Below are 143,008 nucleotides of genomic sequence, written 5' to 3'. Positions count from 1 at the left end.
CTTGGAGTGCTGCACTCTGCTGCCTCCTCCTTTCTCCTGTCTCCTAAAGACCTTGTTTTGCTTTGAAGAAAGAAAAATCCCCAATTGGAAGCTAATTTTCTGCATATTTTTTCCTCTCTGTTGGTTGGCAAATAATAGAGAAGTAGTCTTCTATTTTACCAACAGAAGTAAGGCAAGGAAATATAAAGTAACTAGTTTGTGCTTTGATCCCTTTGCAGTTTGACAAATACCCTACAAAAGTTGACCCCTTCTACCGTCACAGTGTGAGTTTTATTGCTCTGTTTAAAACTGACTTGACTGCTTTTCTGTGGTGGGTTGGGATCACCACTCACTCAATGGCACAATGTCAAACCTCGCCCCAGTCATCACTCCAGGATTTACCATTATCGTTCTTGGTTGCTTTGGCTTTCGAAGGCTTGCATTCGTGGTGCTTGTTTCTGACAAAGATGCAGTATCAGCTTTTCCAGTCAAAAGATCTCTTGCTCATATGGCTTTTGAAGACAGGTTTGATGTGAAAAAGATGAGACAGAAGAGCTGACTGTTGGATGAAACAGGAGAGAGCAGTAATTTCATCTCTGTGTTTCAGTTGTGCCACAAACCCTTAGACTGATGTTTTTCCTAAGAAACTTGAAATGACAAACTATCATACAAATCCTTCAGGGATAGGTAATCTAATAGTTTTCCTAATATATCACATTTTGGTTTATAAAATCTGAAAACTTGTCTTATTCTTCAGATTTCAAAGGCACATCTGATCCACTGGGCTTGTTATGTTTTGAAAGCTCTGTTCAGTGACAGCAACATGAATCCAGCTATGCACTAGATGTGTTTATGAGCTACCAAAAATGTTATTTGTTGAGATTAACTAATTTTTAACATTCCAATTACTAATTCCAATTAACTAATTTTAATATTCCAATATTCCAATAAAGCTTCTGCTCTTAAAGGTTTGAATGTACTGATTCATTCGCTGCTAAAATGCATTTCCTTCATCATATTGGCAGAGGCGTGTATCTGGTTGAAGATGACAAGATTTCTAAATCCAATAGCGAGATTTTGATGAGAGAAGGAGTACTGCATCAGCACTCAGAAATCTGCAAAGCACTTGGCTTTATGTGTTGGTTTTGCTTAGAAGTGGAACTGGGCAAAAAAAACTGGTTGAGATGATAATGTGGTGCTTTCTGCTGTACCGATTAAACACAGTTCCTGCCAACGGCTCATGCCTGCAGTACGTGTGAATAGTCCCGTTCATTTCTGACACCTCATTTCAGTGACTCGAACTGTATGGGTGTGTTTGCAGGATCAGGGCTCTAGGAGTATTAGGCAAACATTTGAGCCTACAATAATCACTTTTCCTCAAAAGGGTAATGCTGTTCATTCACATCATTGTTTGCAAAATTGCACTCTTATCTACATGGATTCAAAAGATATATTATCATGCATTGTGGCGTGTTGATTCAGGCAGGAACACAGAACTGGAAACAGGTACATGGACTTTGGGCAAATAAAGCGCAGAAGTCAACACTTCATAAAGGAAACATGCGAAAGTCTCGCCTGTCTACGCTTCTTGAATTTAGTGACAATTTAATTTTGAATTTAGTGACTCTTTACAAGTCTGGCAGTTACCTGAATTGCAAAGGTCACAGTATAACCCCCTTTAAAGTGAGGCAAGGTGTTCCATAGTGTTTGCTCTGCTCCTCCCACGGCCCCTGCCCTTCCTCCAGGAGAGGTTTGTCCTTGGGAAGTGCTTGCAAAGTAACCGCTGATGTGTCTGTTGGGTATTTACCAAGCTAATACCAGATCAACAGCTACATTGGATTAACAGTCTTTCTTAAACTACAGCAAGGCCATACCAACCAGGGTATTTCAGTGATCTCTTCTATACGACTATAGATTGTATAGGTGACAGAGGAGCTGCTGGCATCAGTTTCCTGAGCAGCCACGCTACCAAAACACATATTTTTGCTGTCACAAGTGCACACCCGATGGGGCTTTTCCCGTTGTAGAAATACTGTGAAACTGTGGCGCTTCCATAGACCTTTTCCTAGTGACAGGAGTTTCCACTATAGATCCACGCTACCTTTAAAAAGCTGGCAATGTTTTTAAAGCTTATAAGTGAACTTTGCAGGAGAAAAGCTCTGTTTGAGAGTTAAAATCAATCTGCTTCAGCGAACACAGCTAACAAGCTCTCACAGAGCTTGAGAACACTTCTCTTTTTTGGCATCTTCGATTTTACAGTCACTTCTGGTTTTGAGAGGCCCTTACTGTGGCACAGTGAGGTGGTACTTTTAGCTACACTTAGTGCTGGGTCTGGTTTAGTGTTAGAATGCACTTGGTCCCTGGAGAAAGCTCAGAGGGGAAAATGCAGCTGAAAAGAGAGGGATGGAAAGGAAACAGTGTCCGTGAAAGATATTTTGAAAGCTGGAGGAATTGTAACTGATACAAAGAGATCCTGGAGATAAAATGTTTATATTTCATTAATAATTCTGACCTTGAGGAAAGGTCACATTTAATTAACTTACCAGTTGTTATAAAACTCAAAGGAAAGCATTCCCTATTATTAGTTACAGCCAATAGAATATTAAGTATTACATCTCTTTCCACCGTTTGGAATGAGCCCATTACACACAGAATTAAATGCAGAAGACACTGGAGGATTTAAAGCACATTTTACTCATTAAAAGTTATTGTACATGAGGACATGTGTCTTTTAATGATTTCTCAAATGCCCGCAGTTCAGTATCAACTAATCTAAAAATGCTTTCTGCACCATTGAATGGAGCAGGTCCAAATTAAATAGAACTAAAACCAGCAATAGATACATGTTGTGAAAGGAGACTTGATACCATGTTTTTAAACCGAGAAAATCTTTTGATACCTCTAAAATACTGAAATATTTTCTCAGCTTTTAGCAGATATAATGTGAATATATGACCTTGCACAGTAAATTAGTGGAAGGAAAAATGATTAAGAAAAGCACATATATATGCCTGGCATAAGCAAATCCATCAAAACTCTGCGGTACTGATTTACTCTGGGATGTGATTTTCTCAGTGTTTGCCACACATCCAGTCTTTTACTTTGCCCGGTCCTGCTTCTGTTCAATTGGCCATTAACTCATTAATTTTGATCTTAAAAGTAGCCTACAGTAGATGGGGTTCTGTGCTGCGAGGTGAATTTGTATCCGCAGGTAACCCCGTTAGGTTTTGGGGTGACAATACCAGGGGAGTGAGCAGCCACCCCCTTAGATCCTGAGGTTTTGCAGTGAGAACATATTTGTAATGTGATGCTTTGAAGCCCTGACTCTTACCAGAAAGCGATTTTGTGTGTAATCTCATCATTTTCCTTGGAATTAACCCCCACGGCCAGGCCACAGAGACAAGATGAGAACTGGACGTTATGACTGACTTTACTTGCTCTTTTCCCATGTATTTGTTTGCATTAGTACAGAACAGCATTTTCTTTTTTTTTTCCCCTAAATTCTCTTAGAACAGAGACATTGGGACTAGTGAGGTCAGTGGAGATTGGCGAGTTTTATCTTTACTAGTCTGTCTTTATAAAAACAACACCCTAATTTTTGGGGGGTTCTGCTTCAACATTTTGTTTAAATAGTAATTTGGAATGAATTTGATAGTCTTTCTGCTAATATTAGATGTGGCAGGATATCCTCTCAGACAGGCTAATGAACTAAGAATTGTGCGTATTTTCCTCATTTCCTAGAGATACTATTAAAATCCTAACGTACTAATGGAGTTTTAATGATACAGTATCCTAGAACTCATAAGGGTTTTTTTCCACTTAAAGGTAGATTTCTGAGTCTTATTTGGCTCAGGATTCTGCGTTTTCTCTTGAAACAGTTTGCAAACTGCGACCATTTAAAACCTCTATTCAATTTAAAAAATAATAATTGAAAACAAAAAAAAATGTCTTACACTATGGCTTAATCCAGGGGACAGTTTGATGGCTTTATGATTTTGGAACTGCTTTTAAGCTCTAAACATCATGACATTTGAGAACATTTCATCGACTGCTTTAACTAACATTGTTGCAACGAGATCACTTCTTCAACGCTGCTCAGTTTTCTCCATGTCCCATTTCCCTGCTGTTGTGTAGGAATGCTCTCGCTGCCTTCTTCAACTTCCTACCTTCATTTGGAGTTTGAACTTGTATTTATGTCCTTCTGTCTGTCTGTTCCAGCTGTTTCACTCCTATCCTCCAGCTGTATCAGGTATTCCTCCCATGATCCCTCCAACCGGCCCCTTTGGCTCGCTACAAGGAGCGTTTCAACCCAAGGTAAGAAAGAAATTATTTGTATTTGTCACTATTCAAATATACTGGGCAACAAAGATGCTGAAGGGAGTGGAGCATCTCCCGTGTGAGGAAAGGCTGAGGGAGCTGGGGCTCTGGAGCTGGACAAGAGGAGACTGAGGGGTGACCTCATTAATGTTTACAGATATCTAAAGGGTGAGTGTCAGGAGGATGGAGCCAGGCTCTTCTCGGTGACAACCAATGATAGGACAAGGGGTAATGGGTTCAAACTGGAACACAAGAGGTTCCACTTAAATTTGAGAAGAAGCTTCTTCCCAGTGAGGGTGGCAGAGCCTGGCCCAGGCTGCCCAGGGGGGTTGTGGAGTCTCCTTCTGTGCAGACATTCCAACCCGCCTGGACACCTTCCTGTGTAACCTCATCTGGGTGTTCCTGCTCCATGGGGGGATTGCACTGGATGAGCTTTCCAGGGCCCTTCAACCCCTGACATTCTGGGATTCTGTGATACTGGTGGTGTGAGCCATGGTAAGTTTAGGTTTACAATGTAGCTCCAATTCTGAAGCAATTGAGATCTGAGTTACAGCCTAATTCCACAGAGGCATGTTCAGATATATCTGCGTACATTGAAAAAAAAAATATATAAAATGGCGTAGTTAACTTTAGAAGCAATATAATTAGTTCTCAGATAGTATGCATTAATGTAAGGTCATGTAATAATCAGGTTTTAAGAAATCATGATCGTTATTGTTTACTCATTTCCATAATTATCTCACAGCTCCACCACAATGAGCTACACTGATTTAGTTCTCCTCTCATTTGGGATGACTGGGATAGATAAATGTGATGAGTTTGGAGTTTTTTCTTTTGTTTTCATGAAGTCACTCTTGATTTTTAAGTGGGAGGAAATCATGTTCTCTAGTCTGTAGTCTTTGCAACTGAAGACTGAAATCAGGACTTGAAATTTCTGCAGAGAAGACACCTTCTTTCTTAGATTGGCCCATCCACTGTAATGACTGAATATGTAAATTGCAGTTCATTAGTGGAATTCTTCATATGTATGGTAATCAGACTGTTAACAACTCTGTTACTTAATTGTTAGTTATACTGTAGCTGATTTCTATTTTTCTTCATTTTAACATAGGAAGATGCTCTGTCTAAATGTCGGTTTGTTTGGGTTTTTTGTGGGGTTTTCTTTTTCCTCCTTCCCACAAAGATACATGTTGCTATATTAGCTGAATATTTACATTCAGATTATGAGAAAAGCTTTAATTTTTTCAGCTGGGTGTTGCCTTTTCCGCATATCCGTATGATAAAAGTTCATTGTGGATGGCATTCTGATCCCTGTACAGTGACTAAAGAGGTTCCTGATGCTTTCCGGTCTGTGCTTTGAGCCAGTTCCAGTGCATTATTAATGAGCAGCAGAGCACAAGCTCGGTCCTCCACATTCTGCTTTAGATGCTGTATCATAAATCTGTTGCTGATCAGGTTTTCAAAAGTGGGAAGATTTTCCAGTGTACACAGACACTGTTCCCTCACATCTTTTGTGTTACTCTAAGTAATGGGAAGTTGGTGGACAATGAAAGTTTGAAATCTGAGATGATAATACATGTATTGCTAAGTGGATAACGGTTAACTTTTTAAATGTCTATCTTCATTGCTTAGGTAATCTTAATGAAACAAAAAGTCTTATTTTTCACTTATGCATTGTGTTACTCATTAATTCTCTCTTTCCTTGTGCTATTTCTAGACTTCCAATCCTATTGATGTTGCAGCCAGACCTGGAACTGTCCCACACACCCTTCTACAGAAAGATCCACGGGTCTGTAGAAAATGTTATCTTTTCCTCCTACAAACCTTTAACGCTAGAGCTGCCATCTTTGGTGTGTCCAAATTAATATCCTGACATTGAAGCTTAGTCTGAACTAAACTACAGAAGGTGTATGAGAGCAAGTTAAGCCTGATCCTTCTGTTCATCATTAGCAAAAGCAAAGAGATGGTGTGCGATGGGTGAGCTCTTTCGTGCTGTCAGCAGGCAGCCCCGCGAGCCCAGGAGTAAAGGCATAAAAGTCCAATTCAACGCAGAAATGTACAAACCTCCTCGAGATTTATGTTTATACTCTGTAATTGTTTTTAATGTGGGTAATGACAGTAATTCCCTTGGTTACTGTATCATTGATTGCACCGGTGAAATACAGATGCACTTTATTGATCGCTTGGCGCCTCTGGATTTTTGAGTTCTAGCGTATGTGGATAGCATTTATTGTCTCAGCACTTTGTCTTTTAGCCTTTTTCTGTTCTTTCTGAATGCCCATGGGTTGTTTGCGTGTTTGAGTTAATAGAGGTTGTTTGCAGTGAGGAACATCATGCAGTCATATTTTTAGCAGAACTCTGACAAAAGCAATGGGGAGCTCCGCTTGCAAATCCGTGTTGTGCGATGGCTCAACTTGTCCATACAGCAGAGCTCTTTTCTTTGGGTTATGCCACGTTTCAATACTTTGGTTTGCTCTGAATTGGAGCTGTAGTTCAGCTTTATGCCGAAAGGATCCACGTTTTTTTGTTTCTGTTTATTCCATCTAATTGAAAAGGTAACTAGAGCCTCCCATCATTAAGTCATTTGGCTTTATGCTCCCTTTCAACTTCTAGTGTAGTTTCGATTATTTCAGGGTGATTTATTGTGCCATCACCGAGTCTGCAAAGTACCTCTTGCAACTATAAATCTCCTTTCAGAAGAGAAAATCCAGAACAAATGAGGAATACCCAATAAATTGAATTCATTTTCCAGCATTAATTGATGAAGTGTGAGCAGAAAAGGAGTATAAGAAAACAATCTACCTCAAAAAACAAGCCACACAAGAAAATAATACTGAGAAAATTGGGGGTTTTATACAACTGCCATTTAACAACATCGGTTGCAATGTGAAAAACATTTAAGGCAAAGCCATTTTGTGGCAGAGAACACACCAGGCAAGCAGGCAGTCTGAAATGGACCTTTCACCGTGACCATTGAATGGACACAGTCACTGGTTTGCAGGAGCCCGTCCGAAACACCATTCCAGCCCGTTCCATCCCGATTTGTGGGATGAAGCCTGTGAAACCATGGCCCTGTCCACTCCCGGCCTTCTTGAGAGCTGAGTGGCTTTGAAAGATGAGAACAGAAGTTTGCCCAAAGGACAGATGTGTGTTTTTCTTCAGAGTAGTCAACCAGCCATTTTTCTAGCATTAAATCAACAAATTAACGATGATGCCAGAGGACAGAGCGCTCTGTGTGAGGCTTGTTTAGTTGCTTGTCAACACTTAGGTACAACAGCCATGGGGGAGGGAGACTGGCTCGAATACGGAGGCTAAGGACTAATTATTATCCAAAAGGGCTTCATTTGAAAGTAAAATCACACATTTTAATTTCATCTCCTAATGAAGCAATACAAATTTGTTAATTAGAGCAATTGTTTGAGTGACAGGCATGTAACCAAGCTGTCATTTCTTCTTCACAGTTGACAGATCCGTTCAGGCCCATGTTGAGGGTAAGAAATCTTCTTGTGATCGTTTGTCAAGCTCGTCTCGGTCCCCACCGGGTTAAAGCCACAGACTAATTATAAAGCAATGCTGTGTTTTACCCTGGGTATTTTACACCATGTTTGCTGAGCAGCGCGGTCAGTCCTTCATTTTATACATCTGGTGGTCACTGGAGGAAAATACACAGTTTCAAAGTTGGAAGTTTCCTGCTCTTCTCGTGCAATCCTCTACTATGAATGCTGGAGCTTAAATATTGATAATCCTTCTCTCGCGCTGGCTTACCTGGTTTTCTGAGCCAAATCCTGCCCTGGCAGTGATCCCTTGTCATTTCACTGCAGACGGAACCATTTTGCTTTTTATTATTTACTATGTGTTCTCGGTGTTATTCAGTAGGTGCTTCCTACCCAAGTATCTTACTGTGAAGTATAGACAGACAATCCGCTTCAGACACAAAATACTTTAGAAAGAAGGATCTAGTCTTTCAATGTTCCAAACAGACCTTTTGGATAATTTTTCACTGTGTTCAGGAAGGCCTGTATTTTGATTGTACCAACCAAGTGAACTCATTAAATCATTAGTACAGCCAGTTTCTGTTAATAAGCAGAAGGCTTGAGTTTAGAAGAGAATGTGGCATGGGTTTTATTTTTGTGGTTTCACAGAATCACAGAATGTCAGGGATTGGAAGGAACCTCGAAAGCTCATCCAGTCCAATCCCCCCACCGGAGCAGGAACACCCAGATGATAGTACACTCTATTCCCACGTCGAAATCGTTGATGAATATATTGAATAATACAGGCCCCAGTACTGACCCCTGAGGCACTGCACTAGATCCAGGCCTCAACTGGACTCCACCCCATTGACCACGACTCTCTGGCTTCTTCCCTTCAGCCAGTTCACAGTCCACCTCACTACCCGCTCATCCAGACCGCACTCCCTCAGTTTAGCTGTGAGGATGCTGTGGGAGACTGTGTCAAATGCCTTACTCAAGTCAAGGTAGATCATGTCCACCGCTCTGCCGTCATCCATCCATCTTGTTATGTCCTCATAAAAGTCAATTAGGTTGGTCAAGCACGACTTCCCCTTGGTGAAGCCATGTTGACTGCTCCTAATGACCCTCTTATCCCTGATATGCCTTGAGGTGGCTGTTTGACATAACACCTAGAAATAGAAGGCAGACCCTATGCCATATTTTGTGAAACATCTAAGTTACCAGGAGCTTGAGGAGCTTCTTGAATTCCTGTGATTATTTTTAAATCTTCAGGAATCATTAGTTGTGTTGTTAACTATAGACCCCTAAGTAACAAAGCTAGAGAAAGTATATCCTGAGTGAGTATTTTTCAGACAAGATTTCCAGATGTCCTGGAAATGGAATACAAAATCAACAAAAAACCCCAAAGAGCACTCTCTGGTTCTTTCCTCCCTCTCTCTACCCCATAACTTAAAAGCACGGTGACAGGAAAGATGCAGAGAGCCTTCCCAAATGGAGTCAATTGGCTGACCTCCAATTTTTCGTTATATCTATGGGCTAAAGTTTTGGAGGTACAGACCAGCAATGATGTGAGGGAGTCAGATTCATTTTGAAAACCAGAGTGATCTTTGAAATTGTTTTCATTTTCATCTTGTGATGGAAAGGCTAGTCTCAGAATAGCTGTGCTTCTGGAAATGACCCCGATGTATGGTGGTGAAGCAATCTGGCTACGCAGAGCAGCTGCTGACTGGGAGACAGTTTCACTGATTTCAGGAACACAAACTGCATTCTCAGCCAGTGGCATCAGAAGATTGCAGGAGTGCCTAAAACCCAAGCATGGGTTTATTTGGAGAGGAGAGCAACAAGGAACATTCCTGGATATCCAGATAAACTTCTTAGCAAGAGACAAATTCTTACATTTCTGTTTTCCCAAGAGGATGTGGGGGGGAGGCACTGGAGACCCTTTAATTTCAGTTGTCCTGGTGTGGTGAGGAATCCCCTAGACCAAAGCAGAGCTGGCAAGAGTTGCTGTAACTAGAATAAAGCATGACAGGTGCTTGAAAGTTACTGATTCATGTTTCTCTGTTTTTTTTTTTCCAGAAACCTGGAAAGTGGTGCGCGATGCATGTTCACATTGCCTGGCAGATATACCATCACCAACAGAAAGTCAAGGTCAGTCAAGTCAAGGGCACACCTGCATTTCAGATGAACTGTGCAGCACAAAGCTGTGAGATTAAGAGTTTGACTCTTGCTGGTAGGGGTTTTATGCTGTGGCTAACACCTTGTTGATGTAACCATATGTAGCGTTATAGCATAAGCTTCCATTTCTTAGTGATGGCATATTGGAATTAAAAACCTAAAGGCAGAGTCTCAAAGGAATGTCTGGGATACCATGGAACAAGAACACCAGATCTTAGGTGATAACAACCAATTTGTAGCTAGAAGAGCTCAGTGTCTGCGAGCTACAGTATTGCTTATATTTATAGTTGAGGACACAAATGTATCGAGATTAATTCTTTTTAAGTCTGGAGAAGCTAGGCACGTGTAGCCCGTTCCTCTTACAAGTGTTCACAGACAGAAGAGAGCATAGCAAGGTTTCTCCTATCCTTGTGATGCTTTATCCAGTCTGTCTGCACAGGCTCCCATCAGTGTTTCTTCACAGCTGGCGGTTGGCACCTGTAGTGCCGGGGCTGCTCAGGCAGACACAGCCTCTCGCATGAAGTCATGTTGTCCTGACGCTGTCTCATTGCACCGAAGATAATTGTCTTTGTTACACATGCTTTGAGACTTCAAGGGTAAGGGCCATGGCAAGTTTAGGCTCTCCTGGAACCGATGTCAGAGAAGAAAAAGTAATTTCTTCACTTACTAGTTAGGGTATTTCTATTCTTAATTTAACTGTATTTTCATTGCATGTGGAGTCTGTGAAGAAGGTCCCTTTCCCTTTATAATATTTCCACTGAAAAATTTTGTGTTCCTCTTGAAGTTTTTCAGTAAGTCGGGAAAGGTTGGTGTTCTTTGCTCTTCATACTTGTACTTTGGGAGTCAATAGCTTGTGTTAGAAAGTAAAACTAACAAGGAGTCCATAGCACTTGGCAGTCTGTGTATGCAATGGAATTGCATAAGGTAGTGCTGTAAGAATATGAAGATGTTGAACAGATACTAAAACCTGCAGCTAATAGAGTTTAAAAATAACCCTTTTAAACAAGGTTGACAGGTTAATTTGCTGCAGCAGACATATCTCTCTTCTCTGCCTCCTTATGTTTCCCTTGCTAGTGATCTTCATTCATCTTCCCATTATCAAAAAAGACAAGATTATAGACCTAGAGAGTTATATGTCCTTTTTTTTATTTTATTGAAAAGGTATTTTCTTGAAATGAAATTATTATTCCCATGCTATCTATGTCCTTCGAATCTTCCTTGATTTGATATTCAGAGAGAGGTCATACTGGTGTATTTATAACTCATAGTAAATGCCATTTTCATGCAGCCATTTCTTTTACCTCATACTTTCCTATCTTGCATGTTAAAAGACAGAAATAAAGCCCGGGGTACAGGAAAGGATGTTACTTGACTTTTTGAGGCTGTGCATGATGATAATTTCAAGAATAATTTCACTGTATTTCACTGTCTCAGTTCAGTCAAAAAATGATGTGTGTTCTGCAGTCAGTAAGGCGAGTTGGTTTATGTCCTTGTCAGACTCCCACATGGGACCAGAGTCCTCCCTTCCACATGCGACCACAAAGTGTAAAATCTCAGGCTGAAAGCTCATACGGAACAATTTCTCCTTCTAACCCAAGGTTGGGAAGGTGCCTTTTTTCCTGCACAAGCTGAAGATGCTGCCTGACCGTAGAGCAGGGAATAAAATAGACTTACTGAGAAGATTTCGAGTTTGCATGCAGAGCCACCAGGCTGCTCGCAAAGTAGGGAAGAAGTTGATAACGACCTGGCCCGCCAGTAATTGCTAGCAGAGGGCAACAGCAGACTCTGAAGAAGCAGGCAAAGGAAACTTAAAAACACAACCTTCCTGACCTCGGGAGAAATTGCATGCAGCTGTGGATGCTGTTTGCCTGCCTGTAGCTCTGCACCGAGACACAGTTCAGACCCGTGTAACCTCCCTGCACACCCAGGAGTTCCTCAGGCACAGCCAGGGTTACGTCCCAGCTCTGGGCACAAAGCAAATTACACTCGTCCTTAGACTGACCAGTGCATTACTGGCCTGGATTCAAGAGAGAATTTATGCTCTGTAATTGGCCTCTTCTCTTATAGGAAAGGCCTTATGACCCAATCTAACATGCCATGAAATTAGTGTAGGCATTTACATTGATTTTAGTGGGCCCTGTGTGTGACGCATTTGCCGGACTTCAGATGCACTCGTAAGGATTATCAGCAAGAGGGGTGCTCTCCTGAGCAGCACCGGGGGATAAAATACATCTGATCAGTTTTCTTTGATACTATTTTAAGGTAAACCAGTACATAAAAGAAAACTTAACACATCCATGGTATTCCCATTGGTCTTCAGAAAGGGGATTTTTTCGTTATTTAGAACAGTGTTCCATTCACGTGGCTGCAATTAAAGTTTCAGCCAGTTTTTTGCTGCTCTGAGTAGTGCCTGTCAGAGGTTTAGAACTTGGTTGTTAAAAAGAAGAATAAAAAGAGTTCACAGCATAAAAATGCGGCATGCAGGCTTCGTCTGAGGCATTTGAGTTTTTCTGTTACTGAAGCACTAAAGTGTTACTTCCTTAAAAGACGTGACCTTAACTTGGCCATCTTTCCTATTTCAATATTCTTGCAGGCCCTTATCTCAAAACATAGATAAAGCCTTTTTTCCCCCATTTTTGTTCTCATAGCAACATTGACATGTTACTAGCACTTGAAAAACAGCTACTAGACATGCACATTAACTTGGTCATAACTTTTTAATATGCATATTTATATCACTGTAATAGTCTGTACTCTGAGCTGGCACAGTATTAACTACTGATTTATAAAGCGTAACGTGCTCTGGAATTACTGTTAAGATCTACCGGTTCAGTGTTACCCATTTGTAAATCCTTTCAGCTGACCTGCACAATTAATCAGCAATCTGTGTTTAGGGAGTTCTGGCAGCACAGGTAATTGGGAATTTGGTTTTCCTCTTCTTTCTATAAAACTGTTGAAGTAGAGACCACTGAAATGAGTACATGGCACAAAGAGCCCATCCTTCATCCCTTTACCATTCATAATACAGCCACCTCAGCAAATTTGCCTGAAAAAAGCTCATCTGCTGATTCTAATAGCATATAAATAAAGACAGCGACATACAGTGCTTTGAATTTGGAGTGCAAGCAGTCAAAATGGGACTTCAGTTCTTGAGCCTCAGATACACTTCATCTGTAATTTGGTTCATTTTAGTCCCCAGCTTGTTCAGCTGCAGTCTGAGAGGCACTGAAAGATCTACTGCACCAAGTGTTTTGAGAGTGCAGCTTCACATGTAAAATTGATGGTTCTGGTGTCTGTTGACTCGTCTGCCCTGTCTGGCAGGAGATTCCTGCAGTGGGAAGAGGGTCAGCTGGCAGCTCTGCTGGTACAGCTGATGCTTTCACCTGGCTTTTAACATGCCTGCTCACTTGGGCTCAGCTCCAAACTACCATTTCTCTTTGGCTTTGCTTGTATTATTTTAAGACAGACTGAATCGTATAGCTAAGCAAGTGTCCAAGGCCTCTTCAAAGATTTTCACGTTTGTTCTGTAAGTCAGGACTGTGCTGAAATGCTTTGCTCCAGAGGGATGGATGTGTGTGTATGTGAAAACACAGTTAAAATTTGTGGTAAATGCGTTGGGAGCCCAAGGTTTTCTCTCTCTGTTCCCTCCAGGAACACAGCTGTGCATCTATAGTCAGGGTCCCAAAACCTAATGTTCTTGTTAAAACTTCAGTTAGTATTAATACACTTGTATGCCCACCTCATTCTGAAAGTGTCTTTCACTGCTGTCTTTTGGAACAGTCTCTTTCAAATCCTGTTTTTACGTTTCAGAAACAGATGCAGTCTGATCCGCACAAGCTGGACTTTGGCCTGAAACCTGAATTTCTGAGCAGGCCACCAGGCCCCAGCCTTTTCGGAGCCATCCACCACCCCCATGACCTGGCCCGGCCCTCGACTCTCTTCTCCACAGCCAGTGAGTACTGAGAAGTGAAATCTCCTACATGTGGCATGCTTATTATTCTAAAATGCTAATCCTTGCCCTGTTAAAAGGAAATTTCTTATATGCTTTGGCTTATGAACTCTCTGCAAGACATGCCAGGGGCTATTAGTCTACGTGCTAAATATTTTTAAATTATTCTCTATGCTTTTACAAAAGCCCAAACTGCTGAAGTGCCATACAGGTAGTAAACAGAGGAACATTTCTTCACAAAACAGAGACAACAGGTTGGAAATATGCTGTATTTTACATGATTTTTCCTTTTCCGTACTGAAACATTCTGCCCCCACCCCCCGGCTACTTATACTCTAAGTGGGAACCTCTGTTCACACGAGCAGCTGCTGTTTGTGCAGGATCCTGACCCGAGAGCCCCTGCCCAGTGTACAGCAATCTCTGCTCACGTGAGCTGCCATTTAAGTAATGATAGTCAAGCCCAGAGCCCAGCGAGTCCCATTCGGAGCTTTTGATGGGAATTCAGCCCTTTTGCTTTGTTTTGGCAGGTGGGGGTCATCCAGCCGGCACCCCTTTCGGCCCACCACCTCACCACAGCAACTTCCTCAACCCCGCTGCTCACTTAGGTACGTGCTTTCTGCAACCACTCGCGGTGAATACAACTCAGAAGTGTAACACATGGTGACCATTCAGACTACTAAAGGTTGCCCACATGGAGAGTATTTGAGCATCCTACTTACTTACCTTTACAAATTGCACATTTTAGCCATTACCCAAGTAGAAGTTCTAAATACACATAAAACGAGAACCATTCAAGTTACCAAATGTTATATCCCTTCTAACTCACTGACGTTGCACTAAGGCAGTGTGCTGCCTATGGGAGCAGCAGAGATCAAGACTCTGAATTGGCATTTTATTTTGCATAGGGAAAGATTTGGGAGGGTGACCAAATGGATACAGCAGATTCACAATGCCCATTTATCATTGTGCACTCAACTGTCTACAGAAAACGCTGGGTTTGGTCTTCCTTTTCTCTGTGCTTGTGTTTATCAAGTGTTTTGTCAAAACATCATTAGGCTCTTCCAGAGTAAACTTGAGAGGAAAATTTGCCTCATACAAGTTACTTATACTCTGTATGCATTAGCTACTGGAAGAAATTATTCCAGTATTTTTTACTCCATGCTATTTTTTCGTATCATATCAACCATAACTATCAAGAGCATTACACAATGTTGAGGTCAGCATGATGTATAATAGGACATTTTATTTATATCCTGGCTGTGGCCTAGGAGACATAGCCTGAAGGTGTTTGGAGCACATTTGCCAGAGTTAATAATAGTCTTGCTAGCCTGGGACATTTCCTGAGAAAGACCATGGAATTGAATTGGAAGGGAATAAAAGGAAATAAAAATGGAGATGTTTGCAGGTTTTAAATAAAGTAGTACAGGCCCCAGTACCATGTGTATTTTAACATCTTGTTTTATTTTCAAAAGGAAGTTTTTCTAGTAAGATGATCCCGTGCATTCTGTCATTGGAAAATAAAAAAAGATGTGTTTTTTTTTCTGTCCCACCTCCTTGCAATCACTGCTGTGTCGTGGGAGGATGATGACTGAGCACTGCTGGGCACAGACTGAGCTTTTGTGCAGATGTAATGCAGTTGGATAACGCGCTGATGTTTTATCATCATGACCGACAAGCCAGGGAGCTTCAGCTGTTTGTGTTGGTTTTGCAGAGCCTTTCAATCGACCGGCTTCCTTCAGCGGTCTCACCGCGGTGGGTAGCAATGCCTTCGGGGGACTCGGGAACCCGACAGTCAGTGAGTAACCTCTTTGTTTATGAATTCTTGTTTGCTGTGTAATTCAGGATATTAAGTGCTGGTGACTGTTTGCTGTCTTTTTTACCAGTTGCATAGGCCACATACCACTAAGAAATGGGAATTTGAAAAGTGCAGTTTTTCACCTAAATAAAATTGAGTTTTAGTCATCAGTAAATTATTTTCTATTCGTTAATAGCTTGGGTTCAACATAGTGCTAAATGTCACCATTACATTGTTCAGTTAAAAAAAGAAAACCCCAAGAATATAGGACCTGTGAGTCTAAGGAGTTTGTGAAATTTCTCATGGTTTTGTTGCATGTTCAAAACCAGTAATGTGTGCAGCATCCCTAGCTGTGGATGGGAACATTTTTTTCTTTTCCCACCAGAGATCCAGGACATGTGCCTGGAAGAGATCACTAACCTGCATTTATTTGTCCAGGATCATCAACATTTCTCTAGATTTGGCCAGTCACAAAAGATCATCCTTTAGAAAACCAACCTCTTTTGCCATACTTCAAATCTGCCATGATTTCAGTCACGTATTATTTTACTTTGGTTCAGGACCAAATGCAAGAAGTTGAATTATTTATAGTCCATATAATGGTCATTTCCTGATGTCTCCAAAATATTTGGAATAAGGATCATTGTCAATTTTATCTTACTACTTCATCCCGTGTCAATTTTATCCACAGCATTTCCCTTTCCAATTAAAACAGCTGTCAGATGCCTGCCCGTTTTTAGGAATGAGACCCTCTAATGAATCTCTGTTAATTTCCTTTCCTTTTCCAGCTCCCAATAATATGTATTCATTTTAACTCTGAGTGCTGTAAAAGTTTTTTTGGTAAGTACCTTCACTAGAGCATACCTTTTTCTTAAACCTTTTTGTTTTCCACTTCACCATTTCAGCACCCAACTCAGTGTTCGGCCACAAGGATGGCCCCAGTATGCAGAGCTTTAGCAACCCTCACGAGCCCTGGAACCGACTGCACCGAACTCCTCCTTCGTTCCCGACCCCTCCGCCCTGGCTGAAGCCAGGAGAGCTGGAGCGCAGTTCATCTGCTGCAGCTCATGACAGAGATAGAGATGTAGATAAACGAGACTCATCTGTTAGTAAAGATGACAAAGAAAGGTACGAAAGAACACTTCCAAGAATTGTCTAGTTCAAAGCTTGGGGCTCTGTTCCGCTTTTAACCCTTCCCAGCCTGGCACATTGTTAAACCAGAGCTGCAGCAGAGGGACACCTGGAGAGCTGACGCCATTGCTGCCCGCGACGCGAGGCTGTTTCTATCTCGGGTGTTTCCTACTGCACCTGTTTCTCTTCTCACTTGCACCACGCTTCATCAGAAGGAGCTTTGCTGGAGCAGAGTTCAGGCAGTGTCAAGTGAGAAGAGAATCAGACCCACACACTCTGTTACCTCGTGGTTCTCATAGGTCTTCTGAAGACTTTATATGTAGATAGGTGCCTGACGGGATGAAAAAGAGGATTGTAAAGTCCATCAGACACATATCTGCACCTTTGAATACTTAAATAACTTCATAAACCAGACCATGTCTGCAAAACAAATAACCCTACCCTCCCTCCTCAGAAATGGACTGACTAGAGGGACCACTGATAAAGCTGTAAAATTATGAACGCACCAGATGTGTCATGTTCCAATACCACAGTAATTTTCAGTGCATGCAGCTCATTGAATCAACCTTAATTCCTTTCAAAAAAAACCACACACACATGCACTGCTGTTACACACCTTCAAGCACAGTTGTTATTCAGTGTTTTACATGGACTTGCACGCTGACATGTCCAGGCTGGGAAGGGTTAAGGAAAAGTAAAACCTGGTCATATATATATATATATTTTTTTTTTGTCAGGACTGTTCCCATTATACAGTTAACTCAGTAACAATTCCTCTTAGCATTTAAGTACCAAATTATAAGAATTTGCCATTCAGCAAGTGTCATGCCTTCCTTGAAAAATGTAGAGAGGCTGATTTGAGCTTTTTCAGTTGTGGCTTAATGGCTTTCCTGTTAAGTTTGCACATTACTACATAATGGCTATTTGTTTCTAATTTTTTAACATAAAAGAATATTTAGGAGATGTGCTTTTCTGACTTCTCTGTCACTAACCCAAATATATGCATTAGTAGCCTTTTCTAAAAGAAGTTATGCTAATGCATTAGATATTCTAAAAATACATTGAAGAGCTTTTCTATGTTATTGTGAAATGTGAAGAGCAAGACAAACTACAGATCTTTTCACCTACATTTTCCATTTGGAATATTTTCTGTTTGGTAGCATAGCTTCATTATTTTCATGTCTGGTGTTAATGCTTCAAAATAAATTGCCGTTACAAATTGGGGATTATGTCCTGCAAAATGCTTAAGCATGTGAGTAACTTTACTGGCTTGAATGGCAAAGCATTTTAGTTACTAATGATATGAGTAGTCTTTAGAATTATGCGATTATTTCAGTTGCTGTTTTGTTGTTTTCTTATGAAGTGTTTCTGCTGAAGAAAATCCCTTTCAGATACACATTCCTTGCAAGCTGCTTTGGCATTGCCTGAACTCCATATCATAGCTCAGAATGTATTTATTTGCAATAATTTGAGAGCTTAAACGTAAGCCTCATTCATACTTCATACTTCTGCTCAATTATGGCTACCGGTTTAGTCCAAAAACGTTTTCGCTGATCTGGTGTCGCTGTGCATCCATCTGTGTGGTGTTGAAGAGCTCTACTTTGCAGCATGTTCACACTGTTGCCTATATGAGAAGATGCTGAGAATCCCATCCTGGAGACGTGCTCCCTATGTAGATAACGTCCGGAGTAGTTTGGGAGCCTCTCATACCTATTCTTCTATCTGCAGTGGCACCCAGGGGCTGAGGATGTAGCTCTGCTTTCTAGTTGAGCTCCCGATGTCTCTTACCCATTTTAAGCTGATTTGTCCAAACAGGAAGAACTGGGAATCACACCCAGAGGTACAGTTTCATCTGAAAATCATCCCGTCATCGAGGTTCTAATTTTATCAGCCCTCAAATGGGCCATGTAGCCAAAAGCATTCATCCAAATTTCTTCTGTTATCAGGGGAAGGGCACCTCAGAGGTACCTCTTAGTTGGGCTCTTCCCCATCAAAGATCAGCATTCGAGTGGAGTGCAGTGTATCACTGGTCGCTGCTCCTGGATCAGCTGTCCAGCCAGTGAACCGCAGCACCCGCCCAGCTAGACTGAGATTAGCTGAATCCCCTCCACATGGCTTAGATAACACAAATCTGCAACCTGTGCCCCTTTCCTAGGTGCAAAGCTGGCTGGGGAGCTACACCGCAATGTCCTAGTATGATTTTTGTCCACTGCCAGACAATAATTCTCTAATCTTTTGTGCAACTTAAATAGGTTCGAAAAATGGAATAAATGCATTTTGAGAATTCCTGGCATTGCTCTACTGTAGACATGGGGAAGGGCTGGTAATCTGAAGAGCAACTTACTCCAAAGAGATAATGTTTTCAGAGCTGGCCTGAATGATCACGTAGGGCAGACTGAAGAAGTCAACACGTAATCTGTGGCCACCGCTATTAAATCACTTACTAAAGAGTGCCTGCCTGTTCACAGAGGTGGATTCTCTCCATCAGTACTGGTGTCTTGAGAGTATTTTGTTTTCAGTTTTAGGAAGTAAATTGAATTGTGCGAAATAAATTGAAAATCAAGAAGATTGAAGAAAATAGAGATAAGAAATTAGTAACATACATAGGTCTAGAAATTTTTTTTAAAGTCAGTTGGACAAAATTTCATCCATTTTCCCAAATGTATTCTTAATAGAAATAGCAGGTAAAATACTATTAGCCATGTAATTTGGATTTAACTGACTCACTTCTTTTCATGAAATTAGTTTTGTTTGGTTTTTTCAAACAATTAGGCCATTGTCTTAGAAATATGTGTACTAGAGCAAGATTCCCTCGGGAGCCTTCTGTGGACTAGAGTGTTTGAAATCTCAGTCAGATCATTCACAAAGCAGCTTCGGGGATCTTCTTCTCCTGCGTCAAGATAATAGAACAGGCCTAGTTTACAGACAGGATGTTCTTTGGGTGTGCAAAAGGAACAGTGAGTGCATTTAACAGTGCATGTTACTAGCTTTCTGCAAAGCAGACGAGTATAATGCCAGACACCCTAGATGCTTTATTTTATTTTGCAGACTTTCTCATGTCTTCATTTTTACACTTCTCTTTTTTCTAGGGAGAGCATTGAGAAAAGACACTCCAGCCATCCTTCACCAGCACCTATCCATGCAGTAAACTCCCTCGGACATAATCGCAGCTCAAACGAGCAGATCAGGAGCCATCTGAATCCCGAGGTTCGAGAAAAAGAGAAACCCAAAGAACGAGAGAGGGATCACTCCGAATCCCGGAAGGAAATAAATGTTGAAGAGCACAAGGTGAAGGACAACTATATTTCGGAGAAAGAAGGGCTGAGCCATGAAAGCCGAGTGGTGGAAGAGTCTAAGCAAATGTCCAGGGTTCCTTCACCCTATGCTAGGCCTCCCGTTGTGGAGAGCACCAGGCCTAACAGTACTTCAAATCGGGAAGCGGAGAGGAAGAATGAGCCGGCGTACGATAATCCGAAGAAAAGCAATGAAGTCAAAGTGAAGGAGGAGCGAAAGGAAGACCATGACGTTCAACCTGAGGGACCTCAGACTCATAGGTCATCTGATCAGCCACCACCGATATCTACATCTAACGTCCATCCAAGTCCTTTAGTGTCTATGCCCATGACTGTAGGTGTAACTGGTATACATCACATGAACAGCATCAGCGGCCTGGATAGGACTCGCATGATGACCCCTTTCATGGGAATTAGCCCAATTCCTGGTGGAGAACGTTTCCCTTATCCTTCTTTCCACTGGGATCCAATGAGAGATCCCTTAAGAGATCCTTACAGAGAGCTAGATATTCATCGGAGAGACCCCCTGGGCAGAGACTTTTTGCTAAGAAATGACCCACTTCATCGTCTTTCTACGCCAAGATTATACGAAGCAGACAGGTCATTCAGGGATCGGGAACCTCACGACTACAATCACCACCACCACCACCACCACCCGCTCTCTGTTGACCCTCGACGTGAGCATGAGAGGGGCAACCACTTGGATGACAGGGAGCGGTTGCACATGCTCCGAGAGGACTATGAACATGCACGCCTGCACTCGGTTCACCCGGCCGCCTTGGATGGGCACCTCCCTCACCCAAGCCTCATCACGCCGGGACTCCCTAGCATGCACTACCCCCGAGTCAGCCCCCCAACGGGGCACCAAAATGGCATCCTCAATAAAACTCCCCCCACAGCAGCTCTCAGTGCCCCTCCACCTCTTATTTCAACTCTGGGACCTCGGCCCGGGTCCCCCAGAAGGACTACTCCTCTGTCGACAGAGATGAGAGAGAGGCCTCCTTCTCACACCCTCAAGGACATTGAAGCTCGATAAGCAGAGTGAGAACAAATAAAAACCAGAGAAAGAGGGACAGAACGTTGTAAATGAACATAATATAAAGATCTTCTTACTAGTCATTGATACAGACTGGGGATGAGACCCACTGTACAATATGTATAGACCTGAGTGCAAAGATTTTGAAATGGTTTTTTTGTATATTATATGTTGAAATTTTCCAGATCTTTTAGCCAAGTCCATATGTTCCTCGTGTCTCCTATTTTATTTCTAGGTTAAAAATTGCAAAATTTGAACTGAAGAACAAGACACTAATCTGAATGATTTGACTAGAAACAAACCACCGCCGATGTCAACCATACAAAGCTCTTTCAGACCAGGAGTAAAGACAATTGTAGATATTTATGTAAAAAGATTGCTTCATGGGTTAATGGTTCATATATGCAAAAAGGGTAAGATGAAAGCTTTACTTTGTACAAATGTAAATAGATAAAATTAAGTAACATAATACATTAATACTTCTTAAACTGTGCTATTTGCAAACTTAATATTGATCAACACAGTCTGCTTATGCTGTGTTACATATATTGTTATAGACAGCTAAACCCCTTCAACTATGCAATGAATTTTAAGGCTTTTCACAAAAGCCTTTATAACTCAAAGGAGCCTTTTCAACACACAACATAATTAAAGTCATATTTTCCCTGAACAAGCTCATCTATAATAGAAGCCTATTTCTCTTGCTTGTTTTGATGAAGAAACAGCCCGTTAGAAGTGCAGTTTTCTGTCTGAACCCCTGCATCAAGATGCTGATTTTACTGTAGCTCGTGTACTAGGACGCGCCAGGGTTAGCGATCTGTAATCACTGATAATGTAGTCATAACAGGTTGGTTTTAGTCACATTAATCTGGGTTAAACAGTCATAATCAAATGCTGGATATTTTCCAGAACTTTCGTCACGTAAACATGTCAAATTTATTTTTGGAAGAACATCTGCTTATAGCCGTTCATGTCTGGTTTGGTTTTTATTGCCAGTGTGTCATTTTTCTCTGTACACACAGGGGGTTTTTTTGTTAACTGATTTTTAGCTACATTGAAACAAATCCTCCAAGAAAGCTAAATGATGGACATGGCTGCATTGTGGATCAGTAGTTGAATTAATGAACTTGGATGCAGATTTCATAATGCCATTTCTTGTATTTCAGTTGGTAATAAAGTCTGTGAATAGTTAACAGGTCAGCCTTGTTGTTCCCTCATCACGGAAGACATGAAATAACATGAAGAACATGGTCCTTTTTAAAAATATGCATCAATCTTCTGAAATCTGTCTTTTCATAACACACTTTTTTATAACGTGTTAAGTTTCTTGTCTAAATATTTGGAGAGAATATGACTTTATCAGAGAGAATTCACTATCTTGTCTACTGGACTGTAAAATATATGTATGAAATAAAATTAGTTCCATTGGTCTTCTAGTGTATTAAAGTGCTATCGGAAGTTGTTATCCTGTTTTGGCAAAAAAAAAAAAAAAAAAAAAAAAAAGAAGAAAAAGAAGAAAAAAATGAACTCCAGACAGTTGTTTCTAATGCTCAGAGATCTATTTTAGTAGTCAACTGAAGGTTTAGTTGTGAGCTTCAGATTTTGTGAACTCCAGATGTTGTGCAGTGGTTTTTTTTTTAAGAACAAAAGGAAAAATACAACCCCCCCCAACCCTGAAGAATATGTACACTGGAACCGTAGTGGTAGCTTTCAGTATTGTAAAGAGATTGTTATATACGAACCTTTTTGCTGTTTATCCTGTATGTAATAAAGTCCTTTCTAGATCCTATGTGAAAAGAAAAGTGAAGCGGCTCTCAATCTTCAGCATGTTTCCTCATCAGCGAAGACTTGTGTAATGTAAATTGTGCCATGTTATTAAAAAATGTGAACTAAACTGCTAGGTGCTTCTTTGTGTGGAGTACCCCATCATTGCTATGGGGAAGAAATACTTTTTCCCAAGAGTGGTTTTTTGCTCAGAAGAAACAGCTGTTAAAAATTGTAAAGGAAATGGCAAGCTTTTACAAGCCATCTTACTGAAGTTATCACAGCGATCAGGAGAAAAGAAACAAAAAGGAGACCAGATCCTTGGCTTGTCCAGATTCTTTTAAATGTAGTAACACCCTACTTATGTTAGCTTTTAGTTAACTGACCACTAGTCCCCTGCTTACATACATGGCTGCATGCAAGCCCTTTTGTACAGTTCCACACAATCTGATGGTATATTACAAGTTTTCATCAGCTTTTTTAGGTTGGTTTTGTTCTTTACAAGCTTGCTGCAAAGACTCCAAAACCTTAATCCAAGTGACTTTGGCAGAAGTAACTTGCTTAAAAAAGCTAACTTCAGTGTCACAAGGCTTAGGAAATCTTCTCCTTCAGTAATTGCCAATTGTTTTGGTAAGCAATTATTAATAAATGTATGCAGCCATAGATTCAAGTTTGCTTTTGTTTCTCTCTTCAGCCCTGTAGCACTTCTCTCTGTATTCTGCTCTTACTCCCATGTAACTCTGATTGAAGTGAAACTTCCCTGAATTTCAACCATGTAACTAAGAGAAAAGTATAGGTCAGTGTCCTTTTTAAACTCCAGTTCTGTGTAAACTGTGCAGAATGTCCAATAGTAGAATAATGTTCAAAAAGAGCTTTTTTCTCTTTTTTTTTTTTTTTTTCTGCAAAGAACTCGGTCTTTTGGATACACATCATTAAAAAACCTTCCAAGTTTCTGAAGGAAACCAGTTATAGATGCTGTAGAAGGATGAAAAGTATTGGAGCGAGCCAGACAGAGCGTGAAGGGGCCCTGTGAGAGAGGGTCTAATGAGAGCATCATCATCCAGGCTCATCTCCAAGCACTGTCACAGGAGTCCTCACAGCCTTGTCAGTGTTTTCGGGGGGAAGAAACGTGGTATCATTGCACAGACTCTGATCCTCATCCTCCCCGGTGCTGAGCATCCTCCTGCTGATGGTCCTTAATTCCCAATTAAGCCAATGAACCCTCACTCCCAAAATCCCAGGGAGCTTTGAGGCATTTCACTCATGTGAAGTCAATATAATTGAAGTGGCTATACACCTTTGTAGAACTGGGTGTCAGGTCTCCTGAGAGTGGGGATGTTCAGAGGAATATGCCTGAAAGGTACAGTAAGAGATGAAACAAGATTTTTAATGCTTCTAAACTGTTTCAGATGCATTCATGGCTTTTCAGAGATTTGATATAGGGACATTAGATTGCAGGTATAGACAATCTTTTTAGTGGGTTTTCCATTCAAGACATTGGTCTTAAATCTTCTGGTTTTGAATCACTAGTATTTCAGAAATGAAGTTTGTTTAAAGACCATGCCAAATGCCAGCTGTAGGAATGAAGTGAATCAGAAGGGTAGTATTCCATAGGGTGTGAGGGATTTGGATCCTAGAAAACCTGTTTAAAACACACAGGACCTTTGCTTTATGCTCTGAAGATCCCACCTTCCCACGCTAATTAGTTTGCTACTTAGCAGCTTCCTATCACCTGTTGAGGTGCCAACTAAAGCAGTGTATAGGGAGTGATTCTTTGCAAGCAGTCAAAACATTTGTTCCCTGATACAATTTTTATTTTCGCCTGCTCTTCATCCCTTCTTTTTTAACCTTCCAAATTATGTTTGTCTTTCCTTACTAAATACTTACTTCTAACCTGGTTTACTGCTATTCCTGCCTTACTGATACTCTCTTGCCATTTAGCCAGTCGTGCTCTCTTTCATGGCTTAGCTAAATCTGTAACAGGCAGCAAGAAACACTGCAATTTTTTTTTTCCAAGAGCTGTAGGCAGTGTGTATTTTTGTTTCTTTTTTACCATTCCGTGTATAGGAGCTCATGAAAATTTGTAGTCCTTGCCATGCTGGAAGACAGGCAAATGGAGATTGGGGAGGCTTTTACTGAAAGTATTTTCATTTGCTGTGGCTGTGCCTTGTTAAGTAAATATTTATCTTGGTGCTTGATAATTTGAACTCTTAACTACAGCTTCACACATGCAGGTGACCGCTGCTGAAAGCCACCTGGGACACGGGAACAAGGTAACAGACCATTGGTCATACTCTGTTCACAGACTGGGTACATGGCTTACTGCTTTTGTTTCTGGCAAGAAAGGGCAAGCTGTGGTTCCAAGAATTACCAAAGACTCAGATTATACAGGTTATATACAGATTATACAGACTGTCCCATGGTGACTCGGTTAAGTATCTGGCTAAACCAACTTGCTTCTTTGGACTCCAGCTGCAGTCTTTGGGGGCAAGAGGTATATTCATCCATGGCTTCAGAAGGTGATTCAGAGCAGGATTCCAACTTACGTGGTCTGAATTGCCTTTGGAAGGTGACTCTTCCTTAACTCCAGGTGGAGACCAGCTTTTAATTTAGGTGGTTCAGAGAAGTACATGCAAATAATTGGTGGAACTACCTCCTTGTTGATTTGTACAGTCTTGTCAGATCTTCTTTCCTTTGTGCTGTACAATCATAGCTATTCTTTCTGTGAAGCATCTTTGGGACACAGTGTGTCCCTTAATGTGATTGCACTGTGCTTGGTGCCCTGACTGGGGCAAGGGAGCATTTCTCAGTGCTGCTAGCATACAAAAACCTTTCGTAGTACTAGATACCAGACTGAAAACTGAAGGCCTTAGTGAATTAACCATGGTAACTGCTGTAAAATACTCCATATTTTTGCTAGCCAGCAAGGCTGCAGGTGAGGGCAGACTGTTCTCCCTGTGCCCTGTCTCTAGCTGGAGGGGCTTGGGCTGCTTCTGGCCATGGGCAAGGTGGAAGGTCCCACATGGCAACACCTCCAAGTGCTTCTGGTGGAGCTGGCAGCTTACAGCGTGGTCTCTTTCTGCCAGCTGTGTGTTTGGGGGAGGGGGGATGGGGGCCTTCTTCTTGTGCAGGCATCTTCAACTAAAATCATTTTAGCATAAAGATGTTTCTGGGTCATGAAGATTATCCCCCTCCTCATTTGTGCATTGTTTGTCTACATAAACACACACATTCATGCACATCAAAATGTACACACAAAGAGCGGAATATGAACTGATGATGGCACCCTACAATCCCATGTGTACTTTTTGCTGTTTTCTGCTGAGGCCTTTCCTGTAGATTGCGGTCATTGCATTTGATGTTTTCTCTGCTAGTCTGGTAATGCAGACTTCGCTAGACTGTTATCCCCATGTTATAAGTGGGAAAAGCACAGCTGGGAACACAAAACTCAGAGTCACCAGTGTAATACAGGCACCTACTGCCTGAGTCATCCCAGAAGTCACCCAGGGGAACTGTATCATTGCCTTAATCACCATGAGAATGATAAAAACCCAAATGGGGTAAATTGGAGAATCAGTGGTAGGAAGAGATTAGTTATTTCTGTGTTGCAGTTTTGTCTTTAGAAAGCATTTTCAACCCTAACAACTTCCTGGGGTCCTATATTTGCTAGCATTATCTCCATGAAAGAATGGATTTACTTAGTTCAAGTACCTCAAGTATTGACACAAGTTGATAAGGCCTGTGGTCATTCTAGTTATTGAGGGCAGATATGCTGTATTTTACCACATAGTGCGACTTGTTTAATCGTCACCATTGCTGAGTACTGAAACAGAGTGTAGCATTTTTCTTAGTTGGGTTTATTATATGTTTCTCTACTGAAAAACTTGTATTTAGCCCTAGGAACTTAGCCATCCACCCCCAACACAATCATATTTGGTTCAAGACAAGAAATTAATTAAGTGAGAACTTAATCAATTGATTAGAGACTTTACCTATTGAATATACATTACTGTATTTGGATGAAATGCATCTTCTGCTTTGCATCTTCAAAGCTCCTAACTAGTTCCAGTTGAATCAGTGGTGGTTTCTGAAGAGCCTCAGTGTATTTGGAGCAACAACAACAACCCCCCCCCACACACACACATTAAAAAGCCAAACCTCTAAAACAACCACCAGCTACTTGCCCTACAAAAGGAAAGTTTTGTCTCCATTCATACTAGAATGGCCAAGTGCAGCTGGATTTATTTTACTGTTAGAAAAGGCTGTTGTTCTTCAGAGATACCACAAGAGGGTAGTTAAAGAGAGGCTGAAATATGTGTAGGCTGACAGGATGGCTCTGCTGTTTCGTGCAAGGTGAATGTAGCTGTAAATTATTTTTATGAGCATCTGATCTGTGAGGAGCTGTTCTGTTCCCCTGCAGAAATGACAGAAATCTCAACGGCGCTGTGGCAGGCAGTGATCGGGTTGACTAAGGAGTGACCTTGCTTTATCACATTTAATAAGAGTGACTAGAAGTGGTCTGTACCCAGAGCATTCAGCTAGATAAAGGCAATCATATTTTGGTGAGTTACCATTAAATTGAATGGTGCTACAGTCCAGCAACAAAGCACATTGCTTATGTTAAGGGAATATAAGATGCTTCTCTATAGCAAATAGTATGTATGATATGATTTAGTGTATGTCAACTCCTCAAAGCCTCAGCCTTTAGTGAGGACATTAGTCTATTTTTTTCCATTTCCAGGCTTTCGAAAGGACCAGCCAAGGACTAACCAGAAGAATTCCTTCATGATGAGGAAAAAAATAATGCCAAATTTTCTAAGCCACATTAAGCCCCTGCAAACTGATTTGTCCCCAGGGGCACAGCCTGGTCAAGGACACAGTGCCCTTGGGAAGGGTGGCAGCCCTGCACACACCCTGCTCCCATGGCCTCTGTGGTGTGAGCCGCAGCGCTGCTGCTCTGACTGGGGACAACTGCACTCTGCCCTTGCCAGAGCAGCTGACGCGAGTGGGCGTTACCGCGGCGAGGGCGATCACACCCCCGCCCCTCGTCTTGAAGAAGCCTCCAGGACGCTGCTCACCAGGTGCTGGAAGGGGCAGTCGGCTTGTGACACGGGTGAGTAGCACCCACGCTGTGCTGCAGCAGCGGGTGTGGTAACTCGTGCACTAGGGTGTAGAGGTTGTCACCTTTTGCTAGTTAGACTCTCTCACCTATTGCCACTGTCTCATACTGTTGCCAATCATGGTCTTGACCAGAAAGAGAGCTTGTCTGAAGAAGACTGTAGCAACTCAGACAGACTGACTGCCCCGAACCGTGGCTGCTCAGGTTTCTGGCTGCAGGGAGTGCCAGAGCCTGCTGCTGCCAGATGCCGATGGCCAGCATCCCACCTGTGTGAGCTATGAGCAGGTGCAAGATCTGCTCCACATGGTTGCAAACCTTAAGGAGGAGGTTGAGACAGTGAGGACCATCAGGGAGTATGAAAAGGAAATCGACTGGTGGAGTAACTCCCTGGCGTGCCACTCAGGGAGGCTCCAGGGGGATACCCCCCCAAAAGGTGATGGACCTCCTGCCCTGTTGGGCAGAAGGGGAGGACCTGAGACAGCCCCTGCCCTGCCCTGTTGCTGACAGGCAGAGGTTGGGGACAGAAAAGATGATGTGATGAGGGTTGGAAGCAGGTTGCAGTTCAGCGCTGTAAGCAACCCCCCTCCCTACCTGCTTTGCTTCCCCAGGTGCCCCTCCGTAATATGTTTGAGGCCCTGGATCTTGAAGAAGAAAAGTAAGGATGTGGGGCAAGGCCCACCTATGAGGTCACATAGAAAGAGGCAGTTGACCCCACGCCTCAAGACCACCTCAGATGAGAAAGAAGGGTAATTGTAGTAGGCAATTCCCTTCTGAGAGGGACAGAGGGCCCAATCTGCAGAGCTGACCCTCATCGTAGGGAAGTGTGCAGTCTACCTGGAGCCTGGATCAGGGACATAACCAGGACACTCCTCAACCTGGTGCACCCAACAGACTACTACTCACTGCTGATCTTCCAGACAGATGGGGAGGAAGCTGCATCCCGCAGTCTGATGGGAATGAAGAAAGATTTCAAGGCCTTGGGACAGATGGTAAAAGAGTCTGGGGCTCAAGTGATTTTCTCTTCATTCCTTCCAGTTTTGGGTGATGATATGGGATGGAATAGAAAAATTCAGTCCCCTGTTCTTTGATAACGGCTGGTTTTACAAGACAGCAGTCGGAACAGTGATACATGGGAAAGGTTCATCTCGTGTGGGGCAAAAGGATGCTGGGACGGGAATTAGCAGGGCTCATTTGGAGAGCTTTAAACTAGACTCAAAGGGGGATGGGGTGGTAGCTGGGCTTGCATCAGTGGGGCATCACTCTAGAGCTGATGAAGGCTGGGAGGCCTCCCATACCCCTGGGGTGAAAGCGGTGTACTCAGCTCGATCTCTGAAATGCCTGTACACATGCATGCAGCATGGGGAATAAGCAGGAGGAGTTAGAAACCTGTTTTCGGGCAGGAGACTATGACCTGGTGGCAATTATGGAGGCATGGTGGGACAGCACACGACTGGAATGTGGTCATGGGTGGCTATGTCCTTTTCAGGAAAGACAGGCCAGCCAGGTGTGGTGTTGGAGTTGCTCTTTATGTGAGAGAGCAACTACAATGTATTGAGTATTGTCCAGGCATGGATGAGGAGCAAGTTGAGAGTCTATGGGTGAAAGTTAAGGGGCAGGCTGGCAAGGGTGATACTATTGTGGGTGTCTATTATAGGCCACCAGATCAGGGTGAGGAAGTTGATGAGGCCTCTACAGACAGCTGAGAGCAGCCTCACAGTCACAGGCCCTGGTTGTGCTGGGGGATTTTAACTTCCCTGATTGTTGGAAGGACTACTCAGCCAGCCAGCCACAGTCTAGGAGGTTCCTCCAGTGTCTTGATGATAACTTGCATCTGGGCAGGAACAACCCCAGGTTCCAGTATAAGTTGGGAATGACCTATTAGAGAGCAGCGTAGGGGAAAGGGGCCTGGGGGTCCTGGTGGACAGCAGGATGACCATGAGCCAGCACTGTGCCCTTGTGGCCAGGAAGGCCAAAGGCATCCTGGGATGTATTAGAAGGTGGGTGGTCAGTAGGTCCAGAGAGGTTCTCCTGCCCCTCTGCTCTGCCCTGGGGACACCACACCTGGAATATTGTGTCCAGTTGTGGCCCCTCAGTTCCAGAAGGACAGGGAACTACTGGAGAGAGTCCAGTGCAGGGCAACAAAGATGATGGAGGGAGTGGAGCATCTCCCGTGTGAGGAAAGGCTGAGGGAGCTGGGGCTCTGGAGCTGGAGAAGAGGAGACTGAGGGGTGACCTCATTAATGTTTACAGATATCTAAAGGGTGAGTGTCACAAGGATGGAGCCAGGCTCTTCTCGGTGACAAACACTGATAGGACAAGGGGTAATGGGTTCAAACCAGAACACAGGAGGTTCCACTTAAATTTGAAAGAAACTACTTCTCAGTGCGGGTATCAGAACACTGGAACAGGCTGCGCAGGGAGGTTGTGGCGTCTCCTACTCTGGAGACATTAAAAAAACCTGCCTGGACACCTTCCTGTGTAACCTCATCTGGGTGTTCCTGCTCTGGCAGGGGGATTGGACTGGATGATCTTTTGAGGTCCCTTCCAACCCCTGACATTCTGTGTGATTCTGTGAGATTCTGTGATTCTGCTGTGAACAGGGTGGACCTACCTCCTCAAGGCTGAAATCCAGGTGCCCAGCTCTTCTCACCTGAAGTCACACAGATGGTTTCCGTGAGACCAAACAGCAAGGTGGGTCAGCAGCAGCAGGGTTGAGGAGATGGTGCCTTGTACCTGCGTGATGGGGGGGGGGCAGGAGCAGCTCAACCCATGGCTAGCTGTGCTGCCCCACGCTGGGCTCCCTCACCCGCCTTGTGGCGTTATCGTTGTGGTGCTTTGTTGTCAGTGGAGTCATGCTATGATAGTCATTATGGTTTTAAGGGAACTCATTTTCCACTTAACTGTATTATTGTGGTTTACAGAGCATCTGGATCTTTACAGCAGTAAATACATGACTGAATCCTACAGCAATATGCTAACTGATTTCTTTGAAGCATCTGTTTAGCAAAAAACAGGGTGGGCAGGTGTGTCTGTGCCTGTGGTTCCCAGCCCAGCTCACTGCTCCCCAGGCATCTGTTCTGGCCACACCACAATGCACCGGCACAGTGCAGAAATCCATCCAGCTGGTGACATAATTGCAGACACAGGTTGATCGTCTTTAGCATGAGTTCATGCCACCTGAAGTTGGCATCCTTTAATAAGAAAATGAGAGATTCCAGTCAGATCCACGTGAGAGCCCCTGCGCTGGTGCTGAGGCAGCGCGGCCTGTGAGGCGTTGGAATCCCGGGGAAAGACATCGCTCTGCTCTGCCCACTCCTTCCACGCCGGAAAGACCCGTCTGAACTCATCACCTGCTGTTGTGGTTCTAGTTTTGTTCCTTTTTCCTCAGTTTGAGCCTTTCCATTCGCGCAGGCACGGCCGGCAGTCGAGCTGCAGAGGGCAGTGCAGGACAAAGAAACCCCAGCCAAGATGGCGGCCGCGCTTCCGCCTGCGGGCTCTGAGGGGAGACGACAGCCCAGCCTGGGAGAGCGGCGGCTGCGGCCCTGAACATTGACTTTCTCGGGGAACTTTTTAAAAATTCTTTAATTATTTTTTGTTACTGATGTTTTGTTGTTGTTTTTTTTAACCCTCGAGTAGATCCTGTCCGCCGGGAGCTCCTGTGCCCATGGGGAGGGGGAGTAGCTGGTGCCCCTCAGATGTTCGTGTGTCTTGGTCTCCACAATTCCTAGAAGCACCCGCTTCTGATTTTAGACTTGCAAGGGGTTTGTGCAAAAAAAAAAAAGCTTAGGTCGGGAGTTTTGATAAAGGCATCTTGAGGAACTTATTGAGGAATGCAGCAAGTAGAGCCAGGGCAGGGCGGAAATGCACTAGCTGTAAGTTTGTGTGTCATCTGCAGAGATGGAAAAATGGAGTAGGAGAAGGAGCAGGTAGAATAGACTGGGCTTGCACACTTATTTGTTTACTCGTCACTTAAAGAGTCAGTAAACGCCTTTCTTTTTCTGCCGCTACCTCTGGATGTTGTCCCTTGTGTTTGGGGCAGTCAAAGGACCAGGATGCTCCGCCAGGACCCATCCAGAGTGATCCGGCTGCCCCTGCTCTGCGGTGAGCTGGGAGAGATGAGGATGATAAAACCACTGTCTTTGCTCTGCAAAAGCAAGGTGGCACCGCTCAAAGGGGTGCGTGCCAGTCTCGAGGCCAGGGGAGGTGGGTGCACCAGGGTAGGACTGGAGGGAGAGGAAAAACAGTAAATTAATAAATGGCACCATCACTCCACAGCTCAGGAGATATGTGACAGCAGCAGGGTGGGAGTCACCCCAGGAAGGAGCTGATGTTTGGTCTGCTTGTCCTCACCTTCATCCCAGGGCAGGTCTGCAGCATCTCAACTGTTTGCAAACTGGCTCTCCCCCCTGCTGGTGGCTCTAGGTCTGGGCTCAAGGGACCAGGGACTTGCCAAATCCACCCCCGTGCCCCCAGCCATTTCCATCTCGGCAGGGCTGGTGCGCTGCAGAACACCCGTAACACAGCCCTGCACCCCGGGGTGCCCGACTTCAGCCACAGATTTTATTGTTTAGTAACGAGCTCACCACACCAGCAAGCCAGGACAGGGTGGATGGTACATGAATACATTATCTATAGTAGTTACACAGACAGATTTGTACAGCTTTTGTACAGAGGAAGAAATAAAATGAATCAAATAACAAAATAGACATTAGCAGTCAAACTTTTTTTTGTCTTTTTTTTTTTTTTTATATCATACTAACAAAATCTGATAGCCAAAAATTGACTAAGCTACAAAATTGTAATACATACTGTACGGTTAAAAGGTTATCATCCATTTATACATCTAGTATCGCTTTTATTCTGGTAACTTACATGAGGCCTATAGGATCTTAGTGTATTAATAATTCCCTACGAGATAGTGTTGAGCTGCTAAAGCTGCCAAACAACAGAGTACTGGAATTTTTGTTAAGACTTTTACAGTGTCATTCGCATTGTTTTGTTTTAAATGAAACCCTCATGCATCTCTGGTGCAAGCCAGAGGAACCACTGGTGGCTGGGGGGAAGCAGGAGCTGTGAAGCCTTGGGCAGCTCGGTACCCAGCGTGGTGCTGCCCCTCGCTCCAGCACTCTGGATGCTGTAGGAGATAAAGCTGAAATCACCAAGACAGGTTCTTTTCCCTTTGGTCTAGAGGGTTAGAGAAGAAACCACTAAACACACAATAGTCTCCATTTCAAAGACCCTTTTTTGCCAGGTAACGACTCAGCCTGCAGCAGAAAAGCATTGCTAGGGGTGGGGTGAGGCAGCTGGTGCTGAGGGATGGTCCCACATCCAGGTGCTGGGGGCTGCAGCAGAATGCTGAGCACATCGAGGTCACTCCTGCTGCCCACCCTGCAAGCTCCGACCCCAGCTCTGGGTGCAAAACCAGCACAGCACACAGGAGCCAGGAGAGGGGCTGGGGAGAACACACAGCCCCCCGTACCCACTCTCGGGGATCAAGACAAGAGCGAGGCTGAAGCCAAAGGGGAGTGAAGGCACAAACAGGAACCAGTCCCTGACTGACAGCAGGAGATGGGGGCACCACTGCTCCAACACCATCGCAAATCCCCCCCAAAGAACCAAGCCAGTAAGACCAAATATTGTGAAATACTTTATACACCACCACAAAGGCAAAAATAGCACTTAAACTTACAAATAAATAGAGGGGCTGGGGAATCTCTTCTTATCCTTTCCAAGTTTGTCCCTAATTTGGTCTCCTACAACCTCTGAAGGGCAGCCGTGGCAATTTTGGAGACAGAAGAAATGACTGGTGCCCAAACTCCCTCCTGGCCACTTTAGACGGGGTTGAGCTGAAACCCAGATGACAGGTGTGATAACACGTTCTGTCAACACCACAGTCAGTCCTGTCTGTGGAGCAGCTCCCATGGGACCTGCTCTGACCCACCTGCTGTTCGGCATTGTCACCTGAGCTGACTGGGAAGAGCCACAGGTCTGAGCTGCTCGTTGGGGACAGTCCCTGGGAGGAGATGGGGCAGAATCCCACTCCAGCCTGAACCAGTGCCACCCTGACGACTCCAGATCTGTTTAACGGAGCCAAAGATGTGGTCCCTGTAACAACTCCTGGGGGATCCCACTTCACACAGAGCCAAAGGTTCATCAAGGGAGGTGGAAAATTCAGGTAACCTTTCCTCTGTAGATGAAGGCAGCTGGTCACAAGTCACTAGTAAACCTATCAGGGAAAATAAGTTGCAAACCAGAACAGGCGCTCTCACCTGCAGGTGCCCAGGAAGCCCTGGGCTTAGAGACAGGTCCACTTATGCCAACAAGAGCTGCGGCAGGGACTTGAGAGACCAGCCAGCCCACAGGAGCCCTTTGGGAAACACCGGCCCTAAATTCTTCAAAACAGCAGCTTCCAGTCAGGTATTCACTGTCACAGGCTGTACACGCCCTTTGGGATTTTCCTAAATCACTTGAATACACTAACCAGAAGGATTTTTGAGACCACCTCTATGATCCTTTGGGAAAGTCTCAGTGCTAGGTAGAGATGTGGCAATCTTCCTGGTGATTAGTAAGAGCTGATTAAAGACTTCTGCAAGGCAGGATGGGCCCCCACTCAAATTATTTTCTAGCCAGTTAGATCCCAAGCTCTGCCTGCCCCTGCTGCCAGCCAGACTTCAGCTGCGTTTTCTGACCTGCTTTAATCTCCCTAAATCACTTTTTGTCTAATCCTCCTTTTGAATGGAGAGACTACCAATCCTGGGTCCAGTGAGCAGGGTCCCAGGATGGTATCATAGTGCAGATTCAGCAACACCCTCCTCAGGGCAGACCTGCAGTCACAGAGCCTGAGCCTTTCCCAGGCTGCTTCTGGCTGCCCATTTTTCAAGGAAATAAGAACCTGGCAACCCAGGAAGAAAAAGCAGCACAACTTCATAGGAAATGAGGGCAAAAAGCAAAGCAGCTGACACGCTGTGAGGTTCATCTGCCTGTGGTCTGGGCTCAGATCTTCTCTCAGTGGTCTCTTCTGTTTTGTCTTCCACAGATGCCCCCTAATTACACAAGAGCTTCTGAAGCCTGGAGGAGCTGGGCACTAACTAGGGGAAGCCTGGTAAAAAATACTGCTGTGTTTCTTGCCTGTAGTGCTGCACAGTGAATTTGAGCTGGACTTTCTCACACTTTTAAGAACATGTTGTCCCCTTCCTCCGCCCTAATGTCCCTTGGGAGCTGTGGTGCAAAGAGTAAAGCCTTCAGAAGGAACAAGACCATTGCCCAGGCCTGCACTGCTGTGTACAGACACAAGAGCTGTGTGGGCTCCAGTTTTGGATTCTTTCTGCCCCAAATGCTCAGGTCACACACAGGTTTCTGTACCCATCAAATACAGACAGCCACCACTGCACGAGTACTCACAGCAGCACCATAGCCTCCTCTGTTCCTGGTAGTGGTGGAGGGGCCGATGTCAGCCTTGCAGAATGGGCAAGCAATCCCCAACTAGCTGTTAAATTGAACAGGCAAGAAGGGAACCATCTCCTCAAGGCATCTGTCCCACAACGATGCAACCAGCGTGGAGCCAGCAATGCTGAGATTCATCTGTCTGTGGAGTCCTGTGCTCAAAAAAAGACCAAATAAAACTCACACGAGTTGGGGTGAGCTGGCTGGGCAGCCTGGCTGTGGCCCAGGGCAGCACCAGCCCTGCTCAGTGACCTCTTTGCAGGAAGAAAGGACAACCTGAGCAAGCTGTGCCTGTCCTCAAACTCAGAGCCACCACAGCTCCTTCCCCAAACAGCAGGGGGTGAGAAACAAAATAAATATCCCCCTGAAACCAGATTATCTCCCACGACATGCTACGATACAAGTACTAAGTGCAGCCTCCATGCTCTAAAACAGCAATGTCTTCCACAAGACGAGGAGGGACACGCGTCCCCACACCTTGTCTTACTCAGCCTACGCTTGCCAGCACAAACAGTCAGCCCAGCCGGTTTCACATGCTTGTGCAGGTCTCCAAGACACCAGGGTGGGTGGAAGGGAAGGGATAGACAATATGGGAAGTGTGAAGCCTCTGGGCACATGCTTTGGAGTTCAACACCACAAGCAAATCCCTTTGCAACTCCTGTGGGGCTACGGCGACTCAGTGACACGTCGGGCACTGTTCAGGGCAGCTGTCATCCAGACCACGTTGGCTGGTGGGACAAGGGCAGCTGGAGCAATACAAATTCCACAGTCAAAACCAATACAGGGAAGAAAACCAAACCCAGAGAGATCTTTCTGCTCCCTCCTGGAACAATGGCTGTCTTGGAAAACTGGACTCCAGGATTGTCCTGATTACATCAGTTAGTATATTATAAACATTGTCCTGGTTTAAAGTGAAAATACTGTGTCTAGTCTTTTGCAGGTGCTGAAGCCAGATGGGGTATCGTTTTTCTGACTGTGCACAGGAGCTGATACTGGCGTGAAATGATCCTCTTCACCTCTTCTCTATCAGAGCTTCTCCTGGAAGAAAAGAGATCTTGTTAGGCAAACTGAGCACAGAGGTCTTTTTACAGAAGAAGAAACTGAGGCACCGATTGGCAAGGACATGAGCCTGAGGCTACAGGTCTTGTCCTACATCATGAACACCAGGGGACACCGGGACAGCATGTCCCCTGAATGCCACCCATGTAAAGGGGACTGCAGGGACCCGAGACCAAGCAGGTTCCTCCCGGTGCTGCCAGGACCAGAGTCACACAGGCATGGACCCAGGAGACTGAAGGGAAACTCCCTCTCCACTGCTCCCTTCCACAGCAAGTGCCCATCATATCCCCTTGCACATCTCACCAGCATCTTCTTCATGGCTTCAGATGTTTTTACTGGTAAGATGACATTCCCACCATGCTTTGGGAACCAGAGTTGTGCACAGCCCCTTGCTTTCACTGTGGGAATGACAGTCAGGCTTTGCTGGCCAAACTGCCTCCATCCAAGAGCTGCCCCAGCACAGGCAAGAAACCACATAAAGCAACAACTGTTTTAAACAACATTCTGCTTTTAACTTACCTCTTGCTTGTGGGATTTATCCTGTTGGTGAATCCCATTAGCAGACCCAGAGTTTCCAACAGACTGCAACAGAGAAGGGACAGTCCTGACTGAAGAGAGGCACAGAACCTAGTGCTTTTGCCTACGAGAACTGAGATCTGGTAAAACTGCCATCTCCTTCCTTAGCAGCCCGGCATGCAGTGCACACTCCTCACAAGGAAAGGAGAATGTAAAAATCCCACCCCACTTATGACAAGAAGCTTCCTGCCCTCTGCACCCAGTCCCCACTTGCTGGATCGCATCCTTCCCAGCTACAAAACATCCCCCAAATCCTCACATACACAGTTACCCGTTCTTCACTTCTGACTCTTAAATCCCAATACACAAACCCTCAGCCAAGGGTAGTGTTAGCTGAAAAACATGGCACAGAGAACATCCCAGCAGTGAAAAGGACATTTGCCATTACCCATCTGTGGGGACAAGTCTGGCAGCCAGGACAGGCTGTTCTATCTTTGGAAAGCACAAGAACTTTAAAACATTTATAATGTTTTCTTAGCAGGGATAATATAGAACCCTTCAGCTTCAAAACAACAGTATAACCAGCACAAACAAGAGCAGAAAGCTGCAGCCTCAAGTCACAGCAAGCCAGACATCAGTTGCCTGGGTCTCGGTAATCAGATTCACAGTTGCTGGCGAATTGCTGATGTCAACAAAACCAGACATTATGGGGAGACACGACTTCAGGGTTTAAAACCCATCATTAGAGAGTGCCAGCCACCCAGATTCCATTCTTACCGTAACCGTGAATGTGCATAATAAACCCTACGGGACATGGGCAGGAAAAACAGGCAGAGATTCAACCTGATCTCTGCTTTGGGAGCCTGTTTGCCAGGCAGCAAACCCCACCTGGATGGATGGCAATAGTAGCACTGCTCTAGCGACTCAGCCTCAGGGTCTGCACCCACGGCCACAGGCGGTTCAGGCCTTGCACAAGGCAGCGTAACCTGCCCTGGCTGCAGCACACCCCATCTGAGTACTGAGCAGCTATCAGACACCGGGAGTTAGGTGTGAAATTCTGTCTCAGTACACAGTCATGATAATGAACACAAAGTGGTGTAATTCACTTCCAATTAAATAAAAAAGCTCCCAGAGCAATCACTGCAAATTCTCTGAGAAAAGGCTCAAGTGCTACATCCTTGTCATTTCCTGCAAAGCTGCGAGATCAGGGTCTCCCAAGACATGAGGAAGGCAAAGATCCTCTTCCTCTATTACAGGACAAATACTTTGCAGCTGCAGGCATGGAAACAGCAAGGCAGCAATTACTCGACAAAGAGATGAAGACATGGTGCCATTATGCTTCACCAGCTCCTGCACCTCCTTGTCTAACAGCAAGGCCAACCACGCACATCGAGGACCGCAGAGCAGTGGCTGACTTAAGCCTGCGAAGGGAGAGCAGTGGTAATTGTGGTAATCAGAGATTTCTTCCTTGAGCGTGCTGCAAAGTGAAGTCTTTGCAGACAAAGAGAGAGTGATGCCAAGGCAGGTCCCTGGGCAACAGCTCCTGCTGTCAAGGAGATCAGAAAGTAGCACAGAATGGGTTACAGTGGAAATGTGGCGTCTGGGGAGGAACCATCCATTCCCTGACTGTTGCACCAGAACCTCTTTAGGCCAACAACATCCTCAGGCTCAACTCGAAAGCCTCTGGTTAACAACTCCCCTTCATAAAGGGAAGATGAACAGATACTGGGCTGAAACGAGGGAGTTTTGATCCAGACTTCCTTGTAACTAGGCACTTCAAAAATCTGACATCAACAGAAGTTTGAAGCCCAGCTTCCTGCAATAATCCTCTGTCTGTCTCTTAGCACCATGGTTTGTAGTTGAAGGCCGTATCTCTAGGATTTCTTAAGCATGGAAGTATCAAAGTTATACCGGGGATAATTAGCTGACCTCATAAGCTCCCTTCCAACTCACTATATATAAAGATCAGTTATTTTCTACAGCTGGGGAAGAAATAATTACCACCTGCACCACACCTCTGGAGCCAGGAATGCAAAAGGGAAGATCTCCTTTTCTCAAGGGACTCAGCATTAAAGCAAACAGAAATAACTTTCCCTGCCCCTCCCACAGCTTTCAACAGATGGGGGTGTCACGATGCATTTTCATTTGACACGTAGCAATTACAGCAGCAGCTAAAGTCACTCTGGAGGTACTGACAGGATTATAGCACGTCTTGGACTGCCACAAACTTGTCATCACGACTCCAGCTGTCCTGTCTGGTGCTGGCAGACGGCTGCTGCCGCCGCATGGCAGGATATGAAGAGACTGTCTGCAATGCACAGATGCTCGGCTGAGCCAGCGGAGCTTTCAGTGCTACTGCAATGCAAACAGCCATTTGGTGTATCTGCAAACTGTGCAGAAGCCATGGGAGGAGGAGGAGACTTGATACCCCCTGGATTATCTACCACAACATATCTGCACCTGCATCAGGGAAAACAAACTCTCTGCCCATTCTCCATGTCTAGTGGCTTGTTCTGTATAATACTATCCTAAGGTATCTCATTGAATGTGAATTGTAGCTCAATAATGCAAGAGAAAGAATTTTCAGCTAAGAATTTAAATGAGCAAGTATGAGAGGAGCAGTGGTGCATCTGGGCTCTGAAAGCCATGACCTAGTTGCAGATACAACAGAAAATACAGCTACAAGAGGGAAAAAAAGGACATGAAGCACAAAGCTTAGTGCAAGGAGCAGGTCCCTTGGCAGGAGGAATCACTTAGGGCTTAGATGCTGCAGGTATGAGACAGAAAAAGCCAAACGTGAAGAGTTTGGCTTTTTGCAGCCTTCTATTTCACAAAGATGGATGCAAGACAAACAAAAGAAGCAGTTTTGCTTTTGTCAGAAGAAACAAGAGGACACCAGAGGAAGCTGGGAAGATAGCAGCTGGGATGGGAACATTCATGGTCCATTGGCAAACTCAGATCAGATACAGAGATGCTTCCAGAAACTGGTTAGTGAAATTCAGAACAATTTCCCAGTCACCTCTAAAGTTGGTGCTTACGGACTGCAAGGAAATAATTCTCTCTGGTTGGCAGAAACCCTCAATTTTCATATTATATGCAGCCACATGTCATCATACACATAAAGTACAGTTACTCACACTGCAGTCTTCCCTAAAACATCACATTTAACAGCCCTTCTTGCAGAGCACAAAATGATCCATAATTACTAATTTGCAAGGCTTTTCTTAAGTTTCAAGCCATATCTAACAGAATAAAGTCTTGCCAGGCTGTTTCCAGCAGAGAGTGACCCAGCTGACTGCATCACCCCCTCAGCACAGGGCAAGATTGCAGGAGATTTCTCAAGACAGATGACCGCTGAGTGCTGAGCGACCTGGGAAGTGATTGCAGATGCTCTACCTGTGATTTCTCAGAGGAGAGCCTCATCGCTTCCATCAGCTTCTCCATCTGGTGGCCCTGCTCCAGTGCGTTGCGCAGCACATCCTCCGTGCTGACCAGCCGGTGCTGCAGCCGGATCACTTCGGACTCTGACGAGGGGTCAATCAGGGAGTATCGCCGCTGATCTGTTACCGATTTTTCCTTGTCCTTAGACAGCAAAGGGAAAATAGGAACATGTTAGATTAAGACAAATAACTACAGAAACTAAGCAATGTAGAAATCCAGAGTAACGCATATAACCGTGTTTTGATTTCAACAGTAGATGGGGTCAGAGCACAACTCTGAAGGCAGCCAGCAGCAGCTCCAGTTTGTTCCCAGCAGACCTCAAATAAATTATTCACATTTCAACCACTGGAGGACACTGAAGTACACAGGAATTAGAGGACACTGCTTATTCCTGCATCAGAGAACACATAAAGCAACGTGCTGTAGCTGACCCACCTTCAACTTCTCCCACAAATTTTAGCTCTGTGGGAACAGGACAACACTGGGGAAGGACATACAGACATTTTTGCTGCTAAGCCAGGCCACAGCTCAGAAGCACGGCCAAGGAAGTTCTCAGCAGATGCTCAGTAGCACAAAAGAAAACATGGAGACTAAGAGTAAGAGTAAAGGGCTGGGACCCCCCAGTGAGCCACACAGAGCCCTCCAGCCCCCAGGCTGTGGCCAGGAGGGGTTTTGATGGCCTCACCAGCACAACCAGTTTCTCTCGCAGTCCCTTGATGTCATCTTTGAGCTTCTGTTCCTTCAGCCGCCACTCGGCTTTGTGCACCTCCCGGCTGAGGTCCCGCTCCGGCCCAGGCGAGTGCCGGTTTGCCTCCAGTAACAACGCTCTCAGCTCGTTCAGGCTCCTGAAAGCAGCAGAACAAGAAGGTGAAGACATTTTCATACACCACACACTGCTTCATTCTCCATGTACGTGGGCACCGAGCTGTCTTGCAGCTCCTGGTGAGCATTGAGATAATTATTTGGAAATTCACAGCCCCTAATTTTAATCAAATTCCTGCATAAGCATCTCTAAAGAACATGAAAGTTGGGGCTGGACTTCAACAGTTCCACCTCTGGGTTACTTTTGGTGGTAAATTATTAGTACAGCAACCTGAACACACACACACACACACACAGAGCTTCCCGGCTGCAGCTCTATCCTTTAGACATGCACACTGACCTCTCCTTCTTGAGTAGCTCCTGGCTGATCAGGACCAGTTGCCCTGAGGCATCATGTGTTTTCTTGGTCAAGGCTTCCAGTTCACCTTCCAGCCTCTTCTTTTCTTTTGAGGCCAAATCAGCCTTCTTTTCTGCCGTTTTGCATTTATTTTCCAAAGCTGTGAGAAGCAGAAGATACAGGGAGAAGAAAGGTCACTTAGTCCTTTACTTACATTCCTGCTTTTTTGCCTTTTCCCAATTCCCACAGGCCTGGTTAGCTCTAGCTTTGGTGCTATTTAAGGGTAGATCTAAGAAACAACACACCCAGCTCCACTTATTTCTGCTTCTCTTGGTTTTTAACATTCAGTGAGCTCAAAAACCCCTTCTCACAGGATACAAATATCTTCTGCGGGGTTTGTGTTCACGTCTTGAAAAGAGGCTGGAATTCCTGAACTAATTTTTACCAACAATATCCACTAACAGACAGGCGGTGTCATGTTTTATACCTGCCCGTTTCAGCACCTGGGCTCTTGTCCAACACCAGTGCAGAGGACAAGCAGGGAAACCCCTAATTCCCACCAGCACTGGATTAGGGAAACTTACCACTTACTTGGGCCCTTAGATTTTCAGTCTGGGACACCAGCGATGATACCTCTTTGTCTCTTTTACTCAGCTTGTCTTGGAGGTCTGTGGGAGAAAAGACAAAAATTAGAAGCTTAGAAAATTCTTAGTGCAAATTGGGAAGGTATTGAGTGTTTGGCATGGGTGGGGGTGCGATGGACATGGTGATGGTACCCTCCGTTGGTAGAGAAGCAGCAGAAGACAGATAATGGGTGTTTCTCACTGCATCTCATCACCTTTGTGATCTACACTGAACATGTTTTATGTTAAAAAAACAAAACAAAACAAAAAACACAAAAGCCCCAGCCCTAAGGGAAGGATGAAGAAATACGAGTCTCCTGGGAATGCAGAAGGCAAGACATGATCTGGAAGCACTTGATGTGTCTTGGAACAGCCCTGAATCCTTCACAGACACCCAAAAGCAGATGCCATGCCCAGCCACGTGGTAGGACATCGCTCCCAGCAGAGACCATCTGGGCCACCCAGCTCTAACCTTGCAGGTCTACTGTTGCTCAGACTAGGGCTTACAGTTTACACCCTCTGTGTGAGGGAGGGTGAATGCAAATTCAGTTTCAAAGTTACTTTATACAAATTCTCCGAGTGCATAAATTCCACGTTTTGTTAAAGGGATGGATTTGATTTAAGGTAAGCTTAATAAGAAAAGTAACCCACATCATTTTAAGGCAGTCACATTAATATCTACCATTAGCAGCCCTCTCCTCTGAACAAATCATGTTTCATGTCTGGGTTTTACCTGCTGTAAAAGTCAGTGATGGGATGGAAGTGTGCCCATTTCCACAGATCTGTCTGCAACCTGCACCATCTGCACAGTGAGCATGTAACACAAGTGGAAACAGCCACCCCTGTGTATGTTCAATCAGATTAGAGAAACAAGAAAAAAAAAAAAAGCCAGACAACAAATGGCATCTGGCAAAATCTGAGAGATTAAATGGCTTCCTAAAGTCCTTCCACAAGGCCATCCCTGCAAGAGCAGAAAGTCAGTGGAAGGGAAGGCACACGAGCCACTAGAATGGGGTGTTCCAAGAAAAAACAGTACAATTTCATACCTTCCATAGTCTGCTTCATCTTTATTTTTTCTTCTGAAATATCATTCGTGTCAATCATCTGTAATAAATGTAAAATAAGACATGTAAATCAGCCCTTTACCCAAAGGCCCAAAGCAAAATTAACAACCACAAAGCCCCATCCAAAGCAGAAATTTATCCAGTACCCAAGTTGCGATGTTCTTCACGCTTCCTGATGGAGAAACTAAAGGCTTTTGAGGAGTTGGGCACTACTGAGTGTTAACTGGGACCATGTGAGAGTGCCCACATGCAACAGCCAGCCGAGCACAACAGTGAGATTCACCCAGGAGGAAAAAGACACCAAGACACTGGGCTTTCCCCACCAGCTCTGGTTCCAGCTTTCACACACCCCGAGTTTGTGGAAGAGCTGCTCTCCTGGCAATTGGTCTCATGTGGTTAATCATGGCACATGTTCAAGTGCAAATACTTTCAGCATTCAGCATTGAGACCCATCAGACAAGTTCCTCAACTTCCGAGAAATCCCACTGTGCTTGAAGTTATAAAAATAGTAACAAAACATCGATAAAAATAATCATTATTAGAGAATGAATAGGTTAATAAAAAAGCAGTTGCTGTGGCCACCACCTCTGAAAGCCCCCAGGTCAGTCCCCAGGAGCTTGAGAGGGCGCAGAACACATTTAACAGGAGCACATCCAAAGGGGAAATAAGCCACCTGATGTACTTTTTGGTACACAAAAACTATTTAACTGCTCTTTGGAAGCACAGTTGTGGTTCTCACCTGAAGGTCTAGGAAAGATGGTCACAAGACACATTTATTTGTTTAAAATATTTGGATAGTCAATACTGCAGTCACATTAAATTGGCTAAGACATTTAAAAATAGAATTTGCCCTGTGATATTCAAAGGCTTTCACCCATGCATTTCTTCCCACATTTTCCCAATTTTAATCGACACATAGTTAAAATAATTATTTCAAGACTCCCTGGTTCTAATCCAATATCCCCTAGAGCCCTCTAATTTATTTAAAGGGCTCTGGAACAAACCTCCAGCTTTGTCTTTTACATTCATCCATGTTTGAATATTGGCTACAATATGTGACATGTTGTAATAACAACCGACTCGTCCCATGGCCCTGGCTGTATTTATTGTTCACAACTGTCTTTACTGGATGAAACATGTTGAGCAAGCCCTTGAAACACCATTGATGCTGTAGATTCCTCCTGGGGCATTTGCTTCTCTTATCCAGCTCAATGTGCCTTTTTGCAGACATGAAGCTCTGACTTGGCCAACAGTAATTCATGGGCTTGACTTTGCTGCCCAGAGGTGCAACCAATTTCAGTGGGACTTTTCACGTTGGCAAATTTAACACAGACATTGTATTCGTTTCATTGGCACCCCAGTCTGAGACAACTGACTACATTGCCAGCAATAGATTTCAAATGAGTATTCTTAAAATGCACACGTTTCTTGGCTTATTTTCATTTTCTGCATCCCCACAGGGATAAGTTTTAGGTTGGTTTTCTGCTCATTTCTCATGCAAACGCAAACAGGGGTCCAGCAGTAGCAATCTCCCCCCTCACTCTAGTGCAAAGCCACGTGTCCCTGTGCCACACCACAATGGCATCCTATGGCATCATCAAAAAAATGAGGTGATGTAAAAAGACACAAAGGCCACAGAAAATTGACCTCTTCATATTATGATACAACTGCTTTTATTCTAGCCTTGCCTGGGAGGCTCAGGACTTGCATTCAATAGGGCATTTTATTTGCCCAGCCTGGTGCCATCCTGACCCTCGCTAGCAGCTCTTCCGCTGCAATCCTTAAAGTCAAGGCATCCCCGTGTCTCCCATATATGCTGCAAGGCATTGCTGGCACACACCTCCCACCCAGTCACACCAGCTCAACCCCCTAACTGGGGCTCTCAAACCACGTTCTACATGCTAAGCAAGCTACATGCTCTATCTCAGCATGGGTGATGTCTCTTATTCCACCTCATCCCCTACCTCCCCATGAAGGGCCTCGCTCAATGATGCACTAAGGCTGCTGCAGCTCCTTGGGGGACAACAGCCGTATTGTAGATATGATGCTTTTTCAGCTCAGAACGCTGTTTGCTCGGGGTGAGAGCCCATCCCTGCAAACCACGACAGCCCTAATCTGCCGCCACAGTACCCATGTGCCTTCAAGCCCAGATGTGGTCCACTGGCTTCTCTTGACTCTTATTCTAATTGTGCCACAGTAGTGGCTTTCAAGAATGAGAACACACCCTCAGCATGGAGATGCAGTGCAGACAAAGCACTACGCGTGGAAGACATTATAAAAACATCCAGATATTCTGAGGCACAGAAGCCTCATAAAATTGCACAAGGCAACAGCTGAGCTCTACTCCTACAAAGGGTTACTAAGAGTGACAACAAACAAGCAGAGTGACCCACGACTCCTACATTTGCGTGCTGAGACGGATGGAGGGCCTCCATGGACTGCAGCTTGTTCTCTAAGACAAGCACTTTTTCCTGCAATCTGTGGATCTCTTGTTTACTCTGAGCTTCTGTTTTCTGCAATGTTTCATAGTCCAACATCTTCTTCTCAGCCAAAGAAATCTGGTCTTTCAAGAAAGCTATTGCTTGTGTCTGGTCTGTATATTCACCATGAAGTTTCTCCAGTTCATGCACCCTCAGCTCAGCATCTCGACACTTGTCCTTCATATCCTGGAGCTCAAGAAGGTGCTGATTGCTTTTGGTTTCCAGTTGCATTTTCCAGTTGCTGTTGCTTTTTTCCACTTCATCCAGAGCCTCCTGCAACTTCAGTTTGAGGCTCTCTTTTTCTTTTATATGAACAGCCATCTCAATGTCATGCTTTGCTTTCAGGTTCTCCAACTCAAGCTGGTGTTCCATCTTTATACTCTCCACCACTGCCTTCAGCTCCACAATCTCCTTGTGTTGGGTGTCAGGGCCTGTGTTCAATGTGGCTTTGAGATCCTCCAGAGACTTCTGGTGGTCAGAAGCTAACGTGTCTAATTTAGACTTCCAGTTGTCCATGAGCCCCATGTTCTCATTAGTGGCTTGCTGAACTTTATGCTTGAGATCAACAATTTCCTGGGAATACTTCTCATTGACAGCTTTCAGCTTCTCCATCTCCTGCTGGTACTTCTTTAACGTCTTCTCATACTTCTCCTTTAGCTGGCTGCTCTCCTTCTGGTGCTCCTTGTTGGCAGACAGGAGTTGATCTCGTAGCCGAAGAGCCTCTGACTGCAAACCGAGGTTGTGCTCCGGGATCTCTGCTTGGTGGGAGCTCCTGAGGCACTGCCGAAGCTCATCCACCTCACTGCGCGTCAGGCTCAGCTCCTCCTCCAGCTGAAGAATCCTCGACTTCTCCGCTACCGTGGTTAACTGCAACAGGACAGAGAAGAGAAAGTCAGTCCCTGCCTCTCATCACTGCATCCCTCCTTTTAGTAAGTGTGCTCCAGTGGAAGTAAGTCCAAAAATACATTAGTCGAATGTTCAAATAAACAGGAAAAGAATACCCAGCACCCTCCAGCCTGAGCACAGTTTTGCACCAGGGTAACTATCACTGATAACTCCAACAGTTGCGTCTTTGTGCCAATTGCAATTTGTTTTTTCTAATACAAGCCTCTTGCTTTCCACAGAGAAACACACGTCTTTCAAACAACCCTTGAAAAATCACTAGAGAGCAACAGCGGTTTATGAAAAATAATGTCCTGAAGCAGGGCATTATAGTTCCAGACCAGGCATCTCGCCAGATGATGCACAGAGGAAGTGTGACTGCACATGCAGGAATATCACAAGCACCGAAACAGCATTAAGCGTATCATGTTTCCTTTATTGCTCAGCAATCCTCAGCCTACTTCTGTGTTGTAATTTATTTACCCTGGTGTAAAAAGGAAAAGGGATTTTTACACGTGACTACTTGTTAGAGTTTATTAGCAAAGTAAAAATAATGTAGAAGGCTCGAGGATGCAAGACAATAAATCTGGCCATGGTTAACATTGAGCAGAAGGGCTATGGATGTCTAACGATCTGAATGAACCTGACGGGGCTGAACTACCTGCTCGTCACAGGGAGTTCAGGGTGCTGCAGCTATGGATGGAAAAGAGATTTGACTAGATGAAATACTAGAAAAAGGCAGAAGAAACAAGGAAACCAAGGCGGAACAAAAGCGATCCATTCAATTTCATTTCAATTGCCATTTTCCCCACTACCCATTAGCCCAGGAAGTATTTTTTATTTTAGGTAGACGCTTAGGCATTCCAAACATTTAGCCTTTTTGGAGAACTTCATGTTTGTGTTTTCTACAGCTCTAACAAATCCACTGGTGAGGAGCCAGCTCACTGTGGGCAAGTCCACTGCTTCCCATGCCACACCAGCAGGAAAAAGCCCTTTCCACATCTGGGCAGCCTGTCCTGCTCCACCTGCACTCACCAGTATCTTCCATTTGAGCTGGCAGCTCCCACAGCTGGAGGAAGGACAAAGGGAATGCTGATTGCAATGTTATTTTGTATTACAGCCTGGGGGAGCCTTGAGGCAGAATGGATTGTGCAGGGTGTATTATTTGGACATGTTAATTGAAAGATGAATTGTGAAGAGCTCATGTGTCAAATGGTGGCATGGGGCAGAGAAGCAAACTCAATCTGAGAAACAAGTCCTCACACAAGAAGCAAAGCTAGAAATTATATTGTACTATCATTTCCAGGAGATACAGCAAATAAAAATTAAAAAAAAAAAACAGGGAAGCCTAAATTCAAGCCAAAACCACTCAACCCCATAAACTGAAAGAAAAGAAACCCAAAGCAAGGCATCATGAGCACCAACGCAGGGGCAAGCGTGCTGTTCTGCAGGCAGGGCAAGTGGGGGTCCATTACCCTGGTGTCCTCTAATTCTCTGAGGAGTTTTTCAGCCTGTGCCTTCTCAAACAGCAGGCTCTGCTCGAGCTCCCGTATTCGGGCATGCTCCAACTGCGTCTGAGTCTGGTCACAGAGGGGAAAAAAGAACAGCGGAGATGGGAAAAGGGGAAGGGAGGGAGGGAGAGAGAGAAAGAGAGGGGAAGAGAAGGCTGCAACATCATCTTCAGTGTACAAGACAAGGAAGGGCAGTTCACAACGGGGGGAGAACAGATCCAAACAAGCAAGGAAAAGAATCCAACTAAACAGAAAACGGTCACTACGGGATTTTACATGGTACTCGTAGTGGCTGTTCACGAGAAAATGGAATCTGTGATGGGAAAACATCCCTCTGCATTAAAAAGCTGCTTCAGGGTTTTCCTGCATCAAGATGATACTGAAGCTCTTTCTGAAAAAGCAAAGCTCCCACCGCTGCAGACCGCCCATACAAGACCCTTGCACCACATAAGAGAATGCAAAGACCTTGCAATGATTCTCCACATCTCTCCTCAAGAAGAATCACAAGACAGACTGAAAGGAGTTGGAAGCTGCCATCCTCTTTTTGCTCCGGAGATGGCTTGAACCCTGCGCTAGGTGGGGGGAAAAAGCGGGTCATACTGCACACAGCATGTTGCTAAATCCCAAAATACACTACACTGAAAGCAAATCAAAGAAATTTAGATACCAAACTTATATAAATCAGTGCTTTAGGTTTGAACAGGGTTGCTACAAATTTCAGTGATTTTTGCACACTAACAGCCTTGCACACAAAATGGAACTAGTTTTTTGTTTTGTTTCTGCCCTTTTAGTTGTTTTTTTTTTAAACAGACAAACCCAGTACAAGAAGTTTTCTGCTGCCTATCAAATCCAGGAGCGTTGATTCCGGTCATTGCTTTTGTGCCCATCACTTTTAAATCAGAAGTACCATGTGGCTGTACTTGGTGGCAAACCTCAGCACTCTACAACAACCACTGTCATATCATGTAAAATTTCCCATAAATAAGAGAGGAGAAAATGCATCCAGAGTCTGGCCTTTCCATTTTTTTTAGCTTGCAAAACCAACATTTTCATTTGAATTAAACTAGACCTACTAAAAACCCAAACAAATCCAATCAGAACCATTTTTATTTTTACCCCCATTTTTCCCCTTCATTTTCCATATAATTATTTGCTTCTCCCTCTTCCTGCTGGAACCAGTTTTAGGGATTTTCTGCAAGATTTGGTCAGTTATGTGCAAGTAATGGAAACTGAAGTTTGTAAAAATTCACGTTTTCTCTTATGGCTTGAAAGGTATCGTTATACATATATCCATAGATGATCAAGCTCTCAACTGCCAGGTGTATTCTGACTACTCCATATTTTATGTGGTCTATGTGGTCCCTGAATTGGAAAAAAAAGATGTGGTCTCAAAAACCTCAACATTAAGACCCCCCCAAATAATAATATCACTAAAGTGCAAAAGTTGGCTGAATGAATCCTAATAGGAAAAATTAAAAAATTTAATTCTGTACTGAGTGGCTTCTCCCACTCCCTGCAAAGCTCAAAGTCCACATCTGAAGATGGAGCTCTAGGCTTTGTTTTATTTACAAGGATAATTATTCCATTGATACTAACAAATTTTCCTCAATTCCCAAGTGAAACTTGAGCAACACAAACTTTTGAAATGACAGATATTGGCTGCCTGGCAATGCTGATCCATTACAAAATTAATCTCTGAATCTCCCAAAGAGACTCTCTCAAGACTCCTGAGGTTGACACTCAAATTCACAGCCAATCTTGCTCAGTATCTACCAATCGTGTTATTTTCCAAGTCTGTAAAAATACATGGAAATAGAGAAGAAAAATAATCAGGGAAGAAAAATCAACTGGTTTATAGTCCTTAAATAGAGCTTCACTTCAGAGTCTCATCAAGTCCTGTGTTATTTCCTACTTCATGCAAACAGTTTTGCCTGGCCAGTATGACTCAGAGCCTCAAATCCAAAGTTCTTCTGCACTCTGAGGAAGTTTAGATCTCAATTTTAGACTTATTTCTTGCTATTAGCCTTAAATTACTATTCACCAATTACAAACTGACTTCTCACTGGTGTTTGGGGTGTAAAGGAGGTTCCAGGAGATGAGCACGAGGTAGCTCCTTGAAGAGGTTAATATCTCCTATAATAGTCTCCCACCATAAAAAAGCCTTTCTTAAAAGGTTTTGTTTTCCTGCACTTGCTTTTCACCTTCCAAAGCACTATAGCATCAGAATTGCCTACCTGCATCAAAAAGGGGTTGAATTCGCAACTACATTTCAAGGCTAAATCTGGAGTTCCTTCTCCTTTATCAGACAGTCCAAAAACTGGACCAATATCTCCATTCTTCAGATACATTAATTTCTTTGGTCAAATCATTCAGTCTGAGCATCGCAATTAGACAGGACAGAATGTAAGAAGTGACCACAGCAAAGCCCTCTGGCAGCATCTGTGCTGTCACTGGTGTTGGACCCACAGGGGAACATCCCAATTCTCTGTATTGCAGAAAACAAGCTGCTCCACAAATCTTCCCCTATGAAGTTATTTGTTCTTTTGTACAGATGAACATAGAAGTGGGGACAGGACCCTTGCAGCCTGCAAGGAGCTTGACCACATCCCCATTGCAAAGCAACTCCTTCCCAGCCCAAATGAAAATCAGATCTATCCTCAGTTTGGGACCTGCACTTAGAAGAGCATTTATGTCACAGCAGTGTACCATTTTGCCAAAACATGTAGGTTGTGGGTTTTTTGTTTGTTTTTTTTTCTAAATATATCTGCTAACTAACCCATTGTCATTATTCCACAGCCAGGCTTCAATCACTGAAGCTTACACAGGGACACTCTGCTGCTCTGAAAGGGTGATCAATCACCCTTCTCCAAAGCACTTGGGGAAACCCACCAGCTAAGCTCAGGAACCAACAGAAACCTGATTTTGCACCCACACACTAGGCAGAAACTGCAGTTGCTGTCCTTTAGCAAAAGTCTGCTATCAGTGCACTGCTGATATATACCCCGTCAAACACATTACTCTGCTTCAGCTTCTGGATAAAGAGGTTTATACAAGGGGGTCAAAGCTGTAGCAACATCCTCCATCGCCTGGTTTCCCCATTTTCCTGGGCTTTTATTACTATGACTGTGAAGCACAGGAGCAGTTCCCTTGACATTTCTGGCTGTTTTTAACTGCACACTCTAACTAAAGATACAAGAAAGCCCTCTGATTTACACATGTAGATCAGAGCTTTGCTTTCACAGAAATATTTTAGTTTTTCCCCACAGAAAAGCCTCCTCCTGAAGGACAAGCTCCCAATACCACTTCCAGTTCACACAAATTCACTGCAGCAGCATTGCTCTGAGCAACTGCTCTTCCAAATGAAAGAGCATCCCAGTGCCAAACCTCACACTCGTGGGAGAGGACTCCACATGAGGATACTGCAGCTCAAACGATACATGGATTTCGGCTGGAATAGAACAGCACCCAACTGGGAGATTGTGAGCCCATTAGCTGCCAAAAACACGACACTGCAGGGACAGTGACTGAGCAGTCACTTCATTTCTACAGTGGAAAAACATATGTTGAAATGCATTCAGATACAGTCAGATTTTAACATGGCTTGGCAACTCCTGGCGTCATTTGAAGCCAGGCTGGCTACATGTGATTAATTCTAGGCAGCTCTTACTGTTATTAGTCATTGGGCAACACATCAAAGAACAGTCTTCACAGTTTACACCACAGTGTCCACAGCATGTCCAAAGCCATTGATAAAGTATTGTTTAGAGATAAGCAAAAGGTGAAAGAAGTTCCTCAAGTGAGGCCCCACATGCAGTTTCAGGTTTTGACCCCACATTTTGGTAGGGGCTTAGGAATTACCTCCAGATCCCCCTTCGTGATGGATTCTTCCTCCACACGGAACTGCAAGTCCTCCACTTTCCTGGGGAGAGGAAAAGACACAAAGAGAAATCAGTAACACCCAGATCAGCAGCCCATTTTCAGGCAGCCATCACGCATGGGCCTCCCCTGCACAACTGAAGTCTGAGAGCAGAATACAGACAAACTTCATGTACAAACAGCTCAGCTGAACAGCAAGATGAGCTACCCTGGCAGAAAAGCCTTCACCAGAGATTGTATAGGCCAGTCATGCATAAATGCACATAAAAATCACATGCACAAACACAGAAGTGCCAAGGACTCTTTTGCAAAGTCTAAAGAGAAAAATCCAGTAATGCTAAAAATTAATTCAATCTTCTGCTAAACTCAGTGCTTTTTGCTCTCTTTACTGCTTTTAAAAAGGCAATAATGAGGCTGCTGCACTGGTAGCCAGATGTAAGGACCCTGATTCTGTTACAGATAAAAACAGCCATGAGTGTACATTTCTAACTTCGTAAACAAACTTCTTTGTCTAAACCTCCTCTAATGAGAGGAGGCATCTGCTGATATTTAGGAAAGAACTCAGCTGTCTTGGGTTAAAGGGTCTCCTGGAGCTGGGAAAGTGAGCTGCCTAACCAGGAGAACAGGGAGACTTGTGCACAAAAGAACAATTTGTCCTCAGGAGGGGCATCATTCAATCAAAATCAACGCTGTTTTCTGTTACTTAATATGTAGAAATGTCTTTCTATTCCCACTGAAGAGCTTAAATACATGTATATGGAGCAATCAGACACCAAGAATGACAAGTAGATCTTCAATCTTATCCAGAGAGGAAATGTATGCATCAGCATATACTCAGATGGAGCCTCTGGGATGTGGGGCTGCAGTACGGCTCCACTCCAGTTTGACTTCCCTTCCTCAGAAGGAACATCCTTAAGATCAGCACATCACAAACAGAGGACAAAGAAATGATCTGTAGCAAAGCCAGGTTGTACAGAAAGGTTAGGGGCCTGGGATGGCCCAAACCGCAGTTCTGTTTATTATCCAGTGCTGTTATTATATACCATATCCCCAGCCAAGAACATCCGAAGGCAAGGCTTTGTCACTGCCCACACCCTTGCGATCCCACCTGTACTGAGTAATTCCAGTTTACACAGCGACACGGCTTTACCTCTTCTCCTCTTCCAGCTGATTCAACAGCTCAATCTTCTCCTTCTGCATCACATCCACCAGGGCTCGTGCTCGCTGGAGGTTTCCTTCTGCCTCCGTGACATACTGCAGCAAAAAAAGAGCCCAAGCCACAAAAGTTCACAATGCTTGAAGTACAGAAGGTTTTGATGATCTGTTTCAGAAGATGGTATCTGTTTCAGATAGATGTGTTTCTGACAGGCTGGTGTGGCCCACCACACCAAGATAGTGTCACCCCTGCTCCCCAATAGCTGACTGGGGTTTACAAACATAAGCAAGGAATTTAGGGCAACAGCAGTCATTGCAGAGCCATATACTGACAAACAGCAAGACACAACTCCTCTCTTTAAGCAATTCACTGCATAAAAACTCATTTTTATAAATGCTTGTTTAAAAAAAAAAAAAAAGCTAAAATGATCAGCCTGTTTTCCTTGCAGATCTCCTAAATTTACTAATGTGATAAAAACATCCCCTCTGGCAGGAAAGCAGCAACATATGAAATGAGCTGATGTCCTCAGCTGTGCCTGATAGCATCAAAAAAAAAACCACTGCAATGCAGTCTCAGCCAAGGCCACATTGGGTGGCTAAGGGGAGCAAGTTTGCCCTCCATTTGCACTTCAGCATTCAAATGTATTGATCACCAGACACAAACTATTTACTGTCCTTTTCCTGGCACAGCCCTTTTTCTGCTCCTGGCTTGGGGCAGAGAGAGCACGTTACACTGGCAAGAGCGGAGAAAGAGCCTCAGTTTAACCTACTGTACAGGAACCTGTCTGCACATCAGACACGGAAATTCAGATGCCAGGTTTCACATCAGGAAGCTATAGACAAGTAATGTGATCACAATCTGAAACTCTCAGAGGATGCCAGATATTTGTGTGCTAGTGATAAAGCCATGCCACCCCATACCTGCTCGTGCTGGGCCTTCATGATGGCAATCTCTTTCTCCACTTCGCAGATGTGGCTGGTGGCTTTGGCAACCTCAGCCCGCTCCAGGTCACGCTCTGCCAGCAGCTGCTCAATGTGCTGCTGCTTCTCCTTCAGTGCCTCCTGGAGAGCTGTCGTGCCAGAGATTTTCCGGGCATATCGAGAAGAGGTCTCCGTCAGCTGGAAAAGAGTTAAAAAGAGACAAGGGTGAAGCTGTGTCCTTCCCAGTCCAGGATAGCCTGAAGTCGCCTGTTAAATCTAGAATACAGCTCACCTACTGATCATTTATTAGGCTGTACAGAGCTGCAGTTCCAGCTCTGGACCCTGCACGTGGGGTTAAAAAGTCTGCAAAACATCTGGACACTCCTAGCAGGCTCAATAGCTCTGCTACGCCACAATGAAAGGACCATGTCCCAAAGGACAGGACGTGGGGTGGGTACTGGGTCAGGAAAGATTATCATGTATTGTATCATCTGCCTTCTCATATACATATTATTGATGACCTGCACCGGTGCAGTCCCAAACAGCGAGCTCAGCTGGAAGGAGTGATCTCAGTTGGAGATGCTGTGGGTTAGCTGGATCTGCTCCCAGTAAGGGATACTGCACCCTCATCCCCAGCCAAGAAGACTACAGGCGCTATAGAGCACACACTACGGCAGACTCAGAGCTTTCCATAATATCCAGTGTCCACCTTCCTGAGTCCCTTCCAAAGCATATGGCATGTGATCCAGGATGGTGTCACCCTCCACAGTAAAATACAGTCAATGCAGGAGCTTTTGCACATCTGTTCAACACAGCAACACACTGCTGTGCAAGCACGCGGAACAAGAAGCAATGGCGTTTTTCTGCAGGGATCCTACATAAAACCTGCTCTTGACAGTGGAGCTGAGCTTCATCCCATTGCAAACAGCAGTTCTGGCTCTTTAATGGCCACAGTTGGCCAGTGTTTGTTACAACTTATGTCTATGCAGAGTCCTATTTGTAAGGTGAGTAACAGTATGCCAAACTCCTCCCCTCTCATCTCATTGATGGGGAAGGAGCAGCTGCACTGAAACAAAACTCCAACCCTCCCACTTTGCAGAGCCAGGTCACAGAAGAAGCGATTCAAGGCTGCAAAGTCTCTGGAAAGAGCTACTTACCAGCCCGCTGCGGCTGGGCCTGCCCCCCACAGACGATGCCACTGAGCTGACGGAGCTGATGGAGGAGCTGCTGGGGCTGTGGGTTAAGGCAGACACCCCCATGGCCATTCGTTTGCTCTTCTTCGCCTTGGCGGGGCTGGTTGATGGGAACCCAATCCGGATCACCTTGTGGATGGGAGCAAAGAGGCCGAACTTGGGAGGGCACTGAAAATACCTGTAAGACAGGAGATGCACCAAGTCAGAGGTGGTAGAGCATCCGTCTTGCTCAAGTCTCACCGAATGGCATTGCTAAGCAATACACAACCCTGGTCCTCAGCTCATCTCTTGCTGCTTTGTTGTGACACTGTTTCCTGCATGCAAATGGATGGATTATTCTCCTTTCCTGCCACTTAAGAATAGTGGCAATCTTCATGTTTTCACTTGTGGTGTTTAAGCTGGGAAACCCAAGATAATTGCCACACAGCAGCTGCTGCACACTTGGGTGAGATGCCAGGAAAGACCCATCTGGTGGCCTAGATGGGACAAAGACTCCAGTGCATAACACAGCGAGAGCACACGAGTTCCTTCCTGACCACAACAAACCAACCTGCCCAAAACTCACGTGTGTTCTCCACCCTGCTTTGCAAGAAAATTACACAGCAAAGCATGTCAAATGAAAGGATCGGAAGCGCACCGCTCTGTATAAACATTCTTCCCATAAAAGAAAAAAGGCAGCTCCTAATTTCAAAGCTAAAAATACCATGACAGCAAACCCCAGTGTGTGCAATCTCTGGGTGGCAGAGAAAGAGAAACTTGTTCCCATGCAAACAAACCTAGAAGCAAACAAGGGAGGATCGGATCATTACACTGCAAGCTCTTTTCCACAATCACAGCGAGCCTGATGATTATGTCTCTCCAGAGCCCTCTTTCAGAATCCAAGTGAGCCAAAATCCACAGTGTCAAATCTTGGAAACCCCTTCAGAGCTTGGGATTTTCTGCTGCTGGCCAGCTGCACTGCAGCAAGGAAAACCAGATCATCTCCAGGCGTCACATCCACTCGTTTCAAGGGAGTAGTAAATACGGCAAACTGTCTCCATTAAGAGTTCTTTCTCAAAGGCTTCATAGCAAGGTTAGGGGAAAACACTGGGCCATATAATAGTCTGTCTTACATTAACATAAAAAACAGGTCCTAATGAATAAATGGCACAAATCAAGCTTTGCTAGCACAAGTCTCCTCTCTCCAGATGTGAGCAGCTGCTTCCCCCATTTCCCTTTTATTTTTAAGTGCTGGCAGCCACGTGGCTGCATCACAGGCAGACCCCTGTGTGCTTGGGAGGCCAGAGAACAGCCTGATCTCCAGCCACATGAGAAAATAACTCCTTTTCAAACATCTGCTCAAGCCCGATTTTTTCTATAACTTTATTTAAAAACAAACAAACAATAAAACCAGCCCTCTACAAACCAAGATCATCCAGTCTCACCTGCTTGCTGCCAGCACAGGCTCTTGGGTTTGGATAACCAGCCATACCACAGGCTGACCTTGCTGCAGAACAGAGACTCAAGGAAGAAAATCAGTCTGACTTCTTGCAAACCAGCCAAAACCCTGCTCAGCATCATCTTCTCAAACTGAAGTAGGTACAGGTGGACCAACAGCACAGCCCCTTCCACCCATCTAAGCTGTACAACGATGCCAAAGGCTGAGTCCCTCAAAATCCCCCCTGACAGCTCTTAGCAAGTCCAAACTTGCATCACTCTATGTCTGCTCATTTTCTTTTAGTCCAGACTGGAAGTGGTTGCAAATAGTTTTTATAGTTCGGAAGCAGGCATTGGGTCCAGAACACTTAGCAGCAAAAAAAAAATAATAATAATAATCTGCTTGAAACACAAGAGCTTCTCTCAGTTGGTGCTGAGGAGCTCTATACTCCGATTACAGAAAAGAAACAGGGAAGGAAAGTGGCATTGTGATGGCAACCTGCAGGTCAGAAACAGCACAGGGAATTTTGAAATAGATTAAAAAAACACCTTTCAGTGTCCAAGGTCTGTAGCTGACATGAGTCAGTTTTACTATGTTGGCTTCTCCAAAACTCTGCTGTTGAAATCGGTACATGCTATAAGAAAATCAAAAGGTTGGATGAAGGCTCAGAGGATGAACTGGATGCTGCTGCAAACCTGCAGCCAGACCCTCAGTGGACAGAGAGCACTTCAGCTGGAGAGTCCACACGTGCCACTGCTGTATCAGCTGGTGTCCATTATTGCTAGAAGATCTGCAAACTCAGCCTGGATTCAAGGGGCAGGGATGCTTTACAGACCCCCTTAAGTCTCCTGTTTAACCCAAACTTCTTAATTCACTCCTGCTCCCCAATCCCTGCTGTGGAGCCTGACTTTTCCTGCTCTTGATAGAGTGTGAAACGAAAGAGAAGCCTTGCAGACAAGGCACATACCATAACAGCCTCAGCCAACATGTAGCAGTTTCAGAAGACAGATGACTTCCAAGAGCTGGATTTTCAAAACACAGCAACCAAGGTGCAAGGACAAGAGGCAGAGAGAGCACCCTAACACTCACATCTGCCTTTCACATGCAGAGAGACAATAAATCATTTCTGAGCACCCTGAAGATTAAGCTTAGAGATAATTTGCAGCGTATGGGACTTGGATTCACTCCATGACTTATTCTCTACCATCCCAGATATTTTCTTTTGAGAAAAGGCTGGAACTCAGCCATCTGCTGCCAATCATTTTCTGTTTTCCTGTCCTGACATTGAACAAGACATTGTTCCTCTTATTTTAAATGAAAACGCACAGCTGCTGGAAAAAAAGGAGGCTGACCCGTCACAAAAAACCTTTATTACAGAACCGGAGATCTAACAAGGAAGGAACTCTCAGCTCCTCAGTTTCAAAGCTAAATCTCACCTCTAACACAAGATTCCCTTAAGAAGCTCCAAGAACTCAATAGTATTTCCCACTAAATGAACATGTGAAAGATAAGGAATCAGTTCCGCCTGTATTTGAAGCTGGGTCCAAGTGCTACTGTAACTCAGAGTTGAATGTCCCCAAGTTCAAGATCTGAGGCTGGGAGTCATTCCCTTCTCTAACTTTTATATGAACAGAAACAGCTTCCCAGCAACCCTGTGAGATGTCCCCGATGAGTTTTATAGACACTAACAAGGGCTTTTTTCGAAAACAAATTAGTGGATATGCCTATGGAGGCAGAGGTATAAGATCCATCAGCAGACAGTTGCCTCACTGCAGAACTACTACAAGGACAATGATGACCAATTGTTCTTTTAGGTCTCTGGAAGTTTGTCCCCAGAAAGAACAGAACAAGCAACGTTAAGCTGAGAAAAAGAGTTAAATCTTTATCTTCTATAGTTGTAACAGGGTGAATCACAGATACTGTGCAAGAAACAAGTTTATGAAGGGAATGCGTGGTAGAACACAGAGCTAACACAATCACAGGCTCAATTTCTTGCAAAAACTAAATCCCAGTATAAGTTATCTTCTCTCCCTACTCTCTCCTGTTCCCTGAAGCCACTTAGGTTACTTCTTTACAGACCTTATCTGATCCTCCTTTAAAGTGCTCCAGTGATGAGGTTTCTATTGATCTCCCTGTAAAACTATCCCAAAGCTTACAAAACTCAAAACCGAACTCTTTTTCCCAGGCCACAATGTCCAACCACACACACCCCGAGTCCTCCTCCCAGCTCCAGGAGGTTGTAGGACCCTACAACCCCAGGCTGGGTTTGGGAGCTCCCAGTACCTTGTACCAGCAACCGCCCCATCGTTCTTCCCCAGGGGTTCGTCCAACTCCACACCACACCACTCTCCTTTGGCAAAATCCGTCTCTCCCACGTAGCGCACAACTCCTGTCTTGGTCCCGCCAACCTGTTGGAGATAAGATGCCAAGGGTTAGGGACAGCAGCACCAGCACTGCCAAAAGGGGACTAAAACTGGGACAGCTATGGAGAGAGGAGGGGGGGAAAATAGGACATCATCAGTATTTTATGTTTCAGATTAATAAAACCAGAACAGATCGTTTCAAGTATCAAGTTCTCCCGGCACTAAAGATGTCTCTCCAATAACTATTACACAAAGAAGTTGACTAACTCCCACTTTTGGACCTGCCTGCAAGATGTCAGGACAAATACAATGAAAGCCTATTTCAAAGCATCAACTAACTGCACAAAGTTCCTTGTGAGGCCATGAAGGAGTTTAAGCCCCCAAACACAGCTTACACTCGCCTAGGATCTGCACTAATGTGGTTTCAGTTCTGAGCTCTGTCAGCCGGCAGTTCTGAGCAAAACCAGGACAGGACGTGAAAGGGACAAGCTCAGCCAGGAAGGCACCCGTCACTCTTCAGCTTGTCCCCACGCAGGGTTTGCCAGGACATAGCAAACAGCCCTCCTGGAAAAGCTCTCAAAATAGAGGTGTTTTGTACAGAAAAAAAGAAACTCCACTTTTACCTACACATTCTACAGCAATTCAGGGCGCTAACGTGCTAAGGGTCTCCTCTCACGGCCAGCCTTCCACTAGCACAGATCTATTTTACCCTCCACGGAGAAATAAGAATAAATCACACCTTTTGCTCCCATATGTAGACTTAAAGCTTCCAGCATGCTGAGTAGGATCTGGGAGAACACAAGTGAGGAATGTGTGACGCTGTGTTTTGGTCACTGCTATGAGAGCTCATTTCACGGAGCAGCAGCTGCTGCTGCCTTCGCACTGGAAGCTCCTACAGGTTTTGCTGAGCTACCTCTGCTGAGAACAGACAGACGGAAAAGCACGAGGGTTCTTCTAAAGGTTTGGACTTCGAGTCAATCGGCATATGACCTAAACCTTTTTTAGCCTATCTCTGTTAAAGCTCAGGTTCAGGGAAGAAAGCTAAAAATAAGTTTAAAGTTAAATTTGCAGCTTTATATTGAATGACTGGTGGCTCCTTTTTTTTTTTCATATTAAATTTCACATAAACAAGTATCCACAAAGGAATATTCTCCTACAGGAAACAGTGATAGTCAAATGCAGAAATCTCCAGATTGTGTATTCCAGAGTAGGGATGTTACAGATTTACCAATTCTGACTCCCTAAAAATTCTGAAAATTGCTTTTGCAAAGGAGAAATACTTTTCTCAGCCTAAAAATAACTGCACCTGAGTGGGCTGGAAAACACAGCTCTGAAGTCTGGCCCCTACTTCAAGCCCTGGGAGGTTGTTCTGCAGCATAGAGCTCAAGTTCGTCTTCTGTATTTCTGTCCCTAGGGATTCAAAGCGCTGTTCATGGAAAAACCTTTACTGATGTTCTCTTTGCTATAGGAAGGAGGAAAATATTTGCCACAGCAGGACAAGAACCACAAGAAAACTTTCTGGACCTACACTGCATCCAGGAGTAAAAAGATGGTTCAGTTTCAGTATTAAGTATTTGGCAAGTTACGCATTGGAACAGTTGCAGTAAAATTCTTTTCCTATCACTCACAGTCAAACAGCAGTCCTCTTTCTGATTTATTTGAGTTTATACAGACTTAGCCTCTTAATTTTAATACAGTGATTTAATGCCATTCTAATGCATCTCTTTAGCTGCAAGTTGAACTCAATATAGGTGTAATTCATCTTAACATTCTTTATAGGACCTTATCATTGCTCGTAAGCTCCCTCAATTTTATTTTTGTTGTGTATTAATTACAGATATTGAGCCACCTTTCCCTTACTGAGCAACCTGATCCTCTGACCCCACAGATCCTCATGTAAATGCTTTAAAAGCTCGATATCTGGTGCTTCTACTAGAGGGTCTCACTCCTCAGTTGCATCTCCATAGATATCACTTATTTTGAGAAAGCTGTTTTCAAAGAGGAGAGAAAAAAAACAGCCCTGTTGACTTACTACATGTGTATCTAATTGTGCCAATTCTTAAACTCTCAATAAGAGAACAAAATCCGCACATCAGCAAGGATACCAAGCACAGACAATGTGATTCTCTGCTTCCAAAGCAATGCATTTTATTTTCTCTTTCAAGCATTAATTATTCTGCCATCTTTTCTATAAAGCACACCCTTGCCATACAGCATTATCTGCTACCCCAAGCCAGGATGGACACATCTGGGCTCTCCACATAGGCTGTCACACACCCCAGCACTCAAACTGCTTCCTAACTTCCCATCTTTCAGCAGGTGCGCAGGAACTCTCGCAGATGGAGAGCCTAGAAAATTCATCCGACTCAGACGCACAGATTTATTCAGGCCCAATAATCTTGTAACACTGCTAAAATAAATAATGCGTTCTGGAAAAAGCCAGCTGGCAGGTTGTATCAGTGCATGAAACGCTCTCATCAAAACAGATGTGTATGTTTCTAACAGACATTTTAATAAATCAGAGGTATCACCAAAAAAAACCACACCAAATCAAAACCACAAAATTAAACAAAAAGCCACAACACCAACATAACAAAAAGCAGCTAAAAATAGCTCCTTCTTGACACTCTGAAAACCAGAAACAATATTGACATAGTGATATAGGATGTTTTGGTTTGGAGGGTATTTTGACCAGCGTGGACATTCCGAGTTTCCCTGTTTCAGGTAAAAAACCCTTAAGATTAAGCAAGCTGATGGTGTTCCACCCTCTCCAGCTGGATTCATGCAGCCTCTGATCTCTTGGAAAGTTCAGCTCCAGTTCTCTGCCTCATCTGCGATGCCCTTTTCATGCCTTTGACTAAAGACCATCTTCCTGACCTGGCCTTTCCTCAGCCAGATCTGTCTCAAGAGACAGTCTTGGGCTTGACCTTCACAACAAAACGAAGCCAGCAATATTTAACAGGTCTGTGCCCTAACTGGCAATCAGAAAAGGAACACGCATCTATTAAAGGAGGACATCCACATGCCTTCCCTGCTGTACCAACTGTAGTATCACTGACATCACCTTTTACTATGTTTTTCTCATCAAAATGACAAAACTGGATCCAGACCAGTATCCTAGGGCTGAAAAGACAATGATGCTAATCCTTCCAGACACTGCCTTCATCTGAGCTGCTAGTATGTAATTTAAACAATTTACCAAATTAGCGCCAGGCCATACCTCCATTTGACTCCCTCCAGCCTGCTTTTGCTCTTTTCCCCTTATGTCCTCCCTGCTCACCCTGCAGCAGTTTCTTGCTCTCTGCAAGAACCTCTTAACAGTTGTCCTCAACCCAGGACCCGTGGGCAATGCACTGCTCAGAATCCACTCTAATACTGCTCAGAGAGAAAAGAAAAATAAAATCATAAGTGTCATTCAGGGCAGCAGGGACTGTTCCCCGCCCTGTCATGCACAATTCGGGGGTCAGCCATGGCTGCAGATGCCTGCTTGTGCATATCCCCATGCAGAAACCACAGAGATTATGCCGTGCTGTCTGCTTAAAATGCCAATTTACCTGTCTAAGTAAGTGTAAAATAATGATCTGTAGGTACAAGGGGGTAAATCCCACCTGTGGGAATGCATGTCACCACCTTCTGGGGCTGTGTCCCAGCTGACAGCCAGGGACGGCATTCAGCGAGCTAGTGCTAAGGTGGAGATCTGGCTTGTGCTCAGGTTTGTAAATACAACTTAATTCAGGTGGCATCTGACCAGCAGCAGTTTCATCTCTACCAGATATTCACTATCTCATCTGTTAACACCAGACCTGCATTTTAGAGTGAAGAGAGAGAGACAGCCAGGAATTACAGGACCATCCTCCTCCCTTTGTGAAGTTACAGGAATTTTTATAGTTTCTTTTAATCCAGCCACTTATCTTTGCACCTTCCCATCCCCACAGCACAAGTCAGCATTGCACAGGGGTGAGGCTGACAGCACTGCTGATGCAAGACATTTGTGCACATTTATCTGTCAAGCACCAGTAAGAAAATAATGTCCTAGGGATGTGGTATAAGCGGAAAGCCTAGAATTACAGCATCCCCTCCTGAGGCTCTCTCCTATACAAAGTCCGGCCACGCTAATAATACAGTTTGTTCCACCACAGGCCACTTACAACTCCTATTTAATGACAGGTATTGCACACAGAAGACAAGGACTGGCCAATGCGTCAGCCCAAATGAATGGTTCAGAGGATGCACAAAAATCCTCACAGGGTTAACGTGGCAGCAGGACAGGGCAGTTGCTTCGGGCTATTTATTTCCTCTTAGTTCCACTGTAGTGACAGGGAAGCTTGCTCCTGCAACAACAGCAGTCACGCTGTATTTCACAATTTTCTGTGATGAGGAAAGAGCTTGGACCAAGAGACCCAGAAGGTGTTTAGACAAGGTTCTCAGGGACATGTTTTAGTGCTAGAGTTGGGTTAGGTTATGGTTGGACTCTATGATCCTGAGGGTCTCTTCCAACTGAAGTTCTATGAGTATGTTTTCCTGTCTTTTGAATCCTGCAAAGAATCAGAAGAGTTCCTTCACATCACCTCACGTACCTTCACAGCAGCAAGGCTTCGGTCTCAGGCACTGAAATGGCCCAAAGCAAGCTGGCAGCGGCAGACCAAGTGGTTGTCTCCACCAAGGAGAAGGGCTTAGGCTGCAATTCTGCTTCTAATGGAAATGCTTATTCACTCAGGTGGTTAAAGGCTTTCTGCAGCTTCAGGCTGGCAGAGCAGGGTTGGGGTGAGGGATGCGAAAGAAAAGGATGAGATTAGTTTACTCATGAGAATTTTCTCTCATTTGTCAGGAGCCAGGTTGAGACACACCACAGGCAAAGACTTTCTGTGGTGTACAGATTATCAGAAAGTGGTTAAAATCACACACTCAGGGGGACCCCCAGAGTCTATTCCCACCAGCCTGTCCCAGCACTCCTGCCCGTCTGTCAGCTGAGGTGCCGATCACCCTTCGTAACCTCCCTGCTAGTGATTGCTGCTGCTATTCCTGTACCTCTTCTGGGTTTGATCACCTACAAGTTGTAGCAAAGTCACAAACCTAGAATACATCTGAAGAGTATCTGGGGCAACACCCCACAGCAACAGAGTCAATCAGCCACTGGGATACAACCTTAGGCACCCTTATACCCTTAGGTAGTCTTGCTTATTGCTACATTTCAGTACTGAAGAGTGCAATCCCAGTTAGGAGACAGAAGGATGGTTGAAGGGCAGAACACTTCTATTATTAACAGCAATTACTTTTTAAAATTATTTTTCATTTAGATTGCCATATAGAGAACAGCCGCTTCCTTCCATCCTTAAGAAAGCCCCCACATCTAGGGGGGAATGAGTGCAGCTGCTAAGAAAGCCTCCCCCCAAACCACCTAAAATACATTTCCCTAAGCAAAAAAACCCACAGCAGACATTCCTCCCAAGCAGAAAATGCTCAACTGCTCCATTGCTCTGTTTCCATCCCTTCTTTCCCTGGAGAAAGGCAATGAACCCACCTCACATTAACAGCAGCACTTCAGCAATTATCACACTTTGAGAAGCTTCATTCTTACTGAAGCAGAGGTTAATTGTTCCGCATTCATTTGCCAGACTTCAAGAGATGAGTTCTACAATATTAGGGTGGGGTTTTCATCTCTTTAATGCAATTTTGGCATCTCTGGGAAAAAAGTACAAGTTAGTGCCAAAGGCAAATATTATCTAATTCTTCTAATGGAAAGCTTCTAATAGAAGCTAAAAGTCGTTTTTTGCAACTGCTACAGACTCAGAAAGGGCCTCAGAATAATGTAATTGAAAAGCAAAAATGTCTTCAAGCTACAACAGACCTGAATGACGTTCAAGAAAACCACTAGCAGGAAACAACAGGAACGCAGAGCAGGCAGGTATTGGTCTTACAGACCCAAGAGGGACCCCTGCAACCTTGTGTTCCATCCACCAAGCAATTACAGAAAACACATGTCGTCCCTCACTTGAAAAGCCTTCGGTGGATCCCATCTGCCTAAAAGCCATTCTCAAACAAAATCTTTCAGAAAAGCACAGGCTAAGAGTAATAAAGACAACTAAAACTGTACCAGTCCACAGAGGACACAAGCAAAGGTTTACTCAGGGAATTTGAGGCAGCTCAGGTTAACCCAGAATTATTGTTTATGTATTCAGACACCAAACATGATTAGCTGACATCTCCATTACTAAAAAAAGCCATCTGCCAAGCAAAGCACATGTTACTGAACCATAACCACAAATTATTTATTCTTATTATCATTATCTGTTCTTTTCCTGGACCTCTCCTACTGCATGCAAACAATTCCAGGTGTTTCTGTCAGCTGAAGGTTTCCGTAAGCTCATCCATCAGAACACTGATCTCTCCCAAAGTCCTGCCCTTTTATAAAAATAATTGCAAGCTCCTTTCTGTACAGGAAAGGAGTTAGTGTTATATCCAACACATAAAACTGCAGCACCACGAGAGGAGTGACCAGCTAGGGGAGATTCTCACAAATACTTGCAGAGTATGTATGACCACATGCAACATTGTTGGAAATTCCTTGAAAGCCCAATACACACCATTATGGAGAGTATCACTGGATTAGAAAAGAACACTTAATGATTTTTCTATTTCCCTCTCAGGTTTGAGTTGCTCTCTCTCTGACCTCATCCTGCTGCTCAGAACTTGTCCAATACAAGAAACACTCTGGAATATGTTGTCTCACACCAGTGTGAAAATGACAGACACGTCCAGAAGATACAGCATCCCAAATAACAGCAGATGCAGAAGTTCAATGCCCGTTTGGTCCAGGCATCCTCCTTCAAGGCCACTCTCTGTCCCACACCTCACCACCAACTCCATCCTTGTCTCATCCTGAGCCTGACCAGGAGCTCTTAGCGAAGGCACAAATTCTCATCCTTTGCCTTTCTAGGGGGACCCCGCGGATCAACTCACCAGCACGCGATCTCCGAGCCGTAAGTCCTTCTCCCCTTTTTTCACAGACCCACTGTCCGAGAGGTTAGATCCAGACTCGTTGCCCGTCTTCATGGCGCTGTTCAGGACGCTCTCCCGCAGGGGGATGACACGAGTGGAGAGAGGTGGCGTGGCCGTTCCCGAGTGCAGTGACAAGTTCTGAGCTGTCAGGGAGTCCACGGAGGGGGCGTCGCTCCCTGAGCCCTCGGCCACCGGCTGCCGCGTCAGTTTGGACGGTCGCGTAAAAATCCCCTGCAGCGGCTGGCATTCAAAGTACCGCACTCCACCGACGGAGCCATCATTCTTACCCACCGGGTCATCCAGAACGACCCCTGCCCACTGGCCTGGAGCAAATTGCGTCTCCCCAAGATACTGGATCACACCTGGCTTCACTCCGTTTACCCAGACACGTTCGCCCACCACAAAGTCGCCCAGGAAATCATCGCCCACCTCGGCAACCTTTGAACCCGACTTCTCGGTGCTGGTGGTGGAGGTGGCACCCTGCTTGTGTAAAGGTGAGCCTGTGGATCAAGGGAAGAGAGGTTTTGGTATGAGAAGAAATCCTAAAAGGCAGCCAAAACACCAGGAAAGGGTATTTACATAAAAGAGACATCTGGGACCATAAGTTAGGTCGCAGGTTTACACTAGGTGAAGGTTAAAACTTGAGCGACTCCATTACTTACACGTTTTCCTCATCAGGAAAGCAATCTGCACAGAAATCCCCGTACGCTGCCCAGTTTCTGCAGCTCTTGCACACAAAGAACCGACCCCACATCTTCATCTCCCTTCATGTGGCCACTTACCCCAGTCCTGTCACAGCATTGAGGGGTATTTTGCATGGCAGCACTAATAAGCTCAAAAAGACAGGTGTGGCATTAAGTGCTTAAGGATCAAAAGGAGACAAATGAATTGCTGCTTTGAAGAAAGATGCCAAAGTTATCGTTTCATCCCAAAATAATATATATATAAAGAAATAAACGAGTGAGGTACAGATGTCTTAGTACCTGGCGCTGTGAGAACTCCATGTGTCTGTACACAGGCGAACAGTCCAAGCATCGAGAGCCCCAACAAGGGCATTAATAGCTCCTGTGGGACCATGCAGCTGCCTTGGCAAATTATTCCATTTCCCCTGCTGCTGCTGTGCCCTTTGCTGGAGCAGAACCAGCAGTGAGCAGACACCTGGGGTATGCTCAATATAAACAGCACATCTATAAACAGGAAACAGCTACAAACCCCTGCATGCAGAGCCTTCCCAGGGCTGACACACGTGCACTGGACGCAATAAAACAGGCAATAGAGAATGTTCTTATTCCAGCATCAGCCTGTCAAGCCAAAGCCAGACCTCCAGCAACATCTCACTGTGCTGGGAGATGGAAAACTGCAGGTAATGCTGGAAATTCACTGTCCCACTCTTTCCAGCATACCCAGGACTGGCCCAATGTGACTGGTGTCTGAAAGGGAGCAAAGACAACACGAGAAAACGAGGTAGCAGTGACCCCGGTGTCAAACTCTCCTGCCACAAACCTTGAGTTTTCAACTCAGACCCCAGGAGAGCAAAAGAAAAGGACATATGGACATCATTAAAACACTCTGAAGGATAAAGGGGGAGGTTAAGTAAAGCCCTGAAAGCAACTACACAAGGGATTGAGGAAATAAGCTTTGAAAATAAGATCCAGCAAGTCATACATCCCAGACCTTCAGTCACCCTCAGCTCCTGGCAGCACTGAGGTCCCAAGTGTGTTTGGTGTAGAGTGGGTGTGTATGACACTTGGTCCCACACATCCTGTGCTCAATGAAAGCCACCCAGACTCTTCAGCCAAACTGTAAGGTAAAATTTCTGGAAGCCACCAACCACAATAGCCTCATGCACACTCAGGAAGAAATTTTTATTTGTTACCAGACAAGGCTGGCAGAGAAAGTCTAAGCAGCTGCAGAGACACACCAACCTCGAGAACTTCTCTGAAATGAACTGTGAAACTTGTTCAGCCTCAGCCATCACTATTGCTCAGCCTGCACCACTTCTACAGCTCTTTCAGAAGTGTTGGTTTTGGATAAGAAAAGTGAAACACCAACAGGTTCCAAGAAACTCACTAACAGCAAAACAAGGGTACAAAAGCCTCAGGCACAAAGTTGAAAACAAAAATATACAAGAGAAACACTCAACAAAAGATAGACTGAGTATTTTCTACTCCAACCCTGCTGTTACCTGGTGATGCCAATCAAGAAGCCAGAGCAACTATTTGGGTGTCACTATAAGGCAACAAACTCAGTAGCTCACCTGGAAGCCAGCGATGGGGAAAGCTCTTCCTTCCTTGTTCCAGGAGGATCTTGCTCTGCTGCTCAGCCCAACACAAACCTCGCTTGCTCGACAGGACTGTGACTGCAGCTCCTTGCTCCCTCCCTCTCACTGGGACCAGGCTCCAAAACACAACATGCAGTAAGTGGGATCCCTTCCACTTGGGCTTTCCAACTTTACAACCCTATTGTGTTCATTAGCCAGCTCATTCTTTTCAGTTTAAATGGTCTTCCTGTAGGTCACAGCTTTTCAGGGCTGAACAACAGTTTATAAGTCAAAGTCATACACAGCATCCGCTAAATACACATCTTATCCAACTCTAAATCTCTATTTTCCCTTTAGCTTTTGTAAAGCTCAAGCATAACACATTAATAACAACCATGGCAGATCTGGTGCTTGGGGCCCTTTGTGCAAACTCAGCCCATCAGTTTTAGGGGCCCAGTGACAGGATACCCCACAGTGACATGGCACCAATACTTCAGGAGCTGAATGCCTATGAGCCAAGAGCTGGAGATGGTAAAGGTTTTAACCGAAGCTTCAGCCTGTTTGCACGGGTCTTGTTACCGTGTCAATGAAAACCATGTGTCCAAAATCCCTGAAAGCACAAGGTCTTCTGCAAACAGAAGGACTCTTCCAGCTCTTGGAACTGTGTGCTGAAGGAAGAGGCGAAGAGACAGCTTTGTAAGATAAATGAGCAAGAAACCACCCTTCAAACAAGCTCTAACAGCTGTAACAGGAGGAACACAGCACTTGCTCCGGAGCATCAGCAGGAATAGCCTTCTTTGCAGAATCCCACGAGCTCAGCCTCGTGCTATGTTTAAGTGGCATCCACATCCAGCAAAACTCGGCAGCCCCTCACTCCCTCCACATCCTTTGACCCCCTGCAGGACTCCAGTTGCTCATTTCTTATCACTGGGGAAATGAAACAAAAAGGAAAGGAAACTCCTTTCTGAAGTGGAGAAGGGAGAGGAAGAAAAAAGTAGTTTGCACAAGAAGTGGTGCATAGTGAGCGCTGCTTATGTATTTCCTACTCCCTGCAGAACCCTTTTGTCATCTTACTGCTCCCGAGACACATGCCAGGCACCACAACTGCCAGAAGAATCAGAAATGCAACAGCCTGTTGTGTTGCCATGGGAATCAGGAGACAGGCGGTTAATTGATAAAATGGAGGCACATTAGATTTAAAAGAAAGGGGAAAGAAAAAAAAAAAAAAAGAGATATAGCAGAGTAGTGTCTCATGCCAGGAAGGGAGGGAGAAATGACAAAACGTGTGATATTTTTAAAAGAGCTTTACAAATCCCCCAAAGGTCTTTTTCCTTCTCCATTTTCATTTTCAGAGGTTGTTACCCTCCAATTCCACCACATCACAAGACAGGCCGACATGCAGCACAGAGCTCCTAGTCAGCACTCCCTCTCCCTGGCAATCAACAAGCTTCGCATCCACCAGCCCGCAGCAACAATGGTACCAGCCCAGCAGAAGCATCACTGTCTCCAGACCTGAAGCCACTACATCCTCATGGCACTGGCCATGTCAATGCTGTCAATGTCACTAACCTGTGGCAGGGCAGCACACCCTGTGACCAAACTAACGACTCAAAAAGGCTTTGGTGCCAGCTCTGCTCCCAGTGCTTTGGGACAGCCCCATGACCAGGGGACCATAATGCCCATTTGAAGCTAAGATGGATCTTGTCAGCTGGAAAACCCCACTGCTGGCCACAGGGCTGCCAGCTAAAAAAAGAATAATGTATGTTTTCACTGCCACAAGGATTAGGTAAGAGCTGAAGAGCCATTAGAGCAGGCTGCTCAGGTAACAACACAGTGATGTGGTCTCAGCTGGGACATCAGACACTGTCCCTGTTCAAGCTGCAGCCTGTACTCAGGACACCAAACATTTGCAGTCGATGATTGTTTCCCACCCAACAGACCACCACTAAGAGCCAGAGGTGTGGAATAGCGATGTATTGTCTTTACTACCAAGCACCTATCACCTCCTGGCTCTGTGTTTTTAGCCGTTGCTTTTATATTGCAATTCCTGTGAGCCTCTCTCGGCCTGCAATACCATTTCACCTGCAAGCATAACCTACAGAAATATGTGAAGGACAGCAGAGCTGATTAGAGCTTCCCCAACAGAGAGGGGAACAACAGACAGTCCAGAGCATCCACTATCAAACCCTCAGCTCCTATTGACTATCGAGGCTGGTCTACAAGCAGGAGACAGGGAGGTACAACCTGCTGCACCCCCAGGAACTGCCACCAGCATGCAGGGAGACTTGGCTGCATCCAGCAGTGTCAGCAGCAGCCACACAGTCCCACAGGAGAAGGACTGGCTGCTGCCTTCCCAGCGCTCAATGATGGTGAAGACTCACCACATGTCATTTCTAGGTTCCCACACAGGGACTGGAGCTTCCCAAAGCAGCTTGGATTACATAAACATGACGGTGTTGGCAATCAAGTGAAAGCCAGCCTGCCCTGCCGTGCCCAAATTCAAATTATCGAGCACAGCAACGAAGCAGCTGTTTTCTGAAAGATTTATCGTGGCCCTTTCAAGCTGCAAGATAAGGCAGAAAGAGGGAAGGAAAACACAAGAGAAAGCAACGCTTCACAGGCAATAGCCGAATGCCTGGCAGCGCATTGTGGGAGGACGCAGCCCCAGAGATTTATGGCTGACTTAGAAACAACAACTGAAAGCTCTGCAAGTTCAGAGCTGAAAAGTTGGGGCTGTAATCGCCTGTCCCATGGGACTTAAATGCAATGACTGGCACAGAGATGAGCTCTGCATCTGGCACCCTGGAAATGTATTGCCCCTGCTGTTCCCTGGAATAACCCCCATGGCGCAGATATTAAGATGCAAGACAACTTCATCATCACTTTCCCTGGTTCCTTTGAAGAGAGGAGACGTACCTAAAAAGAAACCTGTGATGAGGAGGAAGGAAAAGAGGACAATAAGAAAGCGAAGAAGAATTATGAATGAGCAAGCAAAAGCAAATGAGAACCACTACAAAGTTTCTTTGCACTGAATGCAAGGAGATGCCCGTTGAGGCAGATATTTGTCTTCACAAGGGCAGCTGGGAAGGGCACTGAACCTCAAACAGACGAACAGAACAAAAGCTTTCAGATAAAGGTCTCATTCAAGAGACTGACTGGTACAAAATCTGCTCTGCCACAGGCGAGACGTGTGTTCTTGGAGCCCGCTAGAGAAGGGAAGGATGGAGGACCATGGGGTTTACCAGCTATGCTAGATCAGATTCAGTTTAATTCTTAAAAGAAACAAACAGCAAAGATATATATTGGTTATATGTAAGGTTTTCAAGTTTTTCAAATAAACAATGGCATTCAACAAAACATGCAAAACAGACAGGTTTTGGCAGCAGACAGCACGAGGGAGATGAGTGACTGGCTGAAAATGCACAAGCTTTCTTTCATTGAGGGATAATTAACTTGCAGTATATGGATGGATCTATTCATGTCAAGATTACAGTCTTAATTTTTACATAATTATTATTTTAAACCTGTAAGCATATTCTTTCAACATTCATGTTTCAATATATTACTCAACATTTTCCAGCCTGAAAACAGGGCCCACATATCACACCCCTGGAACAACACCCTGTTTTCTCAGAAAATAACGAACACAAAAATCCCACCGTTTTAATGGTGTTCCAGGTTTGACAAAAAGAAGGGAGTACCCATGCCTTCCTCCCCAGCCCGTGCCACCCCAGACTTTAGAAGCAAGTCAAAAAAAACCCTAGAACTACACTAAAGTAGCCCCGGTATATTACAGAATAATAAACTTCATTCTTCTGTAAATAAATAACAAAATCATTTCAGCTAGACAATATTCCCCTTAGAAGCATTATTCACCATAGCTTAGTCTAACTAGAGGATATATTTTTCCATTTAAAGGAGCCATTAGCTGTAAAGATTCATTAAGTCCTCTCCTCCCAACTCCATATCCGAACAGATTTACCTTGCCCTGACGGTTACAACTACCAAAAGACTTCAGGACAGAAAGGAGAGTTAGAAAGCAGCCCAGGACAGCCCAGTATGATGGTATAACCCACCAGACAGCCCCAAGAACACTAACCGGGGGAGATACACTTACAGGGATGGCTCCTACCCCGCACGGCAAGTTTCCTTCCAAGCAACCACAACCTCCCCGTGAATCACCAGCACACACTCACGCGTCTCCGGCTCTCCAGTTGCATAGCTGTAATCACACCATATGTTCGAGCTTCTTTTATAAAACTAGCACAAAGCAAACTTCTAAGAGTCTTTTCAAAGCAGCCCAGAAAAGCTTGGGAACGAGCTCACTCTAAACCCGCCATGTCTGCAAACCCCGAAACATACGTACATGCACAGTTGTCAGAGGTTTCTTTGGCTGTGGGAATTTGTAAGGCACAAGCGGGGTTTCAGGGCTGCTATTACGGAAGCGAAGACAGCTGCTCTCAGTGAGCTGATCCGATGACAAAAAGAAAGAAAAGGAGGCAGACTTAGGTCTTTAATGAGACATTTATAAATTATTTCCCAGGCAGAGCACTGGCACTAGCACAGAGAGAGGAGCAGTCTCAGGACACCTTCTGAACTACAGGAATTTATCTTGAGTACCCAACATTGTAAAGAGCAGCCAAGCAGAGCGCTTTCTCTCCACGAGAAAAGCATTCAAGCAGCAGGGTTTTGATATTTCACATCCTTTGTAAGTGTAGGATTTTTGCTCAGGCAGCATTCCCACATAAAACCCACTTGGACGGACTCTGGTGCCATTCCTAACCAGCTACTGCAGTAACTGAAAGAGATGAGCAGCCAAGCAGCGCATTGCTCACGCAGGTGCACACAGGCCACTGACTTATTCGCTTCAAAATGACGGCATTAGCTCACTACCAATAAAACGTAGAAGACAAGGTACCAGAAAATAGCCTGGCCTGGTCCGTCGAGAGAGTAATTACCATTTTATGTTCAGATTGGAGCCAGACCAAGGCACCAGCAGCTCTGACAACAGCCTGTATGGGGATTGTAATGCAGGAGAAGTTCTGTGCGTGTAACTCAGGATATTTACTCATAAGACGTAACCCGAGCAGTCATGCACAAGCAGAATGGCTGTACCTCCAACCATCTAGGTGAAATTAAGATTAAATGACCAGGGAAGAGCCTAGTTTGACTTTGGCACAGACTGCCTTTGGGCATAGTACTTACTCCAGCTATATCATAGAATGAGAGTGGTTTGGGTTGGAAGCAACCTTAAGGCTCATCTATTCCAACCCCTGCCACTCCACCAGACCAGGTTGCTCAAAGCCCTGTCCAGCCTGGCCTGGAACCCTTCCAGGGACGGGGAATCCACAGCTTCTCTGGGCAGCCTGTGCCATGGCCTCAGCACCCTCATGGGGAAGAATTTCTTCCTCATATCTAATCTAAATCTCCCCTCTTTCAGTTCAAAGCCATAACCCCTTGTCCTATCACTACATACCCTTGTAAGAAGTCCCTCTCCAGCTTTCTTGTAGGTCCCCTTTAGGTACTGGAAGGTGGCTCTAAGGTCTCCCCAGAGCCTTCTCTTCTTCAGGCTGAACAACCCCAACTCTCTCAGACTGGAGCAGCATTTTGTGTGGCATGACAGCTGATGAACCATGTCACTCATACCTGTGCTCCTGCTGTGCTGTCAGCTAAGGACCAGCAGCACTTCAGAGACCCACATGCCCCCAGCTCAAGCTTGAAGCATCCTTTAATTCCAGCCGGGGTGCAATTGCACAGCTGGAACCTGCGAGCTCAGGCAGTGAGTGTTCTGCTGGCACCTGGGAGCTCCTCCCCATGTGAAGGACTAGCAGCAAGAAACCACATCAGGAAGATCTTCCCTACTCTTTCTCTCTTGACTGATAACAAATCATCATTTCTACTCACTGAACCTCAGAAACATTTCCTAGGTACAAGGCACAAGCTTTTCTCCGAGTTTCCGATATTACTTCACCCTGCTTCCCCCTGGCAGGAGTTGGGCTGATGTTCACAGTGGTGGCTCTTTGCAAGAGCTCACAGCTGAAAAAGTTACTTGCTCATGCTCTGTCTGCAGCAAGTCTTGAGAGAATAAGTACAAAAACGTAACATGTAATAACCAAGGAGGATGGTTAGCTCCTTATCTACATGCTAAGAGAGGCTTGTTTTTGGTGTTTTCCTGGAAGACAGCAGAGAATTAAGCCACTGTTAATCGAATCACTGGGATGGTACCAACAGAAAAGCAAGCACCATGCTTTCTGTCTTGTATGTAGGGCTTTTTTCTCTCCTCCGTAGAAACATGACAGCAACACAATTATATTATACCATGCCTTTGAATGATCCAACTGGAAAAGGGACATTTCAGGGGCCACCTGTAGCATCCCCAGGATCCCAGGGGAACCATAGGAGAGGTGAAGACCAGCACCTCTGAATTGCCACACGAACTTGTGCGCAAGCTCAGGGCTGCACTGTGCTGGAACACAGCTCTGATTCATTACTTCATCAGCCATTTATTTCTGCAGCCATACATCCATGCACAGATCACGCAGGCTATACATGTCCCAGGAAGGTCACACAATAGAGCAATTGTGCACAGATCTGCACTGTGCAGAATGCAGAGTTTGTTGGGCTGGTTTTGTTTTGCCTTATCTAATAAAAAGGATATTTGAGAGCAGATTAACACTGAGTCATCTACTTTATTCCAAATATCTGGCTTAAACAGCTAAGTATCCAATTCAAAAGGCAATGAGCTGTAAATGAACAAGCACTATTTGCAGAAAATCCAAATCACCTATTTACAGCAGATGTCTAATTTTATTTTAAGAAAAAAAATCACCATGATCCAGATTTGACCACAAAAATATCTGAGCTATGATATGAACATAGTAGCCCACAGCATGTATCTCAAACCCAACAGCTGTAAGTCTCAATGATCACCAGAAGTTATGTATTATACCCTTCCAGGGGTGATGGTGTGCAAAGTGAGCAGCAGTGCTGGTGGTGAGATCCATAATGTGCAATGAGAGGCTCTGGACAAAGCTGGGGGAGCCAACCAGTTGAGATACCAGGCACCCCCCTGACTACCCCTGAGCACACAGGATGCTCCCAGTCCCAGTACATTTTACTAGTTTGAAAGACTCACATGTGAACTATCCCCTCTTTCTTACACTACTTCTTCAGTACTTTATCGGATTATTAGTTTTATGGTTTTATCCTCAGAACACACCTGGCTGGGACAGCAGTCAGTCAGTGAGAACAATGTCCCCAAGCCCTTTTTTAGGGTCACGATTTTCTCAACATCATACCATCCTTATCTGAGGAATAAGTGAATATCTTACTGAACCCAAAATCAAGAAAAATATCTGCATTCTAAATATTTTGAGATGTCTGTGTAGACCAGTTCCCCCATTTAACTGTATGCAAAGAGGATGCTCACATGCAGGGTCAGCGTGTGATGGTTAAATCCAACCAAAAGCCCATACTACATAGCAACAGTCTCATGCCACTGTAATCTTATGGATTCTCATCCCAAAATCCATCTGTGCCAAAGGGAATCTTTCCTTTTATTTCAATGAATATTGGCTTGGGCCTCTAATGATTAATCTGCTCTTGCAGGATTAGTTCAATTGTTTGAGGCAGAACACGCAGGAACAGATTCTGCTCCAAAGCTGCACCCTTACTCCGATGGGTGTAACTGCGAGCGTGCTGACGTTACTGCAGATTTACACCAGCCTGGCTGAAGAGGATTTGCTTCATTATATTCAAACCACCATAAGCTGAACATCTGTGGGAAGCAGATTTTCTTTCCCTGCTGTTCTGCGAGGAGCTACAGATAGTGAGAGCCGGCAGGCCCCTGACCTCCATATGCCTTCAGCCTGTGCTCACATCTCCTTCTACAATGAGTGCACTGAATATTAAGGCTTAACTGTATCAAATCCTTCTAAGAGCATCTAATGATTAAGACAATTAAAATCAGACTCCCAGTTGTCTCTAGATGTCACCTGTAAAGCTGATTAAATCAAGATTGATTCAATACCCTTTCATATTGCTTGCAAGGCATCAAACCACTTCTCCTTGGCAAAGGAATGTTGCTAAAGGTCCTTTCCTAATTCAAGAGAGGAGCAGGGGCACCACCACCAAAACCGGCCTAAAAAACCCAGTACAAGACATATTCCAGACAGAGTGGCTCATGAAAGGGACATGTGAGCTGAATACAAGCCCTGTGCTAATAGTTAAACAGTTGGTCCACAGCCATCCCAGAAAATATTTGGCTTCTGGGTAGGCAGTGGAGATTAAAAGCAAATGTGCAGGTTCCCATGAGCCATGAGAGCATCAGTGTCCAGGAGCGAGTGGATTTGTACAGAGCAATGTGACCCTCACGCAGGGCACTTCAGTGACCCCACAGTAGTGATGAGTGAACACACTGAAGCTCTAACGATCGCTCAGCAAAGCTTTTCCAGTGGTTTGTCACAGGTCCAACACCTCAGCTGCGCTGGCCATCAGTCACCACCATTCCTCTCCAATTGAGCTGCACATCAATCCCAAATCACCAAACCAGCAGCTCTCAGACCTTCATTTGCAGTTTTTCCTGTGCAACCCTTGAAAACACACTCCTGTTTTCTTTCAGATAACTGATAACTTCTTGAACAGATGACTGCCTGTGTGTACGTGGATACTCTAGCTGTTGCTACTGATTGATAGATAATCTGCTGATACTGTAGTAGCCAAAGGCATTTGAACTCAAACCATGCTCCTCAGAATCTCCCAGTTGCCCTAGGATGTTGTGGACGCAGACCTGTTCAAACAAAGCAAGATCTAACCAAACTTCACAGACACCGATGACGTGTTTCCAGCAACGATCACTAATCTGACTCGAGGAATATCCAGTCGTGCTTGCAGGATGGATTTAATTGGGGACAGCTCTTAGATGAGAGCTCACAATACCAATCACTTCATGAGGCCTGAACCGAAACAGCAAAAAACAAATCTTTGCTAGAAATAACAGCAGCCTCTGGCCCAAGGACGTGGGGTCTTTTCTCTCAATTTGCCAGTGCACAACACCCCAAGTTAATATTAATCGAGAGCCACAAAGCCTTTGAATAGACAAGAATTAGCTCCCTATGTCTGTGCCAGTCAATCAGCTGCTCCAGACACTACCATCCCATTTCTTTTGTTTCAGGCAAAACAGTAGTTTAGTGTCTTTCACATTTATTTGGGAATGAGAATTCATAGATTGATACAAAATAATCAAGAAGCCTCAACACTCTTTCTTGCAGCTTAGCAAAAAAGCCTGTGTTAAGACACTGCCAAACCATCAGTGATTACCTGAAAATAACCTGTCCATAACATGCCTCTCATTACCAATGCATGAATTCCTCAGCAAGTACACCTTCCCACCCCTGCTTTTACTACAAAATAATCCTAGAGACAACAAAAGTTACCTCTTATTGCTGTGCATCCAGTCAGTTTACTCCAACAAACTCCTGAGAAATCTGAGGGCCGAACAACTGATTTCCAAGTTAATTTACCAAGATGTTGCTATTAATCGTGTTGTGGATAAGTAAAAAGGAATGAAGATTTCTCATTCAGGAAGGTAAGAGCAATGCACTAATCCTACAGAGGAGCTAAGGTGGTGGTGAGATCTAGACTCCTTCAGCAGAATTCATACAAGTATAACTTACTAATGCTGGGGTCTAGATGTGTGTGAAGACTTATCCACATGGAATTGCTGAGTCTCTGAAACTAGAAGCAGCTCTCAGAAGATAACTGCATTTCCAGAAAACAAATCAGAAAAGAAAGTTAACTTCTCCCCCCACCAGGAGACTCAAAATCAGATTCAACCCTGATAAAAAGATTACGGCACACAATTTTCAAAGGGACCTGGGATGTAACCCCAGTCTGTCCAACTCTGTTGGCCTCTTCTCCTTATTCTCCGATACTGGGAGCTGTTGATATATGAAAATGAGAAGGCATTCCCAGGCTCCTGGCAATGCTGTATAGTTTAGCTATCAAAGTATAATTTTTGGCCATAAAACTGTGCACCTGCTGAAAAACAGTTTTGATATTCAAAGCCATGCTTAAATATGATATTTAGATCACAGATACTCTTCCTGCCCATTCAGAAAGATAAGATCCATGTGTAAAATTCAAGATTTAGGTTGGGTTCAGACTGGATGGATTTAAGTCTCACAGAAACTGTAACAGGCTTGGGCTTTTCTGCCTCCAGCACAGAGCCCCAGCATCGCCCAGCTCCATCTGCAAATACTAATTTTCCCCTTCCCTTTTTGCCAGAATTCTTTAATTGAAGAGAGATTTAAGAACCATAAAAAACACTGTAAATGAACGCCAGAGCCAGCTGACAGCAAAAGGCAGTATGAAAGGCAAAACCTTCTCCTCTAACCAAGTTACTTTAATGCTGCTCTGAGCAGACAAAACACACTCTGAACTGTGAATATTTCCCTTCCCAGCAGCTTTCACCTGTTCCACCAGCTGGGAGGGCTGTGTGGACCCATTCATCACAGCTTCCATCCTCTCTCCATGCTGTAACTCCAGGCAAAAGCAGGGTTTTCCAGGAGGAGAGTGGGAAAGAAACCAAAGCCTCTTTAAGTAAAAAGAAATGCAAACATTATATTGAGCCCTTGACCAGCGACCCACACCTTTGCACAGAAACCTCTTGCACATGGGGTTGAGAGCAGAAACTTTCTTTACTTGAAGCATGGGAAATAAGCCAACACATTTGTGGGAAATCCTCTCCCAAGACAGCTAGAGATGAATTTTCAGTCTGGTTTCAAGGAAAATAGTTACCACAAAGCAACAGAAATTATTTTTTCCATTGTTTCAGCTTTATGGGAAAGAAGAGAGGAGGACAGTCAGCATGGGCAGCACTCATCGAGCCCAGTGTTTTCCAAGAATTCATGTCAGGTGTCAGTCCCCCACTGACTTTCAGTGGAAATGACCATTTCAGGTCTCCTCCTTCACCAAAAAGAAAAAAAAAAGAAAAAAAAAAGAAAAAAAAAAAGAAAAAAAGCAAAAAGCAGCTCTTAGCTTAGACCTCCTGGGTCTTTGGAAGTGCCAGCTCAGGTAGGAGACACAATAAGTCTCCACTCCAGGAAAGTTCGGAGAGGACAGTCCAAGAGCTGGTAAGAAACAGGGGCTCTGAGTAAGTGTTCACGAACAATAACCTGGATATACTGAGCCAACTTGTCACACACACTATGTCTACAATACATATGGTCTCTAGGAAAAACTAAAACTGTGAAATTATATATACATTATGTATGTATATACATATTTTATATATACACACAGAGCATCTTACATCTGTGCCGGCCCTCTGTTTTGTTACAGATGTGAGTTGTCAAGAGCACATGGAAATGTTTAACAGGGTACAAATCCACTGCCTGCTAAAAAGAGACATGAGAGATGGATGAGAGACACTTGACTTTCTACAAAATATGAACAGAGTGCTGGGGAAAAGAGAAAGCAGAAAGCAAAGCATTTTTGTGTATTCCAGCCTAAGAATAAAGGAAAGTACATCTACTTGCACTTTTGCAGACAAGACTGATCCGTTTTTGGGAAGGTAGAAAGAAGAAAGTCTGAAGCTTTCCAAAATCCGTTTAATGGCTCTCTGACAACTCTCAGGCACAACTGGAGAACAAGCACCTTCTTTTGACACCCAATCTGTAAGAAATAACCTGGATGTGAAGTCTGTCTGAGCCAGCTCCAGGCTAATGCAGCCAAGAGACAGCTCAGAGCCAACAGCCTGCACATCGTTACAGTTTAATTCGGCAGTTTATTAGATTTATGGTTTTCTTTTGCAACTATATTTCATGCTTTTGAGATTTCTGTCTGCCCCCAAGGTAGGAAGCTCAAGAAGAGCAATGTTGCAGTTCTGTACTTTGTAATCCGAACCACACCGGTTTTCTTCCATCAAGCTGCGGTGCTCCAGTGGTTCACCAAACCCCTAAGCAAATTGAGAAATCCCTTTTGGCATTTCTGGCAAGAGGCAAGTAAGTGTGGAGGCAACGCATGAGTTCAGAAAAATCCACTACTCTCAGATCCCCCCGGAGTCAGGCAAACCCCAACAGTCCCCCAGAAACAGTCTCAGTGCACAGACACCGTTCACACAGCTTGTGCAAATGTTCAGAGACAGCACAGAGCAGAGCTCATGGTTTCCACAGGGCTCCCCAGACACCTCACAACCAGCCTCCTCCGTGCAAGTTTTTAAGACCTGATGTAAAGCTTGGTATCTTTAGATGATCCTTCCACCCCAGCAGATGCTAAATACATCACATGAGGGCACTTTCCCAGACAGTGACAAAAGAGGGAAGAAAAGCAGAAAAAGCCCTTTGCAGTATTCACATTAAACACACAAAAGAAAATTGTTTTCAGCCTCTCCATCTCTGCCATTGTCCCTCTGTATGTTACAAAGGCTCCAGTGGGTGACACTGTGGAAAGCGCTCTGTGCTGCCTGCACGCTACCAGATCTAACATGCTGGCATGGAGTCACCTTCTCTGGACAAAGCTGGGTTATCAGCACCGCTGTGAATTAACAGCAGGGATACATTTAGAGGCCAGAGGTTGGGTGATGCAGGTCAGCAAGACTGAATCAGGAGGACAGAGCAAAGCTCCATCATTCTCCTGCAGCCCAGACCTGATTAATCCATGGAAAGGTGATGGAATTCAGTCTCCAGAACTATCTACCACCAGATCCTTTAGCTGCAGGTATTCGCAAAGTTCCCATCAGTGCCTGCTGTGGTTAGGATTTGAGTGACGAGGACACTGAAATAGAAATAGACCACTTTGAAAGGAAAAAAAATATTTTTTTCCTTGGAGTTTTTCCCCACCAAAGGCTGAATCTCATGACCGTGCTGCAGCTGGGCCTCACAGCCAGCACAGACCCTGCTGCTCTCAGAGGGAGGCACATAGGCAAGTCAACAGGATTTTGGGATGCACTCTTCACTCACCATCTCAGATTATCATTGGAAAGCAGAGGAGCAGGAGACACTGAAGGGCTGGCCAGGTGTTTGGAGAGACTTGCAGAAGGAAGAGTAGGTACTGGCCATGCATAGACATAGGCAGAGCTCTTGTGCAGAAGACAGAGAAAGAAGATGATACTAGGGATGACAAAGATGATGCTACAAGCCCTATGGCAGCCATTCACTAAGCACATGCTGGATAAACAGCCCCGTTGTGCTATTCTCACCTTCCCAGCAGGTACAGCTCAGCGCTGCAACTCCTCCAGCAGCTCCTGCAGAGCCCCCACCCCATCCCAAGGGGCAAAGGAGAAGTTGCGCAGCTCACAGCACGAACCCTGCACCCCAGACTTCTTCCCTTCTCCACACAAACATTTTTCCAGGAATAAAACTCATTTTAGTACTCCTCAGGCAAATGCCAAACTCACTTTGGTGCCGATTCTGCCCACCTTGGCAGGCTTTGCCGACCATCTATGGCAGTGACTGATGGCTGTAGCTGAACAAGGCACAAAAGCTCCAGTGAACAAGCGCTGCATTCAGCTGTATTGGACCCCAGTGCCAAGTACCAGTGTGATTTTTTCATACTGCAATACACATGCTGCATTTGCTGAGATATATCTGTGCAAACTCACTCAAACAAGGAAGGATTTCATTCAAAAGTTTATCTTCTATCTAGGGCCAAGTCCTCAGCTGAGGAAGACCAGTGCTGCTCCCCTCCCTACAACACCGTATTACACTGAAATATCTGGAATTCAGCCCATGATCTCACACACTGACTGCCCCTCAAACAAACCCTTGCACATGTGCAAAAAAGCAAGTGAAAACTATGGCTTTTGCTAAATTATATCTAATAAAAAAAAAAACAACCCAGAAGCCAAGGAAGCCAGAAAAATGAGTCCTAAGCAAAACACATCTCAAAGTCTTTTGAAGCGTTAATTATACTGTATAATGGCAGCTTGTCTAGCTTATGTTTACACTGGATATAGATCAACAGACAGCCAAGCGTGTGTATGTATATCTATGTAAATCACTATTCAAATCCCAGTGCTTTAAATTACTCTGTTCAAACAAAGGCACTAAATTGAAGTAATCAGCACAGGACAAATCACCTTAAGTGCCTGGTTCTCACTCTTGCATTATCACAGGCCAAAAGCAATGGCTATAGGACAGTGGTGAAGAAGGCCATGGGTGAGGTTCCTATCTGCTTAATTACCAGCTCTTCAAGGTATTAGTGTTTGTACAGGTACGTGTACACATTCGCAAACAAGACAGGAGGCAACATCTGAACACCAGAGGGTCTATCATCTCCCATCCACTCCACAACCCACCTGGTGTGTGCGTTAGTTGGGAGAGAGAGGCCATTTACTCATACCATTGCACATGCTCACAATCAGTCTATGTACAGATGGGGAATTTCACATCCTACTGAACACTGGCACCACTAGGCCTTTGCCTCTAAGCCAGGTGATCACCTGGGTCAGCTCATGCCCCTGTTGAACTATGTCCTTACCTTCTTTTGAAGCAGTGGTGACGGCAGCTGCCGTGGTCCCCGATGCCCGTCCCACAGGGCTGGAGTGCTTCCCTGCCCTGCCAGGGATTTTAAGTCCACTTGGCTTCAGCATGTTTGCTGTCTTGTATCTCAGGCTGGTATTGCCAGTGCCTCAAAGAGCTGTCCTGCTATCACCATTCAGGCTTCTCGATGCTGGACCTCTTCTTCCATCCTCGCAGACCTGCAAGAGAAGAGCACGAAGAAATGAGATGGAGAACAGGTGGGAGAGCAGTGAACAGGCTCCCAGAAAAGCAGTGCCCAGCTCCCTCCTCACATCCCTGGGAGAGTCAGGATCTTTCATTTATTCTGTATAACAAGGCTGATAATTTCCTTCAGCCTTAACTTTAACCTTAACTTTACAATATTTTCCTTAACCTTGCAGTCTCACTTTAACCCTGGAGTCACGGACCAAATCTGAAACCTCCCAGAACCACCAAACAAGAATTAAAATTCTGTTTGGGATTTGAGTGACTGAAACTGTTGATTGGTTTTAAGCTCTAAAGTCTCAGTTCACACATCAGCCAAGACCCAGTTCTGCTGTTGGAGCCCTTACCAAAGGCCCTTAATGACCCTCAGTGCTGGACCTTTGCTGCACGGCCCACATTTTCACCAGACTTCAGGGCAGCCTCTCCAAATTGACAGGAGGAAGAAGAGGCTGGTGTCAGAGACTGGGCTTTCAGTTCCCTTCCTTAAGAATAAATCTAAAACCATGGATTTGCATTAAGACTGAAAAAAAAACCTTTCTGAAACCCAAGCATGACTCTACCAACTACTCATTAGTGAAGTCACATAACTCTTCCCTGTGCCATTCCCTTCCCGGTAGGCAAACCAAATAAAACCTCCAAATTTCTTGCAAGGATGTTGCATTAACAAGCACACAACTCCTCAAGCAAAAAGTTTTATGACCAGAAAAATAAAGGAAATGACTAAGTTGCTTAAAAAAATGCAAAAACATTCCTAATGGATAAAGAAAAACAATCAAAAAAATTCAGACTCAGCCAAAAGGAAGCTAAGGCTGGCTGACCAGACTGGGATGTGGAGGGAAGAAGGTGGCAGCAGAGCAAGCCAGGGACAATGCCAACATAATGGCAAAGGGAATTGCAAGGAGAGCAAACCAAGAACCAGCCAGAAACCAGGAGACACCCAGACCTGCTCCCTGGGCCAGGGGAGGAGGCAGCCTGCTGCAGACAGCGCTCCGGAGAATTAACTTAAAGATTTACGGATGCTGCAAGAAGGGAATTGCAATAGCAGGGACGGGAAGTGATTAAGGAATGAGTAAGGATTTCAACACAGGCTGGGTCAGGGCGAGAGGAGGGCTGGCAGTGCTCCAGGGAAAGCTGCAAGCAGACACAGACGTGGAAAAACTACAAGGAGATTTCCAAAACTGTATTCCTGAGGGTTCGTAAATATCCGAGACACCAAAGAGTGTCTCAGCAATAGGAATCAGTCACCCCACACCAGCTTAGAGAGGCAAAGAAAAAAGGGATCAGGAGAGAGAGCCTGAATGAAAACCCAAGGGATCAAACCCCATCTCCTCCCCCAGACTCCCCAAAAAGGATGCTCAAGACCTAAGGTGGCTTCAGGCACCTGCAGACAGCACCAGCTGGGGAATATTTAGCTGAGACAGAAGTCAGGGCTGTTTATGAGAAGTGAGATGCTCAGACCACATCACCAGAAGCAGGAACAATGGACAAGAGCAAGCAGTTCTTTTTAAGAAGAGAGAAAACAGCCTCCCTGCAACAGAGCCAGCGAGGAACAGATGCTGTCACAGAGCTGGACAGGAGGCTGCAATTTCCAGCTCTATTTAGCATAAAATAGGGAGACAACAGAACGTGGAGGTGAGAAACACTGATCAGCCTGGTTCCTCCTTTCTGTCAAGCCATCAGGCATCTCCCTCCCACCCACCCCATCTCATACCAGACATTTTGCCCAGGGCCAGCTTTGAGTTTGCAGAACAACTTGATTTCTAGCACTTCTGCTGGCAGGTGATGTGCTTTACCAAGAGCTCTCATCCCACGTCAATCACCTTCAACCTGAAGGTTTGCTCTCTTCACAATACACCCTTACTCCCAGATTTACACATCACCTGCTCCTATCTTTTGGTTACCAGGTTCGATGCTGTAATTGCAATTAAGCAAGCTGGGGATGCTGGTTCTTCCAGATAAAACATGATGGCTGGTTGAATCCACAAGCAGGAATGTGGGTGGGGGAAGGATAAAAGGACACGGGGAAGGATAAAACAGCAGCAGAGAAGAATTTAAGCAGGAAAGGGTGCCAGAAGAATAAAAATATTTTACATTTTTTCAGGCTTCTGTTAAAGGGAACCTCTGGATGCCTAAACTTTGCAGCCAGAACCATATAAACTTTAGGAAGACAGTGAATTTATTCTTCTATTTTGCCGCTTATCTATATGAATGGACAGGGAACTTCAGTTCCACTACACATTATCCCTGAAGATCAGCTGGCCACACAGGTCACAGGATATGGTGATATTCTGCTCCTTCTCAGGATCACTGGATTTTATTTTTATGCTGAGAGAGATAAACAAGAGGAAGTGCATTGCCACTGCATACAGATTTCTGCCAGAATCCTTTACGCAAACACATTTATTTGCTTTCAACATAGTAATGCTGAAAAACAAACGAACTCCACAGGGTACTAATTAAACTACCCTCCAAACAGATAGCTTCTTTTATCCTGAAATACAATCACCACGACTAGTTCATGGCCACACACCAGATTCAAAAACTTCTGGAGTGCCACCCTGCACCACAGGCAGATACCCCTGCGTGCCCAACCACACGTGGCTCACCGGAAAGTCTGATGGGGGTTCACTCACATATCTGAAATTCATTCTCATCTCAAAGAGCTGCAGAGTGACCCACGCCAGGGAACAGGGACGATTGCCTTAGCGTTTACCTGCACGCCCACTGCCACACAGGGCAGTGAGGATGAACTTGAGAAAATTTTAATATAAATGCAGCTCGTTAGAAATGCATAGATAAAAATAAATGTCTGGGGTATTTTTAAGGAAGTCTGTGCTCTGCTAGGGACAGATACCCCTTCTCTGTGTCACTGGTTTCTCCCCCATTTCAACATAAAAATATATGAGCAGATTTTCAGGAAGCTCTGAGCATGGAGCTCTTTCGAATTCCACCATTAGGTCATGTTCACCACCCACAGCCACGCTGCGCTGAGCCATCCAAGTCCCACATTATCGTTCAACTGCGTGATGCAGCTTTTGTGCCGCAGAAATAGCCTTGGCCTGGGCCAGAGGCCAGCGTCTCTGCAGGGCACTGCCCTGCTCCATTAGAGATAACAACCCGCTCCAAGCTCCCCTGTTGTACCCTCAGCAGCCCAACAGCCTCTATTAACAGAACCCTCCTAAAAACGTTGTTTCCCGCAGTAGATGCTGAAGCGCAGGCAAATATGTTGTAACATATGGTGTAAGAAATGCATGAGCCATTTTTGCTTTCCTACTCCCTACGTTACCTGCACAAGCTCCCCTATAACTTCATGGAAATGTGACTTTCTCCAGACACTCTGTGAAAAAGCTCCACCTGCCCCTGTGGATACCCCAGGGCCACCAGCTCTGTTTATTTTGTTTTTCTTCCTTTTCCAAGATGATGCAGATTACAAGGATTTTCGAGATATCCACTAGATTGTTCCTGCAATCTTTTCATACTGGGATGAATGGTTCTGTCTGTTCCCACAGCCAAGAAAAGCATCTCAGGAATGCACAATATGAAAGTCTGTTTCAAATGACCAAAACATTCTGCTCTCCGTCTTTCCATCAGAGAAGGGGACAGCTGGATCTGAGTCACCTAGGCTCAGATTCAAAAAGGGGAACAGTTCCCAACTAAGTACACATGTACATCCAAAAAATACCTTTCACCAGGAACAATATATCTGGATATGCAAGTGTCCGCAGTGCTGGCCAGAAATCAGAACAGCACACGTCAAAAACAGAGAAACAAATGGAGGTGCTTAGACCTCAGTTATTGCTCAGACATTGCAGAGGAATGACACAAAACAATGTTTGGAAACAAAAGCTTTTGTTAGTCTTGGTAACACAGCTTGTCCCCGAGTTTCTCTGCTTCATCCATCCCTCCTGCCCTCAACCAGGCACACTAGTTCTTTCACTTGCCACATGGAATATCATCCCATCCAAGATGGACACGAGCAACCAAGGAGACTCCCAGATTCAAGCACGCTCCCCAGAAGAAAGCCCTCGTGGGTATAAACCAATCTAAGGATCTGTTCACCTCGACACTTTGAGTGAAACAGCTGCAAGATGCAGGAACAGGTTTCCCTGCACCAGATTGAGTTGGCCTGAATCCCACCGTGTGCCTGGTGCTTCCTTCTGGATGGATCCAGATGGAAGAAGCGTTGACCCAACACAAAACCCTCGGCAAGGCACGGGGACTTGATTGTGAGTGCAGACCCAGGCGGAATTTAGACCAGTTATACCTGAACACAGCTATAACAGCTGGATATGTGTATACAATGTGGGGAAATAACTCCTTGTTTCTTAAAACTAATTATAGAGCCAAGAAAGTGAGTAGCAAAACTGAGGTTTCTAATTTTCTAAATTTGGAAATCCACATGTAAGAAATTAATTTGAAGTTTACAGTCAGTCATGCACACACCTTTTCAGGACATGGGCCCATTAAAAAGGTAAAGAACAGTATCTAGTTACCAGACGGAAGAAAAACAAGGTTATAATGTTGTACAGAAGGTTAATGATAAACAAAGACAATGCAGAGAAGCAGTAAAACACCTTGGTTTTTTTTTAAGCAATCTTGACTCATGCAAATAATCAGTAACTTCAAAGACAATTATCTGGATAGGGAAAGGTTTGCACAACAAAGTCTTTCTGTTTTTACCTGCTACCATCTAAGATATTCTTTTGAGAAGCAATTGCTTGTACCATTCTTTAAAACCCAAAGCCAGCTTTCCTCATACTAAGGAAGATAAGCACCGGGGCTTGGGATGCAGCCCTATGGCAGCACATCTGCAAAGAGATTCAACAGTTTTCAGGGTGACCAGGAGATGTGGTGGCCTGGCTGAATCTGCACAAAGACTCTTGTGTTAGTAATAAAGACACAGCTTGGAAAGGCCAGGAATTCTGTCTGCAGCTGCTCTGACAATGTAATAACAGCAACTCCATATGGAGCACTGGAAAGTGCATTTCACGCTTGCCAGGTAAATCCCCATCCTCTCCAGGAAAGAGAAACAATCCTACACGCTGCCACACAATGTGTAGCTGGGGAAGGTCCAACAGCACTTCGGTTTTAACGCATCCTTTGTGTGCATGTTCAGGAGAGTTAAACATAAAAGCAGGAATTTACCTTTTCTACCCAGGTTCTGGCTTTGTATTTCAAGTGTCACGCTCCCCATGCAGAATATCCCACTGAAAACAGCCCTACTGTCTGCAGAAACCTTCAGCACCAGGCACTGTAAATGCTGAAAACAACACCCAAAGCCCAACATCTCCCTGAAAACAAACTCTTAGAGGAGAGTTTGGTCCACTGATCACTGGAGGAGCTCTTCACTCGCTTCAACAGTAAGCACACAGAACAAAGGCAAAAAGCTTTCAGTGCCAACACTGGTATTCATTTATTAGGCCATGTACAAAACCTCCACAGGACTAAAGATATCGATGATTTTTTTTTTAAGTTATGCAAAAATATTTAATTTCTTGTTTCTGAACATCTGGTTGCACCCACTTCATATTTACAAGCTCTTCTGCAGCTTCCCCACCTGATTTTCAGGCAACAAAGCTCCATCTCCTATGGTTGTTACTCTAGGCCACATTACTGCCCAACCGACCACACGGCAGAGACAAGGACAGGTCAAGATTTGGTGCCCGAGGCTGGTGACCTCGCAACACCAGCCATGCTGCAAAGATGGGCTAGGGATTTTAAAAAGAGAATTTTGCCTTGAGATTGAAATCTGAAGGCCAGACTCAAACCGCTCTAGTCGTCTGCAAAAGGGACAGGAAATGAATCCGATCAACATAGAGACAGGATCTGATAAAGCCAAACTGCAGCTTTGCTAATAGAGATAGAGATTACACTGAGAAGAAAAGGCAATTTTATCTTTTAATTCCTTAAGAGGTTCCATCCGATCCAAGGTAATCATACCATTGCCTTCGCACTTCTCCGAGTAGTTACTCCCTCCAACAAGCAATCAGAAACCCTCTTCTGAAGCAAATGGCAGATTAGGATTAAATCCTTGCACTTAATTGAAGTATAGAGGAAATAAGACACATTTATTCTTAATTAAGGGCAGAATTTTCTCCCAAGAAAATCTTTCCTTCTCCCACACAGGGAATTACAGTAATGAAAGGAAGGAGCCTATTGCCCTCAGTTACACACAGGGAAAACCAGGGGATCCCGGTACCTTCTGTGAGCAATCAGTTGTTTTACTCTCTTGCAACTGAAGAATTCACATAGGTTCTGCAGCCATAAAGCTCTGTTGTTACTATCTAGTCTCCCTTACATGCCTGCAAGGTTGTTTACCTCTAAAAAAGCCTGTGTTTAGTCTTCTTTCTCACTCAGCTTTTGTAATAATTAGCACAGAATGCAAAGGAAAAGCCTAGAGGCTTTTAAATAAAAGCCTGGATAGATTTTAAGCTAGTTCTAACCACTATGATAGACTAATCACCCTCTGATTTAGTTATAAAACAATGGTTATTAAAGGAAGAACGTGCAAAAACATCCCATTGCACTCTAACTAAAAACCACAATGCAAATCTGAAGCCAAAGCGTGGAGAAAAAAATAAAGGACATTCAAGGAAGTCATCACATACAAACTGGGGAGTAATTACGGGCTTGCTGATGAGCTCATGCTCCCCACACTGGCAAAACGCCTACTGAATACTGACACTGCAGATAGCAACAATTGTGTGCTAATTGCAGAGCAAAACTATCTCCAGTTTGTGGGAAAAATCCTGGGGATGGTCTTGGATCTACATCAGTTTCTGCTCCCTGGAGTTAAACCCTGGGGGCAGGGAACAGCATCCCAACAAAAACATATAGGGGCTAAACACCAAAATTGTGTGACTCATGTGAGAACAGAATATACACAGAGATTTCAGAACTGCTGGTCTCCTGGACAATTCAGATGTGATCCAATGGCTACTCAATTCCATGGAAAAGTTTCTCTGCAGTTCTCCACCATAACCTGTGGTGGAGACAGGGAGGCCAGTGATCTAGAAAGTTTGCTTTTGGCCACAATGCGTTAATCATAGAGTTTCCTACTTTACCACCTGCAATCCCAGTACAAAGGCACTTAGAAAAGCCAGGAGTTTCGATAGCTCACAAACCTTATAGTACAGGAAGGAACATGTCTCTTATTCAAATTACATACCTATCAATAACCAAAATCATAATAATTTTGGCAAGTCATATCAAATTGGATCTTATCTGTCCACATTGTTACATTATCCCCTCCTGCCTCGCAGCTCCTTTCACGCACACCTTGCTTCTTTACTTTGGATTGCACCATGTGTAGAGAACCAGAGATCCCAGCCCAAAGCCTTCAGGCACTAAGCCACACCAGCACTAGTACATTATGCCAGAGGAGGTTGGAGATGATAGTTTCTAGGGGGAAGAAAAAAGAAAACACCACCCTACACAGCCAGATTGCAAAGAGACTGAGGGTGCTCAATGTGCTCCAGCGAGACTCATTGGGCTGGCTGGGACACAAGGGGCTGTCGCAACACGTTCCGTGCACATCTGGGAAAGGCTGTCGATCCAAACGTCCTCCAGCACCAAGAGAGATCTTGTGAGAGCCGTGCTGCTCCACAGCCTGGTTTTAATCAGTATTTCCATCCATAAGCTACCATGCCATTGGGAAACACCCCTACAGCAGTGGTTGATGCATAGATGCCTGCAGCCAAAAGGAACAGGTCTGACTAGGTGGATCAGTGTTAAAAATGGGATTTAACGTTTTATATCTCTGGAGAAAAGAGTGATGCTGATGGGGCGAGCCCAGCCTGTGTGCAGGTAGGCAGGACAGATGGATCAGCCCACCACACTCCCAGAGTACCACAGCACTACATGTTCCAGGCACAGCTTTGCAGAGGCACCACGCATTCCTAGCCGCTCCTTCACTTCTCACAGAAACAGGTTGTTTCTCTACTGCAAGTGTTGTTAATCTCTCCTCTGATGCGACCAAGACCACAATCATGATTTTGTATGGAGATCAAGATATAATCTCACCTAGCCAAGCAAGTACAGAACAACTATAAGCAGCAACCCAAGTACTTTATGGTGTAAAGTGCTGGCATCACATCTATAACACAGACAGGTCCTGTTTTAACCAAAAACGAAGAACAAAAACCAAAATTACAATTCTTCTAACAAGGAAAATCAATGTTTCCAGCACCCTAAGGCAGAGCCTATCACAGCATTCCATAAACTTGAACCATCTGATCACCCAAAAGCACCCATTTGACCTTGACACGTCCATGCCAACATGCTAGAAGTGCTCCCACACCTTCCCACCATCTAGCCAATGTGCTTTGGGAGGATCTGGAGATAAAAAGGGAAACAGTTCTTGCAGATGCTCTGGAGACATCAAGATTAAGCTCAGGAGACTTCGCTACTGCCAGTATCATTTAGGAGAAATATATCAACATACAAACATACTTTTTTCCTATATAAGAGATACATAGAGTTCAACAAGCTACCTTAGAGATCCAAATAAAAGCCTAAGTAAACAGACATGTAAAAGATGAACTACAGCAAAACAGCTTCCTCTGCCTCAGCAGCATATTCCAGACAAGCCTGCCTTTTTGTGCCATATTGCCCATCATTAAATCTCCATTAGGAACAGCTGGTGGATTGGTCATCAGCTAGAACACCCCAAATTTACCAGCTGGGAAACAGAAATCCAGAGGAAAGAAAGAAACAACAACAGAAACACGCTTATTCAAGGTTGGAGACTGACCTACTCCAGTTTGCATAGTAAGGATCTCAGTTATAAAACAAATAGCGATAAGCTAAATATAACTAGGGAGCAAACTTGAATCACCAGGAGAAGTTTCACGCAGAGGGCTGGAAGAAGCAGTAGTGAGGCAGTATGGCGCACAATATACAACAGTCGATTACGAGGCTAAAATGCCCATTAAACACACCTCATGACAGAAGCGCCTCTCCACATCTTCCAGGAGATGCCTCTTTTTCTAGGGAGGTTTGTTCCCCAGCCAGGACACCCTCTGGGTCCAGGGGACGCGCCTGCAGGTCACAAATGGGAGTATTTGCAAGGGATGGGAAAGTGCTGTTTGTTTCAACAGGCAGCTGCTTTTTGCGACTGTCGGTATTACTGAAAAGTTGCCAGCAGTAATTGGTGGACACAGAAGTTTTCAGAGCATGATGCAACAAATAAAGTGGGAGGAGGAATATGTCAAAGGAAGAAAAAGAACAGAGCAGCCAGAGGAAGCCTCTGTTAGTGACTATGCCAGAAGCTGGTGCTTTGGTTTGGAAGCCTTTCCCTGCCCCTCCGGAGGTTGTGCTGCAAAAGAAGTTCATGCTGCAAAAGAATTTGTGCTGGTTTTGTCAACACAAAGTGACAATGATAACAAATAAAACAAAGCAGAAGATATAGACTATGCAGTTCTAACTACAACATTAGTTCAAAGTGAGCTTGACCGTGCAGAGAGGCTGGAAAAACTCTCTCACTGCCCACACTATTCTTTAACAAAAATATAAAATATATATATAGAAAAAAAAAAAACAACTTCAAATCTCAGTCTTGAATGACAGATGGAGACCGACCTAACCTGGAACAAACAGATGCATTAGACAACCTCTTCGAGTTTCTGCTTCCCCAAATTTTTGTGAAGTCCTTTCAGTGTAACCAATATCCATGTTGCCTTTACTACACTAGGTAAGTAATTCACCGAAATAAAATAGGATTAATTTTGACCAAGAGCTCTGTTACAAGCAATTCAATTTTATTTGCATTATCTTTTTAAAGGAATTGGGTGGGAGGATAAAGACATGACACAACACAGAGAAGGATCCAAAAAAACAAAAAAAGCACCAAAAAGTGATTAAATAATTCCAAATCAATAGCCAATATCCACAGAGCATTTCATTCACAGACCTCAAAGGAGGTCAGAACTGCATCACTCATTTTGTACCTGGGAGAAACAGATCTAGAAAAGGAAAATATTTGTCCCAAGATGACTCAAAAAACAGTGTTAGAGATGAAGTTTCCTGAGTCTATTAGACATCACTATCTCTCTGAATACCCAACACATCAAAGGATTTGGGAAGTCTTTCTGAAGTGTTTACTTCACATACACAGATTATAAATGCTTCTCAAAAGTAATCATTTGGCTTTCCCAGGCACAAAGGCAATTATCAAGGGAGTCAGCATCAGAGTTCAGAACATTAACTCTCAAAATAAACCAAACAAACTTCAGATTTCCTTTGTGCTTCAGCACGGACAGGGATGTGGAGATGAGGACTTCACAGCTGGCCCAGAATCCTCAGCAGAGCATTTAGTGGGTCTGTACCCCATCTCTTTACAGCTGTCCAGGTGGGTAAACACTCACATAACAAAATAAATCACTGAAAGGAAAGTGCCTATTCAAGTCAACAACTATATGGTTCCATCACACTGAAGTAAAAATACAAACTGTGATAATGAAATATGACGACGATTGGTTTGATGCCTTCACACACCTCTCTTTGCTTACGCTGCATCTGATACAACCACAGCTATTTTATAAACAGAGTTTCACTCATTTAGAAGGAGATTAAAAATGTGCCACTGCATGGGAATGATTTCCAAAAAGCTCTGATACCGAAATACTGTTGGTCTTGGTTTTTTTTTCCCCCGTGGATACCATTAAATATCAGTTTAAGGTGCCAGACTCAGAGTCACAGGCAGTGAAGTAATTTTTCCACTGGCAGCTACAGCAAGAGCTACTGCACAACAATACAAGAGCAAGAAATTAAATCCAACTGGAGGAAAGTGAGTTTGATTTGTCCTGTTTAGTATCACAGTTCAACAAGGTACAAAAGGCAAACACAGCTCTCAGCGGAGCAGGGAGTTGTTTTAAAAAGCTGACCTGTAAAACAAAGCCCCAGTCTTGCTGGGGTCGAACATCACCAGTACTATCAATCAACGTGCCCTCCCAGGCAAATAAGACCTGAAATTCTACTGTAAATATCACAAGAGCGGTGATAAAAGAACAACAGCAAGAGATTTTTGTCCAACTTAGCAATAAGCAGCAGAAAACACGTTTTCTCGCCCCATGTCAGCAACTTCCCTGGTCATTCCTGTGCTCAAATCCCTTGGGACATGGAGGGGGAAACTGCTCACAAGGTATTTAGAAAATATATTTATGAAAAAAATAGATCTCTCTATAAATACCACAGGTTAACAAGTCATGTTCAGGTCTAGCTCCCTATACCTGGGCTTTCCCAGAGTTTTAGAACTACATAAATCTTGCCATGCATTGTAGACATTCTGGTACCGACACCATATATCTGGGGGATGGAACTTGCTTTATATATTGCGTTTTGTAATTACACCCCCCCAAAAAAAAAATCTATTCATTTTCCCGGGTTTCATGGATAGAGGGGGCATTTGATAAGTAAAACCAGCAACCTCAATAAGGAGGTGGAATCCGTGCCCTTACCCATTTCAACCACCTCCTAACACAAGGGAAGAAGAACTGGCATCATACCCTACATTGGAAAATCCCCCTTTCAGGTTCTTCATCATTTCTTCTGCCAAAGCAAAAGCACAAGTGAGGAAAAAGAGGAAACGTACCAGGAACCGCTACTTGCTGGAGTAAATGATGGCAGCCTCCAAAGCAGAAGAGAAGCACAGACCAACCCTTGGCCTCAGTAGATAATCCAGTTCATATTTATCTTAAGAGCATCTCCTGAAACACACGGGTTTTTCCTTAATTGAAGGCAGGCCCCACAGAGGAGGGTTCCTGAGATGACAGACTGGTCCCAGCACAGCTTCCCTCTGACGCACTTGCAATGGCTGGTGCAACATCTTAACTTGTGCCTTGTCTTGGAGCTGAGCCTTTGAAGTCCCGTGCTCTCAGTGATTTCTGACAGGCGCTATGACACCTTTTTGTGACAACGCTGCTGTTTGATGCAGGCTCCCTCCTCCCTAGCCCTGGCAGGCTCTAACAGCAGGCAGGTAACTTCTTAAAGTGCCAAATCCCAGACACAAGTTTAAGAACAGGCAGCTGCACTGTGTTTAAAGCATCACCTCCCCAGCAATGACATAGCAGGACTGACCTGTGCTGATTAAACAGGGCCCCTTGTAGCACTACTGGGTAGAGGAACGATGCCTAGCAGGCGCCGGGGCACAGGCTAAGGCCAACAATGCACCCTGAATATATCCCTGTCCACACACAGACCATTTCTTCTCAAACTGCAAGTCACCCTCAAGGAATCCCTCCCGGCCAACAGTAATGAATGGGCTGGTGAAACTTGACATCCATTCCAGCAAGATGAGTTCCTGAGACAGGGTTTGCAGGCCTACGAGACTGATGCACAACAAAGCAGCAAATAGCACTCAATGCTGACATGATGCCTTGTCTCCTGGCACTTCCCAAACGTTACAGCCTGCCTAGATACCCAGAGATAACAACGCGTGCCTCTGCCTCCATCCCTGGATGCCTCCCCAAACAAACCATTTGCTGGTTTCTATCGGAGATGCAAGGGGAAGAGACCTGCTCAGTCTGCCCTGCATTCACAGCCTGAGCAGCAGCCCGACCCAGCTGGGCCTTCAGCAGCGGCACATCTCCTCACAACAGAAAAAAAAAATACAAAACCAAAACAAAACAAAAAAGAAAACAAACCATCAAATCCTGTAGTATGTCATTAACGTCAATATCTGGATCAGTAAAGAACAAAAATCCAAAAATGAGACTGAGCCCACCAAGCAGTCCAGCTTTGCAGAGACAAAAGAAAATTTTCTTCCCCCTTCAAAACCAAAACTCAGTCAGCACTAAGCAATTGCTGATGACACCCACCCTTATCTCCATCTTCCCAGCATCAGGGCCCCGCTTCTCCAGCTGCCCCCACATTCGCTGTCACCCAGCGGGTGTGTTCACTGTCAAAACAACACCCAGCTGCAGAGGTGCCGTTCAGGGCTGTGGCCCGAGGGTGGGTGCAGGTGGGTGCGGGTGCAGGTGGGTGTGCACCAGGCAGCCCCCCCGCCAGCTCCCGGCCGGTGGGTGTCCCCGTTCCCGCCCGGCCTTCGGAGCTGCAAAGGCGGCGAGAACCAGCACGGCAGCGACGGGAGCATCATCCCTCCTGGCACAAAACACAGCCCATGGCAAGGACGGTGCCTTTCCTCCCCGGCCAAGGACAATACAGCCCCGTGGCCGAGCCTCCCACAAGGCTGACAGCAGCACAGCCCCCGCTCGCTCCGGCTTCATTCATCCCCTCCTTTGTTGCCGGCGCGCCGTGGACTCGCAGCGCCGCTCCCCGCCCTCCCCGCGGACCCTCCCGCCGCGGTCCCCCCCTTACCCCCTCGCAGACGCCGGGGAGCGGAGCAGGAGCCCCCGTGCCGCCGCAGGCTGCAGCCGCTGGCAGGCGGCCGCCGTGCCACTCCCTGCCGCGGAGCCCAGCCGGGAAGGAGGGAGCTCGGGGGCGGCCCGGAGCGGAGGAGGAGGAGGGAGATGATGGGGATGATGATGCTGGGCCGGCAGCGCTGCTCGCTCCGTCCCTCCCTGCTGCCTGCGGGGGCACGGCCGGGCCCTGCCGCCCGCGCGAACAAAGGGGCCGGCCCGGGGCCGCCCAGCGCCGAAATCCTCTTGGTTGCCGGGCCTCGGCACCGCCGGAAGCTGGGTGGGAGGGTGGAAAGGCAGCGCGGAGACTCCTCCTGGCTGCCTACAGCCCTTAGCGCTTATGCCTTAAAATAAATAAATAAATAAATAAATTAAGTTCACCTTTATGCTCGGATGAGATGCGGTCTCCCTTTCTCGCAGCTCTTGGTCTGGTCTCCGGGAAGGAGGAGCTCTCTAAGCACACCTGAATTTACATGGTAGCAAATTTGATTGATGCGAGAAGGGCAGGAGGAGTTGGAGGTGCTTCCTAGAAAAAAAGGGAAAGAGCCCTAAATACCAGGGATTTTCTGGGGAATGCAGCAAATAGAATTTACCCACAGCCTTGGAAGCTCATTCATTCAAAGCTGGGAAGGACGGGCTGAGCTGAGCTGCTGATGACTGATCCCTCACCAGCTTTCTGGGATAACCCCCCAGAGTCCTACCTGGGCTCACATTCACTGGAGATGTAACAGGGCAGGGTCATCCCTAGTGCCTGTGCTCTGAGATTTCATCTTTAATTCGGACAGGAGTGGAAGAGTAGGGTCCCATCTGGTAACACTCCTGAAATTTGGTTCTGCGACTCTGCTTCATACTTGCCGTGTGGGCCCAGAAAAGCACAACAGAGATGCAAGCGAAGGAGGTGCAGGTGACAAAGCAGAGAATAATGAAGCTGAAGTCAACTGAGCATCATCCAAAATATGAGATTTGACAGCCTCAACAAGACAATCCAGCCCTGCAAGGCAGCCACAAGCATCCTCTTTCTCCATCTTGCAGAGGGGAAGCCAAAGCAAAGTGAAATGAGATGGCTGGTCCGAGTCAAAAATAGAACCTGAAGCACCTGACTCTGCTGCCTCTGCTTCAACTCCTAGTTTGCTGTCTTTCCCTAATATTTTCCCTACATCCAGTCATTGCTTTGTGGCTCTGGATACAAGATTGTTTGCCTCCTCTCTAATCCATAGTTGCCTAGGGAGACAGTGTGTGTCCAGGAGAGCCAGATGAGAGGGTCCCTGGTGAATCGGGCTCTGGACTCCAACGGGAGTTCTCGCTTCTCCATCCAGCTTTGGCCCTGGCTGGCCAGCTCTGCCAGTTCATCTCCTTAGGCCAGAGCTTCTTTCCTTATCAAAATGAGAGCAATGATGGTGACGTCCCTTTGCAAGCTCCAGAAAGACTAACGAGAAGCGCTACATGTAGCCTTACATTTTTTTTTTAAGAGGGAGGAGTGCAAATTTAAAGCAGTTTTTAAAAACCCCAACAACTCTTTAATGTTTTCAGGTGCTTCAGGGTGCTTTCAGGTGCTTCCTTCTCATTTTCAATCCATTATATAATTTAATGCTGTATCTTATATATGCTATATTATTTTTATTACAAAAAATTCCATATAAACACTGAATTTACAACCCAATGTCAAAGGATGTCGGCAAGTCTGGGGTTATATTTTGCCTGCCCATAATCTGTGATACACGCAGAAGCTTAACGCCGCTTCCCATCTTGGGTCTCGAGCTGTCGCAGGACGGGGACCCAGGACTGACAATGCTTCATTGCAAACTGGCACGTTCCTCATTGCTTCTCCATTTCAGCAGCAGAAACTTGAATTTTACAAGCACTTCTGTCATCCCAAGGGTTCTGTGTGCAAATAGTCATATAATGTAATGAATATTATATTTTATATAGTAGTGATTCGAGGCGTCCTGCAATCCGAGGCCATTGTGCCAGGCACCGCGTGCTCCCTGCCCCACGGAGTCAGGTTTCTCCCATGTGTTCTGCAGAAACGATGCAAAAGTGAGAGAAGAATCGAGCCCACTGTCTTCAATAAGATGAAGCTGGGAAAATTTCACAGCTCTTAAGTCATTTCCTTGAGTCATTTTGACAAATCTGCCTCTCTGACTAGACTTTCTCAGGGGAATTTCCAGGGAAAGAAGGAAAGATCATCTGGGGCCAGAGCTCTCGCAGTGATGTGGCTGAAGTACCTGTAGGCTTGAATTTGTGTCTTTGCCATCAAGTGCTCTCCCACAAAGCCTTTTTTGTACCTGCTTTGCACAAACAAAGCTTCAGGATGAAAAGAAATGTTGAAATCCCATCATTCCACAGAGTGACATTACTATTTCCCAATAACCGTTTATTTATTTGTTCACAGGGGCTGTGTGTGGGCAAACAGCCCTGCACTGATGATCCCTCCCAACTTAAATTTCAGCCTATGAATATTTGAGGACTTGTTAATTTTACACAGGTGAGCAGAGCCACAATTTGCAATTAAACCATTCCATGTAGAAAGCTGGTATGCAATCTCTGACATTTCTGGGCTATCACATTTGCCTGATAAACCTTTTGTTGTATACTACTCTCCTATTTTATGCGGTATAATATATATCTTGTTTTGAAAAGTGGCTTCTCACAGATAGTCATAACTGTCTCTGCTTGACTGATCCATTATTCTGATTTGGTGAGTATTTGCATTAGCTGCTGGGATCACTAAAAAGCTTCATGGCTGTTTTCTTTTAAATTATCCTGACAAACTGAAGCATTACACAGACAAAGTAATGTAAAAAACCAAGGGAATACTCCTCCATGCACCTACAGAAATTTTAAAAAAAGCACTGTGTTTTGTTGTTTTCTATACTGTTTGAATAAAGACAGCAAATTACAAATGGCCAAAGCATTCAAGTATCTTTCCATTTAATTACCCAGCAGCAGGAGATGAAGCACCTCTCCACAAGGAGCTGATGAGACACTTGATTCGTCACGTACCAATAGGTTACACTTCCTAAAGCCCCAATCCTGCACGTGTTCCCCAAAGGCCTTTTAAAGGCTCCATAGAGCACAGGCAGGCCACATGAAGTGGTGACATCAGGACCACAGAAGCCAACAAAAGCTTCAGAGTTGAATCCTTTAAGCATTTTCCCTACTACATACCTAGAAATCCCTGCCAAATATACCCCTTTGCCTTGCCAACGCACTCTGGGAACTGCAGAAACAACTATACTAGAAAATATTGTGCAACATCATTACTGTCAACTTTCAGTTATGTGATTTCCATCATCTCAAAGATGCAGCCTCAAAAAAACCCAAAGTTTTTACTATTCATTCAAGATGACACTATAAATAGGCTGCTGTTTTTGGTGGCAGAGCACAGAATTCCAGCGTTGGTGGGAAAAACAAGATTAAAACAGTGATTTAAAGAAAAGCTGGGTTTATTTTCCTTCGATTACAGAGCTGCTGAAAGAAATTCTTGAGGATCAGAGAGTGCTTTAGGCCTTACTTATTCTAGGCCAAGACTAAAGTTCAGAAACTTCATGTAAACAGCTTTAAAACTGTTAAGGTCTTGCACAGTCACAACAATTCAGCCAAGTGCCACCATATTTTCAGATGTTTGTTATCCAACCATGAGCCACTGCAAAGCCTCTAAAACCCATCAGATTCTGTTGTAACTCCTTAGGTGAAAGAAACCTCTCACATATTTTCAGACATCTATATCCAAGCCAACTGTCTAGACTCCCTATGTAATGACTGCAGAGAAACAGGCACTGGGGTGCAATTCCCCTCATCATATTGCAGACATCTAAAATGGATTAATTGCTCTCTAACCATGCTCGTTTCCATCTGCGAATTGCATGGCTAGTCAAGAATTAGGCCAAATGAGATGTTTAAAGATAAGTGATATGAATTCCACTCATCTTCCTTCCAGAAATGCTCAGCCTAGCAGATGATGCTCATTTGGATGCACACAGATCAGACGTGTGTTGGGTACATTCTCAACTGCAGGCCTGATTTTGTTCTGTTTCACTGAAAGAAATGAAACTGCTGGCCAGGATTCGGCAGAGGTGAGGTCTGGCTCCAGGAGCCTTTAGGGGAACACATGTGGCTTGTACAGTGCGATGGAAAGCGCTCAGAAAGGCTGACTGCTGTGTGTTCCTACGTACTTGTTAACAAAAAAGAAAGTGTGGGTGGAAATACGTCGAAGGATCATGGCAGTTCTCATGAATTATGAAGATCAAGAGGAGTTCTTACTGCTTTTTTAGCGTATTTCCTATACTGAAATTAGTGCATTAACTGTTACTTAAATTTCAACCTTGAGTATAATTTAATCATTAGCACAGTCTGGTTCCTGTTGTTCTACATTTTTAAAGTGAACCCCCTTGCTGCAGTAGCAAGGATTGTGAGGAATGTGGGACAGCACTCCACACAGATGCAACACAGTAAAATGGACGACACCACATGATCAAAAAATAGTGGAGAACTTGGAATAGCTTTTTTTAAGTCAGTAAATTATTGCCAGTCTTTCATCTAAAGATGAAGCTCCCCCTTACAGATGAAATAAGTCATGGAGAGAAAAGATAACGTGTCCACAAGCATCCAGCAGCAACAGAAATATGTTGGTCAACACCTACATATCAGTGTCGAACATCTGTAACTAAGCATGAGCTAAAGAAAGTAATATAAGAGGATCACAATATGGAGAGACTGAAGGGAGATTTGGCACTAATGAGTGTAACATCTTTGTAGACTCAGGAATTGAAATTGGAATAGATTAGTTTGTCTTCCCAAGGCCCACTCCAAGGCAGCAGCACAGCTGGGTGCAGAACCTCAGTGGCCAGACTCTAGGCGTTATCACGTTTTACATCACTCAGTCCACACAGTTCTTTTTATATGCATTCAAGCCAGAGAAGAAATCCAACCTTAGAGCCCCTAGCACAGGGTCCTGCACCCTATTCAACAGGTGAAGTTGCATCCTGTTTTATAAAGCCTCTCCTGTACCTCCATGCAGCTCAGTGTATCCTCAGGAAAATACAAGTAGACACAGATCACTCATCATGGGGCAACTCTACATTTTTCCAGTTGTCAAAGCATCATGTGTACCAGCAGCAGTTGTTTACAAACCATCCAAGCTCTGTCTCTGTGCATCGCAAATCAAAATTTCTTTTGGCTCACTTACTACTTTTCACTGTGTGTCAAAAAATGTTTCCCCTCTTCTGCTCCGGCTCCAAGTCCGTACCGCCGGAATTTTCTCATTGTTGTCAGAGGTGCAAAGATTTATTGTTTTCTTGGATCTGGTCAAACAGGGTCTGTAATAAATTGGAGCCAGCCTTTATGGAAAAAACAAAACAAAGCAAACAAACAAAAAAAAAAAACCCAAACAGTGTATTTTTCTGGTGTTTGGGCCCTGACACAAATACTATTTTAGACCAAACAGAAGCACCAGATGTTTTCTGCCAGAGCTACAGAATGTGCAGCGCCTGTGAGAGGCAAGAGTCTGGTTTCCTTTGCATGAACTGGAGTGTGTTAGAAGATCAAAGATGAGGGACGGGAGCCAGGACGAAAAAAATTCCTGTGCCTAGAGCTTAAAAAAAGATTTCAGTACCTACAACCAAATCTGTGTTTACTGGGGAAGGGGAGGGAAAGGAGCTCCCGTTTTGACACTCAGGGAAAAGCCAGACTTGCTAAATGTCTCCAGCAGGCAAAGTACAGAGCTGGTGAGGACAGCTGGCCTGACTATGGGCACTGACCACTGAAACACCCAGTTCTGCCGCTTCAGTTTCTTAGCATTCTCCAGAAAAGCAAGGCCATCCCCAAAAAGGCACTGACGCTGTAATTTAACATAAGGCATGCTTTCCCGGAAGATCCCAAAGCACACAAGAAACAACCTTCGTAACAAGTTGCAGATGAGAAAATTGAAGCATAAAGTCATTGACACGACTTACAGCCCCATGCAGTCCACTAATTTCCAGTCATTAAAGTAGACGATGATCTTGTTGTTCCAAGCCAGCTTTGCCTGCTGGGTCAGACGTAAGCCCACGTTCACAAGCTCTGCTGGCTCCATACCGAGGTGTGGAATATCAGCAATTTTCTTGTGTAGGGCAGAAGGAGTACAGAAAAGGTAGGAAGCCATCCACAGCACAACTAGCTGCCCTCTGCTTCCCGCAAACATACATATGTTTTTAATTAAGGAGAGGTTTCAACCAAAGACTCTGAGCAACTTAACTTAAATACCACAGTAATGAGCATAAATACACAGCTCAAAACCCGCAGCACATCTTGTTTCAGCAGTGATGCAGGGGAATGGCTGCTATCCTGTCTCTAGGAGAGCACTGGATGGTAATTAAACTGCATTTTGTTCTCTTTCCAGAGAAATGTCCATGCAACAGAAGCATGCTATTCTGGTACAGAGAAATGATCTACCATATGTTAGAATTTCGGTTTCCCCACCATAGCATGTTTCCCCCATCAACCCATTCAACCATCCACTGATCCCAGCTGTCATTTTTCAGTATGACATTAAAAGGTTTAAAGAACCGGTGTGATGTCTTCATAAAAACAAGGTTATTTCTTTACAGAAAAAGAACATGTCTTGTGCCAGTAGAGCAGCAAGATGCCCCAAATGACCTCACTCACCAACTGGATATTGCTGCAGTGATTGCCAGGCAGAAAGGGCAGTAATGGGTCCCAAAAATTCCAGTCTTAGTAAAACAGATACAGAAAGGTTGAGAAAGCTCAATCCTTTGCCAGGTGTCCATTTTCATTTTAGAATATTTATTACAGAAAATCCCTTATAATGTGGATTTTGTCTGTCAAATGCCATGATAAAACCCAGATCCAGGAACCTGCACACACTTCTTCAGTTTCTGCCAATTTAGCTTCATCAATTGCACTACATAAATTGTATTATATGTTCTAATACGGAAGAATCACCAGTGTGGCTTTACATAGAGCACTGTACTGGGACACATGATGATTGGACTCTAATCCAGTTTCTGGTTTTACTGGTGGTATAAAACAGAAACTCCTATCTCAACAACTGTTTTCACCAACAGTCAAAGAGGAACAATGATACCAACCCGATCTGTAAAGTGCTTTGAGCTGACCAGACCAAATGTGGAAGGTACACGTTAAAATAGCTTATGCTGCCTACTCTAATATTTGTCTCAGTCCTAAATACTCACAGACAAGCTCAACAAACTCAGCAAATGCTCAGTCCTGCCAGGACTGACAGCCAGCCCTGATCTTCAGGGTGCACTGCAGCCACTAAACCGACAGCCCTCGCAGCGCCCATGAAGAACATGCTTAATCCATCTCATAATGAAAGGCACACAGACACACAGGAACCCCTGTTCGGAAACAGGGGATGTGGTAATTATGCCCAATATTCCTGACAAGACTGCGCTACATGTCCCTCTCTGCAAATGTCAGGGCTCGTTTGAGCCAGCACATGTTGCAGTCTCACTGCAGACAGCGAAAATGTACTATACATGTCTTGGATTGGGATGGTGGAAAATGCCAACACCTTAGCTGTGAAGATATAAAAGAAAGGAAGGAAAAGAGGTGAATTGTGTGTTTCTTCACCTTCTTCAGACAAAACAGAATCTGGGGAGGGTGGCAACAAATATAAAGTTAACAAGTGGAAAAAATACAATTAAAGTAAATTAACCTGTGGAACATAATGCCAGAACATATTAAAGGTAATTAAGATAGTGATATTGCAGCTGTAGCTATGTTAGTCCTAATTAGAATTAAAAAGTATGAAACAATCCTTAACTCTTGATGTGAAATAAACTTCTCTGAACAGATTCTATAATTGCTTGATATCATGCTTCAGGTTTGCCTCTCTTTCCTTTGAGCCTGTGATAACAGTCAGCTCCTCAGAGGGGATGTTCGCTTGAACAGTCTGCTCTGGTAGGTGATTCGCCTGTACATTTCATTTTATATTCCTTGCAATACATCTAAGAACACTTGTGGCAAAAGAACAGAAATAGTGGATTACTATCTGAGATATTTATTGAAGAAAGGAAATAAGAAATAGGCTCCTTTTTTTGTGAAAAACACTTAAAAATTAGAATTAAGCCATGTCACACCCATCTAGCATACAGATTGTATGTATAGCTAAAGAAAATAGATGAAGATATTCACAAATTGGGCTTAAAATGTCTTGGAAACAGCTGCCCTCCCAACAGACTGAAAACTGATTTCCTTGTTGGATACATGCAAGTACAGCAGAGAAACCCACCCACTCACATCCATGCACACCAAACACACTGATATTTCAGCAGACTATAAATACTGACAAAAACCTAACAAATTATCAAATCTCCTTGCCTTTTTTTTGTTTTTGCAAGTGGGCTTGTTTTAAGGGGTTATTAATACTCCATGATATCAAGGTCGTAAAACAAAGCCATGACCATGTTGCAATTCCAGAGAAAATTGCCTCGAGAATGACATACTGCAGTGACCTTCAGGTCCCAATAGTCAAGGAGTCAACCTGATAATTTCCACACTTACAGTCCCCAGCTCATGCAGATCCCCCTGCCCAGGGCTGATCTGGGGAAGAACACCCAAGGAGATCTGTAGTGCAGGGCTCTGCCTTGCAGTTGTTTCCATACAAAGTAAAGAGGATATTTGGTGTTAAACCCTGTAAACAGCACTTCCACCTTGCAGGGCAGTTTCACTCTCCCTATTCCCACATCTCTGTATTTAAAAATCAGTTTGTCCACCTGGTAGATCTAGAAGTACATAAGCAGGTCAATCTGGACAGCAGAGGAAAAGAAACCAGAACCTTGTTGGATTCATTCCAACACTGCTGTGTTGAGACTGTATTGCTTTGAGAGGTGTGGAGTATGTTAAAAACTAATGTAAGCATGTATCACAGAAGCAGACAGAAGGGTGAAATTACTTCTCTGACACCAGTGTGGGCTTGAAGGGGGTGGATGCCATTCCCAACACAAAACAAAACCTGTCCCACAACAATTTGGGATTTGTCTTCACAGGAGCTGTGCCTGCAGACTGCCAAAGCCATGGCTTAGCTGGGATGAGCTGCCACCCAGCTCTGCTGGAAGCCAGCCTCTGCAGCAGAAGAGTATTTGCAACCATTTTCCACCTCCACAACCCTCTGGCCTACAGCAGGCTGCATGATTAGATCAATGAGAAAGGTGGTTTTGTCACTCATTGTAATGAAATGACATCCAAGCACCTGGTGCTGGGAAGCAAATCATGCTCCCAGTCTGCTGATTTCAATAGCAAACTGAGGCCCCAATTTAGCAAAAGTCCAAAGTGCAGGTTTAACTTCACATGTAGGGGCAATTTCCATGAAATTAATTAGATTAAACACATCATGAAAGTCAACTCCATACCAAGTGTGCACTGCTATACTGCGGCTTGCAGGTGCACAGCCCTCTGTCAGCATCAAACCTTTCCTGCATTATATTGTTTTGAGGCAGCAGAACACAGGTGCAATGGGATGCCATTAGAGACAGCACTAAGCCTTTAGTTTGTAAATACTTTTTTCTCTGCAGGAAAGATGCACTTTGCTGCAGCATTTAATTTTCCAATTATATTCCTGCCTTTTAGCCTGTTCTCCAGCTGCATAAGGAAGTCAAACGCCTTGCTCGAGGTTACACTGAATTATGTACTGTGCAAATAAAGACTATTTCTGGCAGTTGAGATTTCTTTTCAATCATTCATTTCCATAAAATTCCAGCTCTAATAAACCAATTTATAACCTACAGTCCCACCAGATGAGGTGTGTCTAGCTCATCTGTTCTGCTTTTGCTCGATGAACATGTATCTATACGTGTACTACATTCTGCAGCACCTTTATCACAAGGTGATTTTCAACAAGTAATAATAGTAATATTTCCATTCTGAGATGCCAATTACTAAACAAAGTTGTGTGTATTACAATGCACTGAAAGAAGGGGTGTTCATAAAGAGCATTTTGCTTTATGAACCTTCATATCCACTAACAGTTAAGCCAAATGAAGCAGCTGACTGAGAAACTGTACAATCAAACCCATTCGTATAGCTGCTATATATTCGTTTTACAACAAAGATTGTGTATGCAGCTCTATCTTTCTCTATTCCACTCCAACCCAGCTCCAAAGCTGAAGTAATTCAGTGCAGCTGGCATTTGTATTATTGTAACATCTGTCTACAGGAGATGAACTCCTGAAGGGCAGAGAAAGCCAACAGCTCAGCTCAGATTCACTCTAATGACAGCATGTAAAATTTTCTGGCCTTTCAGCACCTTTATCCCCTGATGTTAGTCTGCATTTCAGGAGGTTGCTAACTAGGTATTCACCGATTAGACAAAGTGGGTTGTCTCTGAAAACCAGTATAGCACAGAGGACTTGGTGCACACTCAATTTATATAGCCCTGTCTGCTTGGGAAGCCACTTACCTGGTTAAGAATCCTCCTATAATGTACCTTACATTAATGACAACCGAATGACTGACCAAATAACTTGAACAACTGCACTTTTTTTATTTTAGCACCCAGAGAAGTGGGTGAAATAACTGAATAATCATTGCCTAACCACCAAAGGAGTGGGGGTATCTGTGTTTCACATCTAGGGGTTAAAACTAGTATTTTTCAATGTCTAAGACCTTTTTCTGAGCTATTGGTCGGTTTGTATTTATACAAAGAAACCTATATAGTGTCATACACAAATGTTCTTCATGCACAAACATACAAACACTTGCAGATAGACATGTTTATTAACATGCTTTTTTTTTTTCCAAGAAGTGTGCTGCCTGGGTGAATGAAGTTTTTAGCCTTTCAATTCAAGATTCTATCAAAATATTACCAGCAAGCATACATGCAGGATTGGAAAGCTAAATCTCACAGTAGACCTGGAAGCTATTATAAAAGTACACTTATATCTAGCAAACTGGCCTGTTCTCAGCTGATATGAGTGCTGAATTCGGGAACAATGTTAAGAGAACGATCAAGAGAGGGAAGCAATGGTGGTGTAAAAATCAGCCTCTATTCTCAGCTCTGGCACCAGCCAAGTAGTCAAAAGCAATACCTGCATGAAAAGCTTTGCTTGGCAGCTGGGAAATCTCCAGGACAAATTATGTTTAGAGAGATAATAGTTCCAAAGCCCAAGAACATACTAAATACTTTTGTGGGTAGGACAATGCATTGCTATTTATTCATATAGGATAGAAAGTAGCATTCAGTACCCATTCACCTCAGCCATAAAGTTCTCTCTTCAAAGTATGGGAGCACAAGTATAGTCACTAAGAGGGTAAATGCTATTATTTCAATTATTATTTGCATAGCATGTCTACTAAATCTGAACAAGATGTCAAAACAAGAGGAGCTGCAAGTAAAGCAGAAAAACGAAGCTAATGCAAAATAATCTTGATAAACTGTGAAAACAGATGGAAAAAATCATGATGTGATTCAGTCAAGTGACTGTACAATTCTACACTCATCTGGACAAATACACACAAAAAAATGAAATATCTGCTGGTTACAACAGACTGAAAACTGAATATTAGCTAGCCATGAGCTATGAGCAAAAGATAATCATATATTGCTACAGTTTAAACTGAAACATTTGAATTCCTCAGTTACAAACGGCTTGAAACAAGGTATTACAAAGTGAGCTGTTCCTCCAGGCAGCACAGTTCACTCTGGAAATAGTCACTAAACCAAACCCTGGAGCCGCCTTTTCCCTGCGAGGGCGGAGGCATCAGCAACCACAGCAATAAAGAGCAGTGGCCACACCAGCTGGCAGTGGTTTCCTCCCTTAGCGGCTCCAGGAGAACAGCTCATCTTTTATTCATGAAAAACGGGGCCTCTGGAGGTCTACGCAAAAACACAGGAAGTAAATATTTCTCAGGGGCAGTCGGTGGCGAGCTGGCAAGTGTCCAAGACATCAGAAGGAGAAGAGGGGGTGGAGGGTGGAAGCGTGAAACCTCCTTTCCTAAGGACCTTCCTGCGATGATAGGAAGGAGGATCACAAAGGGCAAACTGTCCCCTGCATGGTGACCCAGTGCAGCAGGGAACAAACCGGGCTGGTGTCCTGCAGCGAGTCCCTGCATAGCAGGAGGAAGATGTGCTGCAGGGTCGGTGTGGATGCATATGGGATGGGATCCCACCAAGGTTTGATTTGGAGGGCTGATACCCCAACCATCTGCATGAACTGTGGGTTTGAGTTCTCCAGGTCATCTGTCTCCCCACTCTGCCACACTCCTCCATGTCCTAAAATTGCAAGCCCTAAAGGCTGTTTTGTGTGTGCCTTCAAAACAGGAGCACATCTGAGCTCCAAACAAGCACCTTCCTGGGAAAAGAGATCTTCCCACATAGCCAGACAGCTCTCTTCCATTTCCTTGTGCCACCAACAAGGACCACCCTTAATATCAGCAGGAAAAACAACCTCTGCAGTCCTTCATTTTCTTGAGAAGACCAATGTGAAGCTGCAGACGTCATTTCTCAGCCACTGACTGGGGACAGAGAAGTGTCCTGTAAGCTCTAATTGTGTGCAGAGCAGCAACCATCGCTCCCCTCGCAGCTCAAACCTAACACACAGCACCGGCTGTTCCTAATTTCGTAAGACTTATCATCAGGGTTGACTGTTTCTGAACTCTGTTTTGCACAGGACACTATGAAAAGACCTTTCTGAGAAGCCTGAACTCCTTGCTGATTTCTGGAATGTGCACAGAAAGAAACCACATGCAAGAGAAGATTTATCTCTTGAAAATTAAAAAAGAAATGTAGCATTATACATTAACATCCATCCTTCATTGTTTTAATTACCATCTAATGAATATTGGCTCTCAGAATAGCTCCCCTGCAGGGCTGAGCAAATGAGAAACAAGTTGTAGCAGGACAGTCAGAATGAGAGGAAGGGAAAAAAAACAAGACAATAAAAAAATCCCACACATCAGGAGAGGCAGAAAAATGCACCCTGGGATGCAGCAGTAGATATTCATTTAATAATGCCAGCATTTTATATGCAAAGCTTTCCTGCATGGCAGTAAAACATATGGATTAATAATGGGATTAGAGAAAAAAATTAATTAATTTTAAGGTGGTCTTTATGGTACGAGGGGTGAGGGGAGGAAGAAATAATTCTCTATCAGTGCAAGCATCACCCGAGATTACTATTGTAGAAAGAAATTTTAAAAACAACAAAAACCCTTAAAGAACACCCCTAAATTAAATCCTGGTTTTACTCAAGTCCATGGGAGTTTTCTCCTGCACTACTCTCATTTCTCATTAGCTTATTTTGAAAATCCCACTCAAATGCATCCAGCTGCTTCCAGCATGCAAATGCACAAAGCCAACTGGAAACCGAAGTTCGTGCAGGGCAAAATCTGAGCTGGTATCAGAAACCGCAGCCTTCAGAGCCAGGACACTGCTCTCCAGTTACTGGCAGCTTCTCCTCTAGCAACGTATGCACCCCAATTTCCCCCCAAATGCAACTTAGTCACACGTATCTGCAACAGAGACTACAAAACCAAACTTGTAAACTCCCAGAATCAAGAGAGAGTTCAAGTGCTCTAGACAGAAGGCAATTAAACCAGACATTTTAAAAATTCAAATATTTTTAAAAGCTGTACTTAAAAAACAAATTTTTTAAAAAATCAAGCTTTTAAGAAAGAATATGTTTATATAAAAGGTGAGCAAAATCCTCATAGCACAAATATTTATGCAAGGTGTACAGTATTGCAGTATCTGTCTAGCATCTGTAAGAGTTACAATTATTATAGTGGTCTTACACTTACCCAGAAGAACCCCAAAAACATTTTAGAAAATGTGACACAGAAGCTGTACAGGCATATCTTTAAGTACCTGGATATATCTTAAAGACAGCCCATCAATTTACCAAACAAAAATATAATAAACGATCCATATGTAAGAAGTGGTTTCAGGCTCCTCCAAGCCAATTTTGACAGAAAGTTTTTATCCTGTGACTTGCAGTATGAAAACCACGCAACCAACCATGGAAGCTGATTAAGCACAGCTCCTGTGCAACCCAAGTGCTCTTAGATAACTTGGATGCACAAAACAAAGGAGACTGATACAAGGATCTTTGTGCCCTTTGTGCTACAGTTCAAGCTACTTTGAGGAAGTGCAGGTAAAAAAATAAAAAACAAGGGATATACAAGCTAATGTTTAACTTTAATTGATTAGATTAACTCATGCTATCACAAGCCATTATAGCGAGGTTTACTGAATACTGGACAAGACAGGCAAACTGTCTAATGTTGCTTGAAGTATTCTGTATTTTTACATATCGCTTAGATGCAGCATCAATGAAGCAACAAATCACTCCGCTGCTTCAGGGGAGCTCTCTCAACATTGGGAATTACTGCCCTTTTCTGTGGGGTTTGCATTCCAGAGAACCACCAATTCACAATGGCTGCAGGGAAATCAGGTATTTTTGGGGAAGTCACTACAGCCCAACTGTGTTCAAACCTGCAGATAAGTCTCCCTTATTCAGTAAGGCACGCTCTGATATGATTTTTTTTTCATTTGGGAAGGGAAAACCTCAAATGACTGATGCAGGAAATAAACTTTCTCTCTCCTCACCCCCACTTCTCAGACTTCTGTGATAACTTCAATACTGAAACACTAGCAACAATGAACAACAAATGTCTTTAATTAGAGGATATACTTCAGTATATTTCCCTTGCCTAACTGAGGCAAGGGAAACTTAGGGAGGCAGCCCTAAATTTAGGGAGTTAGCCCAGGTGGAACAGAGCCTGGATTGCAGGGTTAATACCCAAAGATTTACCTCCACAGGAGTGTCCTGTCACACCTAATCTGAAAGATGCCTGGAGCTCTAGGGCTGACCTGGCACCATGCTGGACTGTGCCCAACTCAAACCGCACAGTGCCAGCTAGTGCAGGACCTGCATTTCCCTAGACCTTAACCCCATAAAACAGAATACAGCTTTACCCAGTAATTCAGGACTCTTCCCTTTCATGTTTTCAGGTTAAGAAAAGGTTCACAAATCATTTTCTCTTTGGACAAACAAAGTCGGAGAGCATATATTGGTATTATGCTCTAGCCTTAATATAATGTACCAAGTCATCCTTTAAATCCTGAATTGATACACAGTCACTACAGCAGATCTTAAGAGCACAAGTCCTATTTTCCATTGCATATCTAGGCAAAATCACACCAAACATTTGAAGTAAAATTCACCCATACACACAGAGGTCTGACAATAACAACCGCATTTTAATTTTTGTCAGATTTTTCCTACTTCTTCTATCATTAGCACTCTATAGTCAAGCCAGACTTGACCCTTACCTTAACATTTTGCTAAATTCCTCCTTTATGCTTCAGGAATTTCCCAATTTGGAATGCTGTAGCTCTGCCTTCCGATATTTCTAAATCCATGTTCTGAAGACTTGAAGGAATTCAGAGTGCTACAGCCTGATAACTCCTGGGCTCCTGATAAATAACAACATAATTGCATTTCCATCTTTTACATACAGAAAACAAGCACAAATGAATTTCGTCTAACATTTATTTCATTGCATTCAGCCCAGCCAAGCAAGGACTCTGATCAAGTTTCGCCCGTCATTTAAGAGACTAGATACAGCTGGAATTGATTGCATAATGTCATGCAGTACCAATTAGGGGCAGTCAGTGGAGAATATTACCAGACTGCTGACATAAGGAAGGAACACAAGTAAATATAAATGCCAGATGCAGTGAAGTATCATGCCATATCACGGCTGCACTGCATCTGACCAAAAGCCAAGCAATACTGTAATTATTTATAAAAACAAAACCAAAAAATCCACTTTGTATCGACTTCATTGCAAATTTCTTGTGAAGTTTCTGACAAATGTGGCATGGAGAAGAGGTGCTGCTCCACACCAGCCCCAGGCTGCAGGTGTAAGCAGCCAAGTGCTCACAGGGTGACAGCCACAAGGATAAAGGCATGACAAGCACAAAGGATCATTCCCTGCTTCTACACTTTTAGCTTTCTCCGCAGTGGTAGTAGCCAACAGCTGCATTTTGGCATCTAGGAAGAACTTACTTTTTTTTTTTTTTTTTTCCCAGAGACAAAAGAGGAATTCTACAAAAAAGTCTATTCTTCTATTCTCTTGGCTGTCATGGGTGACCCCATGTGGCTTTTAATACAGGTGTCCACACTCCCTCTACTGACTAAAGCTGTAACCACGGTTGGTCTTGTACTGCACATGCAGCACTATTATGTGCTTAAAAATCAATTGCCTTGATATTCTTAAACATCCAAAGAGCAGGACTAGCAGGTCATTATTCCTGAATCCTGTACTTATAACCTAGTGTAAAGCACTGGATAGGTTATTATTTGTTCCTCAACGCATGCAGAAAACTCATAATAAAGCTTTGCTGGCTTAAAACTGTGGTGACCTAAATCAATTTTTAAAGTATTTTCAGGTGCTTATAGAAAACTATTGTGAATATTTAAAACATTAGAGTCTTCTGGTAGCAATAAGCTGAAATTGGCCTTTCCCAGTTACTCTGTCACCACAGTCTGTGATTTGCCTCACTTCTAGCAGTGTGAATTTCCGAACTGCAGACTAGGACAGCATGCTGCCTATAATTTCATAGGACAGCATTAAAAAACACGTTGAAAGGTACTAAAGAAAAATGTAAAAAGCAGTAAGATGCCATAAATAAAGGCCTAGAGGTAACAGGGTGGGCAGATGTCATGCTGTGTTTACCCAGCCTGTTCTGGTGAGCTGCCATTGCTCTGCAGCTCCTGGAGATGCTAACGCGGCAGGAAGGATGAGGCAGTGGATCAGAAACAAGCTCAGAGATGGCAGCGCTGGTGGAGATTGAATGTGTGACCTCTGCCATTATATTTAGAAAAAAAATCTTAAATGGTACACATAACATGAGCTCAGAGCAGCACAACTCTACCTCCTCTATGGAGAAACACATGAAGAATGGAGGGTGTGATGCTACAAGAACAAATTAATACTCTGCATATACTGACAGCGTTACCCCTGGTTTTGCTCTTAGAGCTCAAGCACGGCAGCTCTACAGGCATCAGTGCCTTTGTCAGCTCAGGTATAGCTGTGCCAGGCCCCCAAAACCCCCTAATACAGTGATGCCCCACTTAATAAAGCATCAGTCCTGCCCCTCTTCTAACCACCCCATCATGACTTTCACTCCTGGTATTTGTACTGGCTTTGCTTTACACTTTCAGCTTCAGTGAGCAAAAGATAAAATGGTCAGCAGCATCAGAATCCATCCCACTGTCTCCAGCCTAAAGGTGTGAAAGGCAGAGAAAGCAAACAAGGAATATCCTCAAAGGGTCCGCACACCATGCATCTCCCTGGCAGCCAGACCGCCTGTGCTGCGTGACCTACTTGAGGCTGCTGAACACTGTCAGGCTGCAAAAGGAGGCGACGGCATTAACGGAGACTGCAGGGCTGCTGGGGATGGACGGCCCAAGGAACTCTGCACTTCCCTGCACGCTGCAACTCAAGGTCTCAGCCCTCAGCCTTTTAGACCTGCTGGATAACAAATATTAGTATTAGGCCTAACAATAATGGTAAGGTGAGCTCACAGATTTAACTCAAAAGCAAAATGACCTTGAATACTAAACAGTTCTCCCCTCTGTCCCAAAACCACTGTATATAAGAATTCATTTATTACTTATCTGTACTGAATAGGCAGTACAGATACATACTTTTCACTAATGATTGCCCAAATGTTAGTTTCTTCTCTTATCTTTTATTCATATTTCCTTATGGATTTTATACCTCACATCCCCCATCATCACTCCGTCACTGTTGCTTTCCACTGTTTTCAACTACTGTCTCAATTTTTAACGCCTTTACTAATTTCAACTTTTTGTTCAAGTTCAAAACAAGCTATTCTCAATTTCACCAACCATAGTATGCAAACAGCAATTATTTTGCCACAACTTCTGCATTTACCCACCCCTCTGACAAAACCTGTTGCATTGGGCTTTAGTTTCCCCATAGAGGCTAAAGCATGAGCCCTTGACTGGAGCTGATCTGAAAAAAATCTCCATATGGTCTTTAAAGGATCATTCCCTACCTCAAGCACCTGCAGCTGGGACTTCTTGACCCTGGGATAATCAAAAGATCACTATTTATTTCTGTCATGGTGGCCTTCATTCCTAGTAGTACTACCATTCCCCTTGCTAAGCAAATCATTACCAAGAAGCCATTATCTGTACTCTGTACTGATTACAAATATTTAGTAACCTTTTCCTATAGATTTTGGAGTGGGAAGGAGACAGGTCAGAAAAAATAATCTTAAATTCAGAGTTATTATCCTTTCATGATAATATAGTGCATCTAGTGCATGCATGTGTATTCAAGCACTGTTGATGACACATCAAAAGAGTTCTGCCATTTCAGCAACGAATTGGGAATTCATTTTATCCTGGGTGTATCCTATGATGTCAGCAGACATGCTACAATAAAAACAGTTCACATTTTGGGACCGATAAGTTTTAAATCTTTCAGCTCAGGTCTGCCTATCCACCTGTCACACATCCCTACCAATACTGACCCCTCAATAAATACTTGTTCCATGTTTGGTAAAATACAGAACCACTGGGGATAAGCAAGGAGTTGCTGCCTGCACAGAAGCTGCAGTGCTTGAGAAGGCCACACTCCAAAGAAACATTGCAATTGGTTAGCAGAAACATATCACAACATCTGTCATCAGCCTCTCAGAAACAATTCTTATGAACAGCCTTTCTTCCTGTCCTTCGGGTGCTTATCAGCAGCAATCCTGCACATATAGTGGGAGAATTAATGCTGCCCAGAGAAATTATAACTTATCTAAAGGCTGGTACTTCCTAAGAGCATAACAACTGTTTAATTTGGCAAGAAACCAAAGCATGTCCACTGTGCTGTAGTGACAGACTGTTGTGACCAGCAGCACTCTAAGCAGTCACAGTGTCTCGTGTTGGGTTCTGCTGAGTGTTGCAGTAAGCTAAAATCCGAAGACAAGAGTAACACAGTCAGCTCGAGGTATTACAGGAACAATGTATTCATCCAGCTTGCGTGCTAGAAACAGTCTGAATAGTGAAAGAGTGCCAACTGTCTCAGCATAATTATGTTGCTATTTAATTTGCTACTTTACCTGCAATGGAGGCAAAGTCAATCCACAGTTAATTCAGCCACCCACATAAATGCTGCAGACCATTTATAATCTCACCTTTACATAACATTTATTCTAAAACCACTAGGAACCACGTACAGCTATTAATAAAAAATATGCAAAACAAGATTAAAGCACTGACCATCCTGCCTACATAAAGACTCAGATAGGAGACTGCACTCTGCATAATGGAAAACTTCACCCTTGAGACTTCTAGAGCCTTATGAGAAAATTAGCAAACTCCACTGCCAGGCCATGCACAGAACCAGCTCCACAGGCTGAGGGCAATGCTCTCACCCGCAAACATCCACGTGCCAGTCTCAGAACACCAAGTAACAGGCACCAACAGTAACATAAGAATGCAAATGTTGTGGCAAGTGATAGGAAGTTGCTCCCTTAGAGCATGGCCACTCACACAGGGCTTCAAAAACTATCAGTTCCAGGTTTCTGCCTCAAATCCATCTTCAATTAGAAACACTTCCCAAGGAATTAGAGCCCAGACTGAAGGACAGATCCTCTGCTCACCAAGCTAACACAGATGTCATGATGTGAAGCATAAGCAGAGCTTAAAAATGCACCAAGAGCCCAGTAACTATTAAGGTTTAAAACTAGTATTGATACTGAAATCCCAACAGTAGCATCAGAATCACTCCCCCATTATAACATGACTACTTACAGTATTTTGTGATGCATCTTTTATTGTTTTCATTTTATGGGGGGAAATAAAAGTAGCTAGAAGAAGAAACAAAGGTTTAGACTCCTGAAATGCAAAACGTATTACTGGTTGGTTTGGATTTTTTTTGTTCTTTTATTTTTTTTTTTGTTATTAATTATCTTAACCAGTCAGTACGGCAGGAAAAGCTGCCGGAGTCCAGAACAGCCGAACCCCAGCCCGCCAGCCGTGCTGTGCGCCAGTCCCTCCTCCGCTAAGCGCGGCCCGCCGCCTGCCGCCTCTCCTCAGCGGCCTCACAGGGGCCGGGAGCGCGGGGGACAACCCACCCGCCGGCCTCCGCCGGTCCGCCCCGCAAGGCGGGCCCAGGAGCACGGCCCTCCCCTCACGGAGCCGGCGGGCAGACAGCGGCCGTCGGGATGGAAATGGAAGTGGAGGAAGTGGAGGCCGCGGAGGACGAGAAGGCCGGGCCCGCAGCAGGCGAGAAGCGCGGATCGGCCGAAGCCCCGGGGGCTGCTCCCGCCGCCAGCGGCCATTACGAGCTGCCCTGGTGAGCGGCGAAGGCGGCGCGGCCTGCGCCGGGGAGCGGCGGCTGTGAGGGAGCGCGGGCAACCATTAAGCGAGATAGGGCCAGGGGCTGGAGGAAAGACGGAGGACGCGCGGCTATTGGTTCAGAGCGTGATGGAAGGCGGGGCTTGCTATGGCGTAGCCTATGGAGTGAACGGGGGGCGGGGCGCGCCGTTGGCGGGAAGGTGGGGGCTCGCGCCGCAAGATGGGGCCTGTAGGCGCCCACTGTGTGGGCTAGGCCGTGGGCTTGTCCTCCGTGCCCGGCGGGCTGCAGGGGCTGGGTCTGACTGAGAAGTGGGGTGTTCTGGCAGCGACGCGGACTCTGCCTGTCCATAGTAACCTACCCTAACGGGGCTGGGGCCAGTGAGGTGGGAGAGGGCACTGTGCAACCCTGGGTGAAAGCACCAAGTCCTTGTGGAGTCTGCAGTCAGCCCTGCCTTGTGTTAACTGTGAGAGTGGACAACGTGGTGTGTCCCCTTGGCCATGGCATCAGGCAGAGGCACTACAGTCATGTCCATGTTGAGCATTTTCTCCTTGCTTTTTATAGTATGCGAGTAGAATCATAGAATCATTTTGTTTGGAGAGGACCCCCAAGATCATCAAGTCCAACCATAACCCACCCCTGGCACGACCCCGTGGTGACTCCGCCACTGCCCTGGGCAGCCTGTTCCAATGCCCAGCAGCCCTTTGGGGAAGAAATTGTTCCCAAGATCCAACCTCAACCTCCCCTGGCACAACCTGAGGCTGTTTCCTCTGCTCCTGGCGCTTGTTCCTGGGGAGCAGAGCCCGACCCCCCTGGCTCCAAGCTCCTTTCAGGCAGTTCAGAGATCAGAAGGTCTCCTCTCAGCTCCTGTTCTCCAGCTGAACCCCCCAGGTCCCTCAGCTGCTCCCATCACACTTGTGCTCCAGCCCCTTTCAGGCCTTGGTGCGGTGGGATGCTGCGCTTAGCACTGAGGGGGGCCCTGCAGCGTTTGCACTAAAGATGCATCAAGTCACCTTTGTCCCACGTTGTCTAATGTAATCCTTTTCTGTCTGTGTACAGTGCTACGGAAGTTTCATTAGATGTGCTGAAGTGTGTGGGCTTTTGCTTTTACAGGGTGGAAAAATACAGACCCATGAAACTATGTGAAATAGTTGGAAATGAAGATACTGTGAGCAGGTTGGAGGTGTGTAACGGTCCCTTTGGGGTAGATAAAAAAACATAATTCTGCACAGATCAACAGACAAATAAAAGCATTTTTTATTTTTACATCCATACTTGAGTATGTGGAAACAAACTTTCTGATTTACTTCAGAAATTACGTGTTGTAGGACATGCTTGGGTGGTGTTCTGAGCAAATACACCTTCTTGAATTGGGCTGTTGTTTAAATTGGCCCGGGTTTGATACAACTTAGCAAATTTGTAGCTGTTGTAATCATATTGTTTAAATAAATAAATATCATTTATGTAACAGAAAGAAACATAAATTTAATGTTTGTCTGGAAGAAAGATATTTTCCTTGACAATTTAGTTTGTGAACACAGCATTTGTTAACAGAGAGCTTATATTAGCAAGCATATAGTTAAAAAAGATGCAACAGAAAGGCAAGAGTACAAAAGACCTGTGGCATGTTATTCTAAGGAATGACTTCTGATGGTTCAATTAAAAAAACCCACATGAAACAGCAAGATTCAAAAAAGTTAAAGCACAAGGGAAGAAAATAATGGGTTAGCACTGTTTCTTGTGCTTGAAATAGAAGAGAATTGAAAACTATGTGTTCCCACTATTTCCTTATAAAATATCTTCTTACTATTCTTTCTTAGGTCTTTGCAAAAGAGGGGAATGTGCCAAATATTATAATTGCTGTAAGTATTGTTGTGTTGTACTGTATTTCACTGTGTTGGTCCTGCCTTCTGAAATCTGACCACAATAGTCTCACAGTATAGATTTGAATTGTACCTGATAGATTGGATATATTGGTTTTCATGAGTGGGGACCACTAAGTTGTGCTGTAGAGAGCACAACTTAGAAAATGACATTAAACTTGCCACCAATTGCTGCATTGTTGTATTTCTAGGGTCCCCCAGGAACAGGTAAAACAACCAGTATTCTCTGCTTGGCTCGTGCTCTGCTTGGTCCTGCGTTAAAGGATGCTGTTTTGGAACTGAATGCCTCAAATGACAGGTGAGAATGAATAAACTTTATCAAACTTTTAATGGAGCAGCAAGTATCCATTTTTAATTTTGGTGCAACTCAGACCAGCGTGATAGGCTTAATGCTCTATTAGGGCCTTTAGTACTTATTTTAATGCAGTTTTTCCACCTAAATGGTAGGCAGTCTTTGGTGTCCAGCTATCAACATAGTCTCTGTTGGGACTCTGTCTGGGAAAGCATCTGTGTTGTGCTAAGAAGACACACTCTGCCCAGCTGTTTTTCTTAAACTCTTCTGAGTTACAGCTGTGTCTGTGGATGTAGCTGTGTGAAGTTGTGGCAGAACAGCAAAGCTGTCTCAAATGCATCTGCCTTTGTTCATTTATTACCCCAACCTTTTGCCAAACAGAAGTCCTTTTATGGCAGTACTCTGAGGTCACTGATATGTATATATATGAATATATATACATGCACTGAGATATGTATATACTGGTAGTGTTAAATTACTTTTTCAAAGCCTCCAAAAAGGAGGATTATTGGTGTTAAAATCTGAATCAGGCAGCCTGGCTTACAGGATGGTTTCACAATGGTTATACTGGCACAGCTGAAGGCCAGGAACAAACAGCAGAACAGGGAGCTCAGAAACGCTTCAGCCACTCTGGCTGCTGAGTAAAATCTATTATGCAATTACACTCAACTGATCATGAATCATTTCAATTGTTGTTCCAGAGGCATTGATGTTGTGAGAAACAAAATCAAAATGTTTGCCCAGCAAAAGGTCACACTTCCAAAAGGTCGGCATAAGATAATCATCCTTGATGAAGCAGACAGGTACGTTGTTTTTTCTGAACATCAGTTTGTATGTGAAATGTACTGTACCTGTGCTGTGTGCGGAGCTGCTGTCTTGGACAGTCTTAGATGTTTCTGTCGGGCTATCAAAAATGATTTGGTAGGAAATAAATATGCAGTGAACTCTGGTTCTCATGCGGTTACTCATATCAAGCAGAGATCATTGCTTCAAAGGAGATGCTGAATATTGGGGTAAAACAGACTGTGATTTAGCTGTACATGAAATAGCATCTTCCAATTTACTGGCTCTTTCCCTTGGAAACGAGTCTGGCTTATGTAGACAACTTCACTGGGTGAAAATGGGGCATTCTCCATCTGCATGTTAGTAGTAGCGTTCTTAGCAGTGTTCTTCAGAGTATTAATGATTTATTTTTGCGGGTTAGTTTTACAGAGATCTCAGTGACAACCTGCATGGCTAGATGATGTGTTCACATGACAAGAAAAGGCTGCTTAGTTTATCACGCCAGAATACCAACTAATTTACAAAGCACTGTTTAATATCACTAAACTTGAAGCTTGTATAAAAAGTTATTAGGCTGTACCTGTAAGTCAGTGAAGGGCAAAATCTGTCCTATTTTCTCCCCCAGCATGACAGATGGAGCACAGCAAGCGTTGAGAAGAACAATGGAAATTTATTCCAAAACAACGCGCTTCGCCCTTGCCTGCAATGCCTCTGACAAAATCATAGGTAAAGTGCTGCTGGTCCATGAGTGTTTTTGTCACGTTCGCTAACTTCCAAGGCACTTTTCAGAAATACCTTGGACCTGCCCATTGCAAGGAACTGTGGTACATCTGAGAATAATCAAACCACCTGTACATACAGCTAATAAAATAGAAGTGTATTTGCATAGCCAGTGAACCTCCTGAACAGCTGTTTTTGATGGATAGTGCTATGCATGGCTGCAGAAGCAGATTTCTCATACGTTGGGCTTAACATCCCTCCAACTCTGGTAGAGTTTAAGATGTTTCATGTGTTGTTTACTGGGTATTGAACCTCTTTTGTTGTCCTACTTTTTGAAACATAGAAGTTTACCTATAGGCTGACACATTGTAGACGTTTAGACTTTTCCTGTTTAGCCATTTATATAGCATAATAAGATACATTCAGAAATGCAGGAGGACAGGAGCAGCCAAGCTTCATATGTATTTGCATATATCGGGGAAAATTCAAGGAGCACATCTGGGCTCACGTGAAGGACTATGACAGTTGTATGTGCTTAAGGAGGTGCTATATTTTGTCTGGAGCTGACATTCTTTTCCTTTAAAAGAAAACAAAGTGTTGAAAGCTGAGATATCTTCTTCCAAGATGAAAACAAAAAGTATTTTTTTGAGAAAGGAGGGAAATACTGATTATGCATCTCTGTCTTCAGAACCCATTCAATCCCGGTGTGCAGTGCTACGTTACACCAAGCTGACAGATTCACAAATCCTTGCAAGGCTACTGAAAATTGTTGAGAAAGAGGATGTACCATATACAGATGATGGACTAGAGGCCATTATCTTCACAGCCCAAGGAGATATGAGACAGGTACAAGATGCAAAAAACTTAAAAGCAAAAAAACATTGAATTGTGGCTCTCAAGGATTTACCTTTGGAGATGTAAAGCAAAGTGAATGTGATCTGTGGCACAAATGTAACTAAACCATTTGGTTTTGTGAGGTTTTAAGGTGGATCTGCTCCTTAAAAGTGAATTGGTGCAAACTGGATATCAAATGTGGGAAGAAACAAAGTTTGCTGTTTACTCTGTTGCTTAATTGAAAACTGCTTATTTGGCATCATTTTCTGGAAAGTGTATTTCATCCTGAGGAGGGGAGGGAGAAGTAGAGCACTTCAGAAAATCAATGAAGTCTTATTTTTTGTTTCACAGGCATTAAACAACTTACAGTCCACATATTCTGGATTTGGCTTTATAAACAGTGAAAATGTCTTCAAGGTTAGTAATAGTGTAAAACTGTGATGCTGGAAGTTTAGCACGAGAGCTGGATGAGACCGTTGGTCACATATCTAAGCCTTTGAAAGTGCTTTGCCAGTTTGCAGACAGAACCACATATGTAGCAAATGCAGCATTAGGCTGCAAAAAAGTGTACATGCCTTCTGAAAAGGAGAGCGAGATGCAGTCCCCAATGGCTCGACTGAGACTTTGTGGCTTTCCAGCTCTCTCAAAGCACACGAATCATATAACTGCTGGGACATTTCACAGCGGTGGAATCTGTTACTTGGGTGGTGTTACTTCGTGCTATTGACTCTGTCATGGCAGGATAACTGTTACCAGAAAAATCATATTACTTAAAATTTAATCTGTATTATAGAATGTGTCTGATTCAGCACCTCAACTGTATAGAACCTTGGTGAAAATACCAGGGGTTTAATGCAGCCTTCTAACATTTTGAAGTGTAATATTTCTCTTTGATACAGGTGTGTGACGAGCCTCATCCTCTGCTTGTGAAAGAAATGATACAGCACTGTGTAAATGCAAATATTGATGAAGCATACAAGGTTGGTTTTCATGTGTTGTGTCTGCATAGACACTTCTCTACAGAATTCTTGTTTGTTTTGAAGAATTCACAGTGTGAGTTGTTTTTCAAGATAAGGGCAATACCATGTAGATGAGTTGATGAATTAAACCCCTTTTATGCAGAGGTTTGTTCAGATGAATAAGCCAACAAGCAAAAAAGCAAGTTATATTGAATTTACTTGCTAAACAATTGGTGTTAAATCATTTGATAAATCGTACCTGCAGTTCCAGTAGTTTATACAGCTGTTCCAAAAGTGAATAAGCTTGACTACCTGATAAATTTTGGAGATAAATATAGAGTTATTCTTGCCTGCACAGATTCTTGCCCACCTGTGGCGACTTGGCTACGCTCCAGAAGATGTGATTGGCAACATCTTCCGTGTGTGTAAAACCTTTCAAATGCCAGAGTATCTGAAACTGGAATTTATCAAGGTTAGTTCTAACCTAGCTGCTGGTGAGGTCTTTTGGGCCATTTTAAGAGGAGGATGTGATCCCTAATACAGGGGCAGCCTCGGGGTTTTCTGTTTGATATTTGCTATATATTAGTGCCAAAAAGTATTTCTCCACTTTTTATTACTGCTTTTTTTCCCCAGTTTGCATCATTAGTTTGTCAATAAGAATCATCATTTGCAGTTTAAAGTCCAACCACCCACAGAAGCGCTAAAGTCACTTTAGTGATAACTCGAATTAATAACAAACACAATGCTGGTTGAATTTATTATTATTTACTTCAAAGCCTCAGATAACTCCTTGAGAACTTTATTCAAGCACATACCTCCAGCAGATAGTACAATGTTATAGTAGCAGCCAGTTGACAAACGGTAAACTGCTGTAATGGAATCACTCTTCAGGTTTAAAACCTATCCTAAAGTATATGCACCTTGCTCTTTACAAAGAAAGTGGAGAAATATGGGCTGTGATTTTAAAAAAAAAGAAGGAAAAAAAGGCATTCTAGTTGGTCTATATGTAAAGTTGCGCTTCTCTTGAGTGCAAGTGACTCTGAGGTTGGTCTCTCAGTAAGAGGAGAAAACAGGTGATTTTTACAATGTCTTTATCCCCAGGAAATCGGGTACACTCACATGAAGATAGCAGAAGGTGTGAACTCCCTTTTGCAGATGGCTGGACTGCTGGCCAGGCTCTGTCAGAAGACGGCAGCCCCGGTGGCGAGTTAAGGGTTTCACGGGGCATCCTGGGAGGGGAAGGGCTGGTGTGCAAGATCAGCAGCGCCCCATGTGCCCCGAGTTCTGCATGCACAGAGTCTGTTCCCCACACTTTGCTAAATTGCAGAAAAATAACCAGGTTCTATTGTAAAAATGTTTTGTACTTCTTTTATTTAGACCAATAAAGCTTTAAAACCTACCCCAAGTACTCTCGCCTGTTGTATAACTGGGGTAGAAGAGAGGACTGCGACAGTCCAGAGCAATAAGGTCTGTCTAGTGCACTCAACAAAACTGCTTATGTCTGCTACTGAGACCTAAGAGCAGGAGAAACAAAAATTGAATCGTGTTGTTAGTGGTTACATTTCAAGCCCGGCCATGAGTGGTGGTCCTGCTGAGACCAAAAAGGAAAAGGTTTTGCACAAAATAAGGCATTTAAGGAAATTATAATTGAGGCGTGCTGAGCAGATGCCACTCCTGGTTGCTTTTGGTAAGGAAGTTATTTTCACTAAACATATACAAGAGAAATATTACACATTTGTTAATGCTAGCTATTTATTTTGGATATTTTTTTTTTAAATTTACCAAATTCTGGGTTGCTCTGTATTTGAGTTGCCTTTTCTGTTCTTGCTTGTCCAGGTTAGGTAAAGTCAATTTACTACAGTTGCAGCATACCATAAAGCTACAGCATCATGCTTTCCTGTCTGCTCAGTTTGGGAAATTACCTTATCGGTGCGGGTGAGCAATAAAGGGTGAAAAGCAAAGCGAAAGCAAATATAAATGAATTTGGCCACCTCCATATCAGATGCGAGATGTGTGTCTCCAAGCAGAGCAATCTTAATATAATTAAGTATGTTCTGTTTATAGCAGTCAAACAAAGCATGGTAGAGGTGCACGTCACTGGTGCCTGAAGACAAGTGTTTTGTGTTGAAAGTGCAGGAGAGCAAGTTGATTGGCAGCTAAAGCACAGACACATTTGAGCTTGCTCCCAAATAGAGTAAAGCAAATAGCTCATAGAATAGTGGATATAATATTCAAAGTACATTCTTCCTTCACTAGGTATTTATTGAGCTTACCTTTTGATTCCCAGCGAGTGAATTGTCACTACTAGCACAAACACTGTTAAATATACAAATAATTTAGTATTATGTTAAGGGGCTTAAGCATCTGAGTGCTCTACAGCACCACAGCTTTTATCCCTCAAAGCTCAAATAAGGCATATTTAAATTAAGAGTAGGTTAATTTTCCTTCGGCTTTACATCACAACCAGCCTACTCTGTTTTTGCTTTGGAGTTAAATCTGCTCAGTGCCGAATGGGGAAGGAAGAGGTGTTATAGTGCAAGTTTCAAAAAATAGCACATGTGGTGTTAGGAGGAGTAAAACTGGTCCTTACCCCCCTGATGCACCCCCCGTGCATCCTCCGGTTTGCTGTGTTGGTGCCAGCGGAAGGGCGAGAAATACAGAAGTTCCTGCTCCTACCTGGTTTAAGCGGTTTTCTTCTCAACTCTAATCGGTAGCTGCTTTTCACAGCTCGAGTTTGGAGCAGACTCTTCCAGGCTAATCCAGCAGTGAGGGATCTAGTAAACGGACTAGAGTTGGACCAAGGGTTGGACTCGATGATCTCTGAGGTCTTTTCCAACCCAGTCGATTCTGTGATTCTGTGACATCATCAAACTTACTTTAAAGAGGAATAGTGTCGATCCGAGAGGCCACCAATGCAGCCGGTTCTACCAAAGGCGGTTACTCAGTGCGGAGCTTTCCAGCTCCATTTCCGAGCCACGCCAGCGGTGCCAAAACTACTTTTCTAATGCATCTTAAATTGAAAACAGGAAGCGAATTGCTCACTTGGCTGCCTACCTGATGTGAGGAAAGAGATGCACAGACCAAGGGGGGATGTCCTTTCTCCTTGCATGATGTTCAGACAACACAGGACCTGGCAATTTTGGTTGAGCACCAGAAATCCTGGCACACCTAAAAACGAGTCTTAAAAGGACAGTGCACCAGTGAACACACACGTATGTACTCACCCACTGCAAATAAAAACCGTAAGGTGTTTCAGAAGAAGACTGTGATAACATTGATGAGAGTTCCTGTAGCAGACTCTGGATATCTTCCAGCATAATGAGTTCACTGAGAAGTGCTTCAGGAGCTTTGTAAAGCTGAGAAAGGTTTACCCCTCTCTACAGCGGGCTGTTCTGGAGAGCTGTGACGCGGGGATTTGCTCATGCTCCTAGAAAGGAGGGAAGATTCTCCATTTCCAGCTCCTGCCCTGCTTGCTTTGGCTCCACAACTTTCAACCTCAGATTTTGGTAGTAGAGGAACCTCACACCAGGAAAACGTAATTGGTCTAATCCGCCTCCCTGCTTAGAGAGGAAAGCAATAAAAATCTTGTATTTTAATGTCTTGACCGCACAGTCACCCAACGGCTAGAACTTTCTGGGAGTTCTCTAGCTGGATCTATTACTGTGTGCCAAGGATGTTTTACTGCTGCTAATCTTCTCCTAACCATTTAATTAAGAGATGAATCACCAGTAGGTATAACATCTCTCACATCACTGAGGGCTTGCCTTTCCCCTTCAGCAAAAAAATCCAGTCTGCAGCGCTTCATGGAGAGTGGGAGCTTGTTCAGGTACAGAGCTGATCACCAAGGGTGACAATTTTGTGGCCCTGTGAGGGCCAGGAACGCTGTTTCAGTTACAAAGGCATGTCCTCCATTCCTTGCCTGTTTGTGGCTGTCATTGTGTCCACTCCAGGCTCCCTGGGAAGCTGGTGTCTCCCACCCATGCAATTTTTTGCAAAGCATTAAAACATCAGGAAGTCAGAGGGTGTGAATAGGTGCTAGGCTGGAGTAAGCAGAAAATGGAGCTGTAGCTGACGGTGTGTGTACATCCCTAAGCACACTAGGTTTTCTCTGTTGTAAAAGTCCTATGGAAGCAGGAACAAACACACTTGTGGGAGCTACAAGTAACTCTTCCCCTAAGCCACACTCCAAACCACCCACTGTTTCAGCTACACAAACAGTGGCCACCCATGATCTCAGTGATTCTGCTAAAAATACAGCCACAGCATTTGCAGGAGGAAGCACCTGACATCCCCTTCTCCCTCTCCAGAGCTCCCTTACCCTCAGCTCCACTTCTCCGCTCACTCTTACCAGTCTCAAAGATGTGACTGTGGGCTGCGTTCCTTCTTGAAGCATGGCTTTCTGAACTGATTTTGAGGGACAAGGCTTTTAAGGAGCTACACCTCCCCATAAGATCCCATACATCATTCTGTGTCAGCTCACGTGCTCCTGTCTCTGTCTCACCCAACCATGCAGACATGTGCATCATAGCAAATCATAATAAAACGTCGTGTTTTCTTTGGAGGCTTATCAATTTTAATAAATAAGTGATACAACGGTGCCAAATCTGTGCATCAGGCCTCGAGAGACAAGGGTTATGTTTTAGGGCTGATGTTCCTACAGCAACACTGAAAGACTGGTGCAGTTTCTGAGGTTGGCAGTTCTGGCTTGAACCATCTCAATACTTGCAGGGTTTTTGTATCATTATAAAACAGATACCGAAACAAGGAAAATTGCCAGAAACACTGAGAATTACAAGCAGTGGATAAAGCAGGGATTTAATCCTTTTTAGTCTTCAGCTTTTGTGCACAGGCTGGTATCTCATTCAGCTCCAGAGAGCCACTGCTGTTCTAAAAACAACCTCTGCCAGTTCCTCTTCTGCAGGAAACCGCTTCTGTAGAACATAGGAACTAAATCAGAACATAATCCCTGTGTCTTAATACCATCATGCATGAGTCACTCTAACAAATTAAGCAGCTGGCTGCATTACTGCTCAGCAATTTAAAGATTCATTTCGTGCTTGACAGGAGAAAACATTGCACGGACTGGCCATCCTCCCTCAAGCAGACGTGCCGGGAAACGAGATGGGATAACGAGCTTGCCCATGGTCATTGCGGGCATGGTGCTTTGTCCAGTTGCAGGTTTGCAGTTGGACTTCTGTGGGACTTCAAGCAGAGCATTTCTTCCTTTTGGCGGCACCCCTTCGACGTGATCTCGGGCACAATTTGGAGAAGAGATTTCACTGAGATATCGGAGACTTCCCTCTCCCTGTGTACACTCTTACAGCTCGGTAAAGGACTTCTTCAGACTTTATGCAGAATACTTGAAATAAAAGGGGGAAAAATAGTGAGTCCACTGACTTTTAATCCCTCCTTTAAACTTCTTAACACTGCTACTTAACACTAAAAAATATCCTCATATAATCAGAAGCCCCAGCCGTGCCCCTAGACAGAGTGCAGAGAGGTGCCAGGAGTCCAAATTAACCCTCCCTCGGTGGAGAACTTGTTCTGGCATTTGTTGGTTGGACATGGGGCTTTCATAGCATTACTCTGTTAGCAGAGGCATCATTATAATGGCAAAAAGCGCACTGGCAATTTTAGTTTACTTACAGAGCTGCTAGAAGCTATTTACACCTACAGCCGCGATAGCATTTAGTGGGCTTAAGACTGGAGGTTTTCCCAGCAAATCCATATCACCAAATTGCAGCGCGGCTATTTCTCCCTCTTCTACCTTCACAGCATCGCTTATCACAGGGCAGTGGATTTATGGTAGCCCCTGTGCTGCTTTGATCATTGCTCTCCACCAAATGAAACGCCATCATTACAGCAACTTTGCTAAATATTTTGGGCATCTATCAGCCCTGATTGTTCCTCTCACAGCTCTGAATGCAGTGGGCACCTTCCCCATTACAAACAGCAAACAGAGCAGCAGGTTTCCCCGTGTGCAGCTGCATCCCGGCAGCTGCTGGGGCTGGACTGCGGGCAGGGGAGGAGGCGATTGCCAGCCTGAGCTGTATTTGCTGCTGGCCACACCATGTGTGTGTGATGTTAGGAAGTGGTTTGTGTCCCACAAGTGACACACACTGAATCCTTGACCAAAAAGCAACTTCCCCTTCAGCACACTCTTCGTCAGAGTCAACGCTGCTGGGACGGGCTGCTGAAGTTCAAAGCAAATGCTGCGATGTGACAAATAGAGTGACCGTGCTTTGTGTGGTGGGGACAAATCATAAAGGCTTTGCACAACTTCAGAAAGATCTGATTTTGGGGATCAGTCATAGTCTGGAGCAGGGTGACACTCCAACCAGCATGTGAAGACTAGTATAGTGGTGGTTTATTTTCCTCTTGCCCTTTTCCCAGCGACCTACAGAGAATTATCTTCCAAGAACTCAGCCAGTGTTTGCTGTGAGCTTTCCACAAAGCCTCCAAGAGCCCATTTTGAGCCACAACACCTAACACAGAACCTGTCACTGCATTTGGTATATCTGGGGCTGCTTTTCTTCTATATGTTACCATGCATTTACTGACATTGTTCTATGACCCACTAATTCAGCATCATGCAATCTCCCTGCAGCTCTCTGCAGACGGTTTTTGCTTTAACTGCCTTGAGTGATGCTTTATTACCAGCATCAGCGTGCTGCTGATAACGGGGCAGGATGTGCGGTTGCAGCAGAGCAGGCAGGCTCTGCGGAACCAGGGAATCCCTGCCAGCTACCAGAGGTCTTTGGGGGTACCTGTCTGCAGCACGTAGCAGTGCTGCCCAAAGCTGCTCTGAAGCAGTTTTGAGTTTGTATTGGAGGAAAGTGGCACCGGGGACATGGACTTTGTGAGATTTGTATCCACGGTCTGCATTAGTCACAGCTTAGCATCAGCCAGAGATAAGTTGGGGCTGCGCCTGCTCCCCACGCTGCCACAATCCTCCCACCCCTGTATCATATTTCATGAAATACATTAACCATTTGTTCTCTTTTTACCTTCGCTTTGACAGAGGGACAGGGTCTGACACAGGGGCTGTGTTGATGTAGTCTGGCTCATCATCCAGGCTTTCTGTCTGCAGAGCTGTGAGCGAGGATGGGAAGGGCTGATCAGTGAGCGGGTTGATCTAAAAGCACGTGCACACCTTAGACACGCTGTGCATGCTGCCAGTACATAGCTTTCAGTGCCGACACATTTTTGCGCCTGGGCTAAGAAGCCTCAGGTCACAGTGTCAAAGTTGCCTTGAAGTGCCTTCAAAATGATCACCGAAAATTTGCACACACTCTGCGTGCAGCACACGAGGACAGCTTTTTGGAACCAAAAGATAACGACTTAGATTTAATCTAGAGAGTGTGCAAATAGGATAACAAGAATCAGTTTGCTTAGGCAGTTCCCACACCAGAGACAGAAAGCTCTTCAATATACATGTATACATTCACCGCTGTCTCCCAGGCCAGGCTACCCCCTACGCTTCACAGGAAGCCACACATTAGATTAAGCTGCTGTTTAAAGGTTAGTTTAAGAAATATGCACCCATGATTACTGCAGCGGAGTCGCGGGCTGACCCACTGGGTGCGCATACTGCACATTTCTGTGTCAGAGGGGATCATAAGGCTGATCTTGCACCGTGGCCACTTCCAAATGTAAGAAGATATAGGACACAAAGAGCAACATTCTACTGTAGCGTCCCATGGTCAGGGCTCAGGGACAGCCACCTCCACGGTGGCCTTTTGAGTGCTGGAAACACCCTGTCCCACCACAGCAGTGTTCAATTACAAGTGTGTGTAGCAATTTGCACGTGACCTTAGGTGTTTTTCATGGATGACTGAGGAAAAAAGAACTCAAGATGGGGGCAATGGCTGCACTGCTCTGAGCATGGTTGATTCTGATCTAGCATGACAGACACCCTGCCCATGAGTCCCATCCCTAAATAGTAAAAATCTGCTGAGAACATACCTTCCGCTTGCTGGAGTTTCCATATGTGTATCGCCGCGCTGTTCTCGTAGTCTGCAGAGTCATCTGTGACTAACAAGAGTTTGGACAGGATGATGCTGAAGAGCACGTGGACTAAAAATGGACCTTTGTGAAACCCCCCTCCCACCGCCCCAGCCCAACCACTTCCGACACGTGGCCAAATTTCCAGCCGGGCAGCTCAGTCCCACCACAGCTCTGCTGATCCTGCCTCATCACTTCTTTGGCCCTGACCGCATTCCTGGAGATCTGCAGACATGGATGGGGATCATAGAATCATTTCAGACTGGTCCACCTGCTCCTGCCTCCTCTATTTGCTCCGTACAAAGCCAGGCGGGAGCAGGGCAGGCTCTAACAGTGCATAAAGCTTTGTGTTAAGTGGCTGAATGAAACCACCTTGAATTCCTATTTTGCTTGCAACATCCCAGGACAGAAGCCAGAAGCCCTTAAGCAGACACTGTGGTCCAGCACCATCCCCCAGCAGCTCACTGGGCTGGATGTGGTGGGAAGCCTGAGCTGGGGGCTACAACCACGGTCTGGAATAACACTGAAATAACACTGTAATAACACTGAATATCATAACACTGAAAGACCTAGGGAAGCAATGCAGACCCCAAAGCTCCCAAACTGCTGCAAAGATCTCCTAATGAAAGGGATCAGCTCCGAGGTGAGTTCTCGGGCAGTAAGGTGTCACCATGTGCATTTTCCTGCAGAAAGGGGAAATGCTGCAGGTCTGCTCAGTGCCTGCAGCAGCGCCTGCGCCCTGGCTCTGCCAGCACGGAGCTGAAGGAAGAGCTGAGCCTGTGAACAAGGGGTTTTCCCTTGGCTGAGCACGTCACCATCCCTCTCTGCGCCTCCAGATACCTTTGTACAACACACATGAACCACAACAGCAACACACCTACCCAGGTCGCAGCTGTGAGAGACTCCAATGATGACGTTCTGATAGGAATGGGAATCCTCCTCTTTCTCTGGCAGAGAGAAGGAAGAGGGGAAAAGGGCTTAAGGAAGCATAGGTGACGTGGGGAGGTCCCTCTTCCCCACCGCAGAACACACATTAGCTCTAAAATCGTTAGTCTTGGTGGCAGCCTGCACTGACCCAGGGATGGGACATCCCCAGCACAGTCAAACCATGCAATTGCTGCCCCACAGGACCCTGTCACGTCCCACGCCGTGGAGAACCAGGAGCATCTCTGGCCATGGCACCACCCACAGAGCCACCTGAGTGGCCAAAACCAGTCCTGAGGCATCGAGACCTTTCTTATGGAGAGGAATAAAACCCAATAAGCACAATTACCAGCCCCACGGTAGCCCCTAAGGCAAACAGAGGTATGGCTGGCTCCGGGGAGGGGTGAACCCCCAGGCACAAGCGACACGGCAATAACACACAGATCTCAGCAAGAAAAGTCTTGTGAGCTCCCTGCAGCCCCGGAACAGGAGCAGAAACCTGTCTCACTCAGGCGGAGACCTTACCGTTGGGTGGCGTGAAGAACCGGGCATGGTTGTAGTAATCCAGAGCAATGGGCTCCCTGTGGGAAGAGCAGTCGCTGTCAGCTCCCCCTGCCAGAGGCAGCCCAGGCTCCCCAGCTACCAGAGAGCCAGGACCAAACTGGGACCAGTACAGCTCTGGTGGGCAGTGAGCAGCTACTTACACATAGGCAGTGTCCCCTCGCAGGCAGTCCTCTGCAGGCACAAAGGGTTTGCCATCAGCACGCCACACCACTGCATAAACCCAAGCTGCCATCCCCAAGCGCAGCCAGACAAGTTCCCTGGGCATAGCCATAGCAGATGTCCCCAGCAGCCAGAAAGCCCCAGCACAGCCCCAGAGCCCGTCCGCAAGCAGAGCCGGGGGGCTGGAGCCAGGGGAGGCATCCCCAACCCACCCCAGACCCTGAGAAAACCACGGCTCACCACTACTCACACACAAATGCTGCCAGCTGGCAGGGAGAATCGCAATATCCTCCCCGGTTTGGGGAGGGAGAGCACAGCCCCACATGCCATTAATCCTCTTAGGGTGAGCACCAGCCGGGAGGGAGCTGGAAGCTCCCCAGCATCCCATCCACCTCTGCTCTGGCCATTAATCAGATCAGTGTGTGGCTTAAAGCAACCACTAAATTTCTTATAAAGCAATCGCTATATTATCCACGCTGAAGCTCTGCCAGCTGCGGTGTCGCTGCCTCTGTGCTCCCGCCAGCTCTTGTCCCCGGTCACCTCCCATCGCCTGGGCAGCCTTCCCTGCCCAAGCCCCAGCATGCGGATGCAGCATTTACCTGTCAGGAAATTCTGATACCTGGACTCGGTCCTGCTCCCTGGGGAAAAGCCGAGGGCCACGTTAGGCTCAGGCTGAGCGACAGGAGGCATTTGATGACGGAGCCACCGAAAGCTGCAGCATCAGCAGCTCTGCTCCCGCTCAGCGCTTTGCTCAGGGCTGGGGGACACGGCTGCAGGGCTGGACACCCCAGAAAGAGGTGGTGGGAGGGACAGGGGTGACATTTTAAAGAACATGTCCAGCACTGGTCAGCTGTAGCAAGACAAATGCTGGATTTTAAGCTCAGATCCAGGCCAGTTCTTATTGTCACTGCATAGCCCAGCCACAAGTATGAGCAGGTGCTGATAAACAGGAGTGAATTTTCTGTTTGCCCAGCTTGTTTCCAGGATAAACTGCCCCTGTGCTCTGTCTGGGGTCCCAGCAGTAAGTAAACGGCCTCTCAGAGGCTCCCTCTTCCCAAAATTGGTGGGAGCCCCCAGCAGACACCTGCACAAACGAGCCGAGATTTGCAACATCCCTATTTATGAATTTTGTGGCCATCCCATGGCCATGTGGATGCAGAGAGCATCAACTGGCGCCTGTCCCAGGGGAGATGCTCACCGTATCCAGCGTGGCGGGAGGCACCGAGCTCCTTGGTGATGTTCCTGGAGGAGAAAAAAGGCAACAGAAGTCCCAGGTCTGAGCAAACCGTACCAGGGGTTACAAACCACAGCAATGACTGAGTCAGAAGGAGCATCCGTGAAACCTCCCTGTGAGTTTATACAAGAAACACATCAAGGAACATGAAATGAAGAGTTTGGGGTCAAATTCCAAGATGGAAATAGCTGTGCCTGAACACTGCAGCAGAGTTATTGTGGCCCTGCAGTTCTTGGGGGTTTTGGTGTTGGGGAGAAGGAGATTTCTTGTGTCAAACTGCTTATAAGCAAAGAATGGCCATTTCTTTTTTCATGATGTAGCTATTATGGGCAGCCACAGCTCATTGCCTTGGGTTTGATTTAAATGGTTGCCAGCAGAATGCAGCAAGACTGAAGAAAATCCAGAAAAAGTCTAAACCCACCATTGACCATCAATAAATTATGTATAGCCCAAGCGTTATGTTTTAGATCCAGAACCAAGGCCCAAATCCTGAACATTCACAAATGTTGGGTGAACTTCATCCAACCTTGGCCGTAAAGCCATGTGGCTGTTGTTTTTTTGTGGTTTTTTTTTGTTTGTTTTTTGGTCGGTTTATTACCTACCTTGCTATTGATAAGTTTTCAGGTTCCTTAATTTGTTCCAGCCTCCGGGTTGTAGCTAGCACCAAGAAAAAAGCGAGATGTTAATGATTACAGCAGCAGCAGCAGCAATTTTGGTGAGCACAGAGCACCCACCACAGAGGATTCTCTGGTACTGGCATGCATTTTTCTAACACATCCCAAAACAGCTTCCAAATTGTGCCTCGAAAGTACAGAAATAGCCAAGACGGGAAACAAATAGAGGAACAGCTGGTGTCTGTACAGAATGCAGAGCGAGCAGACACGCACCAGGGGAAGGTATGATCCCAACCACAGCCTTATTTCCTATTTTCCCCCAAATTCCCCTGATTCTGGGACATTTCTCGAGCTTGGCATCCCTCCCTTCACACTGCGAGAGGCACTGGTAGGTTGTGAGCTTGGGTCAGGTTGGGCTAAAGTGAAGGCTCACAGAAGACTTTGTGGTGTTGGGGCTGAAATAGGTGTCAGGGACAGTGGAGCCTGTCTGCAGACACTGACATTTAATACAGACCCCGCCAGCGGCTCGTTTCAGGATAAAAATCAAAAGGTCAGCACCCAACCCAACGCGCTGCAGGAAGCAGAAGGGGGTGATGACAGATGAGTCACTCCTGTCGATTCGGGTTCACCCACAGCAGCGTTTTCACAGGGCGAACACAGCGGTTTGGGGAGCCCGAGTTAATGCGGTGTTGCATTTCGGTGGCATTGCTTTGGTGATTTATTTCTAATGCAAAGGGAGATTTTTTTCCTCGAGCTCAGAATTCACATCGCTAGAAGTGGCTTTAACAATCTCTATCTAATATAATTTCACCACCTGGCTTCAAGGTAACCCTTTTATTTTTACTTCCCCCCCCCCCCCGTTTTGTGCACACAGGACGCCCACCCTGCAATGCATGAGCCCCGTGCAACATTCACACTCACTGGAATGGGATCGGATCACCTCAAACCCATGCTGGCTTTCAAACCTGGAAAAAACAGATGTAAAACCTCAGCAGAATAAAAGGAAATAGATGCAAGAGACCTCCCTGTTTGGTGAGTGGAGGGAAGAGAACACAGCCCCTGCGCTTGGTTTGGTGAAATCCCAGGGGGTGTGTGTCACACAGGACCCATATGAGCTGGGAGCAGTTTTCCAGACTCCTCTTAGACTCTGTAAACTCAGTAGGTGCTTATGCACAATTGGCAGAGCGCCTAACGTCAGCCAAGGGCAGCACCCAGGGTTGAGGGAAACATCATTTAGGATAATTCCTATTTTGATGAGTTATGGAACAGTTAAACCCAGAAGAGCATTTTCACCCACAAAAACCTGGGTGTTCACCCATGAAATGGCTTCAAACCCCACTGCTTCACCTTCACTGGCCCTTCCAACATCCCTTAACATCAACCTGAAAAAAATAACGTGCCTGATCAACAATAAAAATAACATACATGCCAAATAACCTCTTTAATTTCTAATTAACAAGAGACCTGCTCCTCAGAGCACGAGATACAACAGCTCTTCTACTGCAAGTACCTATTAACCCTGATTTTGGGACTCTAGAAGTGTCCCTTCCCCTTCTTTATTCAGGTCACCTCCCCATCCCAAGCCAGTATCACAGCACAGGCCCAGCAACAAGAGGCGTCGGGCAAAGGACCTCACTGCAAAGTCTGCAAATGTAGAGTTAAACCTCTCTGCTTGCAAAAAGCCCTAACTAACCAAAACCAGATCGCTGAAGAGAGCACACCATACCATGAGCCTGAAGGCAAATGGCCTAATCGAGGTATAAATTTCAAGAAGTCGGGAGGATTCAGTATGAGACCACAGGGGATGGAGCTTTTCCCTTGGTCACTGATGGACCAGACTAAAGGCAGTGGGGCAGAACCAAACACCCCAGCCCTGTAGAAACCTTGGCAGAGCCCCTTCGCACCATGTTTGCTCCTATATCAAAGGTTACCAGCCAGCTTTTTATTTTGTCTTTATATCATTTAGCTGTGGTTTGTCTGTTGCTGAAGGAAATAAGGGGGTGTGCATGTGTGTACAAGGCATTTGCTTCGCTGCGGTCGGTGGCTGCTCTGGCACCAGGTCCCAGCAGCACCAACCAAGGGCAGGGTCTGGTTTATGGAGATAACAACCTCCTCACCCCACCTCAGTGCACAACGGGACAGGACATGGACTTGCAGAAGTTTTGGAAGTTTTTCCAACTGGTGACTCACAGGTCTCACGTTCAGAGCATCAGTTTCATTTTGGATTGTTCTTTGTGAAGCCATTACCCCCTCGGCATTGCCCTGGGCTGGGGTACGCTGCTCTGCATGCTCCATTCTGGGATTATTTTATTTTATTTTATATAAATCCAGATTTTGGCTGCAGAACATGGAGTGGTCTGGCTCTGGCCAGGGTCTCACCCTGGGTGAGCTGTTCGGGGGAGAAATGTGAAATGACTGTGAAAAGCAACTTACTGACTCCTCCGCTCACTCTGCTGCTTCTTGCGCTTGGTGGCTGGAAGACAAGGAAAAAAACAGATATTTTGGGAGTTGAATATCAGAAAGACCAACAAAACACATTCACAAAACTTCTTCAACGGGGAGCACAAGAGCACAGCTGAGGCAGCAAGCAGCAGTTGTGATATGGTTTTGATTTTCTTTATTTTTAAACCATGTCTAAAGCGTAACATTTGCCTCAGACACCACAAAGCAAACAAGCCATTCCTGCCCCCAAAACCCCACTCCACAGCCTCCATCTCCCAGTAAAACCTCTCCAATGCTCAGAGGTGGGACCGAACCCCCCCTGGGGTGGGCGCTTGCCCACCTCTTTGTATTTAATGCATATATGAATATATCATACATCCTCCAGCCTCTCCTTTCTTGCCTGCCTCTCTCCTGCCCATCTCCCAGAGCCCCCCCACAATTTTGCATCTGGACAGCGTGGAGTGCCCCAAAGTGCCCACGGAAGGGGTTCTGCAGCCCATGGGGTTGCATCCACCCCAGGGAAGGGGTGAGCGGGGTCAGGGGGTCCATCCCAACCCCCAGCAGCTCCCTGGCCACCAGCAGAGCCCCTTCGCCACTGGAGCTGCTGGGAGCATCCCCATGAGGACGAAACTCCCAAAACCAGGGCATGGCTGAGCAGGACCAAACCACCCAGAGGGGACATCCCAAGGGGAAGGGCTCTGCCCAGCATCACCCCCCAGCCCAGGGACAGCGGCAGGACCTTACCAGAGAGCTGGCACTTGACACAGAGGCTGACAATGGCCCCGAGCAGCATCAGTGCGGCAGCCGCCCACAGCAGCTCCAGCTGCCCCATGGCCTGGCTGCGTCCAGCCTGAAACACAGCAGAGAGAACACCCTGAGCATCGGGGGCCCCTCGGGAAGCTGGTACCCCCCGAAGAGCTGCGCCCTGTTTGCCTTTGCGTGCCCAGAGAGACGGGAGTTTGTGGAGGATGAAGAAAAGACTTCAGGGTTCTGTTATGGGGTGGCAGAGGCAATAGGAGGAAACAGCCTCAGGTTGCATCAGGGGAAGTTCAGATTGGATAGTAGGAAAAAATTCTTCAAGGAAAGGGTTGTGAGGCACTGGAACAGGCTGCCCAGGGCAGCGGTGCAGTCACCATCCCCGGAGGGGTTGAACAGACGCAGAGATGAGGCTCTCAGGGACATGGGTTAGTGCTAGATTTAAGTTATGGTTGGACCCTATGATCTCAAGGGTCTCTTCCAACCAACACGATTCTATGATTCGATGACTCTATGATTCCCTCTCCCCACACTGCCTCCAGCTCCAGCAAGAGCTGAGCACCCCCCAGAGCTGAACCCCCATTTCACTGTGGGGAGAGAGGAGAGGTTCCCAGGCTCCTCCTGAGGAACAAAGCGGAAAAACACACTTGGATTTACTCATTCCCAATCCCATAAGCCACATTGCCACCATAATTGTCAACAGATACTATTTTTGAATATCCAGAATAGAGGACAAAAAGGGAGGCACTTCACAATATTCAAAGCTTCCAAGGCACTCTGGTTATTTCCCTGTGGCATGGAATTATTTAAATGTCAGAATCCCCACACTTTTTCCTGCATTGAGCTGGCTCAGACACTGGCTCTTCCCCTCCTTTCCATGACAGGCTCTTCCACAAACAGCAGCTAACATTTTGTAATAATCAGCATGATTTAGCATCAGTTTCTTCCTTTAAAACACAAAACATTCTATAAACATCACAGAAAACTGTCTGCTGGGTGCAGGACAGACTGTTTAGCCCATTCCTGTTCCCCAGGGCCAGATTTTCTTTACATAGGGATTATTTTAATTTATTTTTGTTTTTAATAAACTTCTTCTTTGGCCCCTAGGGATGGAGACGCTTCAACTTGCCAAAGGCCAGCATGTCATCACTCTGCCTGGTAAGCAGCTTTCTGACCACCTAACCTGAATGTCTCTTACTACAATTCCAGCCTGTGGATTGGAGGAAGGAAATATATATATATTAAAATAATTAAAAACAATTAAATAAATACCAACATCAGATGATAGAAAATAGAAGCTCGATTCTGCCCCACTCAGCACCTTCTGACCCTGATTGTGGAATAAAGAACATTTCACTGCCCCTCGATGCCGAGCAACATCCTCCCACCCGTGTGGCCAAGGATGCCGGCGGGAGGTTTGCGGTCCAGTTTGCCTTCGGAGTCCCAGTTTTCCACCAGTGTCCTAATTACCAGGGCACGATTTAAATTGTCGTGTAAAGTCCCAGCCCCCCATTTCTCCCCCAGAGCACAGCGCTGTCTTTCCCTGCAGAATTTCTTGCAGCATTTCTGAAGAAGCTGGGATGAGATATTTTAAATTAACAGCATGTCCAGACCCCCATGGGCCCACCCCGGAGGTGCAGAACCAGCACCTCCAGCTGCTGGGACACCAGGGACAGAGCCTGGTCAAAAACATGTGGTTTCCCACATCATTTTTCCTTGGCTCAGCATCCCCCATGGAAACCATGAGCTGTGGATCATCCCTAAAGCAGCTGTGGGAAGTTGGCCCAATGCTGGAGACCAAAATTTGTTATACAAAGGGCTGTAACATTGCTGGTTGGTTTGTGGGGGAATTCAGTTATTGTTGTAGTGTTTTGGTTTTTTTTTTAAGAGGGAAGGCAGAGCTGAAGGCGCCCGACAACACTGACCTAGTTTGTACCTTTGTAGGCCAGGCTGCCATCTCGCTTCTAGAACCGGTTTTATTTCTGCAGCCGGGCAGTAACGCAGCAAACCCCAACTGCTCCCGAGCCCCTCACTCAACAGCAACACAAAAGGTTGTTATTTGCAGGGCTGAACGGGGCACCCCACATCCCATCCCCATCACAGCAACCCCACAGTGAAAGCTCCTATGGGCACCACGTCAACACCAGCCCCAAGGTTATAATTTACATTCACCAAACACCCACGTCCATGGAAATCCTCTCTGTTGGTACAAAACCTCCTCTCATAAGGAGCTGATGGAAGAAGGTGATGAACAGATTTATGACAAGCAGAAGGCTGGAGGCACTTATGGCTGGCGGGATATAAATAAAATATTTGGAAGGCTGAACGTGCTTTCCGTGCTCTCCGCCTTGGGAGACGGTGCGGAGAATAAAGGGGCTGGAGCCACCGAGGGCTGTGCTGAGCCCCGAGTATATCAGAATATATCACACATACGTATGGAGTTAACTACATGCTGACCAGCCTTGTTCTCAAGATGCTACATTCAAACACGGGGAGAAAACCAGTTTCCATCTCGCTTCAGCTCTTCAGGAGTAAAATTCAGAGCGCGGCAAGACACCCTGTTGTCTTCACACACTTCTCCGTTCTCCTTTTATGTGTTTCTTTTCCCCTTTTTGCGCCGGCAGAAGTTTCTCCTCGCACGAAGAGACTGTGGCGAGCGCTGCCCGAGCACCGCGGCCCCACAAACTGCTCCGAATGAGCAATTGCAGGGAGAGCAAAGTGCAATCAAACAAACAAAACCTTCTTTTATTTTTTTTTAATGGGAAGAATTAGCAAACTTGGAAAAGATCATCCACTCCATACACACTATGTCTTATCAGCCCAGCTGCTGCTGTGCAAGGTTTCTAGTCCTAAATTAAGGATTAAACCCAGTAACAGGGTTTGCTACAAACTGCCAAGGGAAGGGGAGTTGGTTTTTAATCAGGGAAAACTGAAAGGTGTCTCACTTTTAAGTCGACTAAAGCAGAGAGTGACAGCACACCGACATTCACTGTCAATCCATCCCACCAAAGCGAGAAAAACAATTTAAATTTAAATAAGACAATATTGGCTTATAAAATGAGTGGGTATGAGCTGGATGCACACAGGCTTGAAATAAAATTTCTAATGGATGGAAAGTCTAAAAGAACTTTCCAACAGCAGCAGAAGAGGCAAAACACTCACTTAAAAACCCTTTAAGAGTGCTTAAAATGTACTTTGTGCCAAAAATTCGGGAGAGTGAGGAATGTGTTGACACGGAATTGGTGAAAACGGCTGGTTTTCTGTAGGATCACTCTTGACGAAATAACTTTATCCCTTCGCAGGTATCAAGCCCACCCCCCGAGCTCACACTGCAAGAGAAAGACCGAATTGGTGGGTTAAGTTGTGTGCTCAATGTATTTGTAAAATGATACCCAAAAGGCAAAATTAAAAGAGTCTTCTCCTCTCTCATCCAGAAAGCTTTGCGGTCTGCACCAGTTTGAAATAAATTAAGGCTAATTCAAACAGATCGGATGAGTCACCGGCATGAAATATAAAGTGGAGAGTTTATTTAAAGCCTCACCATATGAAATTTAGCGCACAGACTTGTTGAACAGATGTGATATTCAGCTTGACTCAATGTCTCTAACATTTCTAAGAAAAGAAACGCTGCTTTCTGTTTGTCTGCATCGCACAGATTGCTGCAGAAAGTCCCATCGATTTAGAAATTAAAGTCTTAGACCAAGGAAGCTCCTGTGGTTGGAATCACTTCAATGACCAGCATGGAGCCACTAGAAAAGCTCCTTTCCAGAGCTCTGCACAGCCCATTTCCTACCACATTTTATGCCACTGTAAATTTTCTTAGGAAAGCTGCTACAGCACAGAGAAAGCCTGGTTTCATATGGTTATTCGAGCAGACCATGCTTTATTTTATGCCAGGGGAGCAGTAGATGCATTTTAGTAGAACATAGGACAAAAGGGAAAATCAGAATGGATAAATCAATTTTCATAGAGACCGTCACTTCGTAAAATGCTTTAAAAAACCTCAGGTGGAAAATACAGTGCCAAATCCTAATCACAGCCAGCGTGCCAGCAAAAGGAGGTAATTTACAGAGATCTCTTGTATTTGTCCTTAAGTTCCTCCGCAGCAAATCCACACAGCATCATTCCCGCTGCTGCGGAGTCCCGCGAGATGCTGCATTAGGAATTAGAGAGATAGGCAACCCGCACGTATGTAACTACGCACTCCTATTTAGTCCAGAGCAAGGAAAACAAGCCAATATTACACAAGATTATCCCATAATTACCCTGTTCCGCTAAAGTGTCTGCCTCATGGCCCATATTACACTGAACATTGATCACAAGAGCAAAATGATGCAAAGACAAAGCTCTTTTCTACCTCGGATCCGCAATTTCAAGCACTTAGATGCAGTAAAATAAATACATTCATACACATGACGCCAGTCAGCCCTGAAGCTGATGTAAAACCCAGAAAGCATAGTTAAAAATCAGCTATCTCATAGGATTGGGCTTTGGAGGGGGAAACAGCGTGAGCTACAGCAGTCCCAGCAGCTATAAACAAGAGCCAGAAGCTGGACCAAACAGATTTGGGATGAGGGTGGCTCAGCTCAGCCTGAATGTTCCAGAATGGGGTGGGGAGATGTAAAGAACAGTATCGTAAAACGGTCAATCCAGACTGTGTGGGACAGACTCTCCTCTTGGGTTCAAAGGGGTGTAAGTGCCTCTGAGAAGATAAATTTGGGTATTTTCTTACCTCGGAATTTGTCAGGTGGTGGCCATGAGTAGCAGTGAGGAGTAACAGCCAGTGCATTGCTTTCAGTGGGGTCTTGTGGGGATGACCTTGAACCCTCTCTGACAGGGTCACTGAGATCTAGCTGAGGGTCTCTGGGCTCACTGAAACCCACGGGACACCCCACCTGCCCCCCAAAGCCTTCCCACAAACCCACGCGCCCCCTCACTCTCCCACCTTACCCGCAGCCTCAGCCGCTCTCCCCTGTCCGTCCCATCTCCTCCTGCATCTCACGGCCGCAGCCACCAACGCTGGAGCTGGTTCCTCCGGGGCTCATTAGCCAGTTTCTGGTTTCCTGTCATCATCTGAAACACCAACCCCGACATCCGCCGCTCGGCCGGCCAGCCCCTCGCCGGATCACAAGAGGGACCCACGGGCGGTGCTCGCACCAACCCACCCGGGGAGCATCTTGTGTTTCAGTTTATCTGCCACGGGGAGAGGAAGAGGCTGGTGCAGCACCACAGACACCACCAAAGTCCCTTCTCCAGTAGCCCTTGAGCTTCAGATGGGGCCAGTGCCCTCCCCCAAAAGTTTAACTTTCCTTTTAGTAAAGAGCTTTTCCAGGATTTAACACCACACGCTGGAAAAAGCAGATGCTGCCTGGGGAAAACTCCTAGCAGATAAAGCAAATAGCAAGTCCTCTCTTAGTTTTTAGAGAAAAGACAATATATCAAGCCTCAGAAAAGCAGCAAATAGCCTGAGGTCACCACTGCTGATGGCCAAATGTGGAGCTCCAGTCCAGAGCTGTAAGAATAAAACTACTTCTTATACTTCAGCATTGGCTGTTCGCACATATCACGCACCATTTCACCGGAGTCTTAAGAAAAATAGAGGCTCATGATATTTAAGTTTGTTGTTTTTTTTTTTTATGCTTGAATAGAATAAGCTGGGCTTGTGAACAATGTGGGGTTTATCTACTGCCTCAAAGCCCCATTACTGTACACAACATATGTATCCTGCTCCAGGAATAGGAAATTCTGCACACGCACAACAGGCAGCTGGGCACACGCTTTACAACCGCAAAAAACCATGTTTCATGCTGCCTCTCACTCAGGCTCTGTAACACCCCTCTTACACACAGGCATGTAAATTATTCGGTAAAGGGAAATTCTGTTATATTTAAATTAGGGTGCTTTCAAGCTGCCACAACCAGTCATGTACATCCTTCTCTCTCTACGACAGAAAGTGACTCTTCTATCAGAAAAATTGTTAAATAGCCAACTGTTTACAACTTCTGCAAGTCCGGGATGGG

General features: G+C 44.8%; 4 protein-coding genes across 24 annotated transcripts in view; 2 read left to right on the top strand and 2 right to left on the bottom strand.

Annotated features, from left to right (window-relative positions):
* AUTS2 (activator of transcription and developmental regulator AUTS2) overlaps positions 1 to 23,045 on the top strand; it is a 716,369-nt gene extending 693,324 nt beyond the window's left edge. For 5 of the 7 annotated variants that reach the window (XM_065036489.1, XM_065036491.1, XM_065036490.1 and 2 more), the window contains 10 exons: positions 219 to 263; positions 4,198 to 4,293; positions 6,014 to 6,085; positions 7,758 to 7,787; positions 9,849 to 9,920; positions 13,758 to 13,899; positions 14,424 to 14,501; positions 15,608 to 15,691; positions 16,597 to 16,819; positions 19,912 to 23,045. In XM_065036489.1, the coding sequence (XP_064892561.1) occupies positions 219 to 263; positions 4,198 to 4,293; positions 6,014 to 6,085; positions 7,758 to 7,787; positions 9,849 to 9,920; positions 13,758 to 13,899; positions 14,424 to 14,501; positions 15,608 to 15,691; positions 16,597 to 16,819; positions 19,912 to 21,151 (2,082 nt within the window). In that variant the 3' untranslated portion in view covers positions 21,152 to 23,045. The remainder of the gene's footprint in view (positions 1 to 218; positions 264 to 4,197; positions 4,294 to 6,013; positions 6,086 to 7,757; positions 7,788 to 9,848; positions 9,921 to 13,757; positions 13,900 to 14,423; positions 14,502 to 15,607; positions 15,692 to 16,596; positions 16,820 to 19,911) is intronic. The other 2 variants (XM_065036492.1, XM_065036493.1) reach the window with 1 other exon arrangement.
* A 9,527-nt stretch (positions 23,046 to 32,572) lies between these two features.
* On the bottom strand, positions 32,573 to 116,523 carry CLIP2 (CAP-Gly domain containing linker protein 2). Of its 7 annotated transcripts, XM_065036496.1 has the most exons (20): positions 116,277 to 116,523; positions 113,827 to 113,970; positions 111,767 to 111,910; positions 96,856 to 97,000; positions 82,875 to 83,094; positions 66,098 to 66,636; positions 59,058 to 59,182; positions 55,322 to 55,535; positions 54,165 to 54,362; positions 53,239 to 53,342; positions 52,071 to 52,131; positions 48,177 to 48,281; positions 45,742 to 46,686; positions 43,322 to 43,379; positions 42,237 to 42,320; positions 41,656 to 41,812; positions 41,179 to 41,338; positions 40,449 to 40,634; positions 37,056 to 37,118; positions 32,573 to 36,515 (listed from the first exon to the last, which is right to left on the bottom strand). In XM_065036496.1, exons 5-20 carry the CDS (start codon positions 82,984 to 82,986, stop codon positions 36,504 to 36,506), a joined length of 3,123 nt encoding a protein of 1,040 aa, XP_064892568.1. In that variant the 5' UTR covers positions 82,987 to 83,094; positions 96,856 to 97,000; positions 111,767 to 111,910; positions 113,827 to 113,970; positions 116,277 to 116,523; the 3' UTR covers positions 32,573 to 36,503. The 7 variants fall into 7 exon arrangements, with proteins under 7 accessions (XP_064892568.1, XP_064892571.1, XP_064892567.1 ...); XM_065036499.1 differs by lacking the exon at positions 48,177 to 48,281; XM_065036495.1 differs by lacking the exons at positions 96,856 to 97,000; positions 111,767 to 111,910; positions 113,827 to 113,970; positions 116,277 to 116,523 and adding an exon at positions 96,434 to 96,707.
* Positions 116,524 to 116,572: 49 nt separating this feature from the next.
* RFC2 (replication factor C subunit 2) lies at positions 116,573 to 123,690 on the top strand. Its single transcript, XM_005503027.3, has 11 exons — positions 116,573 to 116,820; positions 117,934 to 118,003; positions 118,641 to 118,682; positions 118,895 to 119,001; positions 119,697 to 119,798; positions 120,404 to 120,504; positions 121,187 to 121,344; positions 121,684 to 121,749; positions 122,232 to 122,312; positions 122,650 to 122,763; positions 123,393 to 123,690. Exons 1-11 carry the CDS (start codon positions 116,690 to 116,692, stop codon positions 123,501 to 123,503), a joined length of 1,083 nt encoding a protein of 360 aa, XP_005503084.2. The 5' UTR covers positions 116,573 to 116,689; the 3' UTR covers positions 123,504 to 123,690.
* Positions 123,691 to 126,841: 3,151 nt separating this feature from the next.
* LAT2 (linker for activation of T cells family member 2) lies at positions 126,842 to 142,761 on the bottom strand. 9 transcript variants are annotated; one of them, XR_010467278.1, is made up of 13 exons: positions 141,939 to 142,734; positions 136,977 to 137,082; positions 136,224 to 136,263; positions 134,712 to 134,755; positions 133,779 to 133,833; positions 133,141 to 133,289; positions 132,562 to 132,580; positions 131,924 to 131,954; positions 131,745 to 131,800; positions 131,177 to 131,242; positions 130,257 to 130,325; positions 129,299 to 129,383; positions 126,842 to 127,650 (listed from the first exon to the last, which is right to left on the bottom strand). XR_010467278.1 is itself a non-coding variant. In XM_065036505.1 (13 exons), exons 2-13 carry the CDS (start codon positions 137,062 to 137,064, stop codon positions 127,632 to 127,634), a joined length of 861 nt encoding a protein of 286 aa, XP_064892577.1. In that variant the 5' UTR covers positions 137,065 to 137,082; positions 141,934 to 142,761; the 3' UTR covers positions 126,842 to 127,631. The 9 variants fall into 9 exon arrangements, 8 of the variants coding, with proteins under 8 accessions (XP_064892577.1, XP_064892576.1, XP_064892578.1 ...); XM_065036505.1 differs by having other exon boundaries at positions 132,562 to 132,720; positions 141,934 to 142,761; XM_065036504.1 differs by having other exon boundaries at positions 132,562 to 132,720; positions 141,939 to 142,583.
* Between the last annotated feature and the right edge of the window lie 247 nt (positions 142,762 to 143,008).

This window comes from Columba livia, chromosome 20 (assembly GCF_036013475.1).
Source record: "Columba livia isolate bColLiv1 breed racing homer chromosome 20, bColLiv1.pat.W.v2, whole genome shotgun sequence".
Taxonomy (NCBI): domain Eukaryota; kingdom Metazoa; phylum Chordata; class Aves; order Columbiformes; family Columbidae; genus Columba; species Columba livia.
The sequence above is the reverse complement of the archived record's forward strand: the minus strand, read 5'-3'. Positions and strand labels throughout refer to the sequence as shown.

What these genes read in the sequence shown, in the direction of transcription:
- CLIP2 (XM_065036496.1), bottom strand. Translation starts at nt 82,986, where the DNA reads ATGCTGAAGCCAAGTGGACTTAAAATCCCTGGCAGGGCAGGGAAGCAC. An exon ending in CACCACTGCTTCAAAAGAAG is followed by an intron (nt 66,637 to 82,874) that starts GTAAGGACATAG and finishes CTTGATCCACAG; the next exon opens with GCTCACCTTTACACAAGCAG. An exon ending in TGAAGGCCCAGCACGAGCAG is followed by an intron (nt 53,343 to 54,164) that starts GTATGGGGTGGC and finishes TTTTTGCTGCAG; the next exon opens with TATGTCACGGAGGCAGAAGG.
- RFC2 (XM_005503027.3), top strand. Translation starts at nt 116,690, where the DNA reads ATGGAAATGGAAGTGGAGGAAGTGGAGGCCGCGGAGGACGAGAAGGCC. An exon ending in TGCCAAATATTATAATTGCT is followed by an intron (nt 118,683 to 118,894) that starts GTAAGTATTGTT and finishes TTGTATTTCTAG; the next exon opens with GGTCCCCCAGGAACAGGTAA. An exon ending in ATCCTTGATGAAGCAGACAG is followed by an intron (nt 119,799 to 120,403) that starts GTACGTTGTTTT and finishes TTTCTCCCCCAG; the next exon opens with CATGACAGATGGAGCACAGC.
- LAT2 (XM_065036505.1), bottom strand. Translation starts at nt 137,064, where the DNA reads ATGGGGCAGCTGGAGCTGCTGTGGGCGGCTGCCGCACTGATGCTGCTC. An exon ending in CAGAGTGAGCGGAGGAGTCA is followed by an intron (nt 134,756 to 136,223) that starts GTAAGTTGCTTT and finishes TGTTTTTTCCAG; the next exon opens with GTTTGAAAGCCAGCATGGGT. An exon ending in CTCCCGCCACGCTGGATACG is followed by an intron (nt 132,721 to 133,140) that starts GTGAGCATCTCC and finishes TGGGGTGTCCAG; the next exon opens with CCCTGCAGCCGTGTCCCCCA.